The sequence below is a fragment of the Cuculus canorus genome, chromosome 1 (genome assembly GCF_017976375.1).
Source record: "Cuculus canorus isolate bCucCan1 chromosome 1, bCucCan1.pri, whole genome shotgun sequence".
Lineage (NCBI taxonomy): Eukaryota > Metazoa > Chordata > Aves > Cuculiformes > Cuculidae > Cuculus > Cuculus canorus.
This window is the reverse complement of record NC_071401.1, coordinates 643,787-784,460: the sequence shown is the minus strand read 5'-3', so window position 1 is coordinate 784,460 and position 140,674 is coordinate 643,787. Positions and strand designations below refer to the sequence as shown.

The window sequence follows — 140,674 nt, the reverse complement described above, 5'->3', positions numbered from 1 at the left end:
CCCTCTGCAGACCCTTCCTGCCCTCCACCCATGGATCCAGGTTCTCCAGATCCATCTCTTTCCCAGATGTCATTTCACAGTTGGCCCAAGAACGTCTCCTTCCACTTCCCACCGGGATCGGAACTCACCCCACCTCGTGTCCGGCGTCTCCTGTCTCACCCCACCGGCTCTCCAACCACCCTCTCTCTTCACCAGGACGTGGAATGTCCTCACGCGGCAGTGCTGTCCATCGTCTTCTCCGAAGCCTCCGGTGGTGAGGACCACGTCGGGTTTCAGAAGAACGGAGCGGTGGCCGTAGCGCCTCAGGCCGAGGCTGTCGGGGTTGGAGGCACACGCGGCTGCTGGGACGCTTCCAACCACCCTGGTGGGACCATGGTGAGGAGAACCTGGAAGGCAAAGATCAACCAACGGCCTCAACACAGAGAGGAACCGACGGCACCGTCTGAAATGAGGGATGGACACATCTGGTTGGGCTTTCGAGGAGAGTTAAGAGAGAATCGTGGACTCATTGAGGTTGGAGAAGACCTCGAGGGTCATCGAGTCCAACCTTCAGCCCAACGGTGCCAACGCCACCAGAGAACCGCGTCCTGAAGGTGGAATGTTGGGTGGAGGAACCTCAAGGGAAGAACCTCATGAAGTTCAACCAAGGAACAAGGAGGATCCTGAAGCTCACGAGGAACAACCCGTGGACCAGGACACGGTCATGGAGTCATTAAGGTGGGAAAAGCCCTCGAGGGTCATTGAGTCCATCCATCAACCCAATCCCACCAGAGAACCACGTCCTGAAGGCGGAATGTTGGGTGGAGGAACCTCATGGGAGGAACCTCATGAAGTTCAACCAATGGGGAGGATCCTACAGCTCAGGAGGAACAACCCATGGACCGGGACACGGTCATGGAATCAGTGAGGTTGGAAAAGACCTGGAGGGTCATTGAGTCCATCCATCAACCCAATCCCACCAGAGAACCGCGTCCTGAAGGTGGAATGTTGGGTGGGAGGAACCTCATGAAGTTCAACCAATGGGGAGGATCCTGAAGCTCAGGAGGAACAACCCATGGACCAGGACACGGTCATGGAATCATTAAGGTGGGAAAAGATCTCGAGGGTCATCGAGTCTATCCCTCAACCCCACCAGAGAACCGCGTCCTGAAGGCGGAACGTTGGGTGGAGGAACCTCATGAAGTTCAACTGAGGATCCTGAAGCTCAGGAGGAACAACCCATGGACCGGGACACGGCCATGGAATCACTGAGGTTGGAAAAGACCTGGAGGGTCATCCAATCTATCCCTCAACCCAACGGTGCCAACGCCACCACCAAACGCTGACCCTCACCACCCCCACCACGTGGATTTTGAACCCCTCCAGGGATGGGGACTCCACCGTTGTCCTTCGCAGCCTCTGCCACGGCTTCACCACTTCCTTCCAGGAAGGAATTTCTCCCAGGATCCAACCCAACCCTCCCCTGGAGACGGTTCCTCTCATCCCATCCTTTGTTCCTCAGGAGAAGACACCAACACCCACCTCCCCACAACCTCCTTTCCAGGAGCTGTAGAGAGCGATGAGGTCTCCCTTTGGCCTCTTCTTCTCCAGACCAAACCCCTCCGGGTCCCTCAGCCCCTTCCGTGGTTCTCCAACCCCTTCCCAGCTCCGTTCCCTTCTCCGGACGCTCTCCTCAAGGTCTTTCTTGGAGTGAGAGCAGAACTGAGCCCAGGATTCAAGGTGGGGCCTCACCAGGAGGACAATCCCATCCCTGCTCCTGGTGGCCACCCCGTGGCTGATCCAAGCCGGGACGCTGGTGGCCTTCTTTTGGCCACCTGGGCCACCACCGGCTGATGTTCAGCCACTGTCCACCAACACCACGGGTCCTTTCCCACCAGGAAGAGCCCATGGGGACAATCCCACAACTCTACGTGGAAGGAGGTTGTGGTGAAGTGGGTGGTGGTCTCTTCTCCCAAGTGATGGGATGAGATGGAATGACCTCAAGGTCACACCAGGGCAGGTCCGGATTGGCCACCAGGAGAAATGTCTTCACCGAAAGGGTTCTGAGGTCCTGGAAGTGCCCCCGGAGGTGGTGGAGTCTCCATCCTTGGAGGCGTTGAAAGGATGGGGAGATGCGGTGCTTTAGGATCTCCATTTAGAAGCGGACAGGAACGGTTGACCTTGATGATCTCATAGGTCTTCTCCAACCAAATGGTTCTATGAACGCTTCTCCAGAGATGGAGACTGCACAACCTCTTTGGACAACCTCTGACCGCCCTCCCAGGAGAACGCTGAGTGTCTTCTCCTCCAGAAGGACCTCAGATCCCTCAGGGAAGTCCATGGGGACAATCCTACAACTCTACGTGGAAGGAGGTTGTGGTGAAGTGGATGGTGGTCTCTTCTCCCAAGTGATGGGATGAGATGGAATGGCCTCAAGGTCACACCAGGGCAGGTCCGGATTGGCCACCAGGAGAAATGTCTTCACCAAAAGGGTTCTGAGGTCCTGGAAGTGCCCCCGGAGGTGGTGGAGTCTCCATCCTCGGAGGTGTTGAAAGGATGGGGAGATGCGGTGCTTTAGGATCTCCATTTAGAAGCGGACAGGAACGGTTGACCTTGATGATCTCATAGGTCTTCTCCAACCCTTCTCCAGAGATGGAGACTGCACAACCTCTTTGGACAACCTCTGACCGCCCTCCCAGGAGAACGCCGAGTGTCTTCTCCTCCAGCAGGACCTCAGATCCCTCAGGGAAGTCCATGGGGACAATCCCACAACTCTACGTGGAAGGAGGTTGTGGTGAAACGGGTGGTGGTCTCTTCTCCCAAGCGATGGGATGAGATGGAATGACCTCAAAGCCACACCAGGGCAGGTCCGGATTGGCCACCAGGAGAAATGTCTTCACCAAAAGGGTTCTGAGGTCCTGGAAGTGCCCCCGGAGGTGGTGGAGTCTCCATCCTTGGAGGCGTTGAAAGGATGGGGAGATGCGGTGCTTTAGGATCTCCATTTAGAAGCGGACAGGAATGGTTGACCTTGATGACCTCATAGGTCTTCTCCAACCAAATGGTTCTATGAACCCTTCCTCCAGAGATGGAGACTGCACAACCTCTTTGGACAACCTCTGACCGCCCTCCCAGGAGAACGCTGAGTGTCTTCTCCTCCAGCAGGACCTCAGATCCCTCAGGGAAGTCCACGTGAGATAGAACAGTATGACACAAACCTGTCAGCGTGGGCAAGAGCGGAGTCCAAGGAGGTTCCATCCCCTTGGAGGCAGCCAAGACGAAGTAGTGAGAACATTTCAGGTGCCATTCCTGGATGGAAGGAGAAGACAACCGCCCTCAAAAACTCAACGCAAACAGGAAAGGACCTCGGAGCAAATCAAAGACCAACACAGAGGTGTTCCCAAGCGGCCAAAGTCAGGAGTTGAGTCTCGTGAAGAGCAGAAACATCTTCATCACCTCAACCTTCAAACCTCTACAGCTCGAGGTGTTCTCCCCAAGGAGACGCCTCTTGGTAATGGACAACCTTTGAGGGAAAGGGCTCGTGAGGACCTCAGGAGGTTCAGGAAGGTGAAGGGTGGGTCAGGGCGACCCTCAGGATGGATGAAGAATGGAAGGGTGAAGAGAACCAGCGCTGGGGAGAAGGACCTGGAGGTCGTGGTGGAGGAGAAGTTCATCACCACCCAACGTTGTGGCTCTCGCAGTCCACAAACCACCCATGCCCGGGGCTGCGTCCAAAGTGGTGGGAGGAGAGGACCACAGAGGAGATTCTGACCTTCTGCTCCGCTCTGGTGAGACCCCACCTGGAGCCCCGTGTTTGGTTCTGGAGTCCTCAGCACAAGGAGGACATGGGAGATGTTGGAGCGAGGCCTGAGGAGGCCACGGAGATGATCCAAGCCTGGAGAACCTCCTGGAGGACAGCCTGGGAGAGTTGGGGTTGTTGAGCCTGGAGAAGAGAAGGCTCCATGGAGACCTTCGAGCAGCTTCCAATAGGGATAAGAGGCTCCGGGGAAGCTTCCATTGGATCTGGATGTCCAGAGAAGTCAACGCCCCATCCCTGGAGGTGTTGAAGGCCACGTTGGATGGGGTTTGGAGCCCCTGATCCAGTGGGAGGTGTCCCACGGAACTGGATGGGCTTGGAGGAACCTTCCAACTCAAACTATGGTTCTTCTGATTCAGCTCTCAACGCGTCCCGGTGCTCCGGTAACGTGCCGAGACGAGGAGGTCACAGCTTACCCAGATGAGGGAATCATGGAATGGTTTAGGTCACAATGGACCTCAAAGCCCATCCAGTTCCACCTCTGCCACCAGCAGGGACAATTTCCACCAGATCCGGTTGCTCCGAGCCCCATCCAACCTGGCCTGGAAGCCCTCCAGGGATGGGACAGCCACCACCGCTCTGGACAACCTCTTCCAGGGCCTCTCCACCTCAACAGGAGAACGTTTCTCCCTAAGATCTCACCTCAATCTCTCCTCTTGCAGCTCCAAACCATTCTCCTCGTCCTGTCCCACCACTCCCTGACCCAAGAGCTCCTCGCCAGGTCTCCTGGAGCCCCTTTCCCTACTGGAAGCTGCTCTGAGGTCTCCATGGAGCCTTCTCTTCTCCAGGATGAAGAACCCCAACTCTCTCAGCCTGTCCTCCAGGAGGTTCTTCACCCTCACATCATCTCCATGGCCTCCTCTGGTCTCATTCCAACACCTCCACGTCCTTCCTGTGCTGAGGACTCCAAAGCCGGACACAAGGCCCAGGTTTGGTCTCACCAGATCGGAGCAGAGGAGAAGAATCCCCTCCTTCCCTGCTGGTCCCACCGCGTGGAGCACACGTTCTCGGCTCCTGTTGAGCTTCTCCTCCACGAGATCTCCAAAACTTTCTCCTCGGGGCTCTTCCCAATCCATTCTCCACCCAACCTGGATTTGTGTTGGGGATTCCTCCTTCACTTGAAGGAGAAATGGTTGGTGGCACCAAAGGTGGTGCAGCTGTTAAGGTCCAAGGGTCGAAATCAACACTTGGACCTTAACATCTGCAGCACCTTTGGTGCCACCAACCACCCCTTTGCAACCTTCTGCCTTCTTCCCTGAGGACCTGAAATAGGAAGAAGCTTTTCCACCACCTTCCAATGGTACTCCACAAGGAGCTTCCTGGAAGCTCAACATCAAGGTCTGACGCATCAAACCCTTCTGCCTGAGCCGCTTTTGGACCAGGCCGTGACCATCAGAGGTCACAGACGTGGATCACTGAGGTCGGAAGAACCCTTTAAGACGATGGGTCAGGTCAGGGGTGTTGAGGACAAAGGAAGGGGTACCTCGTATTCATCGAAGGGCTCCAACGCCTGCACTCTCCGTTGCTCTTCTTCTGCCGTGCAGGTGGTGAAGAACTCGTTCATGTCCACCACGCTGCACTCGCTCCAGCCCTGGAAGAAGGTCCCTCAAAGTCACCTCTGGAAGAGGACGTGCTTCCCATGAGGACCACCAGACCTTGAGTTAGGAGCCTTCGGGGATGGGCCAAGAGCAGCGTGGAATCTGGAGAGGACATCGCTTAGAGAAGACGGGGCTGCCCCATCCCTGGAGGTGTTGAAGGCCACGTGGGATGGGGCTTGGAGCAACCTGATCCGGTGGGAGGTGTCCCTGTCCATGGCAGGAGCAGGAACTGCATGGGCTTTGAGGTCCCTTCCAACCCAAACCATTCCATGATTCCATGATCTTTAAGGTCCCTTCCAACCCAAACCACTCCATGATTCCATGATCTTTAAGGTCCCTCCCAGCCCAAACCACTCCATGATTCCATGATCTTTAAGGTCCCTTCCAACCCAAACCACTCCATGATTCCATGATCTTTAAGGTCCCTTCCGACCCAAACCCTTCCATGATTCCATGATCTTTAAGGTCCCTTCCAACCCAAACCTTTCCATGATTCCATGATCTTTAAGGTCCCTTCCAACCCAAACCGCTCCATGATTCCATGATCTTTAAGGTCCCTTCCAACTCAACCATTCCACAATTCCATGGTTCTATGACCTTTGAGGTCCCTTCCAACTCAACTATTCCACAATTCCATGGTTCTATGACCTTTGAGGTCCCTTCCAACTCAACCATTCCACGATTCCATGATCTTTAAGGTCCCTTTTCGTGTCCACAAGGGCCACAACCACGTGGTTTTGAACCCCTCCAGAGATGAGGACTCCACCACCGCTCTCGGCAGCTCCTGCCAGGGCTCCACCACTCTTTCCATGAAGGAACTTCTCCTAACGTCCAACCTAAACCTTCCCTGGTGCAACCTGAGGCCGTTTCCTCTCATCCCATCTCCATGATTCCGTGATCTTTGAGATCCCTTCCAACTCAACCATTCCACAATTCCGTGGTTCTATGACCTTTGAGGTTCCTCCCAACTCAACCATTCCACAATTCCATGATCTTTAAGGTCCTTTTTTGTGTCTATAAGAGCCACGATCACGTGGTTTTGAACCCCTCCAGAGATGTGGACTCCACTGCCGCTCTGGGCAGCCTCTGCCAGAGCTCCACCACTCTTTCCATGAAGGAACTTCTCCTGACGTCCAACCTAAACCTTCCCTGGTGCAACCTGAGGCCGTTTCCTCTCCTCCCACCTCTTGTTCCTTGGGAGCTCAGCCCCAGAAGAAGACACGAGCTGTTCTTCTCGTGTTCCCTGGTGCCACCATCCTCACCCTCTGGAGGAAACGCCTCTCCTGATCCTCACGCTCCGGATACGTCTCCAACGATCGAAGAGCCGAGTTCAACTGCCGGAAATGGCGCTGCATAACGCGGCCGAAGGGGTCCTCTGGGTGCATCTGCTCGTAGAGCAGGAAGCAAACCTGGGAGAAACGCTCCGCTGCCCATTGGATCAGAGCGTCCGACCTGCCGGGAAGAGGGAATTAGTCATGGTTTGGGGTGGAAGGGACCTTAAAGATCATCCGGTTCCAACCACCACCATGGGCAGGGACACCTCCCGCCGGATCCGGGGCTCCGAGCCCCATCCAACCCAACCTGGAACCCCTCCAGGGATGGGGCACCACCACTGCTCCGGGAAACCTCTTCCAGGGTCTCCCCACCCTCAGCATGAAGGAATTCCTCCTTAGGTTGAGTCTAAATCTTCTCCTCTCCGGTTTATCCCCATTCCCCCTCGTCCCATCCCAATGAGCCTTTGGGATCAGCCCCTCTCCAGCTTTCCTGGAGCCCTTCAGGCACTGGAAGGTCCCTCTGAGGTCTCCTGGGAGCCTTCTCTTCTCCTGAACAACCCCAACGCTCTCAGCCTGTCCTCGTTGGGAGGTTCTCCAGCCCTCCCATCACCTTTGGAGCCTCCTCCGTTCCCGTTCCAACAGCTCCATCTCCTCCTTGCGTTGAGGATTCCGGCCGTGCCCCAACCCTCCGGCTGAGGTGTCCGCGGAGCGGAGCAGAGGGGCAGAATCCCGTCCCTCCCTGCTGGCCACGCTGCTCTGGGTGCAGCCCAGGACACGGGGGGGCTCCTCTCCAGCTCCTCCTCCCCAGCGCCCCAACTCCTTCTCTGCTCTCCATCCATCCTGGATTGAATCCAGGAATTGCCCCGACCCAGGGGTGGGACCTTTGCCCTTGGCCTGGTTGACCCTCCTGAGGTTCTCCAGCCCCACTTCTCCGGGTCCCTCTGGGTCCATCCCGTCCTTCCGCTGTGGCCACTGCCCCACTCCGCTCGGTGTCCCCTCCAAACCTTCTGAGGGTGCCCTCCATCTCCCTCTCCATATCACCGATAAAGAGATTGAGCAGCACCGGTCCCTGAGGGCCACCACTGCTCATGGATCTCCATGGACTTTGAGCCATTGACCACCACCCTTTGAATGAAGACCATCCAATCCGTTTCTTATCCACCCATCGAATCCCTCTCTCTCCAACTTAGATGTTGTGGGAACCGCGTCCACGGCTTTACGGAAGTCCAGAGGGTCCTCCGACATCTCCTCCCCATCCATGAAGAGAAGGATGAGAAGAACAGAAAAGCTCAAAAATCACTCCTTTGAGTTTTTCCTTCTTTTTAGAATCATGGAATCGGGAAACGTTTTGGGTTGGAAGGGACCTCAAAGATCATAGAATGATGGAATCATGGAATGGTTTGGGTTGGAAGGAACCTCAAAGATCATAGAATGACGGAATCATGGAATGGTTCGGGTTGGAAGGGACCTCAAAGGTCATAGAATGATGGAATCATGGAATGGTTCGGGTTGGAAGGGACCTCAAAGACCATAGAATCATGGAACGATGGAATGGTTTGGGTTGGAAGGGACCTCAAAGATCATAGAATGATGGAATCATGGAATGGTTTGGGTTGGAAGGGACCTCAAAGATCATAGAATGATGGAATCATGGAATGGTTTGGGTTGGAAAGGACCTCAAAGATCATAGAATGATGGAATCATGGAATGGTTTGGGTTGGAAGGGACCTCAAAGACCATAGAATGATGGAATCATGGAATGGTTTGGGTTGGAAGGGACCTCAAAGATCATAGAATGACGGAATCATGGAATGGTTTGGGTTGGAAAGGACCTCAAAGATCATAGAATGATGGAATCGTGGAATGGTTTGGGTTGGAAAGGACCTCAAAGATCATAGAATGATGGAATCATGGAATGGTTCGGGTTGGAAAGGACCTCAAAGATCATAGAATGATGGAATCATGGAATGGTTCGGGTTGGAAGGGACCTCAAAGATCATAGAATGATGGAATCATGGAATGGTTTGGGTTGGAAGAGACCTCAAAGATCATAGAATGATGGAATCATGGAATGGTTCGGGTTGGAAAGGACCTCAAAGATCATAGAATGATGGAATCATGGAATGGTTTGGGTTGGCAGAGACCTCAAAGATCATAGAATGATGGAATCATGGAATGGTTTGGTTGGAAGGGACCTCAAAGATCATAGAATGATGGAATCACGGAATGGTTTGGGTTGGAAGGGACCTCGAAGATCATAGAATGACGGAATCATGGAATGGTTTGGGTTGGAAAGGACCTCAAAGATCATAGAATGACGGAATCATGGAGTGGTTTGGGTTGGAAAGGACCTCAAAGATCATAGAATGATGGAATCATGGAATGGTTTGGGTTGGAAAGGACCTCAAAGATCATAGAATCATGGAACGATGGAACGGTTTGAGTTGCTCGGAAGGGATTACAAAGAACATGGAGCCATGGGATGGTTTGGGTTGGAAGGAACCTCAAAGCCCACCCAGTTCCAACCTCCACCATGGGTAGGGACACCTCCCGTTGGATCACATTGCTCTGAGCCCCATCCAACGTGGCCTTCAACACCTCCAGGATGGGGCATTGACTTCTCTGGGTATCCAGATCCAATGGAAGCTTCGCCGGAGCCCCTTTCCCTACCGGAAGCTGCTCCAAGGTCTCCATGGAGCCTTCTCTTCTCCAGGCTGAACAACCCCAACTCTCCCAGGCTGTCCTCCAGGAGGTTCTCCAGGCTTTGGATCATCTCCATGGCCTCACCCCAACAGCTCCATGTCCTCCCTGTGCTGAGGGCTTTGGATCCGGATGCTTTATTCCGAAGGCAGGAGCGTCCGGTTCTTCCCGCTCCGGGCAATCGCTCCGCCGGGACCACCGCGCTCACCTGCTCGTTTCCATGTAGGTGAGGACCACCTCGGCCAGGACGACGGTGGGGACTCCACGGTCCAATCCCGCCTCCTCCAGGGCCTTTTCCAGATGGGACAGCTCCGATAAATCCACCCCCAGGAGTCGGTAACCCTCACCGGCAACGGCTCCTGCGGGACAGAGATGATCCGTCCCACCACGGTGGGAAGGGAGGGAAACTGAGGAAACCCAAATACCCACCGGGAAAATCAGGAAATTCAGGAAAATCAACAGGAAAGTCAGGAAAATCAACGTGGAGAATCGGGAAATTCAGGAAAATCAATTAAAAAAATGAGGAGAATCAACAGGAAAGTCGGGAAAATTAACCAGGAAATTCAGGCAAATCAACCACGAGGATCAACGAGGAAATTCGGGAAGAAACGACTGTAGAATCACTAAAAAAAACCCGGAAAATCAGGAGAATCGACCAGGAAATTGAGGAAAACCAACCCGGAAAATGAGGGAAATCAACCCGGAAAATGAGGGAAATCAACCAGGAAAATGAGGGAAATCAACCAGGAAAATCAGTAAGAAAATAAACAGGAAAATAAACAGGAAAATAAGGAAAATCAAGACAAAAATCGGGAAAATTAGGGAAATCAATAGGGAAAATCAGGAGAATCAACAGGAAAGTCAGGAAAATTAACCAGGAAATTCAGGCAAATCAACCAGGGAAATCATCAGGAAAATCAGGAAAATCAACTGGAAAAAATAAGGAAAATCAACGAGAAAAATCAGGAAATTCGGGAAAATCAAGTGTAGAGTCAGAAAAATCAAGCAGGAAAATTAGTTAATATCTATCGGGAAAATCCAGAGGGAAAATCAGGAGAATGAAGAGAATCAATAGGAAAGTCAGGAAAATCAATCGGGGAAAAAAATAATCAGGAAAATCAACCAGGAAAGTCAGGAAATTCAGGAAAATCAACTGTAGAGTCAGAAAAATCAGCCCGGAAAATGGGGAAAATCAACCGGGAAAATCAGCAGGAAAAGAAACAGGAAAATAAACGGAAAATAAGGAAAATCAAGATAAAAATCGGGAAAATTGGGGAAATCAACAGGGAAAATCAGGAGAATCAACAGGAAAGTCAGGAAAATCAGGAAAATGAGGGAAACCAACCCGGAAAATGAAGGAAATCAACCAGGAAATTCAGCAAGAAAAGCAGGAAAATAAACAGGAAAATAAGGAAAATCAAGACAGAAATCGGGAAAATTAGGGAAATCAGCAGGGAAAATCAGGAGAATCAACGGGAAAGTCAGGAAAATCAGGAAAATGAGGCAAACCAACCCGGAAAATGAGGGAAATCAACCAGGAAATTCAGCAAGAAAAGCAGGAAAATAAACAGGAAAATAAGGAAAATCAGGAAAATTAGGGGAATCAGCAGGGAAAATCAGGAGAATCAACAGGAAAGTCAGGAAAATCAGGAAAATGAGGCAAATCTGTAGAAGAAACAGAAAAATCAAGCAGGAAAATGAGGAAAATGAGGGAAACCAACCCGGAAAATGAGGGAAATCAACCGGGAAATCAGTAAGAAAAGCAGGAAAATAAAGAAAATCAAGAGGAAAATGAGGAAATTAAAGCACGTGACCGAGGGAGAGGGTGGAGTGGGGACGGTGGGGTTGGGTTGGATGAGCTTGGAGACCTTCTCCAACCTCAACCCTTCCCTGGAAATCTTGATTGCTCCAAATAGTTCCGAAAACAAACACACTTTTCATGGACTCATGGAACAGTTGGGTTGGAAGGGACCTCCAAAGCCATCCAGTTCCACCCGCCATGGGCAGGGACACCTCCCACCGGAGCCGGTTACTCCAAGCTCCATCCAAGCCCGACCTTCAACACCTCCAGGGATGGAGCAACCACCGCTGCTCGGGGCAACCCGGGAGAGGACCACCGTTTCCTTTCATCTCCACCCTCGCGGCTCCTCTGGTGTCACACCTCAACGTTTGAAAGGCTGAAGCTACGTTTGCTTCTTCCCAACGCTCGGTACCTTCAAAACCTTCTGTAGATGCCATACCCAACCCTTCGCCTCCGATATCTCCAAGCAGCGCTGACAACTCCTCGGTTCTTCTGATCAGAGCAGCTTTCCGGCGCGCCACCGATGGGAAATCCACCTCGTAGACCACCGTGCGACGTAGAAGCCCCAGGTCCTTCAACCGGAAGAACAAGGAGTCGAAGCCAGCACCGAGAGACAGGATCTGCACGGAAAGGACCAGAAACGGTCATCCTCAACTCCCAGGTGGATCCCAAGCATCCACGGATGGAAAAAACCATTCCATATCATCGCCTGTAGAGTGACCACATCTGGAAGGAGGAGAATTTGGTGTCGTCTCAAAGGTATTTCTGGACAGACACAGCAGTTCTGGTTGGATCTGGTGGGAAAGGATCCCAACGGATATTCCCACCACAAGATGCCCCAAAGGCTTTTTCTCGTCAGAGCAGAAACCACCGGGACAACGAAAACTCACCTGCGTCCTCGGGTGGCTTTGGGTCTTCTGCAGGAAGTCTTGGATGCAGTGATCCACGGCGCGGGCGCGGATGTAGTAACCCCTGCAGGAGGAGATCGCGGTGTAACCACCTCCAGGAACGCGGTTCCACCACTTCCAGAACCTCCTTTGTCCTCTGGTGGCTTCTACCAAACCACCCCACGTTCACAGGTGGCCTGGGGTGATGTCCAAGGGTTCTGTCCCATCTTTAGGTTGCTCCTAAGGTCTCCAGTGAGAACTTAAGAGCGGCTTCCAGTGCTCCAGGGAAGCTGCCGTTGGATCAGGATGCCTGGAGAAGTCACGGCTTCTCATCATGCCCCATCCCCGGAGGTCTTCAAGGCCAGGTTGGATGGGGCTTGGAGGCCCTGATCCAGCGGGAGGTGTCCCTGCCCGTGGCAGGGGTGGAACTGGATGGGTTTTGAGGTCCCTTCTAACTCAAACCATTCCAGGATTCCATGATTCTATGATCTTTGAGGTCCTTCCAACCCAACTCATTCCACGATTCCATGATTCTATGATCTTTGAGGTTCCTCCTAACCCAAACCAGTCCATGATTCTATAACTCCATGAGCTTTGAGGTCCTCTCCAACTCAACCATTCCACAATTCCATGATTCTACGACCTTTGAGGTTCCTCCTAACCCAAACCAGTCCATGATTCCATAACTCCACGATCTTTGAGGTCTTTTCCAACCCAACTCATTCCACGATTCCATGATTCTATGATCTTTGAGGTCCCTCCCAACTCAACCATTCCACGATTCCATGATCTTTAAGGTCCCTTTTCGTGTCCACGAGGGCCACAACCACATGGTTTTGAACCCCTCCAGAGATAAGGATTCCACCACCACTCTGGGCAGCTCCTGCCAGGGCTCCACCACTCTTTCCATGAAAGAACTTCTCCTGACGTCCAATCTAAACCTTCCCTGGTGCAGCCTGAGGCCGTTTCCTCTCGTCTCATCTCCATGATTCCATGATCTTTGAGGTCCCTTCCAACTCAACCATTCCACAATTCCGTGGTTCTATGACCTCTGAGGTCCCTTCCAACTCAACCATTCCACGATTCCGTGATCTTTAAGGTCCCTTTTCGCGTCTATAAGGACCACGACCACGTGGTTTTGAACCCCTCCAGAGATGAGGATTCCACCACCGCTCTCGGCAGCTCCTGCCAGAGCTCCACCACTCTTTCCATGAAGGAACTTCTCCTAACGTCCAACCTAAACCTTCCCTGGTGCAACCTGAGGCCGTTCCCTCTCACCCCATCTCCATGATTCCATGATCTTTGAGGTCCCTTCCAACTCAACCATTCCACAATTCCGTGGTTCTATGACCTTTGAGGTCCCTTCCAACTCAACCATTCCACAATTCCATGATCTTTAAGGTCCTTTTTTGTGTCTATAAGTACCACGACCACATGGTTTTGAACCTCTCCAGAGATGAGGACTCCACCACCACTCTTTCCATGAAGAAACTTCTCCCAACATCCAACTCAAACCTCCCCTGATGCAACCTGAAGGCATTCTCCCACCCCACCCCGGTCCTGGGGGACCCCAGGATGGCTCTGTCCCCCCCCGTGTCCCCTCACCGGTGGACGAGCGGTGCCCGCCGTCGCCCAGGACCCGCCAGGAGCCCCAGGAACCGGTCCTGGATGTACCCCCTGGCCGCCGCCGAGGCTTTGCTGACGGCGCTGCTGCCACCGGTGCTCTGCACCTGCTGCGACACGGACAGGACTTGGGGGGCAGGGGGACTCGGGGGGCTCTGGGAGGAGCAACGTGAGACTGGGGGCGATCAGGACTTGGGGGGCTCTGAGGGTTGGGGGGCTGCAAGGAGGGGGGTGTGAGGAATGAGGGGCTCTGGGGGAGCTGTGAGGAGTTGGGGATCTGGAGGTTGGGGGTCTCCAGAGGTTGGGGGGCCACATGGGTTGGTGGGATCTGGAGGTTGGGGGTCTCCAGGGCTTGGGGGGCCACATGGGGTGGTGGGATCTGGAGGTTGGGGGGCTCTGAGGGGGCTGGGAGGGCTTGGGGGTCTCCAAGTGTTGGGGGGCTGTGGGGTTGGGGGGCTGCAAGGAGGGGGTCTCCAGGGGTTTGGGGGGCTGTGAGGGTTTAGGAGCTCTGAGAGTTGGGGGGCTCTGAGGGGTTGGGGGGCTCTGAGGGGTTGGGGGGCTCTGAGGGGGCTCTGAGAGGTTGAGGAGCTGCGGAGGAGGGGGAACATGAGGGGTGGGGGGATCAGGACTTGGGGGGCTCTGAGAATTGGGGGGCTGCGAGGAGGGGGGTATGAGGAATGAAGGGCTCTGGGGGAGCTGTGAGGAGTTGGGGGGCTGTGAGGGGGCTCTGGGAGTTGGGGGGCTCGGCTTGAGGGTCTCCAGGGGTTGGGGGGGCCGCATGGGGTGGTGGGATCTGAGGGTTGGGGGGCTCTGAGGGGGCTGGGAGGGCTTGGGGGGCTCTGGGGGTTGGGGGGCTCCAAGTGTTGGGGAGCTGTGGGGTTGGGGGGCTGCAAGGAGGGGGTCTCCAGGGGTTTGGGGGGCTGTGAGGGGTTGGGGGGCTGTGAGGGGGCTGTGAGGACTTGGGGGGCTCTGAGGGGGCTGTGAGGGGTTGGGGGGCTCTGAGAGGTTGAGGGGCTCCGGAGGAGGGGGAACATGAAGGGTGGGGGGATCAGGACTTGGGGGGCTCTGAGGGTTGGGGGGCTGCGAGGAGGGGGGTGTGAGGAATGAGGGGCTCTGGGGGAGCTGTGAGGAGTTGGGGATCTGGAGGTTGGGGGTCTCCAGAGGTTGGGGGGCCACATGGGGTGGTGGGATCTGGAGGTTAGGGGTCTCCAGGGGTTGGGGGGCTGCATGGGGTGGTGGGATCTGGGGGTTGGGGGGCTCTGAGGGGGCTGGGAGGGCTTGGGAGTCTCCAAGTGTTGGGGGGCTGTGGGGTTGGGGGGGCTGCAAGGGGGGGGTCTCCAGGGGTTTGGGGGGCTGTGAGGGTTGAGGGGCTCTGAGAGTTGGGGGGCTGTGAGGGGTTGGGGGGCTGTGAGGGGGCTGTGAGGGGTTGGGGGGCTGCGGAGGAGGGGGAACATGAGGGATGGGGGGATCAGAACTTGGGGGGCTCTGAGAATTGGGGGGCTGCGAGGAGGGGGGTGTGAGGAATGAAGGGCTCTGGAGGAGCTGTGAGGGGGCTCTGGGAGTTGGGGGGCTCGGCTTGGGGGTCTCTGGGGGTTGGGGGGGGCGCATGGGGTGGTGGGATCTGGAGGTTGGGGGGCTCTGAGGGGGCTGGGAGGGCTTGGGGGTATCCAAGTGTTGGGGGGGCTGTGGGGTTGGGGGGCTCTGAGAGTTGGGGGTCTCCAAGTGTTGGGAGGCTGTGGGGTTAGGGGGCTGCAAGAGGGGGGTCTCCAGGGGTTTGGGGGGCTGTGAGGGTCGAGGGGCTCTGAGAGTTGGGGTGCTGTGAGGGGTTGGGGAGCTCTGAGGGGGCTGTGAGGATTTGGGGGGCTGTGGAGGAGGGGGAACATGAAGGGTGGGGGGATCAGGACTTGGGGGGCTCTGAGAATTGGGGGGCTGCGAGGAGGGGGGTGTGAGGAATGAGGGGCTCTGGGGGAGCTGTGAGGGGTTGGGGGGCTCTGAGGGGGCTGTGAGGGGTTGGGGGGCTGTGAGGGGTCTGTGAGGAGTTGGGGGGCTCTGAGGGGGCTGTGAGGGGTCTGTAAGGAGTTGGGGGGCTGTGAGGGGTCTGTGAGGAGTTGGGGGGCTCTGAGGGGGCTGTGAGGAGTTGGGGGGCTGTGAGGGGGCTGTGAGGAGTTGGGGGGCACTGAGGGGGCTGTGAGGAGTTGGGGGGCTGTGAGGGGGCTGTGAGGGTTGGGGGGCTCTGAGGGGGGTGTGAGGAGTTGGGGGGCTCTGAGGGGGCTGTGAGGGTTGGGGGGCTCTGAGGGGGGTGTGAGGAGTTGGGGGGCTGTGAGGGGGCTGTGAGGGGTTGAGGGGCTCTGAGGGGGCTCTGAGGCGACTGTGAGGGTTGAGGGGCTCTGAGGGGGGTGTGAGGGGTTGGGGGGTTCTGAGGGGGCTGTGTGTGAGGGCTGAGGGGCTCTGGGGGAGCTGTGAGGAGTTGGGGGGCTCTGAGGGGGCTGTGAGGGGTTGGGGGGCTCTGAGGGTTGGGGGGCTCTGGGGGTGTGTGTGTGAGGGCTGAGGGGCGCTGGGGGAGCTGTGAGGAGTTGGGGGGCTCTGAGTGGGCTGTGAGGGGTTGGGGGGCTCTGAGGGGGCTGTGAGGGTTGGGGGGCTCTGAGGGGGGTGTGTGTGAGGGCTGAGGGGCTCTGGGGGAGCTGTGAGGAGTTGGGGGGCTCTGAGGGGGCTCTGGGAGTTGGGGGGCCGCGGGGGAAGAGGAGTGGAAATGGGGGGACCGGGGGGGGGGGCGGCACCTCCCGCGCACCACGTGTGGTATTGGGGGGGGGGGGGATGGGGGAGTCACTCACAGCCGAGCGGCGCTCCCGCCCCATAACGCGGCCCCGAGTGGCGAAGACCCGGATGTGGGCGGGAGGGAGGGGGGAGGAGGGAGGGGGGGAGGAGGGAGGGGGGCGGGGGGGGAGGAGGGAGGAGAGGGAGAAGCGGTGTCCGAGCGCCCTCTGACGGCGAAAGGCGGAACGGTTCCATCCCCATCTCCTGATCCCCTCCGGGATGGAGACTCCACCGCTGAACCATCTCTGAGAACCTCATCTCCTGAACCCCTCCGGGATGGAGACTCCACCGCTGAACCATCTCTGAGAACCTCATCTCCTGATCCCCTCCGGGATGGAGACTCCACCGCTGAACCATCTCTGAGAACCTCATCTCCTGAACCCCTCCAGGATGGAGACTCCACCACTGAACCATCTCTGAGAACCTCATCTCCTGATCCCCTCTGGGATGGAGACTCCACTGCTGAACCATCTCTGAGAACATCATCTCCTGATCCCCTCCAGGATGGAGACTCCACCACTGAACCATCTCTGAGAACATCATCTCCTGAACCCCTCTGGGATGGAGACTCCACCGCTGAACCATCTCTGAGAACCTCATCTCCTGAACCCCTCCGGGATGGAGACTCCACCACTGCCCCATCAGACCAGGACAAGGTGTCCATCTCTCCACTTTTGGATGTGTGCACAGTTTCTGTAGAGTCTGACGTTCTTTTCTCCTCCAGGTCCCCTTGGTCTCCAGATTCTTTTCTCCTCCAGGTCCCCTTCTCCTCCAGATTTCCTTTCCCTCCAGGTCCCCTTTCCCTCCAGATTCCCTTGGCCTCCAAGTCCCCTACACCTCCAGGTTCTCTTCTTCTCCAGGTTCCCTACACCTTCAGGTTCCCTTCCACTCCAGGTCCTCCAGGTTCCATTCTCCTCCAGGTCCCCTTCTCCTCCAGCTCCCCTTCTCCTCCAGGTCCTCTTCTCCTCCAGCTCCCCTTCTCCTCCAGGTCCCCTTCTCCTCCAGCTCCCCTTCTCCTCCAGGTCCCCTTCTCCTCCAGGTCCCCTTCTCCTCCAGCTCCTCTTCTCCTCCAGGTCCCCTTCTCCTCCAGCTCCTCTTCTCCTCCAGGTCCCCTTCTCCTCCAGGTCCTCTTCTCCTCCAGATCCCCTTCTCCTCCAGATCCCCTTCTCCTCCAGGTCCCCTTCTCCTCCAGGTCCCCTTACCCTCCAGGTCCCATTCTCCTCCAGGTTCCCTTCTCCTCCAGGTCCCATTGTCCTCCAGGTTCCATTCTCCTCCAGGTCCTCTTCCCCTCCAGGTCCCCTTCTCCTCCAGGTTCCATTCTCCTCCAGGTTCCATTCTCCTCCAGGTCCCCTTCTCTTCCAGGTCCCCTTCTCCTCCAGGTTCCATTCTCCTCCAGGTTCCATTCTCCTCCAGGTCCTCTTCCCCTCCAGGTCCCCTTCTCCTCCAGGTCCCCTTCACCTCCAGGTTTTCTTCTTCTCCAGGTCCCCTTCTCCTCCAGGTTCCATTCTCCTCCAGGTCCCCTTCCCCTCCAGGTCCCCTTCTTCTCCAGGTTCCCTTCTCCTCCAGGTTCCATTCTCCTCCAGGTCCCCTTCTCCTCCAGGTCCTCTTCCCTTCCAGGTCCTCTTCCCTTCCAGGTTCTCTTCTCCTGGCCGTCCATCACCCTGTGGATCCCACCCCATCTCTGGGAGCTGGAAATGAGGCTTTGGGTTGGTTCCAGGTCGAGGCTCCCGGGGACTCCGACCCATTCTGCCGCCACCTCACATCGGCTTTGATTTCCGGTTCTATCGGCGTCCCCGGAATGATGATGGGACAAAACCCACGGCAGCAAAGTGGGGAGCGACCTCTGAGCTCACTGCATCCCCACGGCCTCGGATGTCCTTTCCCGACCCACCTTTGGATATCACAGAATTGTGGAATGGTTTGGGTTGGAAGGGACCTCAAAGATCATAGAATGATGGAATGAGTTGGGTTGGAAGGGACCTCAAAGATCATAGAATCATGGAATGGGTTGGGTTGGAAAGGACCTCAAAGGCCATCCAGCTCCACCCCCTGCCGTAGGCAGGGACACCTCCCACTGGACCAGGTTGCTCCAAGCCCCATCCAGCCTGGCCTTCAACACCTCCAGGATGGGGCTTTGACTTCTCAGGGCAACCAGATCCAATGGAAGCTTCCCTGGAGCCCCTTTCCCTACTGGAAGCTGCTCTAAGGTCTCCACGGAGCCTTCTCTTCTCCAGGCTGAACAACCCCAACTCTCCCAGCCTGTCCTACAAGAGCTTCTCCAGCCCTCACATCATCTCCGTGACCTCCTCCGGACCTGTTCCAACATCTCCATGTCTTTCCTGTGCTGAGGACTCCAGATCTGGACACAGGACTCCAGGTGGGGTCTCACCAGAGCGGAGCAGAGAGGTGGAATCTCCTCCCTTGACCTCTGGTCCCACTGCTTTGGACGCAGCCCCGGACACGGGTGGTTTCTGGGCTGCGAGTTGCGCGTTGTTGGTTCACGTTGAGGTTCTCCTCCTTCAGGACCCGAAGCCCTTCTCCTCAGGGCCTCTCCCCACCCAATATCCCATCTCCTAATCCAATCTTTATGAAGTTCCATCAGCCGAAACCGCAAATGAACGATTGTTTGGGGAAGGGTTAATTAAATAGGACGCGATTGGCTCACAAAGTAATGAATATTCATGAGGTTGAGGTGGTGCAATGCCCAAACCTCCTCTGGGTGGAGCTGCGTCATCCCCGTTCCTTCCCTGCTGTGGGTGTGGAGGTGGGACAGGGATATTTGTGTCCCCCTTGTGTCCCCCTCCCCGGTTTGGGACCCCCCGTCTTCCCTGGCTATTTGTGGCACGGATATTTCATGACCTCAGACGCGCAGGGAACGGATTTAGCGCCGGCGGTTTGGTCCGGGTGGACTTTGTGGCCTCTTTCTCAGCCACCACGTCCAAGCGGGACGAGGTATTTGTGGGACGTCTCGTCCCATCCGTTGTGGATGATGACCTCAGCCGCTCAAAGCATCTCAAACCATCTGCAGTTTTCTTTATCCTCGGCAAATCGGAAGCGATTCCCGGAGAAGAGGTGGTTCCCACTCCCATGGCTGGAGGTGTTCAAGACCAGGTTGGGTGGGGCTTGGAGCAACCTGATCCAGTGGGAGATGTCCCTGCCCAATGGAACCTGGTGGGCTTCCCAAACCATTCCATTATTCCATGTTTCTATGACCTTTAAGGTCCCTTCCATCCCAACTCATTCCATGATTCTATGATCTTTAAGGTCCCTTCCAACCCAACTCATTTCATAATTCTATGATCTTTGAGGTCCCTTCCAACCCAAACCATTCCATGACTCTGTGATCTTTGAGGTCCCTTCCATCCCAACTCATTCCATGATTCTATGATCTTTGAGGTCCCTTCCAACCCAACTCATTCCATGATTCTATGATCTTTGAGGTCCTTTCCAACCCAACTCATTCCATGATTCTATGATCTTCGAGGTCCCTTCCAACCCAACTCATTCCATGATTCTATGATCTTTGAGGTCCCTTCCAACCCAACTCATTCCATGATTCTATGATCTTTGAGGTCCCTTCCAACCCAACTCATTCCATGATTCTATGATCTTTGAGGTCCCTTCCAACCCAACTCATTCCATGATTCTACGATCTTTGAGGTCCCTTCCATCCCAACTCATTCCATAATTCTATGATCTTTGAGATCCCTTCCAACCCAACTCATTCCATGATTCTACGATCTTTGAGGTCCCTTCCAACCCAACCCATTCCATCATTCTATGATCTTTCCAACCCAAACCATTCCACAATTCTGTGATATCCAAAGGTGGGTCGGGAAAGGACATCCGAGGCCGTGGGGATGCAGTGAGTTCAGAGGTCGCTCCCCACTTTGCTGCCGTGGGTTTTGTCCCATCATCATTCCGGGGACGCCGATAGAACCGGAAATCAAAGCCGATGTGAGGTGGTGGCAGAATGGGTCGGAGTCCCCGGGAGCCTCGACCTGGAACCAACCCAAAGCCTCATTTGCAGCTCCCAGAGATGGGGTGGGATCCACAGGGTGATGGACGGCCAGGAGAAGAGAACCTGGAAGGGAAGAGGACCTGGAGGAGAAGGGGACCTGGAGGAGAAGGGGACCTGGAGGAGAAGGGGACCTGGAGGAGAAGGGGACCTGGAGGAGAAGGGGATCTGGAGGAGAAGGGAACCTGGAGGAGAAGAGGATCTGGAGGAGAAGAGAACCTGGAGGAGAAGAGGACCTGGAGGAGAAGGGGACCTGGAGGAGAAGGGGACCTGGAGGAGAAGAGGATCTGGAGGAGAACAGAACCTGGAGGAGAAGAGGACCTGGAGGAGAAGGGGACCTGGAAGGGAAGAGGACCTGGAGGAGAAATGGATCTGGAGGAGAAGGGGACCTGGAGGAGAAGGGGACCTGGAGAAGAAGGGGACCTGGAGGCCAAGGGAACCTGGAGGAGAATGGAACCTGGAGGACCTGGAGGAGAAAGGAACCTGGAGGAGAAGGGAACCTGGAGAGGAAGAGAGCCTGAAGGACTAGGGGGATCTGGAGGAGAAGGGGACTTGGAGGCCAAGGGAATCTGGATGCAAAGGGGACCTTGAGGGAAAGGAAACCTGGAGGGAAGGGGACCTGGAGGGAAGGGGAACCTGGAAGTGAAGGGCACCTGAAGGAGAAAAGGAACCTGGAGGGAAAGGGAACCTGGAGGTGAAGGGGACCTGGAGGAGAATGGAACCTGGAGGTCCTGGAGGAGAAGGGAACCTGGAGGACCTGGAGCAGAAGGGAACCTGGAGGACCTGGAGCAGAAGGGCACCTGGAGGAGATTGGAACCTGGAGGTCCTGGAGGAGAAGGGGACCTGGAGAGGAAGAGAACCTGGAGGAGAAGGGCACCTGGAGGAGAATGGAACCTGGAGGACCTGGAGGAGAAGGGGACCTGGAGAGGAAGAGAACCTGGAGGAGAAGGGCACCTGGAGGAGAATGGAACCTGGAGGACCTGGAGGAGAAGGGGACCTGGAGGACCTGGAGGAGAAGGGGACCTGGAGGTCCTGGAGGAGAAGGGGACCTGGAGAGGAAGAGAACTTGGAGGAGAAGGGCACCTGGAGGCCACGAGAACCTGGAGGAGAAGGGCACCTGGAGGACCTGGAGGAGAAGGGGACCTGGGGGACCTGGAGCAGAAGGGCACCTGGAGGAGAATGGAACCTGGAGGTCCTGGAGGAGAAGGGGACCTGGAGAGGAAGAGAACCTGGAGGAGAAGGGCACCTGGAGGCCAAGAGAACCTGGAGGAGAAGGGAACCTGGAGGACCTGGAGGAGAAGGGAACCTGGAGGTCCTGGAGGAGAAGGGGACCTGGAGAGGAAGAGAACTTGGAGGAGAAGGGCACCTGGAGGCCAAGAGAACCTGGAGGAGAAGGGAACCTGGAGGACCTGGAGAAGAAGGGCACCTGGAGGACCTGGAGGAGAAGGGGACCTGGAGGTCCTGGAGGAGAAGGGGACCTGGAGGGAAAGGAATCCCCGATCTCTGCGCACGCATCCAGAACCCAAAGGGCACGGCAGGAGCTCCCATCAAGTTCTGCTCCTGCTGCTTCCTTCCCTGCTGCTGGGCAGAAGCGTCCGACGGAGCCGCCGGCGTGTGGGTGAGCCTCGGCTCCGCTGAGCTCAGCGCCTTTCCTTCCTGAACAAACATTTTCCATCCCGAAATAATCACCCTCCCTATATATAGCCGCCTCCGAGGCGAGAGCCGCGCTCTTTGGGAAGGGATCGTCCTCAACTCGGTTGCTTGATTTTTTCCAGACCCTTTGCCACCGGGCTCGTCTCCGGGAACGCTCTGGATCCGGAGCGCGTGTCCATCCAGGACCGATCCGGATTGCTCCCCCCGGAACCCCACGGGTGCCTGCGATCCCCATCGCCGGCGTTTCGGAAGCCGCCTCCCCATCGCGTTTCCTCCCTCCTGATTTCCAGGGGGGGAACAGAAGGAGGTTCGTTTGCTCCCAGCCCTTCGCGATCCGCTTTGGAAGAGGCTCCGTTGAGGAATCGCTGCCAAAGTGAGGTCACCTCTCCGCAGAACCCGGGGAGGAAAGGCTTCCAGGAGGGAAGGATGGAAGGAACCACGCCAGGAAGCGGAGCAGTCGGCAGCTCCGGGCTCGGCTCAGCCCAATCCCCTCTCTGGAAATGTTGGTTTGAGCTTCGCCTTTGGCTTCCAGGCTGCGACGCATCAGATGGTTTCCTCCTCAGCATCTGCTCGTTGCCTTTCCTCATTGTTCCTCGGTTCGACGCGGCCCAGGGGCGTAGAATGAGAGAGGCGGAGAATGGTTTGGGGTGGAAGGGACCTCAAAGATCACCCAGTTCCAACCACCACCATGGGCAGGGACACCTCCCACCGGATCCGGGGCTCCGAGCCCCATCCAACCTGGCCTGGAACCCCTCCAGGGATGGGGCACCACCACTGCTCCGGGAAACCTCTTCCAGGGTCTCCCCACCCTCATGGAGAAGAAATTCCTCCTTAGGTTGAGTCTAAATCCACCCCTCTCCGGTTTATCCCCGTTCCCCCTCGTCCCATCCCAATGAGCCTTTGGGATCAGCCCCTCTCCAGCTTTCCTGGAGCCCTTCAGGCACTGGAAGGTCCCTCTGAGGTCTCCTGGGAGCCTTCTCTTCTCCTGAACAACCCCAACGCTCTCAGCCTGTCCTCGTCGGGAGGTTCTCCAGCCCTCCCATCACCTTTGGAGCCTCCTCCGTTCCCGTTCCAACAGCTCCATCTCCTCCTTGCGTTGAGGATTCCGGCCGTGCCCCAACCCTCCGGCTGAGGTGTCCGCGGAGCGGAGCAGAGGGGCAGAATCCCGTCCCTCCCTGCTGGCCACGCTGCTCTGGGTGCAGCCCAGGACACGGGGGGGCTCCTCTCCAGCTCCTCCTCCCCAGCGCCCCAACTCCTTCTCTGCTCTCCATCCATCCTGGATTGAACCCAGGAATTGCCCCGACCCAGGGGTGGGACCTTTGCCCTTGGCCTGGTTGAACTCTTTTGGAAAGAGTTCGATGGGTCAAAGCGGCGCAGCTTCACCGCCACCAGGACCGGGTGGCACCGTCTGAAGCTTCTGGTGAAGCTCACAGAACCTCAAGGAGATGCTCCTCTTCCCAACCCTGAGGTAGCTCATCTCTTGAGAATAATCATGGAATCATAGAAGGATGGGAGAAACCACTTCAAGTCGTGCCAGGAGAAGTTTAGATTGGCTCTTAGGACATATTCCTTCATGGAAAGGGCTGTCAAGCCCGGGCAAAGGTTGTCCGAAACCACAGTGGAGTCCCCATCCCTGGAAGGGTTCAAAAACCATGTGGTCATGGTACTTCAGGACATGGTTGAGTCATGGGGTTGGCAGTGCTGCGTTTAGGGTTGAACTTGATAATCTTAGAGGTCTTTTCCCACCTTAATGATTCCATGATTCCACGGTTCCAGGATTCTATGACCCTGTCCTGGTCCGTGGGGTTGTTCCTCCCAACCTACAGGACAACACGTTCCTTGGGTGAACTCCATGAGGTTCCTCCTCACCCAACGTTCCAGCCTGTCCTGGTGTTGCTGGGACAGAACGGCGTTCCGGTAGATCCACCACCTCTCCCAAACATACCGAGGAGATGCTTTGTCCCCCAACAAAGGATGGGATGAGAGGGAACGGCCTCAAGGTTGGCTCTTAGGACATATTCCTTCATGGAAAGGGTTGTCCAGCCCTGGCAGAGGTTGCCCAGGGCAGCGGTGGAGCCCCCATCCCTGGAAGGGTTCAAAAACCATGTGGTCATGGTACTTCAGGACATGGTTGAGTCATGGGGTTGGCAGTGCTGTGTTTAGGGTTGAACTTGATAATCTTAGAGGTCTTTTCCCACCTTAATGATTCCATGATTCCACGGTTCCAGGATTCTATGACCCTGTCCTGGTCCGTGGGGTTGTTCCTCCCAACCTACAGGACAACACGTTCCTTGGGTGAACTCCATGAGGTTCCTCCTCACCCAACGTTCCAGCCTGTCCTGGTGTTGCTGGGACAGTACGGCATTCCGGTAGATCCACCACCTCTCCCAAACGTACCGAGGAGATGTTTTGTCCCCCAACAAAGGATGGGATGAGAGGGAACGGCCTCAAGGTTGGGTGTTAGGAAAGATTCCTTCATGGAAAGGGTTGTCCAGCCCTGGCAGAGGTTGCCCAGGGCAGCGGTGGAGCCCCCATTCATGGAAGGGTTCAAAAACCTTTTGGTTGTGGCACTTGGAGACACAGTTCAGTGGTGGGATTGGCAGTGCTGGATTTACAGTTGGTCTCGATGTCCTCAAAGGTCTTTTCCAACCCAAACCATTCTGTGATAGAACCTCAGATGGAAGAGACCTCAAGGATCCTCTGGGATGATCTTTCCTGGCAAAGCCACGGTCTAGACTGGATGTCCCAAGCACCCTGCCCAGGTGAAGATGGACAACCTTAACTGCTAGGAATCCATCCCACCTTTTCCTTAGTCATTCCGTGGATGAATATCTCCTTCCACCGCGCCGATGGTCTTTATGTTGAGTTTGTAGAGCTGCGGCTCCAACCCATCGCTCCTGCCTTCAAAAACCACGCGGACGTGGTTTAGTCGTCGCGGTGGGGTTGGGCTGGAGAAGCTTAGAGGGCTTTCCCAACCTTTGTAATTCCATGAATCCATAATTCCGTGACTCTATAACGCCCCCATCCTTTCCCAGAATGAACGATGGGACACAATTAGATGTTTTCTTACTTACAGACCCTAAAAAACCACCTCTTTTTAAACCTTCTTGAAGGTTTCCGCGTGGAAATTTGTTCTGCAGATCCCGACGCGTTCCTATGATGGTTTTTTCTGACCACTTTGAGCTTTCTACGGTCTTTATCGGCGAATCTCATGAGGTTCAACAAGGCCAAGTGCAAGGTCCTACCAGAAACCACCCGTGTCCTGGGCTGCATCCGGAGCCGTGGGAGCAGAGGGCGAGGGAGGAGGTTCTGCCCCTCTTCTCCGCTCTGGTGAGACCCCACCTGGAGCTCCGTGTCCAGTTCTGGAGTCAACAGCACGAGAAGGACATGGAGGTGTTGGAATGAGTCCAGAGGAGGCCATGGAGATGATGTGAGGGCTGGAGAACCTCCTGGAGGAGGACAGGCTGGGAGAGTTGGGGTTGTTCAACCTGGAGAAGAGAAGACTCCGTGGAGACCTTAGAGCAGCTAAGGTGGATGATCTTTAAGGTCCCTTCCAACCCAAACCATTCTATGATTCTACGATCTTTAAGGTCCCTTCCAACCCAAACCATTCTATGATTCTATGATCTTTAAGGTCTCTTCCAACCCAAACCATTCTATGATCTTTAAGGTCCCTTCCAACCCAAACCATTCTATGATCTTTAAGGTCCCTTCCAACCCAAACCATTCTATGATTCCATGATCTTTAAGGTCTCTTCCAACCCAAACCATTCTATGATCTTTAAGGTCCCTTCCAACCCAAACCATTCTATGATCTTTAAGGTCCCTTCCAACCCAAACCATTCCACGATTCCATGATCTTTAAGGTCCCTTCCAACCCAAACCATTCCATGATTCTATGATCTTTAAGGTCCCTTCCAACCCAAACCATTCTATGATTCTATGATCTTTAAGGTCCCTTCCAACCCAAACCATTCTATGATCTTTAAGGTCCCTTCCAACCCAAACCATTCTATGATTAACTTTAAGGTCTCTTCCAACCCAAACCATTCTATGATTCCATGATCTTTAAGGTCCCTTCAACCCAAACCATTCTATGATTAACTTTAAGGTCCCTTCCGACTCAAACCGTTCCATGATTCTACGATGAATATGGACTGAACGTTCATTTGATGTCACCGACATCGTGGTCAGAGTTCCCCTATTGTTCTGTGAGCTTCTGTTTCGCCCAACCCACACTTCCTCGCAGATTATGAGTGGAGATACGAAAGAACATTGATAGAAAGGTCAGAATTGCCGTTGTTATTCTCCCCTGGTGGGAAGATGATCCGCTTGGTGGGAAGAAGAAGGGGCGATAGAGGTTGAGAAAGAACCACCCATGCGATAGTTCTCTCGGTTGAGTTTGTAGCGACGTTGGAACGTTGAAGGTGAACCAACGGAGGGGACGTTGCTGCAAACAATGACATCATCGGAGAGGATATAAACATCTTGCAGGATGCATGAAGTAATGTCCCTGGCTCTGCTGCGCTGGGAGAAGGCCCTCGGCCAAAGGACCGCGTTCCAGGCGGTCGCTTGGGAGAGCGGAGGCAAACGGGAGGTGTCCCTGCCCACGGCATTGGAATTGGATCATCTTTGAGGTCCCTTCTAGCAATGGGTGCTCAGAAACCGCCCGTGTCCTGGGCTGCATCCAAAGGCGTGAGACCAAACGGCGACGGAGGGGATTCTTCTCCTCTGCTCCACCCTGGGGAGAACCCCACCTGGAGCCCCGTGTCCGGTTCTGGAGTCCTCAGCACAAGAAGGACATGGAGCTGTTGGAGCGAGGCCAGAGGAGGCCACGGAGATGATGTGAGGGTGGAGAACCTCCTGGAGGAGGACAGGCTGAGAGAGTTGGGGTTCTTCATCCTGGAGAAGAGAAGGCTCCAGGGAGGCCTTAGAACAGCTTCCAGTATGGAAAGGGGCTCCAGGGAAGCTTCCACTGGTCCAGGTCGCCCAGAGCAGTGGTGGCTGCCCCATCCCTGGAGGTGTTGAAGGCCACGTTGGATGGGGCTTGGAGCAAACCAATCCAGTGGGAGGCGTCCTGCCCGTGGCAGGGGAGGAACCAGATGGGCTTTGAGGTCCTTTCCAACCCAAACCATTCCATGGCTCTATGACCTTTGAGGTCCTTTCCAACCCAAACCATTCCATGACTCTATGACCTTTGAGGTCCTTTCCAACCCAAACCATTCCATGGCTCTATGACCTTTGAGGTCCTTTCCAACCCAAACCATTCCATGACTCTATGACCTTTGAGGTCCTTTCCAACACAAACCATTCCATGACTCTATGACCTTTGAGGTCCTTTCCACCCCAAACCATTCCATGACTCTACGATCTTTGAGGTCCTTTCCAACCCAAACCATTCCATGGCTCTATGATCTTTGAGGTCCTTTCCAACCCAAATCATTCCATGGCTCTATGACCTTTGAGGTCCTTTCCAACCCAAACCATTCCATGGCTCTATGATCTTTGAGGTCCTTTCCACCCCAAACCATTCCATGACTCTACGATCTTTGAGGTCCTTTCCAACCCAAACCATTCCATGACTCTACGATCTTTGAGGTCCTTTCCAACCCAAACCATTCCATGACTCTATGACCTTTGAGGTCCTTTCCAACCCAAACCATTCCATGACTCTATGACCTTTGAGGTCCTTTCCAACCCAAACCATTCCATGACTCTATGACCTTTGAGGTCCTTTCCAACCCAAACCATTCCATGACTCTATGACCTTTGAGGTCCTTTCCAACCCAAACCATTCCATGACTCTATGACCTTTGAGGTCCTTTCCAACCCAAACCATTCCATGACTCTATGACCTTTGAGGTCCTTTCCAACCCAAACCATTCCATGGCTCCAGGCTCCTCAGGAACAAACCCTACGGCACAGAACCGCTCCGAGTGCCGGAACTTCATGTGTTGGGAGCTTCGCATCCACGTAGGGAAACAGGAGGTGCAGAAGTCATCTCCCACCATGAGGTTCAAAGCTCTCCGGTTGGGTTCCTCCAGCAGCACCATCTCTTTTTGACCCACCTCTGCATCCAAAGCTGCAACGCTGATGCAACCGGGAGAAGTGCGCCTTTTTCCAGCTGAGATGGTCTTGGAACTCTTGATAGCTCACGGATTTCCTCACCATTCCAAGTGGAAAAGGCAAACTAGGGATTTCACCCCGAAATAACTCACTCCCAGCTTCCATCCCCACCTTCTGCCCTGACCACGCATGGTCCAAGCAGGTGCCCGCTTATTTTTATCCTCCATCCGGAAGGCAGGAAGCCTTTGCTTGCTCCAAACATCCGGGAATCGGAGCCAGAGGACATCCTAGAAGGATTTCCTGTTTGGGACTTTGGAGTCCAACACCAACCTGCAAGACTGGAAGCCTTGGAGCAACCAAGTCCATCCCACAGGATGGACCTTCCCAGAGGGATCCGATCCAGTTGAGGAGCAACTTCGGCGTCTTTCCAGGTCTTTCCTCATCGCTCTCGGAAGCTCCTGGAAAGGAGGTTGTGGTGAGGTGGGTGTTGGTGTCTTCTTCCAAGGAACGAGGGATGGACAAAAGGAAATGGCCTCGAGTTGCTCCGGTGGAGGGTTGGGGTTGGACGTTGGGAGAAGTTCCTTCATGGAAAGAGCAGTGAAGCCCCGGGAGAGGCTGCGAAGAGCGGTGGTGGAGTCTCCATTCCTGGAGGGCTTCAAAACCATGTGGTGATGGCGCTTCTGGAGATGGGGTCAGTTGGGACAATGGGGTTGGTTGGTGGTTGGGCTCAGGTTGGAGCCTCCAGAGGTGTTGGAAGAGAGGCTGCCAGTGAAGACTGAGGCAAAGAAGATGTGGAGTAGAGTCACAGAATCACCGAGGCTTCAAAAGACCTCCAAGATGGTGTAGTCCAACCATGAACCCAACCCTCCCAAACCCACCTCTACACCACACCCCTCAGCACCACATCAACACAGCTTTTGGACCCCTCCAGGGATGGGGACGCCACCACCACCCTGGACAACCTCTGCCAGGGCTTCACCACCCTTTCCATGAAGGAACTTCTCCCAACGTCCAACCCAACCCTCCACTGGAGCAACTTGAGGCTCTTTCCTCTCATCCCATCCTTTGTTCTTTGGGAGAAGAGACCAGAACCCACCTCACCACAACCTCCTTTCAGTAGGAGATCAATGAGGTCTCCCTTTGGCCTCATCTTCTCCAGACCAAACCCCTCCGGGTCCCTCAGCCCCTTCCCTGGTTCTTCCAGCGCCTTCCCAGCTCCGTTCCCTTCTCAGGACGCGCTCCAGGACCTCAAGGTCTTTCTTGGAGTGAAGGTTCCAAAACTGACCCCTTCCTGCCCTCCATCCATGGATCCAGGTTCTCCAGATCCCTCTGCAGACCCTTCCTGCCCTCCACCCATGGATCCAGGTTCTCCAGATCCCTCTGCAGACCCTTCCTGCCCTCCATCCATGGATCCAGGTTCTCCACATCCCTCTGCAGACCCTTCCTGCCCTCCATCCATGGATCCAGGTTCTCCAGATCCCTCTGCAGACCCTTCCTGCCCTCCATCCATGGATCCAGGTTCTCCAGATCCCTCTGCAGACCCTTCCTGCCCTCCATCCATGGATCCAGGTTCTCCAGATCCCTCTGCAGACCCTTCCTGCCCTCCATCCATGGATCCAGGTTCTCCAGATCCCTCTGCAGACCCTTCCTGCCCTCCACCCATGGATCCAGGTTCTCCAGATCCCTCTGCAGACCCTTCCTGCCCTCCATCCATGGATCCAGGTTCTCCAGATCCCCCTGCAGACCCTTCCTGCCCTCCATCCATGGATCCAGGTTCTCCAGATCCCTCTGCAGACCCTTCCTGCCCTCCATCCATGGATCCAGGTTCTCCAGATCCCTCTGCAGACCCTTCCTGCCCTCCACCCATGGATCCGGGTTCTCCAGATCCCTCTGCAGACCCTTCCTGCCCTCCACCCATGGATCCAGGTTCTCCACATCCCTCTGCAGACCCTTCCTGCCCTCCATCCATGGATCCGGGTTCTCCAGATCCCTCTGCAGACCCTTCCTGCCCTCCACCCATGGATCCAGGTTCTCCAGATCCCTCTGCAGACCCTTCCTGCCCTCCATCCATGGATCCCGGTTGTCCCGGTCCCATTCCCGGGGGTCTCCATGGGCCGTTCCCCCCCTCTCTCCGCCCTTTCCCGGTCCCATTCCCGGGGGCGGGGACGGGGCGGGCAGCGCTCGGGTTGCAGTCGGAGCCACGAGCAGCGCTCGGGGGATATCGGGATATCGGGATACGGGAGCTCCAGGACACCGGGACACCGGGGAAACCGGGATACCGGGGAAACCGGGATACCAGGACACCGGGGCTCCAGGAAAGCGAGACCCCGTGGATACCGGGATATCGTGACACCGGGAAAGTGGGAAACCGGGATACCGGGCTCGTCGGGAAACCGAGGCACCGGGAAACCGGGATATCGAGGTGCCGGGATACCGGGATACCGGGATACCGGGATACCGGGGCAGCTGCCGCACCGGAGAGCGAGAGGCTCGGATCGTGGGACAACGGTATATCGCGATATATCGAGAAAGCGGGAAGGCACCGGGTCGGAAGGCAACCGAAAAGGGCGGCGGTTACCGGGAAGGGCTGAAAGGCGCCTCCGCAGCGCCGGAGCCGCGGGAATGTGAGCGGCGCCGCAGAACCACCGGGTGAGGAACGGGAACGGCAATGGGAACGGGAACGGGAGACGGGAACGGGAACGGCAATGGGAGACGGGAGACGGGAGAGGGAACGGGAACGGGAATGGGAACGGGAGAGGGATGGGACCGGGAGAAGGAGCAGGACTGGGACTGGGAGAAGGATTGGGACCGGGATTGGGACCGGGAGCAGGATGGGACCGGGAGAAGGAGCAGGATGGGACCGGGATTGGGAGTGGGAGCAGGATTGGGACCAGGAGCAGGATTGGACCGGGAGAGGGACCGGGAGCAGCATGGGACCGGGATTGGGACCGGGACCAGGATTGGGACAGGGAGTAGGAGCAGGATTGGGAGCAGGATTGGGACCGGGATTGGGACCGGGAGCAGGATGGGACCGAGATGGGACCGGGAGAGGGAACAGGACAGGGAGCAGGATTGGAACCAGGAGCAGGATTGGGAGCAAGAGCAGGATTGGGACCGGGACTGGGACAGGGATTGGGACCGGGAGCAGGATGGGACCGGGAGTAGGAGCAGGATGGGACGGGGAGAAGGAGCAGGATTGGGACCGGGAGCAGGATTGGGAGCAAGAGCAGGATTGGGACCGGGATTGGGACCGAGATGGGACCGGGAGAGGGAGCAGGACGGGGAGCAGGATTGGAAGCAGGAGCAGGATTGGGAGCAGGATTGGGACCGGGAGAGGGAGCAGGATTGGGGCCAGGAGCAGAATTGGGACCGGGATTGGGAGTGGGAGCAGGATTGGGACCGAGATGGGACCGGGAGAAGGAGCAGGACGGGGAGCAGGATTGGGACCGGGAGCAGGATTGGGACCGGGAGCAGGATTGGGAGCAAGAGCAGGATTGGGAGCAGGATGGGACCGGGAGAGGGAGCAGGATTGGGACCAGGAGCAGGATTGGGACCGGGATTGGGAGTGGGAGAGGGAGCAGGATTGGGAGCAAGATCAGGATTGGGACCGGGATTGGGACCGGGAGCAGGATGGGACCGGGAGAAGGAGCAGGATTGGGACCGGGATTGGGAGTGGGAGCAGGGTTGGGACCGAGATGGGACCGGGAGAGGGAGCAGGATTAGGACCGGGAGCAGGATTGGAACCGGGATTGGGAGCAGGATTGGGACCGGGAAAAGCATTGAGACCAGGATTGGGACCGGGAGAGGGATCAGGACTGAGACCAGGATTGGGAGCGGGAGAGGGATTGGGACCGATCTGGGAGACCGGGAGCAGGATCGGGACCCGGGAACGGGAGTGGGAGAAGGATCCCGAGCAGAACTGGGATCGGGATTGGCACCGGGAGGGGAAACGGTGGCTTTGTTCTCCGTGCGCTGCGCAGACAATGGGGCGGGGGGGGGCTGCGGGGGGGGGGGGGGGGTGCGGGGGAGGGGGGTGCGGGGGGGGGAGGAGGTGGGGGGGGCTGCGGGGGGGCCGCGCCCGAGCAGGAACCGGAGTGGAGGAGGAGGAGTGGGAGAGGAGGAGCAGGATGGTGCGGGATAGGAGCAGAGGAGCAGGATGGTGCGGGATAGGAGAGGAGGAGCAGGATGGTGCGGGATAGGAGCAGAGGAGCAGGATGGTGCGGGACAGGAGCGGAGGAGCAGGATGGTGCGGGATAGGAGCGGAGGAGCAGGATGGTGCGGGATAGGAGCAGAGGAGCAGGATGGTGCGGGATAGGAGAGGAGGAGCAGGATGGTGCGGGATAGGAGCGGAGGAGCAGGATGGTGCGGGATAGGAGAGGAGGAGCAGGATGGTGCGGGATAGGAGCGGAGGAGCAGGATGGTGCGGGATAGGAGCAGAGGAGCAGGATGGTGCGGGATAGGAGAGGAGGAGCAGGATGGTGCGGGATAGGAGCGGAGGAGCAGGATGGTGCGGGACAGGAGCAGAGGAGCAGGATGGTGCGGGATAGGAGCGGAGGAGCAGGATGGTGCGGGACAGGAGCAGAGGAGCAGGATGGTGCGGGATAGGAGCAGAGGAGCAGGATGGTGCGGGATAGGAGCGGAGGAGCAGGATGGTGCGGGACAGGAGCAGAGGAGCAGGATGGTGCGGGACAGGAGCAGAGGAGCAGGATGGTGCGGGATAGGAGCAGAGGAGCAGGATGGTGCGGGATAGGAGCAGAGGAGCAGGATGGTGCGGGATAGGAGCGGAGGAGCAGGATGGTGCGGGACAGGAGCAGAGGAGCAGGATGGTGCGGGATAGGAGCAGAGGAGCAGGATGGTGCGGGATAGGAGCAGAGGAGCAGGATGGTGCGGGATAGGAGCAGAGGAGCAGGATGGTGCGGGATAGGAGCAGAGGAGCAGGATGGTGCGGGATAGGAGCGGAGGAGCAGGATGGTGCGGGATAGGAGCAGAGGAGCAGGATGGTGCGGGATAGGAGCAGAGGAGCAGGATGGTGCGGGATAGGAGCGGAGGAGCAGGATGGTGCGGGATAGGAGCAGAGGAGCAGGATGGTGCGGGATAGGAGCAGAGGAGCAGGATGGTGCGGGACAGGAGAGGAGGAGCAGGATGGTGCGGGACAGGAGCAGAGGAGCAGGATGGTGCGGGATAGGAGCGGAGGAGCAGGATGGTGCGGGATAGGAGCGGAGGAGCAGGATGGTGCGGGACAGGAGCGGAGGAGCAGGATGGTGCGGGATAGGAGCAGAGGAGCAGGATGGTGCGGGACAGGAGCGGAGGAGCAGGATGGTGCGGGATAGGAGCAGAGGAGCAGGATGGCGCGGGATAGGAGCAGAGGAGCAGGATGGTGCGGGACAGGAGCGGAGGAGCAGGATGGTGCGGGACAGGAGCGGAGGAGCAGGATGGTGCGGGATAGGAGCAGAGGAGCAGGATGGTGCGGGATAGGAGCGGAGGAGCAGGATGGTGCGGGACAGGAGCGGAGGAGCAGGATGGTGCGGGACAGGAGCAGAGGAGCAGGATGGTGCGGGATAGGAGCAGAGGAGCAGGATGGTGCGGGATAGGTGCAGAGGAGCAGGATGGTGCGGGACAGGAGCAGAGGAGCAGGATGGCGCGGGATAGGAGCAGAGGAGCAGGATGGTGCGGGATAGGAGCAGAGGAGCAGGATGGTGCGGGATAGGAGCAGAGCACCCAATAATGGGGTGAGCAGTGGGTGTTGATGCCCCAAGTGGGGCAGAGAGCCCAATAATGGGGTGACCCGTGGGGCAGAGAGCCCAATAATGGGGTGACCAATGGGTGCTGAAGCCCCAAGTGGGGCAGAGAGCCCAATAATGGGGTGACCAATGGGGCAGAGAGCCCAGGAATGGGGTGACCAGTGGGGCAGAGAGCCCAATATTAGGGTGACCAATGGGTGCTGAAGCCCCAAGTGGGGCAGAGAGCCCTATAATGGGGTGACCAGTGGGTGTTAAAGCCCCCAATGGGGCAGAGAGCCCAATAATGGGGTGACCAGGGGGGAAGAGAGCCCAATAATGGGGTGACCAATGGGTGTTGAAGCCCCAGTGGGGCAGAGAGCCCAATAATGGGGTGACCAATGGGTGTTGATGCCCCAAGTGGGGCAGAGAGCCCAATAGTGGGGTGACCAGGGGGGAAGAGAGCCCAATAATGGGGTGACCAGTGGGTGCTGATGCCCCCAAGTGGGGCAGAGAGCCCAATATTGGGGTGACCAGTGGGGCAGAGAGCCCAATAATGGGGTGACCAATGGGTGCTGAAGCCCCAAGTGGGGCAGAGAGCCCAATATTGGGGTGACCAATGGGTGCTGAAGCCCCCAGTGGGGCAGAGAGCCCAATAATGGGGTGACCAATGGGTGTTAAAGCCCTCAGTGGGGCAGAGAGCCCAATAATGGGGTGACCAATGGGTTCTGACGCCCCAAACGGGACGTGGAACCCCAAGATCGTAGGATTCCGAGGGAGAAGGAACCCTAAGAGCCCATGAACATCAGCAGAGACGGAGCAGCCGGAGGTCTCCCCATGGGTTGGGATGGTGGGAATTGGGTACTCTTCGGGAAGCGTTGGCAGAGCCCTGGAATGGGATGAGCCGGGAGGTGGTGGAGCTTGAGCGGAGCTTCTTGAGAAGGATGGGTCACCAGGAGCAGTCACCGCTCGGAGCTGGGACCAGAGGGACACCAGGGTGGGTGGTGGGCATGAAGGATGGGTGGGAAGAGAGCCAGGAGGTCTGGAGACGACGGCGGGCAGCGGCGCGAGCGAGTTGTGAGCCCGAGGCTGAGCTCCAGGGTGGAGGGTGGACAACCTGGAGCTCCGGAGAGAGGGATCCGTGGGTGTGTGGAAGGGAAAAGCATCTTCCCGGTCAATGCCTGGAGCTCAGCGCCCATCCACCGCCCTTCTCAACCTTCACCATCTGGACCCGAGGCTCAAAAGCATCTTCATGGCGGGTCCGTCCTCAGCAGCTTCTGCTGCTCGGATGGAGCGCGGCGAGCGCTGACATCGGGTTGTGGGGTGCGCGGCGGAGGCCCTCGGCTCTGCTGGGGTCACCGTGGGGCCGCGAGGAGAGGCCTTCTGCCTCAGGCATGGATCCTTCCGTGGTGGACAGGTTGGACTTGAGGATCTCCAAGGTCTTTTCCAACCTGGGGGTTCTTGGGTTCTTTGCTTCCATGAATTCCTGACCTTTTATTCCCTTAATATGATGTGCGGTGGTCTTTCCCGGTGCCCTCATCCATCAGCGTGGAGATGCTGATGTTCTTCACATCATCTTCACATCTGTTCTCCATCCTCTTCCCAACCCCTTCACGGTGGTTCCAGACCCCAAACACCTCCTGGAAGAGATTCTCACGGCAGTTGCTTCACATCAGTGTCTTTTCCAACCTTGGGATTCTCTGATTCCATGAATTCCTGACCTTTTATTCCCTAAATACCAGTGTGCTGGGCTCTCCTGGTGCCCTTATCCATCATCATGGAGATGCTGATGTTCATCACAGCTCACTCCATCCTCTTCTCAACCCCTTCACGGTGGTTCCAGACCCCAAACACCTCCTGGAAGAGGTTCTCATGGCAGTTGCTTCACACCAGTGTCCTTCCCAACCTGGGGATTCTCTGATTCCATGAATTCCTGACCTTTTATTCCCTAAATACCTGTGTGGTGGGCTCTCCTGGTGCCCTCATCCATCATCGTGGAGATGCTGATGTTCATCACAGCTCACTCCATCCTCTTCTCAACCCCTTCACGGTGGTTCCGGACCCCAAACACCTCCTGGGACAGATTCTCATGGCACAGTTCACACAATTCCCCACCCCAAAGGACCCCAATTTCTGCTCCCTGGTTGCCCCCCGCGCTCTCCGATGCTCTTCGCGCTCCCCGGAGTCGCTCGTTGAGGTTCTCTCCTCCCCAACAGCCTTTGCTTCGCTCCTTGAGCGACGTCGCTCCTCCATCGCATGAGTTTTGTACCCCGTAGCCGTGCCCTGAGCGGGTCCAGGAGCCCCCCAAGACGTTTCGCCTTCGCCCCATCCTCTTTGCCCACTGGGATTGGTCTTTATATGATCTTTAAGGTTCCTTCCAACCCAAAACCAGTCCAGGAGCGCCCCAGGGAGCCCCCACCCTCTCCCTCTTTTTCTGCTCCCCTTTTTATCCACTCTTTGCCCCAAACCAAAGCTTTGAACCCTCTGTCCTGCCCCTAAACCCCCTGTCCTTACCCCTAAACCCTCTGTCCTAACCCCTAAACCCCCTGCCCTAACCCCTAAACCCTCTGTCCTAACCCCTAAACCCCCTTTCCTGCCCCTAAACCCCTGTCCTGACCCCTAAACCCTCTGTCCTAACCCCTAAACCCCCTGTCCTGCCCCTAAACCCCCTGTCCTAACCCCTAAACCCTCTGTCCTAACCCCTAAAACCTCTGTCCTAACCCCTAAACTCTCTGTCCTAACCCCTAAACCCCCTGTCCTAACCCCTAAACCCCCTGTCCTAACCCCTAAACCCCCTGTCCTAACCCCTAAACCCCCTGTCCTAACCCCTAAACCCCCGTCCAAACCCCTAAACCCCCTGTCCTAACCCCTAAACCCCCTGTCCTAACCCCTAAACCCTCTGTCCTTACCCCTAAACCCCCTGTCCTTACCCCTAAACCCCTGTCCTAACCCCTAAACCCTCTGTCCTAACCCCTAAACCCCCTGTCCTAACCCCTAAACCCCCTGTCCTGCCCCTAAACCCTCTGTCCTTACCCCTAAACCCTCTGTCCTTACCCCTAAACCCCCTGTCCTTACCCCTAAACCCCCGTCCTAACCCCTAAACCCCCTGTCCTAACCCCTAAACCCCCTGTCCTAACCCCTAAACCCTCTGTCCTAACCCCTATACCCCTGTCCTAACCCCTAAACCCCCTGTCCTAACCCCTAAACCCCCTGTCCTAACCCCTAAACCCTCCGTCCTAACCCCTAAACCCTCTGTCCTAACCCCTACACCCCCTGTCCTACCCCTAAATCCCCTGTCCTAACCCCTAAACCCTCCGTCCTAACCCCTAAACCCTCTGTCCTAACCCCTAAACTCTCTGTCCTAACCCCTAAACCCTCTGTCCTAACCCCTAAACCCTCTGTCCCAACCCCTAAACCCCCTGTCCTAACCCCTAAACCCTCTGTCCTAACCCCTAAACCCTCTGTCCTAACCCCTAAACCCCCTGTCCTAACCCCTAAACTCTCTGTCCTAACCCCTAAACCCTCTGTCCTAACCCCTAAACCCTCTGTCCCAACCCCTAAACCCCCTGTCCTAACCCCTAAACTCTCTGTCCTAACCCCTAAACGCTCTGTCCTAACCCCTAAACTCTCTGTCCTAACCCCTAAACCCCCCTGTCCTAACCCCTAAACCCCCTGTCCTGCCCCTAAACCCTCTCTCCTGCCCCTAAACCCCCTGTCCTAACCCCTAAACCCTCTGTCCTAACCCCTAAACCCCCTGTCCTGCCCCTAAACCCCCTGTCCTAACCCCTAAACCCTCTGTCCTAACCCCTAAACCCTCTGTCCCAACCCCTAAACCCCCTGTCCTAACCCCTAAACCCCGTCCTAACCCCTAAACCCTCTGTCCTAACCCCTAAACCCCCTGTCCTACCCCCTAAACCCTCTGTCCTAACCCCTAAACCCCCTGTCCTTACCCCTAAACCCCCTGTCCTAACCCCTAAACCCCCTGTCCTAACCCCTAAACCCTCTGTCCTAACCCCCTAAACCCCCTGTCCTAACCCCTAAACCCTCTGTCCTAACCCCTAAACCCTCTGTCCTACCCCCTAAACCCTCTGTCCTAACCCCTAAACCCCCTGTCCTAACCCCTAAACCCCCTGTCCTACCCCCTAAACCCCCTGTCCTAACCCCTAAACCCCTGTCCAACCCCTAAACCCCCTGTCCTAACCCCTAAACCCTCAGTCCTAACCCCTAAACCCCCCGTCCTAACCCCTAAACCCCCGTCCTAACCCCTAAACCCCCTGTCCTAACCCCTAAACCCCTGTCCAACCCCTAAACCCCCTGTCCTAACCCCTAAACCCTCTGTCCTGCTCCTAAACCCCCTGTCCTTACCCCAAACCCTCTGTCCTAACCCCTAAACCCTCTGTCCTAACCCCTAAACCCCCTGTCCTAACCCCTAAACCCCGTCCTTACCCCAAACCCTCTGTCCTAACCCCTAAACCCTCTGTCCTAACCCCTAAACCCCTGTCCTAACCCCTAAACCCCCCGTCCTAACCCCTAAACCCTCTGTCCTAACCCCTAAAACCCCTGTCCTAACCCCTAAACCCCCTGTCCTAACCCCTAAAACCCCTGTCCTAACCCCTAAACCCTCTGTCCTAACCCCTAAACCCCCTGTCCTAACTCCTAAACCCCCTGTCCTAACCCCTAAACCCTCTGTCCTAACCCCTAAACCCCCTGTCCTAACCCCTAACCCCCCTGTCCTAACCCCTAAACCCCCTGTCCTAACCCCTAAACCCCTGTCCTAACCCCTAAACCCCCTGTCCTAACCCCTAAACCCTCTGTCCTAACCCCTAAACCCTCTGTCCTAACCCCTAAACCCCCTGTCCTTACCCCTAAACCCCCTGTCCTAACCCCTAAAACCCCTGTCCTAACCCCTAAACCCTCTGTCCTAACCCCTAAACCCCCTGTCCTAACTCCTAAACCCCCTGTCCTAACCCCTAAACCCCCTGTCCTAACCCCTAACCCCCCTGTCCTAACCCCTAAACCCCCTGTCCTAACCCCTAAACCCCTGTCCTAACCCCTAAACCCCCTGTCCTAACCCCTAAACCCCGTCCTAACCCCTAAACCCCCTGTCCTAACCCCTAAACCCTCTGTCCTAACCCCTAAACCCCCTGTCCTAACCCCTAAACCCCGTCCTAACCCCTAAACCCTCTGTCCTAACCCCTAAACCCCGTCCTAACCCCTAAACCCTCTGTCCTAACCCCTAAACCCTCTGTCCTAACCCCTAAACCCCCTGTCCTAACCCCTAAACCCTCTGTCCTAACCCCTAAACCCCCTGTCCTAACCCCTAAACCCTCTGTCCTAACCCCTAAACCCCCTGTCCTAACCCCTAAACCCCTCTGTCCTAACCCCTAAACCCTCTGTCCTAACCCCTAAACCCCCTGTCCTAACCCCTAAACCCTCTGTCCTTACCCCTAAACCCCCTGTCCTAACCCCTAAACCCCTCTGTCCTAACCCCTAAACCCTCTGTCCTAACCCCTAAACCCCCTGTCCTAACCCCTAAACCCTCTGTCCTAACCCCTAAACCCCCTGTCCTAACCCCTAAACCCCCGTCCTAACCCCTAAACCCCCTGTCCTAACCCCTAAACCCCTGTCCTAACCCCTAAACCCCCTGTCCTAACCCCTAAACCCTCTGTCCTAACCCCTAAACCCTCTGTCCTAACCCCTAAACCCCTCTGTCCTAACCCCTAAACCCCCTGTCCTAACCCCTAAACCCTCTGTCCTAACCCCTAAACCCTCTGTCCTAACCCCTAAACCCTCTGTCCTAACCCCTAAACCCCCTGTCCTAACCCCTAAACCCTCTGTCCTAACCCCTAAACCCCCTGTCCTAACCCCTAAACCCCCTGTCCTGCCCCTAAACCCCCTGTCCTAACCCCTAAACCCTCTGTCCTAACCCCTAAACCCCCTGTCCTTACCCCAAACCCCCTGTCCTAACCCCTAAACCCCCTGTCCTAACCCCTAAACCCTCTGTCCTACCCCTAAACCCCCTGTCCTTACCCCTAAACCCCCTGTCCTTACCCCTAAACCCCCTGTCCTACCCCCTAAACCCTCTGTCCTGCTCCTAAACCCCCTGTCCTTACCCCATACCCTCTGTCCTAACCCCTAAACCCTCTGTCCTAACCCCTAAACCCTCAGTCCTAACCCCTAAACCCCCCTCCTAACCCCTAAACCCCTGTCCTGCCCCTAAACCCTCTGTCCTAACCCCTAAACCCCCTGTCCTAACCCCTAAACCCCCTTTCCTGCTCCTACACCCCCTTCCCTGCCCCCAAACCCCCTTTCCTGCCCCTGAACCCCCTTTCCTGCCTCTGCACCCCCTTTCCTTCCCCTACACCCCCTTTTCCTGCCCCTGAACCCCCTGTCCTACCCCTAAACCCTCTTTCCTACCCCTTACACCCCCTTTTCCTGCCCCCAAACCCCCTTTCCTACCCCTTACACCCCCTTTTCTGCCCCTGAACCCCCTGTCCTACCCCTAAACCCCCTTTCCTCCCTCTACACCCCCTTTCCTACCCCTAAACCCCCTTTTCCTGTCTTTACACCACCTTTCCTACCCCTAAACCCTTTTTCCTGCCCCCACACCCCCTTTCCTGCCCCTACACCCCCTGTCCTACCCCTAAACCCCCTTTCCTGCCCTTACACCCCCTTTCCTTCCCCTGAACTCCCCTTTCCTGCCCCACACCCCCTTTCCTACCCCTAAACCCCCTTTCCTGCCCCTGTACGCCCTTTTCCTGCCCCCATACCCCTTTTCCTACCCCGTACCCCCTTTCCTGCCCCTGAACCCCCTTTCCTGCTCCTTCCCACGGACCGAGCCGCCGGAGGTCCCTTAGGACGGCACCGTTTCCTCGTTGGAGGACCCTTTCCCCTCTCTCCCCGCGTTCCGGCTGTGCCCACCCGCCCTTCCCGGCTCAGCACCCCTGCGCTCAGCACCCCTTTTCTCCTGCAGGTCCTCAGCATCCCCGAACCGCCGCTCCTGAGCGGTGACGACGATTCCGACTTTCTCAGTGTGTGGATTTCCTTGGAAGCCCCATCAGCACCAAAAAACCACCCAAAAAACCCCTCTTTTTGATACTTTCCTTCGGGAAAACCAATGCCCAAAGGAGCTGAGGTGGGAAAGGGAACCTGGGAATAACCTCTCTCCATCCCTTGCGAATTGGGAAGGGTTTAACCCCGGTTTAGGATCTTTTTGGCCGCTCGTAGCCCCCCCAAAACCAGGCGGTGTCCCCCCACCAATGCCACCAGCGGCTCCCGAGTGCCGTTCGGAGCCCATCGGCGACCGCTTTCAAGCGAGTCCAAGTGTGAGCTCATACCGCCGCCATCCCCGCCGACTCCGCTCCATTGGAGCCACCTCCGAGGAAGCCGCCGAGTCCCGGGATGGTGGATTTGGGGTGAGGATGGGGGTGGTCATTGGGTTGTCCCAATGAGGGCGGTTGGGTTGTTGGGAAGGTGTCCGGCGTCTCCAAGGGATGATGCTGCGGTGGGGATCCAACTCTTCCCTCCCCCCAACCGCTGCAGTGAAACGAAGCTACGGCAGGGGGAAATGGAGGGAAGGAGGCAGACGGAGCGGCGAGGAGACAAAGGAGAGGGAGCAGGGGAGGGTGTGGGACGGCCAAGGCAGACAGAGCAGCTGCCGGTGCCGAAGGAGCTGCTGCCTTCCTCCTCTGCCGCCGCCGCCTCCCATGGTACCCCATTGGGGCACCTCCACCCAAACCATGGGGGCATCCTTTGCACCGCAGCCCCTCGGATTTATTGTTTGTGGGATGTACGCCCGCTCCGGCTCCGCTGATCCCTCCCAGGACGCCGGATTTGTGCCGCATGGGGCGTGGGGTGGTGGTGGTTTTTTTTCTTGGCACCGATGCGGTCCTGGAAGGCACTGAGCCCTCTCCGAGCTTTTTCTTGTTTTTTTTTTTCCAGGGTGGAGAGAGGCTGTTGTTTCTCCAGGAATCCCTGTCCTCTTGCAGACAGCCTCGCTCAGCTGTTAAAGGCGCAGGAACGCGCGCTCCGGCGCTGCCTGGGATGGTGGGTGGTGGGGATGGACGCTTCCCGGTGATGGGCACCAGCTGAGAACCTCCGCCGGTGGCTCCCGCTGGGCTGATCCAGGTCCTATCCCATCCCTTCGGGAGGGCTTGAGCCGTCCGGGAGCAGTCGGGACGTGGTGGGGCGTCTTTTTCTCCATTTCGGTTGGACCGGATGATCTCGGAGGTCTTTTCCAACCTTCCCGATTCCATATTGGGGGTGGGGGGAACCCATATGGGAACCTTCCTGATTCCTTTCTGCCCTTCCTTTGCTGCTCCCTCTTAACCGGCGTCTTCTGATCTGCATTCCAGGCGGGATTAAAGGAGAGGAGAAGGAGACGGAGCCCCTCTCGGCTCTGCGAGTCGCTGGCGATGGAGCAGATGAAGGGCTCCGCCGTGGTTCTGCTGGAGCTGCTGGTGCTGCTGGGGGCCCTGCGGGCAGGGCAGGGATCCGCCGTCCTGGGCACCTTGGAGCTACAAATCGATGAGGAGCAACCCGCCGGCACCATCATCGGGGACATCAGCGCGGGGCTGCCGCCGGGAACGAGCGCCTACATGTATTTCATCTCGGCTCAGGAAGGCAGCGGCGTCACCACCGACTTGGGCATCGATGAGAACACGGGCATCATCCAAACGGCTCGCGTCCTCGACCGAGAGACGCGGGACCGCTACAGCTTCATCGCCGTCACCCCAGAAGGCGTCACGGTCGAGGTGAACATCCAAGTGAACGACATCAATGACCACGCTCCGGCTTTTCCCAAAGAGCGCGGCACCTTCCAGATCCCGGAGCACACGCCCGTCGGCAGCCGCTTCCCCTTGGACCCGGCCTTCGACGCCGACAGCGGTCTCCTCAACACGCAAGGTTACGTGATCAAGGGAGGGAACGTGGGGCAGGCGTTCCGCCTGGAAACGCGCCGAGGACCCAACGGCGTCCTCTATCTCGACCTGGTGGTCAGCAACGTCTTGGATCGGGAGAACCGCTCGTCGTACTCGCTGCTCTTGGAAGCCTATGATGGTGGATCTCCTCCCCGGAGCAGCCAGATGACGTTGGACGTGTCCATCCAGGACATCAACGACAACGCTCCGACCTTCAACCAGAGCCGCTACCACACTCTCATCTCGGAGAACCTGAAACCGGGCAGCAGCATCCTGCAGGTCTTCGCTTCCGACGCGGATGAAGGCGACAACGGGGATGTGGTCTACGAGATCAACCGGCGGCAGAGCGATCCCGACCAATACTTCACCATCGACTCCCGGACTGGAGTCATCAAACTCAACAAAGGTCTGGACTACGAAGTGAAGAAGGTGCACGAGCTGGTGGTGCAGGCGAGGGACAGGGCCGTCCATCCTGAGGTCACCACGGCCTTCGTCACCATTCACGTGCGCGACTACAACGACAACCAGCCCACCATGACCATCATCTTCCTGAGCGAGGACGGCTCCCCGCAGATCTCCGAGGGAGCCCAGCCTGGACAGTACGTGGCTCGCATCTCCGTGTCCGACCCGGATTATGGCGAGTACTCCAACGTCAACGTCACGCTGGAGGGAGGCGACGGCAAGTTTGCCCTCACCACCAAGGACAACATCATCTACTTGATCTGCGTGGATCAACTTCTGGATCGGGAAGAGAGAGACTCCTACGACCTGCGGGTGACGGCTACGGACTCGGGAACGCCGCCGCTCCGGGCGGAATCAGCCTTTGTGCTCCAGGTGATGGATATCAACGACAACCCACCTCTCTTTGACCAGCAGGAGTACAAGCAGAGCATCCCCGAGGTGGTGTACCCCGGCAGCTTCGTCCTGCAGGTGACGGCTCGTGACAAGGACCAAGGTCCCAACGGGGAGGTGCGGTACAGCATCCTCCACGGCCGAGACGCCCATTCCAGCTGGTTTGCCATTGACCCCACCACGGGGATCATCACCACCGCCGCCCCGCTGGATTACGAGAAGGACCCCCAGCCTCAGCTGACCGTGCTGGCCACCGACAGGGGAACCCCGGCCCTCTCTTCTTCAGCCGTGGTCCGTGTGGCCCTGCAGGACGTCAACGACAACGAGCCGGTCTTCAGGAGCAACTTCTACAACGTCTCCCTGAAGGAGAACACCCCCGTCGGGACCTGCTTCTTACAGGTAGGTGTGACCGAGGAGGGCGCGGCGGGGACCGCCTGAGGCTCTTTGGGGTGGGAGATCTGCTGCTTGGAGGCGTTGGGCGGTGGTGGTCATGGCTCGAATGGACAACGGTTGCGGTGGGAATGCTGGAACGGAGGACCCCACGCGAGTGCCGGGTGGTGTCCTTTGTGCAAAGCACGTTGATGGCCTCAAATATTGGGGCCCACGTGCGCCGGGATGACCGAAACAGTGCTCAGGAACACGGGTGAGACCTTTGGTAGCCAAGCTGCGAAGTTCTCTCTCCCATCCCTGTGAGGTCGTTAGCTGAAGTTCGTCAGCGTTCGTGAGGCTGGTGGTGAACAATAGCGTTAATTATGCACAATTAACTTGGAAAGAGCGTCGGTGGGGTTTAGAGCTGAGGGACACACGTCCGGCGTCGGCCCTCGCGTGGTGAGAGGACACAGCAGAGGATGGAGAGGAGATGCCCCTCTCACAGGTTCTGGGGACCCTGAGATGCGCCTCGAATCCGGGGTTCGATTTTGGGCCCCTCAAGACGAGGAAGACATTGAGGGGATGGAGCACATCCGGAGCTGGGAAGGGGCTGGAGAACCAGGGAAGGGGCTGAGGGACCTGGAGGGGTTCAGTGTGGAGAAGATGAGGCTGAGGGGAGACCCTCATCGCTCTCTGCAGCTCCTGGAAAGGAGGTTGGAGCCAAGAGGGGGTCGGGCTCTGCTCCCCAGGAACAAGGGATGCATGAGAAGACACTCAGGTTGCATCAGGGGAGGGTTAGATTGGATATTGGGGGAAATTCCTTCATGGAAAGAGTGGTGAAACCGTGGCAGAAGCTTCTCAGGGCCGTGGTGGAGTCCTCATCCCTGGAGGGGTTCAAAAACCACGTGGATGGAGCACTTGGGGACATGATTGAGTTGGTGGGATTGGGCTGAGGGTCAGATTGGATGAGCTTGGAGGGCTTTTCCAACCTCAAGGATTCTGTGATTGTCCCTGTCCACCACAGGGGACTGGAACTGGATGGGCTTTGAGGTGCAACCCAACCCGTTCCATGATCCCACCTACCGGTGATGCCCTTCGTGGTTTGGATATTTTGCCTTCCCTGCATTCGCCGTTTCCATCTCAGCTCAGGACCCGGAGCTGTGGTTGTCGGAAGTGGGCGATGGAGCCCATCTGAGGGGAGATGTGGGGTTTGGGGCTGTCGGTGGGGAACAGGAGTCAACCAAAGCAGCATCCAGACTGTCCACCAGGACAAATCCCTGGGAAGACTGGAGAGTCGTGGGATGTTGGGATGTCTGCTTGGGGCCGTGGTGGTAAGCGGTGGCCACGGGGCCAGGAGGACAGGAAACGGGAATTCTGGGGTCCATGAGTCAAGGCAGGAGGAGGTCCATCAACCCATCCATGGAAAAGAGCTTCCAGATGGACCTGGAGGAGGTGGTGGAGCTGGTGAGATATCCTGGTCTGCAGGTGCACTGCTGGGGAGGAGGAGCATGGGGCACGAGGGGTGTGGTTGCAGGGGACATGTGGGGTGAGATAAGATGGGGTGGGAGGGCTGGAGAGGGCCTTGTGGGGTGGATGAGTGCAGGGGATGAGGGACAGGAGTGTGTGGGGAAGGAGGGACTGGGTGGAAACGAAGGGTTGGGGGGAGAGTAGAGAAGGAACGGTGACAAGTTGAGGACGGGGCAGATCAAGACCAGGTTGGGAGGGGCTTAGATCAACGCGATCCGGTGGAAGATGGATTGGGACTGGGTGGAAGGAAGGGTTGGGGGTAGAGTAGAGAAGGAACGGTGACAAATTGAGGATGGGGCAGATCAAGACCAGGTTGGGTGGGGCTTTGAGCATCGTGATCTGCTGGAAGATGGATTGGGACTGGATGGAAGCGAAGGTTGGGGATAGAGTAGAGAAGGAACGGTGACAAATTGAGGACGGGGAAGATCAAGACCAGGTTGGGTGGGGCTTTGAGCAACGCGATCCGATGGAAGATGGATTGGGACTGAGTGGAAGGAAGGGTTGGGTGTAGAGTAGAGAAGGAACGGTGACAAATTGAGGATGGGGCAGATCAAGACCAGGTTGGGTGGGGCTTTGAGCAGCGCGATCCGGTGGAAGATGGATTGGGACTGGGTGGAAGGAAGGGTTGGGAGCAGAGTAGAGAAGGAACGGTGACAAGTTGAGGACGGGGCAGATCAAGACCAGGTTGGGTGGAGCTTTGAGCAACGTGATCCGATGGAAGATGGATTGGGACTGGGTGGAAGGAAGGGTTGGGAGTAGAGTAGAGAAGGAATGGTGACAAGTTGAGGATGGGGAAGATCAAGACCAGGTTGGGAGGGGCTTTGAGCAGCACTATCCGGTGGAAGATGGATTGGGACCGGGTGGAAGGAAGGGTTGGGGGTAGAGTAGAGAAGGAACGGCGACAAGTTGAGGATGGGGCAGATCAAGACCAGGTTGGGTGGGGCTTTGAGCAACGCGATCCGGTGGAAGATGGATTGGGACTGGATGGGTTTTGAGGTCCCTTTCAACCCAAATGATTCCATGATTCCACGACTCTATGATCTGGGACGGGTTGGGAGGGATTTGTGGGCAGGAGAAGCGTGGGCAGGAGAAGCGCGTGGCGGACGAGGCGGAAGATTTGGGTGGGAGAAGGTTTGGGTTTGGTCCACGGAAGGCAACGCTCCACACCGGGTGGGTGGGATGGGGACAGGGAGAGGATCAGGAGACAGAGACGGGGAAGGGTCCGAGGACGGTGGCCCCAGGGATGGGGTGGGAGTGGAGGAGCCGCGTCCCCGGGTGAGGACGGAGCTGCGGCAGCCCCTGACGGGAGGCCCCTCTCTCTCTCTCCTTCTCCGTGCCTTCCTGCTCGGTGCCGCTCGCCGGGTGGGAAGGCGTTCTGGAAATGCAATCGGAGATGGCGGCTGCGCGAGGACGGGAAGGAGGGGACCTCGGAGGGGCTGAGATGCTTTGGGGACCATGGGGATGGCACGGAAGTCGGTCCCAGGCCGTGGTGAGGTCAGTGCCGCGCAGGGGCCATCCCGGCTCCGCGCGGGGGACGGCGTTGGCCCGGCATCGGCCGAGGGTTTTGGCTTGGATTCCGTGCTCTTGGCTCAACCGTGGCGTTTCGTTTGGAACTGGAGCATCTGGGCCGAGCGCAGGTAACTCCCGCGTGGCCTCGGCACAAAGCAAACAGCTCGCACATCTGCTGCCGCTTCCTCTCAGCCGGGAAACGGGAGAGGATGGGAAAGGAGGCCGGCCAGGCTGCCGGCTCGGCACGGGGCCGCGGCGAGAGCCGGGGCAAGGAGTCCAAGCTTGGGGCAGAGCCACTCGCTGCGGCCGCAACTCAGTCCCTGGTTGCCTCAAACGAGGAGGTACCATCACCATCCGTGGTGGCCAGCATCGTGTCCCACGGGATGACCCGCATGGGGTCATCCTGCATCCCATGGGATTGCCCACGCCAGGTTGCCCCGTTTGCCGCGGCATCGTTCGCGCCGTGTTGACGTGTGTCCCATGGAATCGCCCGCATCGGGTCACCCTTTGGCATCAGCCACGGCTGCCTCGTGTCCCACAGGATCCGCCACGTCAGGTCTCCCCGTGTCCCGTAAGATCATCCGCATCCGGTGACCGTGTGTCCCACAGGATCATCCATGGCAGGTCAACCTACGGCATCACCCGTGGTAGGTTGCCTCGTATTCCATGGCATCACCCGTGCCAGGTTGCCCCATGTCCCACGGAATCATCCACGTCAGGTCACCCCGTGTCCCATGGGACCACCTTCATCAGGTCTCCTCGTGTCCGGTAGGAACATCCGCGTCAGGTTGCCACGTGTCCCATGGGATCATCCATGTCAGGTCACCCTACGGCACCACCCATGTCAAGTTGCCGCGTGTCCCATGGGATCATCCATGTCAGGTCGCCCCATCTCCCACAGGATCATCTGCATCAGGTTGTCCCATGTCCATGGGATCACCCACATCCGGTCACCTTGTGTCCTACAAGATGACCCATGTCAAGTTGTCCCACAGCCCCTGAGGGCAATCAACCCATCTCTCCGTGGCTTCCAGGCGTCAGGGCTTATCCAAGGGTCTCCGGTGAGGTCTGGATTTGGTCCAGGTCCACATGATGGCCATGAGAGCTTAGGACATCGAGAGGTCCACTCTGTGTGATGGACCCAGGATGAGCTCCAAGGTCTGCCCAAAGCTGAAGGGGTTCAAATGGGGAAGAGCGGCTGGAACGCTCCCCCATGGAAAAGGACCTGGGGGTGTCGGTTGAGAGCAGCTGAACATCAGCCAACGGTGGCCCAGGTGGCCAAGAAGGCCACCAACATCCTGGCTTGGATCAGCCATGGGGTGGCCACCAGGAGCAGGGACAGGATTGTCCCCCCGGTGAGGCCACACCTCGAATCCTGGGGTCAGTTCTGGATCCCTCAGGACAAGAAAGACCTTGAGGGGATGGAGCGCATCCGGAGAAGGGAACGGAGCTGTGGAAGGGGTTGGAGAACCAGGGAAGGGGCTGAGGGACCTGGAGGGGTTTGGTGTGGAGAAGAGGAGGCTGAGGGGAGACCTCATCGCTCTCCGCAGCTCCTGGAAAGGAGGTTGGAGCCAAGCGAGGGTTGGGCTCTGCTCCCAAGGAACAAGGGATGGGATGAGAGGACACTCAGGTTGCATCAGGGGAGGTTCAGATTGGATACTGGGAGGAATTCCTTCATGGAAAGAGTGGTGAAACCATGGTGGACGCCGTGATGGAGTCCTCATCCTTGGAGGGGTTCAAAACCCGTGTGGCGCTTTGGACACGGTTCAGTTGGCTGATGGTTGGTCTGGGTGAGCTTGGAGGGCTTTTCCAACCGGAATGAATCCATCATCCCATGATTCTGAGGTGCGATTTGGTGGGACTGACCGTGCACCACGTGTGCCTCCGGGTCGGCCGCTTGGGCCGTGGCCCAGAGAGGAAGAACCTGTGTGAAGCGAAGGGTGGATCGGACCACGTCTCCCATCTTCCTGGTGGAGAACGTTGACGGATCATCGGTTTTCCTGCGGAAGGGGGCGACTGGAGAGGAGTCGGGGAGCAGCCACGCGGGGAGCTCTTCTGCACGGAGGAGAAGGACCTGGGGGTGATGGTTGACAGTGACTGACCATGAGCCAGCAGAGTGCCCAGGGGGCCAAGAAGGCCAACGGCATCTTGGCTTGGATCAGAAATGGGGTCACCAGCAGGGCCAGGGAGGGGATTCTCCCTCTGTACTCGGCACTGGTGAGACCGCACCTCGAATACTGTGTTCAGTTCTGTCCCCTCACCACAAGAAGGATGTTGAGGCTCTGGAGTGTGTCCAGAGAAGAGCAACGAAGCTGGTGAGGGGCTGGAGAACGTCTGATGAGGAGCGGCTGAGAGAGCTGGGGGTGTTTAGCCTGGAGAAGAGGAGGCTGAGGGGAGACCTTATTGCTCTCTACAACTGCCTGAAAGGAGGTTGTGGAGAGGAGGGAGCTGGGCTCTTCTCCCAAGTGACAGGGGACAGGGCAAGAGGGAATGGCCTGAAGCTCCGCCAGGGGAGGTTCAGGTTGGATATCAGAAAAGAATTCTTCATGGAAAGAGTCATCGGCACTGGAACAGCTGCCCAGGGAGGGGGTCGAGTCGCCTTCCCTGGAGGTGTTTAAGGAACGGGTGGATGAAGTGCTGAGGGCCATGGTTTAGGGAGTGTTGGGAACGGTTGGACTCCATGATCCAATGGGTCCTTTCCAACCTGGGGATTCGGTGATTCTGTGAGCAGCGAGAGGAGCAACGCTCTCTGCCTTCACTGCCAAGGAGAGGGGCGGGAGGGGGGAGGACATCACGACAAGCGTTGGTTTCTCGGGAAGAGGGGCTCAGCGTTGATTTCTCGGGAAGAGGGGCTCAGCGTTAACCCATTTCCAGACCCGTTGGTTTCTTGGGAAGAGGGGCTCAGCGTTGGTTTCTTGGGAAGAGGGGCTCAGCGTTGGTTTCTTGGGAAGAGGGGCTCAGCGTTAACCCATTTCCAGACCCGTTGGTTTCTTGGGAAGAGGGGCTCAGCGTTAACCCATTTCCAGACCCGTTGGTTTCTCGGGAAGAGGGGCTCAGCGTTAACCCATTTCCAGAGCCGTTGGTTTCTTGGGAAGAGGGGCTCAGCGTTAACCCATTTCCAGAGCCGTTGGTTTCTTGGGAAGAGGGGCTCAGTGTTCACCCATTTCCAGAGCCGTTGGTTTCTTGGGAAGAGGGGCTCAGTGTTCACCCATTTCCAGAGCCGTTGGTTTCTTGGGAAGAGGAGCTCAGTGTTAACCCATTTCCAGACCCGTTGGTTTCTTGGGAAGAGGGGCTCAGCGTTAACCCCTTTCCAGACCCGTTGGTTTCTTGGGAAGAGGGGCTCAGCGTTGGTTTCTTGGGAAGAGGGGCTCAGCGTTAACCCATTTCCAGACCCGTTGGTTTTTTGGGAAGAGGGGCTCAGCGTTAACCCATTTCCAGACCCGTTGGTTTCTTGGGAAGAGGGGCTCAGCGTTAACCCATTTCCAGACCCGTTGGTTTCTTGGGAAGAGGGGCTCAGCATTGGTTTCTTGGGAAGAGGGGCTCAGTGTTGGTTTCTTGGGAAGAGGGGCTCAGCGTTGGTTTCTCGGGAAGAGGAGCTCAGCGTTAACCCATTTCGTTGGTTTCTCGGGAAGAGGGGCTCAGCGTTAACCCATTTCCAGACCTGTTGGTTTCTTGGGAAGAGGGGCTCAGCGTTAACCCATTTCCAGAGCCGTTGGTTTCTTGGGAAGAGGGGCTCAGCGTTGGTTTCTTGGGAAGAGGGGCTCAGCGTTAACCCATTTCCAGACCCATTTGCACGTTGCTCCCCAATCCCTGAATCCAGACGGTGGGATGCAGGAGGGGAGGGGAGCACCCCGTTCCCGTGACGTGGGGGAGCTCGGGGGGACCCCGAGACGCCGCCGCTGGAGGAGATGCTGGGGAGGCTGTGGGGGAGGTGAGCGCTGTCGTTAACCGCCAGAAGAGCTGCGCTCCGTCCAAATTCCTGCGAAAGTTATTTCCTCGCGCTGCCAGCAGCCTCCTCCTGGGCTTGGCACGGCAGCAGCGCCATGATTAATTCAAGTAGCATTTCCCCTGGAGCTGCAGCAGCTTTTCCACTGCAGCCGAGAGGCCCCAACCCCTCGATCTCCTCTTCCCCTCCGCACTCCGATCCACCTCCGGACCCCCTCGCAGCTGCCCCTGCTCCCTCCGCTCATCCCCATCCTCCTCCACGTCCCCCTTCCCTTCTCCTTGGTGCCCCCCAAAAGCTCCTGCTCCCCTCCTGGAGCTCCAGCCCACCAGCAGCTCCCTTCCCCCTTCTCCTTGGTGCCCCCCAAAAGCTCCTGCTCCCCTCCTGGAGCTCCAGCCCACCAGCAGCTCCCTTCACCCTTCTTCTTGGTGCCCCCCAAAAGCTCCTGCTCCACTCTTGGAGCTCCAGCCCACCAGCAGCTCCCTTCCCCCCTCTTCTTGGTGCCCCCCAAAAGCTCCTGCTCCCCTCCTGGAGCTCCAGCCCACCAGCAGCTCCCTTCCCCCTTCTCCTTGGTGCCCCCCAAAAGCTCCTGCTCCCCTCCTGGAGCTCCAGCCCACCAGCAGCTCCCTTCCCCCTTCTCCTTGGTGCCCCCCAAAAGCTCCTGCTCTCCTCTTGGAGCTCCACCCCACCAGCAGCTCCCTTCCCCCTTCTCTTTGGTGCCCCCCAAAAGCTCCTGCTCCCCTCTTGGACCTCCAACGCACCAGCAGCTCCCTTCCCCCTTCTCCTTGGTGCCCCCCAAAAGCTCCTGCTCCCCTCCTGGAGCTCCAGCAGTTCCCTTCCCCCTTCTTCTTGGTGCCCCCCAAAAGCTCCTGCTCCCCTCTTGGAGCTCCAGCAGTTCCCTTCCCCCTTCTTCTTGGTGCCCCCCAAAAGCTCCTGCTCCCCTCTTGGAGCTCCAGCCCACCAGCAGCTCCCTTCTCCTTGGTGCCCCCCAAAAGCTCCTGCTCCCCTCCTGGAGCTCCAGCCCACCAGCAGCTCCCTTCCCCCTTCTCCTTGGCCATGGGATCACCCCATCAGGTCACCCTATATCCCATGGGATCACCCCATCAGGTCACCCTATATCCCATGGGATCACCCCATCAGGTCACCCTTTATCCCATGGGATCACCCCATCAGGTCACCCTATATCCCATGGGATCATCCATGTTTGGTCACCCTGTATCCCATGGGATCATCCATATCAGGTCACCCTATATCCCATGGGATCACCCCATCAGGTCACCCTGTATCCCATGGGATCACCCCATCAGGTCACCCTGTATCCCATGGGATCACCCCAATCAGGTCACCCTGTATCCCATGGGATCACCCCATCAGGTCACCCTATATCCCATGGGATCACCCCATCAGGTCACCCTGTATCCCATGGGATCACCCCAATCAGGTCACCCTATATCCCATGGGATCACCCGCATCAGGTCACCCTGTATCCCATGGGATCACCCACATTGGTCACCCTATATCCCATGGGATCACCCCATCAGGTCACCCTATATCCCATGGGATCACCCCCATCAGGTCACCCTATATCCCATGGGATCACCCACATCAGGTCACCCTATATCCCATGGGATCACCCCATCAGGTCACACTTTATCCCATGGGATCACCCACATCAGGTCACCCTCTATCCCATGGGATCACCCCATCAGGTCACCCTATATCCCATGGGATCACCCACATCAGGTCACCCTCTATCCCATGGGATCACCCCATCAGGTCACCCTATATCCCATGGGATCACCCACATCAGGTCACCCTCTATCCCATGGGATCACCCACATCAGGTCACCCTATATCCCATGGGATCACCCACATCAGGTCACCCTGTATCCCATGGGATCACCGATGTCAGGTGTGGCATCACCCACACGTGTCCCACCTCTCTGGGAAGGACTTCTCCATGAGCCATCCCTGCTGGAGCTCACCCAGCATCCCGGATTGGGGTTCTCCTGGACATCTCCTGGACATCAGTGCCCTCCAGGACGCAGGGAGCAGACTGTCCCTTCCCACCCTGCCCCACCTCCAGCACCCATCCTTCCATGCTTTGCTCCAACCGCAATCCTCGCGTGTCCTGGTGGGGCTCCCCGTGCCCCGTAATTCCCGTTCCACCTCCACCTGAGAGCCCACGCAGGAGCTTTGCTCCCAGCCTTCATCCAACCCTTGCTCCAAGCCTTCCCCTGTCCATGTTCCCAGAAAGGCGGTGGTCACCTCAACCAACGTGGTCGCAGAACCATGGAATCATGGATTCCTGGAGGTTGGAAAAGCCCTCCAAGCTCATCCAGCCCAAAGATCAGCCCAACCCCACCGTGCCGACCAAACCATGTCCCCAAGTGCCACATCCATGTGGTTTTTGAACCCCTCCAGGGATGGGGACTCCACCACTGCCCTGGGCAGCCTCTGCCAGGGCTTCACTGCTCTTTCCATGAAGGAACTTCTCCCAAGATCCAATCCAACCCTCCCCTCGCACCACTTGAGACCATTTCCTCTGGTCCCACCCCTTCTTCCATTGGAGAGGACACCAACACCCACCTCACCACAACCTCCTTTCTGGGAGTTGTGGAGAGCGATGAGGTCTCCCCTCAGCCTCCTCTTCTCCGGACCCAACACCCCCAGGTCCCTCAGTTGCTCCCGGAACCCCTGGGCTCCAGACCCTTCCCCAGCTCCGTTCCCTTTTCCAGATGTGCTCCTCAAGGCCTTTCTTGGAGTGAGGGACCCAGGACTGAACCCAGTAGGTGTTGGGATGGGCATCCATGGGATGCACTCATCTGGGACACCACCACGAGCTGGCTGATGGGATGTAGGTGGAGATCCTGAGAGAGGATCCCGAGTGCTGAGGACCTCTCAGTGCAGCAGAATCAGAGAACGATGGAATCCTTCAGGTTGGAAAAGCCCTCCAAGCTCATCCAGCCCAAACATCAGCCCAACCCCACCGTGTCAACCAAACCATGTCCCCAAGTGCTCCATCCATGTGGTTTTTGAACCCCTCCAGGGATGGGGACTCCACCACTGCCCTGGGCAGCCTCTGCCAGGGCTTCACTGCTCTTTCCATGAAGGAACTTCTCCCAAGATCCAATCCAACCCTCCCCTCGCACCACTTGAGGCCATTTCCTCTGGTCCCACCCCTTCTTCCATTGGAGAGGACACCAACACCCACCTCACCACAACGTCCTTTCTGGGAGTTGTGGAGAGCGATGAGGTCTCCCCTCAGCCTCCTCTTCTCCGGACCCAACACCCCCAGGTCCCTCAGGTGCTCCCGGAACCCCTGGGCTCCAGACCCTTCCCCAGCTCCGTTCCCTTTTCCAGATGTGCTCCTCAAGGCCTTTCTTGGAGTGAGGGACCCGGGACTGAACCCAGTAGGTGTTGGGATGGGCATCCATGGGATGCACTCATCTGGGACACCACCCCGAGCTGGCTGATGGGATGTAGGTGGAGATCCTGAGAGAGGATCCCGAGTGCTGAGGACCTCTCAGTGCAGCAGAACCAGAGAACAATGGAATCCTTCAGGTTGGAAAAGCCCTCCAAGCTCATCCAGCCTGGTGAAGATCCTGGGAGAGGAACCCGAGAGGACAAAGGTCCTTTGCCATCCAACCTCCCTTCTGCCCCGCGTCTCTCCCGGCTCTCCCAACCACGGCGCTGGGAAGGGACGGAGCTCCTCCGCAGCTCCATCCTCCATCGTCTTCTCCACGGCTCATCTGGATCCGTGCCCTGGCTCCGTCTCTGCGCCGCAGATGTTCTGCTGTGCTGTGGCTTTGGCAAACATCTGTCTCTGGGCTCCCGCCCCTCGGCGTGACGGCTCTCGGTGGGAGAGGAGGGGAGGATGGCGCCAGTGTGGTCAGCGCTCCCACGCACGGATCCCTCCGCCGGCGTTGCCAACCCTCCTGCCCAACGGCTCAAAGCAGCCGGGAAGCGCCCACGGAGGTTATTTCAGGAGCCGACTCCGGCTCCCGGGGTTGCATCCCAGCCTCCGGCACGCCGCGGCCTCAGGGGATTGAGCGGAGGTCAGGATTTGGCCCCGAGCGATTGTCCGGCACACGCGGCCGAGGCGAGGGTCAGACCCCGAAGGATGCAGGGAGCAGCGCATCCCGGCGGGAAGCCCTTGGCACGGCTCCAGGTGCCGGATCCTCACCCCCGCGGCCACCCCATAGCCGTGGGGCTCCGGATGGTGGTCCCGCAGAGAGGGATGGGGACAGCCAAGGATGGAGAAGGGCGTGACTGAGGGGCTCCGGCGCGGCTCCGGGGAGGAGGGGAGGAGGGTGTAAATCCCTTGTTTTGGAGGAGGAGGAGGAGGAGGGGAAGCAGTTCCATCACAGACATCAGGGAAGGGATTGTCCCTCTGCGCTCAGCACCGAGGAGGCGGCACCTCGGATCCCGGTTTGGTCAGTTTTGGACCCCTCAGGACAAGGAAGACCATGAGGGGATGGAGCGCATCCGGAGAAGGGAACGGAGCTGGGAAGGGGCTGGAGAACCAGGGAAGGGGCTGAGGGACCTGGAGGGGTTTGGTGTGGAGAAGAGGAGGCTGAGGGGAGACCTCATCGCTCTCCACAGCTCCTGGAAAGGAGGTTGGAGCCGGGGGGGGATGGGCTCTGCTCCCCAGGAACAAGGGATGCATGAGAGGACACTCAAGTTGCATCAGGGGAGGGTTGGATTGGATATTGGGAGAAATTCCTTCATGGAAAGAGTGGTGAAACCCTGGCGGAGGCTGCCCAGGGCAGTGGTGGAGTCTCCATCCCTGGAGGGGTTCAAAAACCACATGGATGGAGCACTTGGGGACATGAATGAGTCGGCACGGTGGTGTCCCAGATGAGTGCATCCCATGGATGCCCATCCCAACACCTACTGGGTTCAGTCCCAGGTCCCTCACTCCAAGAAAGGCCTTGAGGAGCACATCTGGAAAAGGGAACGGAGCTGGGGAAGGGTCTGGAGCCCAGGGGTTCCGGGAGCAGCTGAGGGACCTGGGGGTGTTGGGTCTGGAGAAGAGGAGGCTGAGGGGAGACCTCATGGCTCTCCACAACTCCCAGAAAGGACGTTGTGGTGAGGTGGGTGTTGGTGTCCTCTCCAATGGAAGAAGGGGTGGGACCAGAAGAAATGGTCTCAAGTGGTGCGAGAGGAGGGTTGGATTGGATCTTGGGAGAAGTTCCTTCATGGAAAGAGCAGTGAAGCCCTGGCAGAGGCTGCCCAGGGCAGTGGTGGAGTCTCCATCCCTGCAGGGGTTCAAAAACCACGTGGATGTGGCACTTGGGGACAGGGTTTGGTCGGCACGGTGGGGTTGGGCTGATGTTTGGGCTGGATGAGCTTGGAGGGCTTTTCCAACCTTAAGGATTCCATCGTTCTCTGATTCTGCTGCACTGAGAGGTCCTCAGCACTCGGGATCCTCTCTCAGGATCTCCACCTACATCCCATCAGCCAGCTCGTGGTGGTGTCCCAGATGAGTGCATCCCATGGATGCCCATCCCAACACCTACTGGGTTCAGTCCCGGGTCCCTCACTCCAAGAAAGGCCTTGAGGAGCACATCTGGAAAAGGGAATGGAGCTGGGGAAGGGTCTGGAGCCCAGGGGTTCCAGGAGCAGCTGAGGGACCTGAGGGTGTTGGGTCTGGAGAAGAGGAGGCTGAGGGGAGACCTCATCGCTCTCCATATGTGATCTCTGAGCAGATCCTCAGGTTGTCCTTCTGGCCTTTCCTGAAGGTGCGGTACCATACGGGAATCATGGAATGTTTAGGGTTGGAAGGGACCTCAAAGCCCATCCAGATCCACCTCCCTGATACGTCAACCATCCCTTGGAATGAGGGAATGGGTTGGAAGGGACCTCAAAGCCCATCCAGATCCACCTCCCTGATACGTCAACCATCCCTTGGAATGAGGGAATGCGTTGGGTTTGAAGGGACCTCAAAGCCCATCCAGTTCCAACCCCCTTGAGTGTTGATCAGCCCTCGGAATCATGGAATGGTTTGGGTTGGAAGGGACCTCAAAGCCCATCCAGATCCACCTCCCTGATACGTCAACCATCCCTTGGAATGAGGGAATGGGTTGGGTTCGAAGGGACCTCAAAGCCCATCCAGTTCCAACGCCTTTGTGTGTTGATCACCCCTTGGGATCATAGAATGGTTTGGGTTGGAAGGGACCTCAAAGCCCATCCCATCCCACCCCGTGCTATGGGCAGGGACACTTCCCACTGGATCAGGGGCTCCAAGCCCCATCCAACCTGGCCTGGAACCCCTCCAGGGATGGAGCAACCACGACTTCTCTGGGCAAACTGTTCCAGGTCCTCCCCACCTTCACAGAGAAGAATTCCTTCCTAAGGCCTTATCTCAGTCTCCCTTCGTTCATCTTAATCCCATTCCCCCCAATCCCTCTACTAAACCCATCCACCGGATTAGTTAGGATTAGTCCGGCGTTAGCGCTAATTAGGTGGGTCACCACAACATAAACAAGATCAAGCAAAGCTACACCCATCCGAGTCCCCGTGGGGTGTCTGGAGTTGGGTACCGAGCCTTGAGCGATGCCACCCCAGACCAGCTGGAGGGCATCTCAGCAGCTTCTGATGGCGTTTCTCCGTTTCACGAGGGGTTTTTAACCCCCCTGGCTTTGCAAATGGTGTTTGGAAAGATCACAGAATCACCAGGTTGGAAAGGACCCATTGGATCATGGAGTCCAACCATTCCTAACACCCCCTAAACCATGTCCCTCAGCACTTCATCCACCCGTTCCTTAAACGCCTCCAGGGAAGGGGACTCGACCCCCTCCCTGGGCAGCTGTTCCAGTGCCGATGACTCTTACTGTGAAGAATTTTTTTCTGATATCCAACCTGAACCTCCCCTGGTGGAGCTTGAGGCCATTCCCCCTTGTCCTGTCCCCTGTCCCTTGGGAGAAGAGCCCAGCTCCCTCCTCTCCACAACCTCCTTTCAGGCAGTTGTAGAGAGCAATAAGGTCTCCCCTCAGCCTCCTCTTCTCCAGGCTGAACACCCCCAGCTCTCTCAGCCGCTCCTCGTCAGACGTTCTCCAGCCCCTCAGCAGCTTTGTTGCTCTTCTCTGGACACGCTCCAGAGCCTCAACATCCTTCTTGTGGTGAGGGGTCCAGAACTGAACACAGTATTCGAGGTGCGGTCTCACCAGTGCTGAGTACAGAGGGGAATCCCCTCCCTGTTCCTGCTGGTGACCCCATTTCTGATCCAAGCCAAGATGCCGTTGGCCTTCTTGGCCCCCTGGGCACACTGCTGGCTCATGGTCAGTCACTGTCAACCAGCACCCCCAGGTCCTTCTCCTCCGTGCAGCTCTCCAGCCATTCTTCCCCCAGTCTGTAGCGCTGCATAGGGTTGTTGTGCCCCAAGTGCAGGACCTGACACTTGACCTTGGTGAACCTCATCCCATTGGTCTCACGTCCAGCCTGTTCCGATCCCTTTGGAGCCTCCCTACCCTCCAGCAGATCCACACTTCCTCCCAGCTCAGTGTCATCTGCAAACTCACTGAGGGTGCACTCCATGCCTTCATCCAGGTCATTGATGAAGACATTGAGCAGAGCCGGACCAGCACTGAAGTGCTGGTGAAGCAGATAAGGAAGGAATGCGTCCTCGCGCTCCGGGGTATTAAATTACGAAGACCCTTATCAGCTGGAGTCACCCATCAGTTGGTGACTCCACCACCGCCTGGTGCTTTGGGATAATAAACAAGGCTGAAATGCTGGAGCGATAAGGATAAACGGCTCCATCTTCATAGATTCCCTCTGTTCGTGCCGGTAGAGGATGGACTTTGTTTCAACCCCCCGTTTCAGGCCTGGGTCTTCCACCGTCACACCTTCAACCATCCATCTCATCATCCATCCATCCATCCATCCATCCATCCATCGTGTCACAGAGAGCAACCGAGGCGGTTGCTCCATGTTGGCTCTTCCCCTCCCAGGATCTTCCGCGTGGCCGAAAATACACTCCAAGAGGAGTCACTCCATGACTCTTCCAGAGACCGGAGTTTGGCTGATGAGGACAGATCCTCAGATCATCCTTGTGGCCTTCTCTGAGGGTGGGGGACCAACATCTGAATCATAGAATCACAGAGTGGTTTGGGTTGGAAGGGGCTTCAAAACCCCTCCAGTTCGATGGGCAGGGACACCTCCCACCGGATCCGGGGCTCCGAGCCCCATCCAACCTGGCCTGGAACCCCTCCAGGGATGGGGCAACCACCACTGCTCCAGGAAACCTCTTCCAGGGCCTACCCACCTCAACAGGAGAACGTTTCTCCCCAAAATCATGGAATGGTTTGGGTCGGGAGGGATCTCAAAGCCCCTCCAGTTCCACCTCAACGTCATGGAATCATGGAATGGTTTGGGTCGGGAGGGATCTCAAAGCTCCTCCAGTTCCACCTCAATGTCATGGAATCATGGAATGGTTTGGGTCGGGAGGGATCTCAAAGCCCCTCCAGTTCCACCTCAACGTCATGGAATCATGGAATGGTTTGGGTCGGGAGGGATCTCAAAGCCCCTCCAGTTCCACCCCAACGTCATGGAATCATGGAATGGTTTGGGTCGGGAGGGATCTCAAAGCCCCTCCAGTTCCACCTCAACGTCATGGAATCATGGAATGGTTTGGGTCGGGAGGGATCTCAAAGCTCCTCCAGTTCCACCTCAATGTCATGGAATCATGGAATGGTTTGGGTCGGGAGGGATCTCAAAGCCCCTCCAGTTCCACCTCATCGTCATGGAATCATGGAATGGTTTGGGTCGGGGGGGATCTCAAAGCCCCTCCAGTTCCACCCCAACGTCATGGAATCATGGAATGGTTTGAGTTGGGAGGGACCTCAAAGCTCCTCCAGTTCCACGCCATGGGCAGGGACACCTCCCACCGGATCCGGTTGCTCCGAGCCCCATCCAACCTGGCCTGGAACCCCTCCAGGGATGGGGCAACCACCACTGCTCCGGGAAACCTCTTCCAGGGCCTCCCCACCTCAACAGGAGAACGTTTCTCCCCAAAATCTCATTTCAGTCTCCCCTCTTGCAGCTCCAAACCATCCCCCTCATCCCATCCCTGCCCTCCCTGATCCAGAGCCCCTCCCCAGCTTTGGAGCCCCTTTCCCTACTGGAAGCTCCTCGAAGGTCTCCCCACACCCTTCTCCTCCCCAGGCTGAACAACCCCAACCCTCCCTGCCTGTCCTCTTACAGGAGGTTCTCCAGCCTTTAGATCATCTTCGTGGCCTCCTCTGGACCTGCTCCAACATCTCCATGTCCTTCCTGTGGCTGCCCCATCCCTGGAGGGGTTCCAGGCCAGGTTGGATGGGGTTTGGAGCCCCTGATCCGGTGGGAGGTGTCCCTGCCCACGGCAGGGGGTTGGAATTGGATGGACTTTGAGGCCCCCTTCCAACCCAACCCATTCCACCATTCCATGAAACACCTCTCACTAAAGAGGTAATGGTAGAAGCTCTTCTTGGAACCTTCAGCTTTTCAGCCCCTCTTGGACTCTGACCTCCCGACCCCATCGCTGCGTGTCCGGGCAGCGTTCCTCGGTTGCTCTTTTCCAGCTTGTTGCTCCGTCTCCTTCCCATCTGCTGCCTCTGCGTTGCAGCTTAGCCCTGAGGTCCTTGCTCAGCCAAGGCCATCTGCTGAGACGTCTCCGTGGTTTCCCGACAGCTGGGCTGCTCTTTTCTCCTGCCTGGAGGACGCTGTTCTGAAGGCCTTCCAGCTTTCCTGAGGCCTTCAGAGATGCCTCCCATGGGGTACCTCCCACCTACCGTTTCCCTGGACCAGCTGAGGTCGTGCTTGAAGTCCACTTCTTTGCTGTTCTCCTTCGTCGCTGGCGTTGAGCTCCTGAACATCACCACCTCATGGTGGCCGGAGCCAAGGCTACCGCTGGTTATGACGTCCTCAGCTCTCCCTTGCTGAGGAGCAGCAGATCCACCTGTGTCACCCCTGGTTGACACGGAGCTGTTGGAGCGGGTCCAGAGGAGGCCACGGAGATGATCCAAGGGCTGGAGAACCTCCCATCCAAGGATAGGCTGGGAGAGTTGGAGTGGTTCAGCCCGGAGAAGGCTCCATGGAGACCTCAGAGCAGCTTCCAGTAGGGAAAGGGGCTCCAGGGAAGTTGGGGAGGGGCTCTGGATCAGGGAGGGCAGGGATGGGATGAGGGGAATGGTTTTGAGCTGCAAGAGGGGAAACTGAGATGAGATCTTGGGCAGAAATGTTCTCCTGTGAGGGTGTGGAGGCCCTGGCCCAGGTTGCCCAGAGCAGTGGTGGCTGCTCCATCCCTGGAGGGGTTCCAGGCCAGGTTGGATGGGCCTTGGAGCAACCGGATCCGGTGGGAGGTGTCCCTGCCCATGGCGTGGAACTGGAGGAGCTTTGAGATCCCTCCCGACCCAAACCATTCCATGATTCCATGACGTTGAGGTGGAACTGGAGGGGCTTTGAGATCCCTCCCGACCCAAACCATTCCATGATTCCATGACATTGAGGTGGAACTGGAGGAGCTTTGAGATCCCTCCCGACCCAAACCATTCCATGATTCCATGACATTGAGGTGGAACTGGAGGAGCTTTGAGGTCCCTCCCGACCCAAACCATCCCATGATTCCATGACGTTGAGGTGGAACTGGAGGGGCTTTGAGATCCCTCCCGACCCAAACCATTCCATGATTCCATGACATTGAGGTGGAACTGGAGGAGCTTTGAGGTCCCTCCCGACCCAAACCATCCCATGATTCCATGACGTTGAGGTGGAACTGGAGGGACTTTGAGATCCCTCCCGACCCAAACCATTCCATGATTCCATGACATTGAGGTGGAACTGGAGGAGCTTTGAGATCCCTCCTGACCCAAACCATCCCATGATTCCATGACATTGAGGTGGAACTGGAGGGGCTTTGAGGTCCCTCCCGACCCAAACCATTCCATGATTCCATGACATTGAGGTGGAACTGGAGGAGCTTTGAGGTCCCTCCCGACCCAAACCATTCCATGATTCCATGACATTGAGGTGGAACTGGAGGAGCTTTGAGATCCCTCCCAACCCAAACCATTCCATGATTCCATGACATTGAGGTGGAACTGGAGGAGCTTTGAGATCCCTCCTGACCCAAACCATTCCATGATTCCATGATGTTGAGGTGGAACTGGAGGAGCTTTGAGATCCCTCCTGACCCAAACCATTCCATGATTCCATGACGTTGAGGTAGAACTGGAGGAGCTTTGAGATCCCTCCTGACCCAAACCATTCCATGATTCCATGACGTTGAGGTGGAACTGGAGGAGCTTTGAGGTCCCTCCCGACCCAAACCATTCCATGATTCCATGACGTTGAGGTGGAACTGGAGGGGCTTTGAGATCCCTCCCGACCCAAACCATTCCATGATTCCATGACGTTGAGGTGGAACTGGAGGAGCTTTGAGATCCCTCCCGACCCAAACCATTCCATGATTCCATGACATTGAGGTGGAACTGGAGGGGCTTTGAGGTCCCTCCCGACCCAAACCATTCCATGTCCATGGAACTGGATGGAACTGGTCCCATCCCATTGGAGGTCCCATCCCACCCAAGCCGTTCCATGAGCCTATGGATGGGCACATCTGGACTCTTGATGTCAGAGCTCCAGGGTCACCACGCTGTATCCGTGGGGATCCTGTGAGCCGGTGCGGGTGGAAGGTGACCCCACAGCTTTTCTCCGTCCCTCGTCTCTCCATGCTGACCCCACAACCCCATCCAGGTGTCGGATTCCCACCTGCAGCCTTCGTAGAATCATGGAATGGTCGGAAGGGACCTCAAAGCTCATCCCGTTCCACACCCCTGGTGTGAGGGGGAGCCCTTGGAATCAGGGAAGGGGTTGGGTTGGAGGAGACCTCAAAGCCCATCCAATTCCAACCCCTGCCATGGACACAGACACCTCCCACGGGATCAGGGCCTCCATCCAACGTGGCCTTCAACCCCTCCAGGGATGGGGCAGCCACCACTTCTCCGGGAAACCTTTTCCAGGGTCTCCCCACCCTCACAGGAGGACATTCTTTCCTAAGATCTCGTCTCAATCTCCCCTCTTTCAGCTCTAAACTGTTCCTCTGGTCCCATCCCTGATCCAGAGCCCTCCACAGCTCTCCTGGAGCCCCTTTCCATACTGGGAGTTGCTCCAAGGTCTCCCCGCAGCCTTCTTTTCTCCAGGCTGAACAACCCCAACTCTCTCAGCCTGTCCTCCTCCAGGAGGTTCTCCACCCTCACATCATCTCTGTGGCCTCCTCTGCCCTCGCTCCAACAGCTCCACGTCCTTCCTGTGCTGAGGACTCCAGAACGGAAGGAAGGAAGGAAGGAAGGAATTAATTGGGCACACGGTGCCTATTCCGGTCACTGTGGGAGCTCAGCAGCTTCAGGTGCACCTCAATCCGAAGCGGTGGAGAACTGTCCTCACTAAAACCGGGGGTGGTGGTACCCCGGGAAGAACATCCAGCATGGAGCAAGGACGTGGGCCACCAGAGGAAAGGTCTCAGCAGGGTCAGAGAGGTCGGATTTACACTCTCAAGCGAGCAGCTCCAGGGAAAAGGTCTCTCCTGGGAGCTGCTTCCCTCCATGGAGAGCGTGGATCATTGAGATGGAGATCTGGGATGGGGCTCCCTTGGGTGGTTCCTCCCCTCCATGGAGCTGTGGATCCCTGAGGTGGAGAACTGGGAAGGGACTCCCTTGGGTGGTTCATTCCCTCCATAGAGCTGTGGATCACTGAGATGGAGAACTGGGATGGGACTCCCTTGGATGGTTCCTCCTCTCCATGGAAGCTATGGAGAACAGGGTTTGGATACCTGGAAAAGGGCTCTCTCTTGGGTGGTTCTTCCCCTCCATGGAGCTGTGGATCCCTGGGATGGAGAATTGGGAAAAGGCTCTCTCAGGTGGTGTCTCCCCTCCATGGAGCTGTGGATCACTCGGATGGAGAACTGGGAAGGACGTGTCTTGGGCTCTCCCTCCACTTCATGGAGCTGTGGATCACTGAAGTGGGAGAACCGGGAGGGAGGGCTTTTCCTCCACTCCACATAGGCTGTGGATCACTGGGTGGAACTGGGAAGGGGCTCCCTTGGGTTGTTGCTCCCCTCCATGGAGCTGTGGATCCCGGGGTGGAAATGGGAAGGGGATCCCTTGGGTGGTCCCTTCCCTCCATGGAGCTGTGGATCATTGGGATGGAGAATGGGATGGGGCTCCCTTGGGTGGTTCCTCCCCTCCATGGAGCTGTGGATCACTGGGATGGAGAACTGGGATGGGGCTCCCTTGGATGGTTCCTCCCCTCCATAGAGCTGTGGATCATTGGGATGGAGAACTGGGATGGGGCTCTCTCCGGCAGTTCCTTCACTCCATGGAGCTGTGGATCCCGGGGTGGAAATGGGGAGGGGCTCTCACCAGTGGCACTTCTCCTTCTTGAGGGCTGTGGATCCCGGGGTGGAGAACTGGGATGGGGCTCCCTTGGGTGGTTCCTCCCCTCCATGGAGCTGTGGATCATTGGGATGGAGAACTGGGATGGGGCTCTCTCCGGCAGTTCCTTCACTCCATGGAGATGTGGATCCCGGGGTGGAAATGGGGAGGGGCTCTCACCAGTGGCACTTCTCCTCCTTGAGGGCTGTGGATCTCTGGGATGGAGAACTGGGATGGGACTCCCTTGGGTGGTTCCTTCCCTCCATGGAGCTGTGGATCATTGGGTTGGAGAACTGGGAAGGGACTCCCTTGGGTGGTTCCTCCCCTCCATGGAGCTGTGGATCATTGGGATGGAGAACTGGGAAGGGGCTCCCTTGGGTGGTTCCTCCCCTCCATGGAGCTGTGGATCATTGGGATGGAGAACTGGGATGGGGCTCCCTTGGGTGGTTCCTTCCCTCCATGGAGCTGTGGATCACTGGGATGGAGAACTGGGATGGGGCTCCCTTGGGTGGTTCCCCCTCTCCATGGAGCTGTGGATCACTGGGATGGAGAACTGGGATGGGGCTCCCTTGGGTGGTTCCTCTCCTCCATAGTGCTGTGGATCATTGGGATGGAGAACTGGGAAGGGGCTCTCTCCAGCAGTTCCTTCACTCCATGGAGCTGTGGATCCCGGGGTGGAAATGGGAAGGGGCTCCCTTGGGTGGTCCCTTCCCTCCATGGAGCTGTGGATCATTGGGATGGAGAATGGGATGGGGCTCCCTTGGGTGGTTCCTTCCCTCCATGGAGCTGTGGATCATTGGGATGGAGAACTGGGATGGGGCTCCCTTGGGTGGTTCCTCCCCTCCATGGAGCTGTGGATCACTGGGATGGAGAACTGGGATGGGGCTCCCTTGGATGGTTCCTTCCCTCCATGGAGCTGTGGATCATTGGGATGGAGAACTGGGATGGGGCTCTCTCCAGCAGTTCCTTCACTCCATGAAGCTGTGGATTCCTGGGTGGAAATGGGGAGGGGCTCTCGCCAGTGGCACTTCTCCTCCTTGAGGGCTGTGGATCTCTGGGATGGAGAACTGGGAAGGGGTCCCTTGGGTGGTTCCTCCCCTCCATGGAGCTGTGGATCACTGGGATGGAGAACTGGGAAGGGGATACCTTGGATGCCTCACCCCATCCCTTGGGTGCAGAGCAGATGGTTGCGGGGCTGAAGCTCCCATCTCCTCCTGATTTATTTCCCCTTCCTCAGCCGGGGCCGTTGCCTCTCCCGTTATTCCTCCAACCCCACGGACGGGAACGCGTGGTCCGTGTTCGGGGCCCTTCTGTCGGAAGGAGCCCCCAACTGGGCCCTCTCCTTGGCGCGCGCGCAACGTTCCTTCTCCGCTCGCTCCCGGGAGCCCCAGCGGGGAGGAGCTGCGGCTGACGAGCCCTGAACTCCATTTCACCCGGACCTGGCCCAGCTGCCTCCTTCCTTGGCTCCGGCCTCCGGCTTTGTTCTCCGGAGCTCCCAGCTGGTGGAGGAGCCCTGGGGTCAGCGGGAAGGACTTTGCCAGAAGCCCACGGAGGAGAAGGTTTTAATCCTCCCGATTCATCCCGAACTCCTAATTCCATCTCCCTAAGCGCTAATTCCACTCACGCGCTCCGGCGGCTCCGGATGTCACAGGGCAAAGCCACTCCCGGTCATGGGGTTTATGGAGCTGCGACCAACGGGATGAGGGGCAACCAGGATGAGTCAGGTCCTGGGGACACCACAACCCCGCGTAGATCCAGGCTTGGAGCGGCCGGAACGCTGCCCCACGGAGAAGGACCCGGCGGTGGTGGGGGGTGACAGCGGCTGAACACGAGCCGGCGGTGGCCCAGGTGGCCAAAAGGGCCACCAGCATCCTGGCTTGGGTCAGCCATGGGGTGGCCACCAGGAGCAGGGATGGGATTGTCCCCCCTTGGTGAGGCCACAACTCCAATCCTGGGTTCAATTTGGGCTTCTCAAGACAAGAAAGACCTTGAGGGGGTGGAGCGCCTCCGGAGAAGGGAACGGAGCTGTGGAAGGGGTTGGAGAACCACGGAAGGGGCTGAGGGACCTGGAGGGGTGTTGAGTCTGGAGAAGAGGAGGCTGAGGGGAGACCTCGTTGCTCTCCATTGCTCCTGGAAAGGAGGTTGTGGTGAGGTGGGTGTCGGTGTCTTCTCCCAAGGAACGAGGGATGGGAGGAGGTGGCCTCAGGTTGCACCAGGGGAGGTTGAGATTGGATACTGGGAAGAATTCCTTCATGGAAAGAGTGGTGAAGCCCTGGCAGAGGCTGCCCAGGGCGGTGGTGGAGTCCCCATCCCTGGAGGGGTTCAAACCCATGTGGCCATGGCATTGGGGACATGGTTCGGTCAACACGGTGCGGTTGGATTGGATGAGCTTGGAGGGCTTCTCCAACCTCAGTGACCCCATGGCTCTAAGAAGGGAGGCGTCACCTGGAACGGGGCACCTCTGGTGGTGCTGGAACCCATGGTAGATAGAAGGCAAACCAGCAATGGCCTTTCCTCCTCCTCTTCTCTGCTGTCTGGTGGTCTCCTCTGAGATGCTGGTCCTGCTCATGCGGTACCTGGTGGTCTTCTCTGCTGTCTGGTGGTCTCCTCTGAGATGCTGGTCCTGCTCATGCAGTGGTTGGTGGTCTCCTCTGCTGTCTGGTGGTCTTCTCTGAGATGCTGGTCCTGCTCATGCAGTGGTTGGTGGTCTTCTCTGCTGTCTGGTGGTCTCCTCTGAGATGCTGGTCCTGCTCATGCAGTGGTTGGTGGTCTTCTCTGCTGCCTGGTGGTCTCCTCTGAGATGCTGGTCCTGCTCATGCAGTGGTTGGTGGTCTTCTCTGCTGTCTGGTGGTCTCCTCTGAGATGCTGGTCCTGCTCATGCAGTGGTTGGTGGTCTTCTCTGCTGTCTGGTGGTCTCCTCTGAGATGCTGGTCCTGCTCATGCAGTACCTGGTGGTCTTCTCTGCTGTCTGGTGGTCTCCTCTGAGATGCTGGTCCTGCTCATGCGGTACCTGGTGGTCTTCTCTGCTGTCTGGTGGTCTTCTCTGCTGTCTGGTGGTCTCCTCTGAGATGCTGGTCCTGCTCATGCAGTGCCTGGTGGCCTTCTCTGCTGTCTGGTGGTCTTCTCTGAGATGCTGGTCCTGCTCATACAGTGGTTGGTGGTCTTCTCTGCTGTCTGGTGGTCTCCTCTGAGATGCTGGTCCTGCTCATGCAGTGCCTGGTGGTCTTCTCTGCTGTCTGGTGGTCTCCTCTGAGATGCTGGTCCTGCTCATGCAGTGGTTGGTGGTCTTCTCTGCTGTCTGGTGGTCTCCTCTGAGATGCTGGTCCTGCTCATGCAGTGGTTGGTGGTCTTCTCTGCTGTCTGGTGGTCTTCTCTGAGATGCTGGTCCTGCCCATGCGGTGGTTGGTGGTCTTCTCTGCTGTCTGGTGGTCTCCTCTGAGATGCTGGTCCTGCTCATGCAGTGGTTGGTGGTCTTCTCTGCTGTCTGGTGGTCTCCTCTGAGATGCTGGTCCTGCTCATGCAGTGGTTGGTGGTCTTCTCTGCTGTCTGGTGGTCTCCTCTGAGATGCTGGTCCTGCTCATGCAGTGCCTGGTGGTCTTCTCTGCTGTCTGGTGGTCTCCTTTGAGATGCTGGTCCTGCTCACGCAGTGGTTGGTGGTCTTCTCTGCTGTCTGGTGGTCTCCTCTGAGATGCTGGTCCTGCTCATGCAGTGGTTGGTGGTCTCTGCTGTCTGGTGGTCTCCTCTGAGATGCTGGTCCTGCCCATGCAGTGGTTGGTGGTCTCCTCTGCTGTCTGGTGGTCTCCTCTGAGATGCTGGTCCTGCTCATGCAGTGGTTGGTGGTCTTCTCTGCTGTCTGGTGGTCTCCTCTGAGATGCTGGTCCTGCCCATGCAGTGGTTGGTGGTCTTCTCTGCTGTCTGGTGGTCTCCTCTGAGATGCTGGTCCTGCTCACGCAGTGGTTGGTGGTCTTCTCTGCTGTCTGGTGGTCTCCTCTGAGATGCTGGTCCTGCTCACGCGGTACCTGGTGGTCTACTGCGATGGTGGCCCCACTCCTGTCACCCCTTCCCTCTGTCAGGTGACAGCCACGGACGCAGACAGTGGCCCCTTCGGCTCCATCTCCTACTCCATCGGCTCCGGCATCGGCACTGTGGTCCCCACGCAGTTCAGCGTTGAGAAGCACTCGGGGCAGCTCTGCACCACCCAACCCTTGGACCGCGACGAGGGGACATCCGCCTACGACTTCACCATCACCGCCGTCGATGGGGTGAGTGCCGGCGCGGGAACGCGGCGCTGCCGACACGGTGATGAGCATGGAACCCTCCGGTCCTCCATGGAGAGCTGAGGATCACTGGGATGGGACTCCATTGGGTGGTTCCTTCCCTCCATGGAGCTGTGGATCCCTGGGATGGAGAACTGGGAAGGGGCTCCCTTGGGTGGTTCCTCCCCTCTACAGAGCTGTGGATCATTGGGATGGAGAACTGGGATGGGGCTCCCTTGGGTGGTTCCTCCCCTCCATGGAGCTGTGGATCCCTGGGATGGAGAACTGGGATGGGACTCCCTTGGGTGGTTCATTCCCTCCATGGAGCTGTGGATCACTGGGATGGAAAACTGGGAAGGGACTCCCTTGGGTGGTTCCTCCCCTCCATGGAGCTGTGGATCACTGGGATGGAGAACTGGGATGGGACTCCCTTGGGTGGTTCCTCCTCTCCATGGAGCTGTGGATCACTGGGATGGAGAACTGGGATGGGGCTCCCTTGGGTGGTTCCTCCCCTCCATGGAGCTGTGGATCACTGGGATGGAGAACTGGGATGGGGCTCCCTTGGGTGGTTCCTCCCCTCCATGGAGCTGTGGATCACTGGGATGGAGAACTGGGATGGGGCTCCCTTGGGTGGTTCCTTCCCTCCATGGAGCTGTGGATCATTGGGATGGAGAACTGGGATGGGGCTCCCTTGGGTGGTTCCTTCCCTCCATGGAGCTGTGGATCATTGGGATGGAGAACTGGGATGGGACTCCCTTGGGTGGTTCCTCCCCTCCATGGAGCTGTGGATCATTGGGATGGAGAACTGGAAAGGGACTCCCTTGGGTGGTTCCTCCCCTCCATGGAGCTGTGGATCACTGGGATGGAGAACTGGAAAGGGACTCCCTTGGGTGGTTCCTCCCCTCCATGGAGGCTGTGGATCCCTGAGGTGGAGAACTGGGATGGGACTCCATTGGGTGGTTCCTCCCCTCCATGGAGCTGTGGATCACTGGGATGGAGAACTGGGATGGGGCTCCCTTGGGTGGTTCCTTCCCTCCATGGAGCTGTGGATCACTGGGATGGAGAACTGGGATGGGGCTCCCTTGGGTGGTTCCTCTCCTCCATGGAGCTGTGGATCCCTGGGATGGAGAACTGGGATGGGGCTCTCTCAGGTGGTTCCTCCCTTCTTTGGAGGCTGTGGATCCCTGAGATGGAGAACTGGGATGGGGCTCCCTTGGGTGGTTCCTCCTCTCCATGGAGCTGTGGATCACTGGGATGGAGAACTGGGAAGGGACTCCCTGGGGTGGTTACTCCTCTCCATGGAGCTGTGGATCATTGGGATGGAGAACTGGGATGGGGCTCCCTTGGGTGGTTCCTCTCCTCCATGGAGCTGTGGATCCCTGGGATGGAGAACTGGGATGGGGCTCCCTTGGGTGGTTCCTCCCCTCCATGGAGCTGTGGATCCCTGAGATGGAGAACTGGGATGGGGCTCCCTTGGGTGGTTCCTTCCCTCCATGGAGCTGTAGATCATTGGGATGGAGAACTGGGATGGGACTCCCTTGGGTGGTTCATTGCCTCCATGGAGTGTGTGGATCACTGGGATGGAGAACTGGGATGGGGCTCCCTTGGGTGGTTCCTTCCCTCCATGGAGCTGTGGATCCCGGAGGTGGAGAACTGAGAAGGGACTCCCTTGGGTGGTTCCTCCCCTCCATGAAGCTGTGGATCATTGGGATGGAGAACTGGGATGAGACCTCTTGGACACCTCATCCCATCCCTTGGGTGCAGAGCAGATGGTTGCGGGGCTGGAGCTCCAATCTCCTTCTTTATTTCCCCTTCCTTGACCCCGGGCCTTTGGCTCTCCCCATCGTTCCTCCAACCCCACCGATCGGACGTTGTCTCTGATCTCCAACCTGGTCCTTCCGCAGGGTGGCCTCAACTCCATGGTGTACGTGAAGGTCTTCTTGGAGGACATCAATGACAACCGCCCGGTGTTCTACCCGCTGGACTACGCCGCCAGCATCAGCACGCAGAGCATGCCGGGCACGGCCGTGCTGCGCGTCACCGCCCACGACAAGGACGAGGGGCTGCACGGCAAAGTCACCTACGGCATCGTCCTGGGCAACTCGCCCCCGCTCTTCTCCCTCAACAAGGACACAGGTGAGGAGGGGTCAACCGTAGGACCAGGGAATCACCGGGTTGGAGAAGACCTCTTGGATCGTTGAGTCCAACCACTCATCAGAGAATCAGAGAATGGTTTGGGGTGGAAGGGACCTCAAAGCCCATCCAGTCCCACCCTCTGCCATGGGCAGGGACACCTCCCGCCGGATCCGGGGCTCTGAGCCCCATCCAACCCAACCTGGAACCCCTCCAGGGATGGGGCACCACCACTGCTCCGGGAAATCTGTTCCAGGGTCTCCTCACCCTCATCATGAAGGAATTCCTCCTTAGGTTGAGTCTAAATCTTCTCCTCTCCGGTTTATCCCCGTTCCCCCTCGTCCCATCCCAATGAGCCTTTGGGATCAGCCCCTCTCCAGCTTTCCTGGAGCCCTTCAGGCACTGGAAGGTCCCTCTGAGGTCTCCTTGGAGCCTTCTCTTCTCCTGAACAACCCCAACGCTCTCAGCCTGTCCTCGTCGGGAGGTTCTCCAGCCCTCCCATCACCTTTGCAGCCTCCTCCGTTCCCGTTCCAACAGCTCCATCTCCTCCTTGCGTTGAGGATTCCGGCCGTGCCCCAACCCTCCGGCTGAGGTGTCCGCGGAGCGGAGCAGAGGGGCAGAATCCCGTCCCTCCCTGCTGGCCACGCTGCTCTGGGTGCAGCCCAGGACACGGGGGGGCTCCTCTCCAGCTCCTCCTCCCCAGCGCCCCAACTCCTTCTCCGCTCTCCATCCATCCTGGATTGAACCCAGGAATTGCCCCGACCCAGGGGTGGGACCTTTGCCCTTGGCCTGGTTGACCCTCCTGAGGTTCTCCAGCCCCACTTCTCCGGGTCCCTCTGGATCCATCCCGTCCTTCCGCTGTGGCCACTGCCCCACTCCGCTCGGTGTCCCCTCCAAACCTTCTGAGGGTGCCCTCCATCTCCCTCTCCGTATCACCGATAAAGAGATTGAGCAGCACCGGTCCCTGAGGGCCACCACTGCTCATGGATCTCCATGGACTTTGAGCCATTGACCACCACCCTTTGAATGAAGACCATCCAATCCGTTTCTTATCCACCCATCGAATCCCTCTCTCTCCAATTCAGACGTTGTGGGAACCGCGTCCACGGCTTTAGGGCAGTCGGGATGGATCCCATCCGTAGGTTTCTCCGTGTCCACTGCTGTGGTCACCCCAGCAGAGAAAGCCCCAAGTTGGTCCTACAGGGTTTGCCCGTGGTGGCTGCCGTTAATCACCTCCCTCATCTCCAACCTCTCTTCACCTCCTGCTTCTGCTGATGGGGTTGGACCTCTTCTGGACCTCTCAGATATTCCCACACGGCACACGTGCACGATGGAAAGCTTCTCCTCGTTGGCGGAGTGTGGCTTCGTTCCTCCTCCGTGCCGGGAGTCACCGTCGTTGACTTAAACGGATCACCATCCCATCCTTAAAGGGATCACCAACCCTTGGGGTGATCAGAGGAGGAGGATGTGGATGTGGAAGAGCAGCCGGAGGGTCCCTGCTTGGCCATCACGGCCACCGGAACGCGTTTGCTCCTCTTCCTGCCTCATCTTCTTGGACTGGAGCACAACTCTGATGAGCAGAAGCTCACAGAGTGTTTAACCTGGAGAAGACGATGCTGAAGGAAGACCTCCTCGCTCGCTGTAGCTCCTGGAAAGGAGGTCGGAGCCGGGTGGGGTCGAACTCTGCTCTCCAGGCACAATGGATGGAGGAGAGGAAATGGCCTCAAGTTGTGCTGTTTGGATTGAATATTCCCCAAGATCCGATCTCACCCTCCCTTGGCACAACCTGAGGCCGTTCCCTCTCATCCCATCCCTCGTTCCTTGGGAGAAGACACCAACGCCCACCTCTCCACAACCTCCTTTCCAGGAGCTGTGGAGAGCGATGAGGTCTCCCCTCAGCCTCCTCTTCTCCAGACCAAACCCCTCCAGGTCCCTCAGCCCCTTTCCCGGTTCTCCAGGGCCTTCCAAAGCTCCGTTCCCTTCTCTGGACACACTTCAGCCCCTCAAGGTCCTTCTTATCCTGAGGAGCCCAACTCTGAATCCAGGATTTGAGGTGTGGCCTCCCCAAGGGGAAGATCCCATCCCTGCTCCTGGTGGCCACCCCACGGCTGATCCAAGCCAGGACGCTGGTGGCCTCTTGGCCACCTGGGCCACCGCCGGCTCGTGTTCAGCTGCTGTAGACCACCATCTCCAGGTCCTTCTCCAAGGGGCAGCATTCCCAAGCCTGGAGCCGCTCGGGGTTGCGGTCCCAGTGAAGGACCCGGCACTCAGCTTGGTTGAACCCCATCCCGTTGGCCTCAACCCATGGATCCGGGAAGGGTTGAGAAGAGAGGATCTGGAGGGGTTTCCTTGGAGGGTTCCTCTTCTTTCCTCCGGTTCAGGGATGCAGGAACGGTGCCGTCTCATCTACTTTCTTCCATCCTGAGGGGCCCAGAACCCCACCCAGGATTCAAGCTGAGACCTCCCCAGTGCCGAGTGGAGGAGGACAATCCGTGTCCCACTCCTGCGGCCACCCCGTGGCTGACCCAATCCAGGTGCCGTTGGCCATCTTGGCCACCGGGACCACCGCCGGTTCCTCTTCAGCTGCTGTCAACCAACACCCTCAAGTCCTTTTCTGCTGAGCAGCTTCTCAGCTGCTCTTCCAGAGCCTCCAAGAGCCGTTGTGAGGGCAAAGTCCATCCGGTCAACACTCGCGGGACCTCCCAGAAACGTTCCAAAAGCCCTGAGATCCACAAGTCAACGGCGCTCCGTGCTTACGCGTGTCCTTCTCCGGGCTCTGCTGGGTTGGCTTTGGGGGTCCCTTCCTCTTCCCTCCTTCCAGACGTGGGCGAACCCTCAGCTCCCGCCTGATGGCTCAGGAGTGACCGTATCTCTGAAGGACGTTCCCATCCTTCTACATCTCCATCTGACGTCTCGCTGCTGCACGGAGGCAACTTCTGCCTCCTCATCTCCCACCCCAAACCTCTCCGGAGGACGATCCGTGTCGTCTCATCTCCTTTCTTCCGTAGGTGTCATCTCCCTCTCCTGGTCCCTGAGCGGCAAAGCCAACACGCTGGTGCAGCTGGTGGTCGCGGCGCAGGATGGAGGAGGGCTGCAGGCGCAGCCCAACGCCCGCGTCAACATCAGCATCGTGGAGGGCACGGTCTCACCTCCCGTCTTCGAGCAAGCCCAGTACTTCTTCACCGTCCCCGAGGACACTCCGCAAGGCAGCGGCGTCGGCGCCGTGAGGGCCCAGAACCCTCCAGGTATGGATCGTCCCCTTTATCTCCGCTCCCTTTCCATCCGGAAGGTCCGGTGCCCAATTCCTCATGGAGCATCGTGGTGGTGGGAGCTCCACAAAGAGCGCCGCACATCCAGATGTGCACTCATGCGATCGTCACTGCACTGACGCATCCGTGCACAGCTGGATCCGACTCCCAATCCTCTCTGGAGGAGGTGAGCGGTGTCCTCCAACCCTTAGGAACGTGAAATGATGGAATCGTTTGGGTTGGATGGGACCTCGAAGCCCACCCGGTTCCACAGGCAGGGACACCTCCCACTGGATCACGTTGCTCCAAGACCCATCCAACCTGGTCTTGAGGACCTCCAGGGATGGGGCAACCAGGTCTTCTCTGGGAGACCTGGGCCAGGGCCTCCTCACCTCCTCTGAACGTCCTGCAAGGTCAGGACTGGCTGAGGAAGGAGAGGATGAGAAGGCTGCAGGTGGGAATCCAACACCTGGATGAGCTGTGATCCACAGCCTCCATGGAGGGAAGGAACCACCCAAGGGAGCCCCATCCCAGGTCTCCATCTCAGTGGTCCACAGCTCCATGGAGGGAAGGAACCACCCAAGGGAGCCCCATCCCAGTTCTCCATCCCAGTGATCCACAGCTCCATGGAGGGGAGGAACCACCCAAGGGAGCCCCATCCCAGTTCTCCATCCCAATGATCCACAGCTCCATGGAGGGAAGGAACCACCCAAGGGAGCCCCATCCCAGTTCTCCATCCCAATGATCCACAGCCTCCATGGAGGGGAGGAACCACCCAAGGGAGCCCCATCCCAGTTCTCCATCCCAGTGATCCACAGCTCCATGGAGGGGAGGAACCACCCAAGGGAGCCCCATCCCAGTTCTCCATCCCAGTGATCCACAGCCTCCATGGAGGGAAGGAACCACCCAAGGGAGCCCCATCCCAGTTCTCCATCCCAGTGATCCACAGCCTCCATGGAGGGAAGGAACCACCCAAGGGAGCCCCATCCCAGGTCTCCATCCCAATGATCCACAGCCTCCATGGAGGGAAGGAACCACCCAAGGGAGCCCCATCCCAGTTTTCCATCTCAGTGATCCACAGCCTCCATGGAGGGAAGGAACCACCCAAGGGAGCCCCTTCCCAGTTCTCCATCCCAATGATCCACAGCCTCCATGGAGGGGAGGAACCACCCAAGGGAGCCCCATCCCAGTTCTCCATCCCAATGATCCACAGCTCCATGGAGGGAAGGAACCACCCAAGGGAGCCCCATCCCAGTTCTCCATCCCAGTGATCCACAGCCTCCATGGAGGGAAGGAACCACCCAAGGGAGCCCCATCCCAGTTCTCCATCCCAATGATCCACAGCCTCCATGGAGGGAAGCAGCTCCCAGGAGAGACCTTTTCCCTGGAGCTGCTCACTTGAGAGTGTAAATCCGACCTCTCTGACCCTGCTGAGACATCCAGAGCCCCTTCGGAGCTTCCCTGGAGCCCCTTCGGAGCTTCCCTGGAAGCTGCTCTACGTTCTCCCTGAAGCCTTCTCTTCTCCAGGTTGGACAATCCCAATTGTCCCAACCTGTCCAATTTCCCGTCTTCATGCCCGCAGGTCACGCCGAGGCCATCTTTTACTCCATCTCCTCGGGGGATCCTCACGGCTACTTCTCCATCGACTCCTCGTCGGGGCAGCTCCGCACCAGCCTGGCCCTGGACCACGAATCCCAGGCGGTCCTCCTTCTGGATGTCCAAGCCCGAAGCGGTTCCCCTCCAGCCTACAGCAACACCCGCGTGAAGATCTCCGTCTCGGATGTCAACGACAACGCCCCGTCCTTCCCCGCGCCCTCTGACTCCATCCTTCTGCCCGAGGCCACCGAGCCCGGCACCACCGTCTACACGTTGCAAGCGGAGGACCGCGACAGCGGCGCCAACGGCCAAGTCAGCTTCGAGCTGGCGTCGGGCGGCGACGGCGCCTTCAGCGTGGAGCGCTCCTCGGGAGCCGTGCGGTTGGTGGCGGCCCTGCGGTACGAAGCCAACGCCGCCTACGCCTTGGCCGTGGTGGCCCGCGACGGCGGCGTCCCCCAGCTCAGCTCCACCTTCACGCTGTTGGTGCACGTCCAAGCCGAGCACGACAACGGCCCCATCTTCGACACCCTCACCTACCGCGTGGAGGTGCGGGAGGGCGTCCCCGTCGCCACCCGCTTCCTGCAGGTGCGGGCGTTGGCGCGGGAGGCAGAACCCGGCGGCCTCACCTACCAGCTGCGCGCCGACGGGGAGGCGGCCAGCTTCGGCATCGTGCCGGAGAGCGGTTGGCTTTACGTCAAGAGCGCCTTGGACCGCGAGACGCGGGATCTCTACGTCTTGACGGTTTTGGCTTCGGCGGGAGGAGAACCGAGGAAAACCGGCACCAGCACCGTCCGGGTCAGCGTCACCGATGAGAACGACAACAGCCCTCGGTTGAGCGAGGAGCGGTACTTCTTCACCGTTGCCGAGAACCAAAGTCCCGGGAGTAGCGTGGGGAGGGTGACGGCGAGCGACCGCGACGCGGGGCAGAACAGCCGCCTCAGCTACCGCCTCCTCCAGCACGACCCCAACTTCCTCATCCACCCGCAGACAGGTGAGAGGTTCCGTGGGTTCCCCGGCAAGGGAGAAGCCCAACGGCACGGATAGCGGTGGCGCCGGTTGGGTTTGACGTCATTATCCGTGATCTCCATGAAGATATTGAGGGGTCCCTCAGGGCATTGGCAGATGGCACCAAGATGAGTGGGAATGTTGATCTGCTGAAGGGCGTGGAAGGTCTACAGAGGGATCTGGAGAACCTGGATCCATGGATGGAGGGCAGGAAGGGTCTGCAGAGGGATGTGGACAACCTGGATCCATGGGTGGAGGGCAGGAAGGGTCTGCAGAGGGGTCTGGAGAACCTGGATCCATGGGTGGAGGGCAGGAAGGGTCTGCAGAGGGGTCTGGAGAACCTGGATCCATGGGTGGAGGGCAGGAAGGGTCTGCAGAGGGATCTGGAGAACCTGGATCCATGGATGGAGGGCAGGAAGGGTCTGCAGAGGGATCTGGAGAACCTGGATCCATGGGTGGAGGTCTGGATTGTCCCCCTTTCCGTGGTGTTGGGCTCTCCAGCAACAAACCTGAGGAGAGTCTCTTCCCTGAGGTGGTTTTTGGGCTGATCTTTGTCCTCTCTTCTCCGTCCCAGGTGAGCTGAGCACGAAGCAGAGCTTGGACCGGGAGCAGCAATCCAGCTCCCAACTCCTGGTCCTGGTGCAGGACGGAGGAGCGCCGCCGCGCAGCGCCACCGGAACCATCTACGTCACCGTGTTGGATGAGAACGACAACGCTCCCTCTTTCCTCCACGTGGGCAGCGGTCAGGAGCTCCTCGTGCAGGTGGGACCATCAGGATGGAACCCCGGGGAGGTGGGATTGGGAGCTGTGGCTCTGCGGGAGGAAAGGGAACGGGCAGGGACACCCCGGAGAGGTTTGGGGTGGGAGATAAGGAGGCAGAAGTTGCCTCCGTGCAGCAGCGAGACGTCAGATGGAGATGTAGAAGGATGGGAACGTCCTTCAGAGATACGGTCACTCCTGAGCCACCAGGCGGGAGCTGAGGGTTCGCCCACGTCTGGAAGGAGGGAAGAGGAAGGGACCCCCAAAGCCAACCCAGCAGAGCCCGGAGAAGGACACGCGTCAGCACGGAGCGCCGTTGACTTGTGGATCTCAGGGCTTTTGGAACGTTTCTGGGAGGTCCGGCGAGTGTTGAGCGGATGGACTTTGCCCTCACAACGGCTCTTGGAGGCTCTGGAAGAGCAGCTGAGAAGCTGCTCAGCAGAAAAGGACTTGAGGGTGTTGGTTGACAGCAGCTGAAGAGGAACCGGCGGTGGTCCAAGGGGCCAAGACGGCCAACGGCACCTGGATTGGGTCAGCCACGGGGTGGCCACAGGAGTGGGACACGGATTGTCCTCCTCCACTCGGCACTGGGGAGGTCTCAGCTTGAATCCTGGGTGGAGTTCTGGGCCCCTCAGGATGGAAGAAAGGAGATGAGACGGCACCGTTCCTCCATCCCTGAACCGGAGGAAAGAAGAGGAACCCTCCAAGGAAACCCTCCAGATCCTCTCTTCTCAACCCCTCCCGGATCCATGGGTTGAGGCCAACGGGATGGGGTTCAACCAAGCTGAGTGCCGGGTCCTGCACTGGGACCGCAACCCCGAGCGGCTCCAGGCTTGGGAATGCTGCCCCTTGGAGAAGGACCTGGAGATGGTGGTCTACAGCAGCTGAACATCAGCCAGCGGTGGCCCAGGTGGCCAAGAGGCCACCAGCATCCTGGCTTGGATCAGCCGTGGGGTGGCCACCAGGAGCAGGGATGGGATTGTCCCCTTGGTGAGGCCACAACTCCAATCCTGGATTCAGTGTTGGGCCCCTCAGGACAAGAAGGACCTTGAGGGGCTGAAGTGTGTCCGGAGAAGGGAACGGAGCTTTGGAAGGGGTTGGAGAACCAGGGAAGGGGCTGAGGGACCTGGAGGGGTTTGGTCTGGAGAAGAGGAGGCTGAGGGGAGACCTCATGGCTCTCTGCAGCTCCTGGAAAGGAGGTTGTGGAGAGGTGGGCGTCGGTGTCTTCTCCCAAGGAACGAGGGATGGGATGAGAGGGAACGGCCTCAGGTTGCTCCAAGGGGACTTTAGATCGGATATTGGGAGAGGTCCCATGCAGAGGGACCGTCCTTTGGCGTGGAGGAAGTGGTGGGAGAAGAAGAGAGGCGGTGGTGGAGTCACGGGGAAGAGAAGGTCCTCGTTCCACCGGGCAGGAGCCAGGCAGGACCTGATCACGTGGAAGAGAAGGAGGTTGGGAAATCACCCCCCGGCGTCGCGTTGGGTTCCAAATCCGATGAATTCATGGAAAGAAAAGAAAAACCCAAACCATCAAAGGACGTTGGACAAAAAAATGATGATTTGTGGTTTGGGAAGCGACTCCACCACAGACCGCTGGGAGCCGGGAAGGGGTCACAGGAGGATTGCTCCATCCATCCATCCATCCCCTACAGCTCACATCTCCTCCGTGTCCAGTAGCAGTCGGAGCTGGGCTGGAGGCGGAGGGGGATCTCTGGACCGAGCTGGGATCTGCAGGAGTCTCCTGGGAGGGGTGGAGAAGCCTGGGTGAAGGAGAAGCCTGGAGATCCGACCTGGAGAAGCCTGGAGATCCGATCTGGAGAAGCCTGGAGATCCAACATGGAGAAGCCTGGAGATCCGATCTGGAGAATCCTGGATGTCCAACCTGGAGAAGCCTGGAGATCTGACCTGGAGAAGCCTGGGTGAAGGAGAAGCCTGGACATCCGACCTGGAGAATCCTGGATATCCGACCTGGAGAAGCCTGGACATCCGATCTGGAGAAGCCTGGAGATCCGACATGGAGAAGCCTGGACATCCGATCTGGAGAAGCCTGGACATCCGACCTGGAGAAGCCTGGACATCCGACCTGGAGAAGCCTGGAGATCCGACCTGGAGAAGCCTGGACATCAGACCTGGAGAAGCCTGGAGATCTGACCTGGAGAAGCCTGGGTGAAGGAGAAGCCTGGACATCCAACATGGAGAAGCCTGGACATCTGACCTGGAAAAGCCTGGGTGAAGGAGAAGCCTGGACATCCAACATGGAGAAGCCTGGACATCCGACCTGGAGAAGCCTGGACATCCGACATGGAGAAGCCTGGATATCATCTGACCTGGAGAAGCCTGGACATCTGACATGGAGAAGCCTGGACATCCAGCCAGGAGAAGCCTGGATATCATCTGACCTGGAGAAGCCTGGAGATCCAACATGGAGAAGCCTGGACATCCAGCCAGGAGAAGCCTGGACATCCGATCTGGAGAAGCCTGGAAGCAGTTTTTCCAAGGCTGATGTTCTGCGGAGGGCAGAACACTTCCATTGCTGTTTCTTCCTCTGTTGGTCCATCCGGAACGACGTTCCTCCACGGAGCCGCTGAGGCTGCTCCTCCTTTAACTCATGATCTCCTCCGATGGAGTTGGTTCCTCATGGAAGAGGAGCGGTACCGCGTCCGTGGAGAGGGAACCCCCATGGATCCCGGTTGGGATCGATTCAGGATGGCATGGGGAGACGTTCCCATCCCACTCCGGTTCGGAGCGGGGCTGGAAGAGGTCTCCAAAGCACAGCCCCACTCGGAGGTGCCCACAGAGCCGCTCCTCTTCCCGAGCAGCTGAGCTATATTTAGGTCTCGTTCCTCCGTCCCTCTTGCGGAACGCCGCTCCGCATTCCTTGATCTTCTCCTTAGAAGCCAACTCTTCGTTTCCAGCCTTGACCTCATTTTCTGACCACTTTGGCCTCATTTGTTCTCCTGCCAAGATTGTGTTTCTGCTTAAACGGCTCTTCTCCCGCCTCGGAATTTCCCTCCCTTCTGCCCGGTGTTTACGGAGCGCGGTCCCATCCCTGCTCGGAGATGCTCCTCCCGACGGCCACCAGCGTGGTGTCGGCATTGGGCAACGGAGTTAACGCTTCCCTCTTCTCCTCTCCTCCGGCCTCGGGTTCTTCTTCCCGGGATTCCGCTCGTCTTTGGCGTAAACGCCTTGGAGTGGAAACAGCCGGAGATCACCGAGGTGGATGGGTGGGATGGAGGGCAACCTCAGCCGGTGGGGTGATGGACACCAGGACGGGGGGAGGTCAGCGTGCTGGAGGGGAGGGGTGGATCCAGGGGGAAGGGATGGATCCAGAGGGAAGGGATGGATCCAGGGGGGAAGGGATGGATCCAGGGGGAAGAGATGGACCCAGAGGGAAGGGATGGATCCAGAGGGAAGGAATGGATCCAGGGGGAAGGGATGGACCCAGGGGGAAGGGATGGATCCAGGGGGAAGAGATGGACCCAGAGGGAAGGGATGGACCCAGGGTGAAGGGATGGATCCAGAGGGAAGAGATGGACCCAGGGGGAAGAGATGGATCCAGGGGGAAGGGATGGACCCAGAGGGAAGGAATGGATCCAGGGGGAAGGGATGGATCCAGAGGGAAGGGATGGATCCAGGGTGAAGGGATGGATCCTGCGGGAAGGGATGGGTCCAGAGGGAAGGGATGGAACCAGGGGGAAGAGATGGACCCAGGGGGAAGGGATGGATCCAGGGGGAAGGGATGGATCCTGCGGGAAGGGATGGGTCCAGAGGGAAGGGATGGATCCAGGGGGAAGAGATGGACCCAGAGGGAAGGAATGGATCCAGAGGGAAGAGATGGACCCAGGGGGAAGGGATGGACCCAGAGGGAAGGAATGAATCCAGGGGGAAGGGATGGATCCAGAGGGAAGGGATGGACCCAGGGGGAAGGGATGGATCCAGAGGGAAGGAATGGATCCAGGGGGAAGGGATGGATCCAGAGGGAAGGGATGGATCCAGAGGGAAGGGATGGATCCAGGGGGAAGGGATGGATCCAGAGGGAAGAGATGGACCCAGGGGGAAGGGATGGATCCAGAGGGAAGGGATGGGTCCAGAGGGAAGGAATGGATCCAGGGGGAAGGGATGGACCCAGAGGGAAGGAATGGATCCCAAGGGAAGGGATGGACACAGAGGGAAGAGATGGACCGCGAGGGAAGGGATGGATCCCGAGGAAAGAGATGGATCCAGGGGGAAGGGATGGATTCAGGGGGAAGGGATGGACCCAGAGGGAAGAAGTGGACCCAGAGGGAAGGGATGGATCCAGGGGGAAGAGATGGATCCAGGCGGAAGGGATGGATCCAGAGGGAAGGGATGGATCCAGGCGGAAGGGATGGATCCAGAGGGAAGGGATGGATCCAGGGGGAAGGGATGGATCCAGAGGGAAGGGATGGACCCAGGGGGAAGGGATGGATCCAGGGGGAAGGGATAGACTCAGGGGGAAGGGATCGATCCAGAGGGAAGGGATGGATCCAGGGGGAAGGGATGGATCCTGCGGGAAGGGATGGGTCCAGAGGGAAGGGATGGATCCAGGGGGAAGAGATGGACCCAGGGGGAAGGGATGGATCCAGAGGGAAGGGATGGAACCAGGGGGAAGAGATGGACCCAGGGGGAAGGGATGGATCCAGAGGGAAGGGATGGAACCAGGGGGAAGAGATGGGTCCAGAGGGAAGGGATGGATCCAGAGGGAAGAGATGGACCCAGGAGGAAGGGATGGATCCAGAGGGAAGGGATGGATCCAGGGGGAAGGGATGGATCCAGGGGGAAGAGATGGACCCAGAGGGAAGGAATGGATCCCAAGGGAAGGGATGGACCCAGAGGGAAGGAATGGTTCCGGAGGGAAGAGATGGATCCAGGGGGAAGGGATGGACACAGAGGGAAGAGATGGACCGCGAGGGAAGGGATGGATCCCGAGGAAAGAGATGGATCCAGGGGGAAGGGATGGATTCAGGGGGAAGGGATGGACCCAGAGGGAAGGGATGGATCCAGGGGGAAGAGATGGACCCAGAGGGAAGGAATGGATCCAGAGGGAAGGGATGGATTCAGAGGGAAGGGATGGACCCAGAGGGAAGGGTTGGATTCAGAGGGACTTGGACAGCCTGGAGAGGTGGAACGATGCAATCAATGAAGCTGAACAGGGCCAAGGTCCTGTCCCGGTGTCCCGGCAGCCGCAAGCTCCAATCCGGGTTGGGCAGAGAATGGATTGGGAGCAGCTCTGAGCTGAAGGACCTGAGGTGGTGTCGGAGGAGGAGCTCCTGGTGGCGCTGGGGTGGGGCAGACCCCGTCCCGTCCTCGGGGGGCTCTCGGGTGGTCTGGAAATGGAACTACGTCATCTTTAAGGTCCCTTCCAACCCCAACTATTCCATGGAGACGCCGCTCAGCTTCTCCCTGTGCTGTAGGTGCTGGAGGAGAAGCCGTCGGGACTTCTGGTGGCCTCCCTGCAGGCCAAGGACCCGGATGAGGGTGAGAACGGGACCATCAGCTACTCCCTCACAGGTACGAGCTGCAGATCTCACTCACCAAGGTGGCCTTCCTTGAGCCATCGTGGTCTTCCTTGAAACATTGTCCTCATGGGCGCCCACTGGAAAAACCCCACCACACTGCGCTTCCTCCTCCATCCCAACCCGGCCTCTCTCCTCCATCCCATCCTCCCTTCCCTTCTCCATCCCAACATGCTGTCCATCCTTCATTCCAACCTGCTCTCCTTTCTCCATCTCGGCCTGCCTTCCCTTCTCCACCCCAACCTGCTTTTCCTCCTCCATCCCAATCGACCTCCGTTCTCCATCCAAACCTGCCCTCCCTTCTCCATCCCATCCTCCCTTCCCTTCTCCATCCCATCCTCCCTTCCCTTCTCCATCCCAACCTCCCTTCTCCATCCCAACCTCCCTTCCTTCTCCATCCCAACCTCCCTTCCCTTCTCCATCCCAACCTCCCTTCCCTTCTCCATCCCATCCTCCCTTCCCTTCTCCATCCCATCCTCCCTTCCCTTCTCCATCCCATCCTCCCTTCCCTTCTCCATCCCATCCTCCCTTCCCTTCTCCATCCCAACCTCCCTTCCCTTCTCCATCCCATCCTCCCTTCCCTTCTCCATCCCAACCTCCCTTCCCTTCTCCATCCAAACCTGCCCTTCCCTTCTCCATCCCAACCTCCCTTCCCTTCTCCATCCCAACCTCCCTTCCCTTCTCCATCCCAACCTCCCTTCTCCATCCCAACCTCCCTTCCCTTCTCCATCCCAACCTCCCTTCCCTTCTCCATCCCAACCTCCCTTCCCTTCTCCATCCCAACCTCCCTTCTCCATCCCAACCTCCCTTCCCTTCTCCTTCCCAATCACCCCTCCCTTCTCCATCCCAACCTCCCTTCCCTTCTCCATCCCAACCTCCCTTCCCTTCTCCATCCCATCCTCCCTTCCCTTCTCCATCCCATCCTCCCTTCCCTTCTCCATCCCATCCTCCCTTCCCTTCTCCATCCCAACCTCCCTTCCCTTCTCCGTCCCATCCTCCCTTCCTTCTCCATCCCAACCTCCCTTCCCTTCTCCATCCCATCATCCCTTCCCTTCTCCATCCCATCCTCCCTTCCCTTCTCCATCCCATCCTCCCTTCCCTTCTCCATCCCATCCTCCCTTCCCTTCTCCATCCCATCCTCCCTTCCCTTCTCCATCCCATCCTCCCTTCCTTCTCCATCCCATCCTCCCTTCCCTTCTCCATCCCATCCTCCCTTCCTTCTCCATCCCAACCTCCCTTCCCTTCTCCATCCCATCATCCCTTCCCTTCTCCATCCCAACCTCCCTTCCCTTCTCCATCCCAACCTCCCTTCCCTTCTCCATCCCAACCTCCCTTCTCCATCCCAACCTCCCTTCCCTTCTCCATCCCAACCTCCCTTCCCTTCTCCATCCCAACCTCCCTTCCCTTCTCCATCCCAACCTCCCTTCCCTTCTCCATCCCAACCTCCCTTCCCTTCTCCATCCCAACCTCCCTTCCCTTCTCCATCCCAACCTCCCTTCCCTTCTCCATCCCAACATCCCTTCTCCATCCCAACCTCCCTTCCCTTCTCCATCCCAACCTCCCTTCCCTTCTCCATCCCAACCTCCCTTCCCTTCTCCATCCCATCCTCCCTTCCCTTCTCCATCCCAACCTCCCTTCCCTTCTCCATCCCATCCTCCCTTCCCTTCTCCATCCCAACCTCCCCTCCCTCCTCCATCCCAACCTCCCTTCCCTTCTCCATCCCAACCTCCCTCCCCTTCTCCATCCCAACCTCCCTTCCCTTCTCCATCCCAACCTCCCTTCCCTTCTCCATCCCAACCTCCCTTCCCTTCTCCATCCCATCCTCCCTTCCCTTCTCCATCCCATCCTCCCTTCCCTTCTCCATCCCATCCTCCCTTCCCTTCTCCATCCCAACCTCCCTTCTCCATCCCAACCTCCCTTCCTTCTCCATCCCAACCTCCCTTCCCTTCTCCATCCCAACCTCCCTTCCCTTCTCCATCCCATCCTCCCTTCCCTTCTCCATCCCATCCTCCCTTCCCTTCTCCATCCCATCCTCCCTTCCCTTCTCCATCCCATCCTCCCTTCCCTTCTCCATCCCAACCTCCCTTCCCTTCTCCATCCCAACCTCCCTTCCCTTCTCCATCCCAACCTCCCTTCCCTTCTCCATCCCATCCTCCCTTCCCTTCTCCATCCCAACCTCCCTTCCCTTCTCCATCCCAACCTCCCTTCCCTTTTCCATCCCAACCTCCCTTCCCTTCTCCATCCCAACCTCCCTTCCCTTCTCCATCCCAATCTCCCTTCCCTTCTCCATCCCAACCTCCCTTTCCTTTTCCATCCCATCCTCCCTTCCCTTCTCCATCCCAACCTCCCTTCCCTTCTCCATCCCATCCTCCCTTCCCTTCTCCATTCCAACCCCCCTTCCCTTCTCCATCCCAACCTCCCTTCTCCATCCCAACCTCCCTTCTCTTCTCCATCCCAACCTCCCTTCCCTTCTCCATCCCATCCTCCCTTCCTTCTCCATCCCAACCTCCCTTCCTTCTCCATCCCATCCTCCCTTCCCTTCTCCATCCCATCCTCCCTTCCCTTCTCCATCCCATCCTCCCTTCCCTTCTCCATCCCATCATCCCTTCCCTTCTCCATCCCAACCTCCCTTCCCTTCTCCATCCCATCCTCCCTTCCCTTCTCCATCCCAACTTCCCTTCCCTTCTCCATCCCAACCTCCCTTCCCTTCTCCATCCCATCCTCCCTTCCTTTCTCCATCCCAACCTCCCTTCCCTTCTCCATCCCAACCTCCCTTCTCCATCCCAACCTCCCTTCCCTTCTCCATCCCATCCTGAAGCCACGTGGCCATGGCATTGGGGACAGGGTTGAGTGGACGCGCTGGGGCTGGGGTGGTGGTCGGACTGGCTGAGCGTGGAGGTCCTTTCCAACCTCAGCGATTCCATGGTTTCCTCTTCTCCGGCAGGAGCCTGGGCCGAGCGTTTCACGCTGCACGTGGCAACTGGAGAGCTGCGGACGGCCACCGTTCTACGCCGCTCCGATCGTCCCGAGTACATCTTCACCGTGACGGCCAGTGACCGGGGGGCGGTGCCGCACAGCACCTCCGCCATCATTCGCATCCAGGTACCCCGGAGACACCTCCTCCTGCTCCACCCACCCCTCACTCACCTCTTGGAATCATAGAAGCGTTGAGTTGGGACCTTAGAGATCATTCGGTTTCCACTCTTGGAGGACACCACCCACCTACTTGGCCGCCCTTCTCCCCATCTTCTCACCCTCTTTGCGCCATGGAATCAGTGAACGGTTTGGGTTAGAAGGACCTTGAAAACCATCCATTTCCACTCTTGGAGGACACCACCCACCTCCTTGGCTGCCCTCTTCTCCACCTTCTCACCCTCTTAGTCTCATAGAATGGTTTAGGTTAGAAGGACCTTGAAGATCATCCATTTCCACTCTTGGAGGACACCACCCACCTACTTGGCCGCCCTTCTCCCCACCTTCTCCCCCTCTTAGTCTCATAGAATGGTTTGGGTTAGAAGGACCTTGAAGACCATCCAGTTCCACTCTAGGAGGACACCACCCACCTACTTGGCCGCCCTTCTCCCCACCTTCTCACCCTCTTAGCGCCATGGAATCATTGAATGGTTTGGGTTAGAAGGACCTTGAAGATCATCAGTTCCACTCTTGGAGGACACCACCCACCTACTTGGCCGCCCTCCTCCCCACCTTCTCACCCTCTTAGTCTCATAGAATGGTTTGGGTTAGAAGGGACCTTGAAGACCATCCAGTTCCACTCTTGGAGGACACCACCCACCTACTTGGCCGCCCTTCTCTCCTCCTTCTCACCCTCTTACTCTCATGGAATCATTGAACAGTTTGGGTTAGAAGGACCTTGAAGATCATCCACTTCCACTCTTGGAGGACACCACCCACCTACTTGGCCGCCCTCCTCTCCACCTTCTCACCCTCTCAGCGCCATGGAATCATTGAATGGTTTGGGTTAGAAGGGACCTTGAAGATCATCCGTTTCCACTCTTGGAGGACACCACCCACCTCCTTGGCCGCCCTCCTCTCCACCTTCTCCCCCTCTCCTGCCTTCATCCCAAGGCACCCACCACCCTTTCTTGGCTGGTGATCCAGCTCTAAAATCCATGTGGAGAACCTGGGAAGGGTCGGGTCTGTCTGCCACCACGCGTGTTGTCAGCAGTTCTGTCTTCTCCAGGCTTGGACAGACAACCCAAGAGGTTCCCTGCACGGAGGCATTCATTCTTCCCAGAATCTTCCAGTAACTCCCACCTCGATGGGTGTTCTTCACATCCATATCCCTTTGACACCCACTGCTTGGTGTGTTGGCCCAGCCCAGTCCTGGAATCACGGAATGGGTTGGGTTGGAAGGGACCTCAAAGATCATGGAATCACGGAATGGGTTGGGTTGGAAGGGACCTCAAAGATCATGGAATTATGGAATAGATTGGGTTGGAAGGGACCTCAAAGATCATGGAATCATGGAATAGGTTGGGTTGGAAGGGACCTCAAAGATCATGGGATCATGGAATAGGTTGGGTTGGAGGGGACCTTAAAGATCATGGAATCATGGAATAGGTTGGGTTGGAAGGGACCTCAAAGGTCTTGGAATCATGGAATGATGCAATCATGGAATGGGTTGGGTTGGAAGAGACCTTAAAGATCATGAAATCATGGAATAGGTTGGGTTGGAAGGGACCTCAAAGATCATGGGATCATGGAATAGGTTGGGTTGGAGGGGACCTCAAAGATCGTGGAATCATGGAATAGGTTGGGTTGGAAGAGACCTTAAAGGTCTTGGAATCATGGAATGATGCAATCATGGAATGGGTTGGGTTGGAAGAGACCTCAAAGATCGTGGAATCGTGGAATGGTTTGGGTTGGAAGAGACCTTAAAGATCATGGAATCATGGAGTGGTTTGGGTTGGAAGGGACCTCAAAGATCATCCAGTTCCAACCCCCTTGTCAGGTAGACCAGCTCTTGGAATCATGGAATGGTTTGGGTTGGAAGGGACCTCAAAGATCGTGGAATCATGGAATGGTTTGGGTTGGAAGGGACCTCAAAGCCCACCCAGTTCCCGCCGCTGCCATGGGCAGAGACACCTCCCACTTCCTCCGTCGTTAGCTATGAGCTTCCTTTCACAGCAGAGCCTCCGCTTCTCCCCCATCCCCATTTTCTACCTTCCCATCTCCATCCTTTCCCTTCCCAAGGTCGTTTGACTCTCCTTGGCTTCCACTTCTCCTGCGTCTCCGCGTTGGCCGCGTCCTCCGACATCGTCAGCAACTTCATAACCTTCTCAGCTTTCTTTTGCCCTCGCACTTATCCAAAGGCGATGTTGGTGCTCAGCTCTTCCAAGCCCGGTTGACCTTGGTCCGGTCGATCTTCTAGTCCTTTCTGTCCCACAGCCATCCCCACCCTGTGTCTTCTCCCACTTTCCTGAGTCACCTGGAACCCAGGGGAGGTCGCGTCCGTGGTGCGTCCTTTGTCCTTGAGGAGAGGAGCACAGCGTTAGCCCAGAACATCCGCCTTCAGCTGTTCCTCAGCACCTTTGGTAGCAGTTTTACACCATTTATACCTGAAAAGAGGTTGTGGGGAGGTGAGTGACGGTGTCTTCTCCAAGAAACGAGGGATGGGATGAGAGGAAAGGGCCTCAGGTTGCACCTGAGGAGGTTTAAGTTGGACAGTGGGAGGAATTCCTTCCTGGAAAGAGCGGTGGAGCGCTGGCTGGGGGCGTCCCCATCCCTGGAGGGCTTCAAACCCACGTGGATGTGGCACTTGGGGACACGGTTGAGTTGGCACCCATGGTTGAGTTGGTGGGGTTGGGCTGATGGTTGGGCTGGATGAGCTCGGAGGGCGTTTCCAACCTCAGCGATTCCACAATTCCAAGATCCCATTTCCTCTCCACGCCACGTCTCCAACTCTTCTGGTCACCAAAGTTGCTCTAGAGCTTCCAAAGCGTGGAGACCACTCTGGTGGTCCCTGAGGTGCTTATCTGCATCCCCGCAATGTTTCTGTTTGCTTGATGGGCTCTACTCTTGGTGCCCCTCTGGGCTGTTCTGGGCAGTTTCGCTGCGTTTCGGACAGTTTGGTTGTCTTCTCCTTTCTCCACCTCCTTGGCATGAGGTCTTCAAGGTGTTTCCTCTCCAGGCAACGCTTCTCACGCATCCTCTCCCCCACCACGGGCGCTCCTCATCCCCAGGTTCACTTCAGTACCTTTCATAAAAGTGGTGGTAGTACTCATCTTTGGGTTCTCCTTCTCTGGACCTCTCACCTTGACGATGTGACCTTTCTTCTCGCCCACCCTCGCTCGTGTTTTGCAGGACCATTCCTGCTTTGCCCCATTGAACGCCACCACAGGTTCACGCGGTGGTTTGAGAAGGCTCCTCTGGGGTTCCTCTTGCCCAACCACCCACAGGCTGTGGCCCAGAACCACCACGTCCAGGTGGTTTTGAGGGTCTCCACGCATGGAGATTCTTCCTAACGTCCACTCTAAATCTTCCCCTTTCCAATCTAAAGCCATTTCCCCTTCTCCCATCATTCCATGTCCTTGCAAGAAGTTCCTCCCCAGCTTTCCTGGAGCCCCTTCAGGTACTGGAGGCTGCTCTAAGGTCACCCCAGAGCCTTCTCCAGGCTGAACAACCCCATCTCTCTCTCAACCTGTCCTCATATGGAAGGTTTTCCAGCCCTTGGATCATCTCCGTGGCCTCCCCTGGACCTGTTCCAAGGGTTCTGTCTCCTTCTTCCGTTGGGGATCTCAGAACTGGGCGCAGGACTCCAGGTGGGGTCTCACCACCACCTCGCTGGGCGGCTGTGCCTGGTCCTGGGGCACCGTGGGGAGCGATGCCTGATCACAGAATCATCACCGAATCACCAGGTTGGAAAGGACCCATTGGATCATGGAGTCCAACCGTTCCCAACACTCCTTAAACCATGTCCCTAAGCACTTCATCCACCCGTTCCTTGAACACCTCCAGGGAAGGCGACTCCACCCCCTCCCTGGGCAGCTGTTCCAGTGCCGATGACTCTTTCCATGAAGAATTCTTTTCTGATATCCAACCTGAACCTCCCCTGGTGGAGCTTGAGGCCATTCCCCCTTGTCCTGTCCTCTGTCCCTTGGGAGAAGAGCCCAGCTCCCTCCTCTCCACAACCTCCTTTCAGGCAGTTGTAGAGAGCAATAAGGTCTCCCCTCAGCCTCCTCTTCTCCAGGCTGAACAACCCCAGCTCTCTCAGCCGCTCCTCGTCAGACGTTCTCCAGCCCCTCACCAGCTTCGTTGCTCTTCTCTGGACACACTCCAGAGCCTCAACATCCTTCTTGTGGTGAGGGGCCCAGAACTGAACACAGTATTCGAGGTGCGGTCTCACCAGTGCTGAGTACAGAGGGAGAATCCCCTCCCTGGCCCTGCTGGTGACCCCATTTCTGATCCAAGCCAAGATGCCGTTGGCCTTCTTGGCCCCCCTGGGCCACTGCTGGCTCATGGTCAGTCGCTGTCAACCAACACCCCCAGGTCCTTCTCCTCCGTGCAGAAGAGCTCCCCGCGTGGCTGCTCCCCGACTCCTCTCCAGTCGCCCCCTTTCGCAGGAAAACCGATGATCCGTCAACGTTCTCCACCAGGAGGATGGGAGACGTGGTCCGATCCACCCTTTGCTTCACACAGGTTCTTCCTCTCTGGGCCACGGCCCAAGCGGCCGACCCGGAGGCACACGTGGTGCAGGGTCAGTCCCACCACATCGCACCTCAGAATCATGGGATCATGGATTCATTCCGGTTGGAAAAGCCCTCCAAGCTCACCCAGACCAACCATCAGCCAACTGAACCGTGTCCAAAGGCCACGCGGGACCCTCAGGTCCTTCTCCTCCGTGCAGCTCTCCAGGCACTCTTCCCCCAGTCTGTAGCGCTGCATAGGGTTGTTATGCCCCAAGTGCAGGACCTCACACTTGACCTTGGTGAACCTCATCCCATTGGTCTCAGGACATCTTTCCAGCCTGTTAAGATCCCTTTGGAGCCTCCCTACCCTCCAGCAGATCCACACTTCCACCCAGCTCAGTGTCATCTGCAAACTCGCTGAGGGAGCACTCAATGCCTTCATCCAGGTCGTTGATAGAGACATTGAACAGGGCTGGACCAGCACCGAGCCCTGAGGAACCCCACTTGTGACTGACCTCCAGCTGGAGGTACCTCCGTTGACCACCACTCTCTGGGCCATCCAAGCAGTTTTCCACCCAGGAGAGTGTCCCATCCAGGCCAGAGGTGACAGTTTCTGAAGCCAAATGCTGTGAGAAACTGTGTCAAAGGCTTTCCTGAAGTCCAAGAGGACTCCATCCACAGCCTTTCCCCATCCAGTGTTGAGTCACTTTGCCATAGAAGGTGTTCAGGTCAGTCTGGCAAAGATCTGCCCTTGGTAAACCCATGTTGACGGGGCCTGATCACCCGGTTCTCTTCATGTGCTTCATGATAGCACTCAAGATCACCTCTTCCATGACTTTCCCCGGCACTGAGGTCAGACTGAGGCCTGGAGTTCCCCTGATCCTCCCTGCAACCCTTCTTGTAGATGGATAGACATCTTGTAGATGGTTCAGAAGAACCCTCCTGTGTCCCCGTGGCCTCTGGCACCGGGCCGAGCTTGGCTCCATCCTCTCGGTGGACCTCCTGGCCCTCCACACCACCCCTCACCACTGCCTCTCCTCGCAGGTCCTTCCGTCCTCCCGGGCGCTGCCACGGCCCGACGCCACCGTCTTGACTTTACAACCTCTCGAAGGCATCAAACCAGGGTCCGTCATCGGCTCGGTGGCACCTCCAGACGCGCCGGCGCGAGGGCAGATGACCTACACGGTGGTAGGAGGCGGTGGGGACGGCACTTTCGTGGTGGACAGCGTGACCGGGGAGATCTACGCTGCCCGGGAGTTGGACTACGAAGCCGGGGCACGGTACGTGCTCCAGGTGAGCGCCGAGGACACGCAGCACGGTTACCCCTCCAGCCGGTTGGTGGTGGTCCACATCCACGTGCAGGACTGCAACGACCAAACGCCCACCTTCCCCGAAGACCCCATCACCATCGTGGTGCCCGAGAACACCCAGGCCGGCGCCTCCGTCTTCACCTTCCAAGCGTTGGATGGCGACGGCGTGGGTCCCAACAGCCAAGTCCGCTACTCCTTGCTCCACCAGGAGCCTCCCGACGCCCCCTTCCAGCTCGACGGGCGCTCGGGGCTCCTCACCCTCCGGCAGAGCCTCGACCGCGAGGCCGCCGCCTCCTTCCTCTTGGTGGTGGAGGCCACGGACCAGGCTCGCAACGTCAGCCAGCGCCGCTCGTCAGCCGTCACGGCCCGGGTCTTTGTGACCGACGAGAACGACAACGCGCCCGTCTTCTCCTCGCCCGACGCCGTCAGCATCGTGGAGGACCAACCGACGGGGTTCGTGGCGCTGCACGTCTGGGCCCAGGACGACGATCTAGGAGAGAACGGGCGCGTGAGCTACGCGTTGCGTGCGGGCAACAGCGATGGGCGCTTCCACCTCAACCCCAGCACTGGTGAGAGGACGCCGGGGGTGCAAAGTGGGTGGTAAGGGCTGAGGAGGGGGGAGGGACACGTGGGGAGGGGGACTTGATCCAAAGCTCCTTGAATCGGGGAATGGTTTTGGTTGGAAACAACCACCAAGGTCATAGGATCATGGAATGGTTTGGGTTGGAAGCGACCTTAAAGGTCATAGAACCATGGAATGGTTTGGGTTGGGAGGGACCTCAAAGGTCATAGAATGATGGAATGAGTTGGGTTGGAAGGGACCTCAAAGATCATAGAATCATGGAATGGTTTGGGTTGGGAGGACCTCAAAGGTCATAGAACCATGGAATGATTTGGGTTGGAAGGGACCTCAAAGGTCATAGAATGATGGAATGAGTTGGGTTGGAAGGGACCTCAAAGGTCATAGAATGATGGAATGAGTTGGGTTGGAAGGGACCTCAAAGGTCATAGAATCATGGAATGGTTTGGGTTGGAAGGGACCTTAAAGGTCATAGAATGATGGAATGAGTTGGGTTGGAAGGGACCTCAAAGGTCATAGAACCATGGAACGATTTGGGTTGAAAGGGAACTCAAAGATCATAGAATGATGGAATGAGTTGGGTTGGAAGGGACCTCAAAGGTCATAGAACCATGGAACGATTTGGGTTGAAAGGGAACTCAAAGATCATAGAATGATGGAATGAGTTGGGTTGGAAGGGACCTCAAAGGTCATAGAATCATGGAATGGTTTGGGTTGGAAGGGACCTCAAAGATCATAGAATGATGGAATGAGTTGGGTTGGAAGGGACCTCAAAGGTCATAGAATCATGGAATGGTTTGGGTTGGAAGGGACCTCAAAGGTCATAGAATGATGGAATGAGTTGGGTTGGAAGGGACCTCAAAGGTCATAGAATCATGGAATGGTTTGGGTTGGAAGGGACCTCAAAACCCACCCAGTTCCAACCACCACCCTGGAGCAGCTCTTGGAGTCATGGGATGGTTTGGGTTGGAAGGGCCCTCAAAGCCCACCCAGTTCCAACCACCGCCATGGAGCAGCTCTTGGAGTCATGGGATGGTTTGGGTTGGAAGGGCCCTCAAAGCCCACCCAGTTCCAACCACCGCCATGGAGCAGCTCTTGGAGTCATGGGATGGTTTGGGTTGGAAGGGACCTCAAAGCCCATCCCGTTCCAACCCCTCTGCCATGGGCAGGGACACCTCCCACTGGATCAGGGGCTCCAAGCCCCATCCAACGTGGCCTTCAACACCTCCAGGATGGGGCATTGACTTCTAAGGGCAACCAGATCCAATGGAAGCTTCCCTGGAGCCCCTTTCCCTACTGGAAGCTGCTCGAAGGTCTCCATGGAGCCTTCTCCTCTCCAGGCTGAACAACCCCAACTCTCCCAGCCTGTCCTCCTCCAGGAGGTTCTTCAACCCATGGATCATCTCCGTGGCCTCCTCTGGCCTCGCCCCAACAGCTCCACGTCCTCCCTGTGCTGAGGACTCCAGAGCTGTTCCTGCTGCCTCTCCTGAGACCTCTTTGACCCCAGTAACCCTCAGCTTCACGGCAGCTCTGTCCCGGTGCTCCGTGGTCCCACCTCTCCCCCATGTGTCCGCAGGTGCCCTCTCCATCGTTCGAGCCCTCAACCGGGAGGAGGTGGCTCAGCACAACCTGACGGTGGTGGCCACGGACCACGGCTTCCCGCGCCGCTCGGCCACGCAGCTCCTGTCCGTCCTGGTGTTGGATGTCAACGATGAGGCTCCCACCTTTGAGAAAGCCGAGTATGAAGCCCACGTCATGGAGAACTTGCCCGCCGGCAGCCCCGTGCTGCAGGTGTCGGCCACCGACCGGGACCTGGGTGAGGATGGAGGGCAACGATGAGCTCTTTGGGGGCTCTTGGAGCACCGCTTTGGTCAGGAACCCTCCTGGAGATGCAGGACCGGGTGTCCTCTGCTCCTTTCCTCTCGGTTTGGAAATGACAAAGAATTGGGCTGAAAATGGATCTATGGGGCAGGAAATGGATCTGTGGGGCAGGAAATGGGTCTATGGGGCAGGAAATGGATCTATGGGGCAGGAAATGGATCTATGGGGCAGAAAATGGATCTATGGGGCAGGAAATGGATCTATGGGGCAGGAAATGGGTCTGTGGGGCAGAAAATGGATCTATGGGGCAGGAAATGGGTCTGTGGGGCAGGAAATGGATCTATGGGGCAGGAAATGGGTCTGTGGGGCAGAAAATGGATCTATGGGGCAGGAAATGGGTCTGTGGGGCAGGAAATGGGTCTGTGGGGCAGAAAATGGATCTATGGGGCAGGAAATGGGTCTGTGGGGCAGGAAATGGGTCTGTGGGGCAGAAAATGGATCTATGGGGCAGGAAATGGATCTGTGGGGCAGGAAATGGGTCTGTGGGGCAGAAAATGGATCTATGGGGCAGGAAATGGGTCTGTGGGGCAGAAAATGGATCTATGGGGCAGGAAATGGATCTATGGGGCAGGAAATGGATCTATGGGGCAGGAAATGGATCTATGGGGCAGGAAATGGGTCTGTGGGGCAGAAAATGGATCTATGGGGCAGGAAATGGATCTATGGGGCAGGAAATGGGTCTGTGGGGCAGAAAATGGATCTGTGGGGCAGGAAATGGGTCTGTGGGGCAGAAAATGGATCTATGGGGCAGGAAATGGGTCTGTGGGGCAGGAAATGGGTCTGTGGGGCAGAAAATGGATCTATGGGGCAGGAAATGGGTCTGTGGGGCAGGAAATGGATCTATGGGGCAGGAAATGGATCTATGGGGCAGGAAATGGATCTATGGGGCAGAAAATGGATCTATGGGGCAGGAAATGGGTCTGTGGGGCAGGAAATGGATCTATGGGGCAGGAAATGGGTCTGTGGGGCAGGAAATGGATCTGTGGGGCAGGAAATGGGTCTGTGGGGCAGAAAATGGATCTGTGGGGCAGGAAATGGATCTGTGGGGCAGGAAATGGGTCTGTGGGGCAGGAAATGGATCTGTGGGGCAGGAAATGGGTCTGTGGGGCAGAAAATGGATCTATGGGGCAGAAAATGGATCTGTGGGGCTGAAAATGGGTCTGTGGGGCAGAAAATGGATCTATGGGGCAGGAAATGGGTCTGTGGGGCAGGAAATGGATCTATGGGGCAGGAAATGGGTCTGTGGGGCAGGAAATGGATCTGTGGGGCAGGAAATGGGTCTGTGGGGCAGGAAATGGGTCTGTGGGGCAGAAAATGGGTCTGTGGGGCAGGAAATGGATCTATGGGGCAGAAAATGGATCTATGGGGCAGGAAATGGGTCTGTGGGGCAGGAAATGGATCTATGGGGCAGGAAATGGATCTATGGGGAAGGAAATGGGTCTGTGGGGCAGGAAATGGATCTATGGGGCAGGAAATGGGTCTGTGGGGCAGGAAATGGATCTATGGGGCAGGAAATGGATCTATGGGGCAGGAAATGGGTCTGTGGGGCAGGAAATGGGTCTATGGGGCAGGAAATGGGTCTGTGGGGCAGAAAATGGATCTGTGGGGCAGGAAATGGATCTATGGGGCAGGAAATGGGTCTGTGGGGCAGAAAATGGATCTATGGGGCAGGAAATGGATCTATGGGGAAGGAAATGGGTCTGTGGGGCAGAAAATGGATCTATGGGGCAGGAAATGGATCTATGGGGCAGGAAATGGGTCTGTGGGGCAGAAAATGGATCTATGGGGCAGGAAATGGATCTATGGGGCAGGAAATGGATCTATGGGGCAGGAAATGGATCTATGGGGCAGAAAATGGATCTATGGGGCAGGAAATGGGTCTGTGGGGCAGGAAATGGATCTATGGGGCAGGAAATGGGTCTGTGGGGCAGGAAATGGATCTGTGGGGCAGGAAATGGGTCTGTGGGGCAGAAAATGGATCTGTGGGGCAGGAAATGGATCTGTGGGGCAGGAAATGGGTCTGTGGGGCAGGAAATGGATCTGTGGGGCAGAAAATGGATCTATGGGGCAGGAAATGGGTCTGTGGGGCAGGAAATGGATCTATGGGGCAGGAAATGGATCTATGGGGAAGGAAATGGGTCTGTGGGGCAGGAAATGGATCTATGGGGCAGGAAATGGGTCTGTGGGGCAGGAAATGGATCTATGGGGCAGGAAATGGATCTATGGGGCAGGAAATGGGTCTGTGGGGCAGGAAATGGGTCTATGGGGCAGGAAATGGGTCTGTGGGGCAGAAAATGGATCTGTGGGGCAGGAAATGGATCTATGGGGCAGGAAATGGATCTGTGGGGCAGGAAATGGGTCTGTGGGGCAGGAAATGGATCTATGGGGCAGGAAATGGGTCTGTGGGGCAGGAAATGGATCTATGGGGCAGGAAATGGATCTATGGGGCAGGAAATGGGTCTATGGGGCAGGAAATGGATCTATGGGGCAGGAAATGGATCTATGGGGCAGGAAATGGGTCTGTGGGGCAGAAAATGGGTCTATGGGGCAGGAAATGGATCTATGGGGCAGGAAATGGGTCTGTGGGGCAGAAAATGGATCTATGGGGCAGGAAATGGATCTATGGGGCAGGAAATGGATCTATGGGGCAGAAAATGGATCTGTGGGGCTGAAAATGGGTCTGTGGGGCAGAAAATGGATCTGTGGGGCTGAAAATGGGTCTGTGGGGCAGAAAATGGATCTATGGGGCACAAAATAGATCTGTGGGGCCAAAAATGGATCTATGGGGCAGGAAATGGGTCTGTGGGGCAGAAAATGGATCTATGGGGCAGGAAATGGATCTATGGGGCAGGAAATGGGTCTATGGGGCAGGAAATGGGTCTATGGGGCAGGAAATGGGTCTATGGGGCAGGAAATGGATCTGTGGGGCAGGAAATGGATCTATGGGGCAGGAAATGGGTCTGTGGGGCAGAAAATGGATCTATGGGGCAGGAAATGGGTCTGTGGGGCAGGAAATGGATCTATGGGGCAGGAAATGGGTCTGTGGGGCAGGAAATGGATCTGTGGGGCAGGAAATGGGTCTGTGGGGCAGAAAATGGATCTGTGGGGCAGGAAATGGATCTGTGGGGCAGGAAATGGGTCTGTGGGGCAGGAAATGGATCTATGGGGCAGAAAATGGATCTATGGGGCAGGAAATGGGTCTGTGGGGCAGGAAATGGATCTATGGGGCAGGAAATGGATCTATGGGGAAGGAAATGGGTCTGTGGGGCAGGAAATGGATCTATGGGGCAGGAAATGGGTCTGTGGGGCAGGAAATGGATCTATGGGGCAGGAAATGGATCTATGGGGCAGGAAATGGGTCTGTGGGGCAGGAAATGGGTCTATGGGGCAGGAAATGGGTCTGTGGGGCAGAAAATGGATCTGTGGGGCAGGAAATGGATCTATGGGGCAGGAAATGGATCTGTGGGGCAGGAAATGGGTCTGTGGGGCAGGAAATGGATCTATGGGGCAGGAAATGGGTCTGTGGGGCAGGAAATGGATCTATGGGGCAGGAAATGGATCTATGGGGCAGGAAATGGGTCTATGGGGCAGGAAATGGATCTATGGGGCAGGAAATGGGTCTGTGGGGCAGGAAATGGATCTATGGGGCAGGAAATGGATCTATGGGGCAGGAAATGGGTCTATGGGCAGGAAATGGATCTATGGGGCAGGAAATGGATCTATGGGGCAGGAAATGGGTCTGTGGGGCAGGAAATGGATCTATGGGGCAGGAAATGGATCTATGGGGCAGGAAATGGGTCTGTGGGGCAGAAAATGGATCTATGGGGCAGGAAATGGATCTATGGGGCAGGAAATGGATCTATGGGGCAGGAAATGGGTCTGTGGGGCAGGAAATGGATCTATGGGGCAGGAAATGGGTCTGTGGGGCAGAAAATGGATCTGTGGGGCAGGAAATGGGTCTGTGGGGCAGGAAATGGATCTATGGGGCAGGAAATGGGTCTGTGGGGCAGAAAATGGGTCTATGGGGCAGGAAATGGATCTATGGGGCAGGAAATGGGTCTGTGGGGCAGAAAATGGATCTATGGGGCAGGAAATGGGTCTGTGGGGCAGAAAATGGATCTGTGGGGCTGAAAATGGGTCTGTGGGGCAGGAAATGGATCTGTGGGGCAGGAAATGGATCTGTGGGGCAGAAAATGGATCTGTGGGGCAGAAAATGGGTCTGTGGGGCAGGAAATGGATCTATGGGGCAGGAAATGGGTCTGTGGGGCAGGAAATGGATCTATGGGGCAGGAAATGGATCTGTGGGGCAGAAAATGGATCTGTGGGGCTGAAAATGGGTCTGTGGGGCAGGAAATGGATCTATGGGGCAGGAAATGGGTCTGTGGGGCAGAAAATGGATCTGTGGGGCAGAAAATGGGTCTGTGGGGCAGAAAATGGATCTATGGGGCAGGAAATGGATCTGTGGGGCAGAAAATGGGTCTGTGGGGCAGAAAATGGATCTATGGGGCAGGAAATGGATCTATGGGGCAGGAAATGGGTCTGTGGGGCAGAAAATGGATCTGTGGGGCAGAAAATGGATCTATGGGGCAGGAAATGGGTCTGTGGGGCAGGAAATGGATCTATGGGGCAGGAAATGGATCTATGGGGCAGGAAATGGGTCTGTGGGGCAGGAAATGGATCTATGGGGCAGGAAATGGGTCTGTGGGGCAGAAAATGGATCTGTGGGGCAGGAAATGGATCTGTGGGGCAGAAAATGGATCTATGGGGCAGGAAATGGATCTGTGGGGCAGGAAATGGATCTATGGGGCAGGAAATGGATCTATGGGGCAGAAAATGGATCTATGGGGCAGGAAATGGATCTGTGGGGCTGAAAATGGGTCTGTGGGGCAGGAAATGGATCTATGGGGCAGGAAATGGGTCTGTGGGGCAGAAAATGGATCTATGGGGCAGGAAATGGATCTATGGGGCAGGAAATGGATCTATGGGGCAGGAAATGGGTCTGTGGGGCAGAAAATGGATCTATGGGGCAGGAAATGGGTCTGTGGGGCAGGAAATGGATCTATGGGGCAGGAAATGGATCTATGGGGCAGGAAATGGGTCTGTGGGGCAGGAAATGGATCTATGGGGCAGGAAATGGGTCTGTGGGGCAGAAAATGGATCTGTGGGGCAGAAAATGGATCTGTGGGGCAGGAAATGGGTCTGTGGGGCAGAAAATGGATCTATGGGGCAGGAAATGGATCTATGGGGCAGGAAATGGGTCTGTGGGGCAGGAAATGGATCTGTGGGGCAGAAAATGGATCTATGGGGCAGGAAATGGATCTATGGGGCAGGAAATGGGTCTGTGGGGCAGAAAATGGATCTGTGGGGCAGAAAATGGATCTGTGGGGCAGGAAATGGGTCTGTGGGGCAGAAAATGGATCTATGGGGCAGGAAATGGATCTATGGGGCAGGAAATGGGTCTGTGGGGCAGAAAATGGATCTATGGGGCAGGAAATGGATCTATGGGGCAGGAAATGGATCTATGGGGCAGGAAATGGGTCTGTGGGGCAGAAAATGGATCTATGGGGCAGGAAATGGATCTATGGGGCAGGAAATGGGTCTATGGGGCAGGAAATGGATCTGTGGGGCAGAAAATGGATCTGTGGGGCAGGAAATGGATCTATGGGGCAGAAAATGGATCTATGGGGCAGAAAATGGATCTGTGGGGCAGGAAATGGATCTATGGGGCAGGAAATGGGTCTGTGGGGCAGGAGATGGATCTATGGGGCAGGAAATGGATCTGTGGGGCAGGAAATGGGTCTGTGGGGCAGAAAATGGATCTATGGGGCAGGAAATGGATCTATGGGGCAGGAAATGGATCTATGGGGCAGGAAATGGGTCTGTGGGGCAGGAAATGGATCTATGGGGCAGGAAATGGATCTGTGGGGCAGGAAATGGGTCTGTGGGGCAGAAAATGGATCTATGGGGCAGGAAATGGATCTATGGGGCAGGAAATGGATCTATGGGGCAGGAAATGGGTCTATGGGGCAGGAAATGGATCTATGGGGCAGGAAATGGGTCTGTGGGGCAGAAAATGGATCTGTGGGGCAGGAAATGGGTCTGTGGGGCAGGAAATGGATCTATGGGGCAGGAAATGGGTCTGTGGGGCAGAAAATGGGTCTGTGGGGCAGAAAATGGATCTGTGGGGCAGAAAATGGATCTATGGGGCAGGAAATGGGTCTGTGGGGCAGAAAACGGATCTATGGGGCAGGAAATGGATCTATGGGGCAGGAAATGGATCTGTGGGGCAGGAAATGGATCTATGGGGCAGGAAATGGATCTATGGGGCAGGAAATGGGTCTGTGGGGCAGAAAATGGATCTATGGGGCAGGAAATGGATCTATGGGGCAGGAAATGGGTCTATGGGGCAGGAAATGGGTCTATGGGGCAGGAAATGGGTCTATGGGGCAGGAAATGGATCTGTGGGGCAGGAAATGGATCTGTGGGGCAGGAAATGGGTCTGTGGGGCAGGAAATGGGTCTGTGGGGCAGAAAATGGATCTATGGGGCAGGAAATGGGTCTGTGGGGCAGGAAATGGATCTATGGGGCAGGAAATGGGTCTGTGGGGCAGGAAATGGATCTGTGGGGCAGGAAATGGGTCTGTGGGGCAGAAAATGGATCTGTGGGGCAGGAAATGGATCTGTGGGGCAGGAAATGGGTCTGTGGGGCAGGAAATGGATCTATGGGGCAGAAAATGGATCTATGGGGCAGGAAATGGGTCTGTGGGGCAGGAAATGGATCTATGGGGCAGGAAATGGATCTATGGGGAAGGAAATGGGTCTGTGGGGCAGGAAATGGATCTATGGGGCAGGAAATGGGTCTGTGGGGCAGGAAATGGATCTATGGGGCAGGAAATGGATCTATGGGGCAGGAAATGGGTCTGTGGGGCAGGAAATGGGTCTATGGGGCAGGAAATGGATCTGTGGGGCAGGAAATGGGTCTGTGGAGCAGGAAATGGGTCTGTGGGGCAGAAAATGGATCTGTGGGGCAGGAAATGGGTCTGTGGGGCAGGAAATGGATCTATGGGGCAGGAAATGGATCTATGGGGCAGAAAATGGATCTGTGGGGCAGGAAATGGGTCTGTGGGGCAGGAAATGGGTCTGTGGGGCAGAAAATGGATCTGTGGGGCAGGAAATGGATCTATGGGGCAGGAAATGGGTCTGTGGGGCAGAAAATGGATCTGTGGGGCAGGAAATGGATCTATGGGGCAGGAAATGGATCTGTGGGGCAGGAAATGGGTCTGTGGGGCAGGAAATGGATCTATGGGGCAGGAAATGGGTCTGTGGGGCAGGAAATGGATCTATGGGGCAGGAAATGGATCTATGGGGCAGGAAATGGGTCTATGGGGCAGGAAATGGATCTATGGGGCAGGAAATGGATCTATGGGGCAGGAAATGGGTCTGTGGGGCAGGAAATGGATCTATGGGGCAGGAAATGGATCTATGGGGCAGGAAATGGGTCTATGGGCAGGAAATGGATCTATGGGGCAGGAAATGGATCTATGGGGCAGGAAATGGGTCTGTGGGGCAGGAAATGGATCTATGGGGCAGGAAATGGATCTATGGGGCAGGAAATGGGTCTGTGGGGCAGAAAATGGATCTATGGGGCAGGAAATGGATCTATGGGGCAGGAAATGGATCTATGGGGCAGGAAATGGGTCTGTGGGGCAGAAAATGGATCTGTGGGGCAGGAAATGGGTCTGTGGGGCAGGAAATGGATCTATGGGGCAGGAAATGGGTCTGTGGGGCAGAAAATGGATCTATGGGGCAGGAAATGGGTCTGTGGGGCAGAAAATGGATCTGTGGGGCTGAAAATGGGTCTGTGGGGCAGAAAATGGATCTGTGGGGCAGAAAATGGGTCTGTGGGGCAGGAAATGGATCTATGGGGCAGGAAATGGGTCTGTGGGGCAGGAAATGGATCTATGGGGCAGGAAATGGATCTGTGGGGCAGAAAATGGATCTGTGGGGCTGAAAATGGGTCTGTGGGGCAGGAAATGGATCTATGGGGCAGGAAATGGGTCTGTGGGGCAGAAAATGGATCTGTGGGGCAGAAAATGGGTCTGTGGGGCAGAAAATGGATCTATGGGGCAGGAAATGGATCTGTGGGGCAGAAAATGGGTCTGTGGGGCAGAAAATGGATCTATGGGGCAGGAAATGGATCTATGGGGCAGGAAATGGGTCTGTGGGGCAGAAAATGGATCTATGGGGCAGGAAATGGATCTATGGGGCAGGAAATGGGTCTGTGGGGCAGAAAATGGATCTGTGGGGCAGAAAATGGATCTATGGGGCAGGAAATGGGTCTGTGGGGCAGGAAATGGATCTATGGGGCAGGAAATGGATCTATGGGGCAGGAAATGGGTCTGTGGGGCAGAAAATGGATCTATGGGGCAGGAAATGGATCTATGGGGCAGGAAATGGATCTATGGGGCAGGAAATGGGTCTGTGGGGCAGGAAATGGATCTATGGGGCAGGAAATGGGTCTGTGGGGCAGAAAATGGATCTGTGGGGCAGGAAATGGATCTGTGGGGCAGAAAATGGATCTATGGGGCAGGAAATGGGTCTGTGGGGCAGAAAATGGGTCTGTGGGGCAGGAAATGGGTCTGTGGGGCAGAAAATGGATCTATGGGGCAGGAAATGGATCTATGGGGCAGGAAATGGATCTGTGGGGCAGAAAATGGATCTATGGGGCAGGAAATGGGTCTGTGGGGCTGAAAATGGGTCTGTGGGGCTGAAAATGGATCTATGGGGCAGGAAATGGGTCTGTGGGGCAGAAAATGGATCTATGGGGCAGGAAATGGGTCTGTGGGGCAGAAAATGGATCTGTGGGGCAGAAAATGGATCTATGGGGCAGGAAATGGATCTGTGGGGCAGGAAATGGATCTATGGGGCAGGAAATGGATCTATGGGGCAGAAAATGGATCTATGGGGCAGGAAATGGATCTGTGGGGCTGAAAATGGGTCTGTGGGGCAGGAAATGGATCTGTGGGGCAGGAAATGGGTCTGTGGGGCAGGAAATGGATCTATGGGGCAGGAAATGGGTCTGTGGGGCAGAAAATGGATCTATGGGGCAGGAAATGGATCTATGGGGCAGGAAATGGGTCTGTGGGGCAGAAAATGGATCTATGGGGCAGGAAATGGGTCTGTGGGGCAGGAAATGGATCTATGGGGCAGGAAATGGATCTATGGGGCAGGAAATGGGTCTGTGGGGCAGGAAATGGATCTATGGGGCAGGAAATGGGTCTGTGGGGCAGAAAATGGATCTATGGGGCAGGAAATGGGTCTGTGGGGCAGAAAATGGATCTGTGGGGCAGAAAATGGATCTGTGGGGCAGGAAATGGGTCTGTGGGGCAGAAAATGGATCTATGGGGCAGGAAATGGATCTATGGGGCAGGAAATGGGTCTGTGGGGCAGAAAATGGATCTATGGGGCAGGAAATGGATCTATGGGGCAGGAAATGGATCTATGGGGCAGGAAATGGGTCTGTGGGGCAGAAAATGGATCTATGGGGCAGGAAATGGATCTATGGGGCAGGAAATGGGTCTGTGGGGCTGAAAATGGGTCTGTGGGGCAGAAAATGGATCTATGGGGCAGGAAATGGGTCTATGGGGCAGGAAATGGATCTGTGGGGCAGAAAATGGATCTGTGGGGCAGGAAATGGATCTATGGGGCAGAAAATGGATCTATGGGGCAGAAAATGGATCTGTGGGGCAGGAAATGGATCTATGGGGCAGGAAATGGGTCTGTGGGGCAGAAAATGGATCTATGGGGCAGGAAATGGATCTATGGGGCAGGAAATGGGTCTATGGGGCAGGAAATGGATCTATGGGGCAGGAAATGGATCTATGGGGCAGGAAATGGGTCTATGGGCAGGAAATGGATCTATGGGGCAGGAAATGGATCTATGGGGCAGGAAATGGGTCTGTGGGGCAGGAAATGGATCTATGGGGCAGGAAATGGATCTGTGGGGCAGGAAATGGATCTATGGGGCAGGAAATGGATCTATGGGGCAGGAAATGGGTCTGTGGGGCAGAAAATGGATCTATGGGGCAGGAAATGGATCTGTGGGGCAGGAGATGGATCTATGGGGCAGGAAATGGATCTGTGGGGCAGGAGATGGATCTATGGGGCAGAAAATGGATCTGTGGGGCAGGAAATGGATCTATGGGGCAGGAAATGGATCTATGGGGCAGGAAATGGGTCTGTGGGGCAGAAAATGGATCTGTGGGGCAGGAAATGGGTCTGTGGGGCAGAAAATGGATCTATGGGGCAGGAAATGGATCTATGGGGCAGGAAATGGGTCTGTGGGGCAGAAAATGGATCTGTGGGGCAGAAAATGGATCTATGGGGCAGGAAATGGGTCTGTGGGGCAGGAAATGGGTCTATGGGGCAGGAAATGGATCTGTGGGGCAGGAAATGGGTCTGTGGGGCTGAAAATGGGTCTGTGGGGCTGAAAATGGATCTGTGGGGCAGAAAATGGATCTGTGGGGCAGGAAATGGATCTATGGGGCAGGAAATGGATCTGTGGGGCAGGAAATGGGTCTGTGGGGCAGGAAATGGGTCTGTGGGGCAGAAAATGGATCTGTGGGGCAGGAAATGGGTCTGTGGGGCAGAAAATGGATCTGTGGGGCAGGAAATGGATCTATGGGGCAGGAAATGGATCTATGGGGCAGGAAATGGGTCTGTGGGGCAGAAAATGGATCTATGGGGCAGGAAATGGATCTATGGGGCAGGAAATGGGTCTGTGGGGCAGAAAATGGATCTATGGGGCAGGAAATGGATCTATGGGGCAGGAAATGGGTCTGTGGGGCAGGAAATGTATCTATGGGGCAGAAAATGGATCTATGGGGCAGGAAATGGGTCTGTGGGGCAGGAAATGGATCTATGGGGCAGGAAATGGATCTATGGGGCAGGAAATGGGTCTGTGGGGCAGAAAATGGATCTATGGGGCAGGAAATGGATCTATGGGGCAGGAAATGGGTCTGTGGGGCAGGAAATGGATCTATGGGGCAGGAAATGGATCTATGGGGCAGGAAATGGGTCTGTGGGGCAGGAAATGGGTCTGTGGGGCAGAAAATGGATCTATGGGGCAGGAAATGGATCTATGGGGCAGGAAATGGATCTGTGGGGCAGAAAATGGATCTATGGGGCAGGAAATGGGTCTGTGGGGCAGAAAATGGATCTGTGGGGCAGGAAATGGATCTATGGGGCAGGAAATGGATCTATGGGGCAGGAAATGGGTCTGTGGGGCAGAAAATGGATCTATGGGGCAGGAAATGGATCTATGGGGCAGGAAATGGGTCTGTGGGGCAGAAAATGGATCTATGGGGCAGGAAATGGATCTATGGGGCAGGAAATGGGTCTGTGGGGCAGGAAATGTATCTATGGGGCAGGAAATGGATCTATGGGGCAGGAAATGGGTCTGTGGGGCAGAAAATGGATCTATGGGGCAGGAAATGGATCTGTGGGGCAGAAAATGGGTCTGTGGGGCAGAAAATGGATCTGTGGGGCAGGAAATGGATCTATGGGGCAGGAAATGGGTCTGTGGGGCAGAAAATGGATCTATGGGGCAGGAAATGGATCTATGGGGCAGGAAATGGATCTGTGGGGCAGAAAATGGATCTGTGGGGCAGGAAATGGGTCTGTGGGGCAGGAAATGGATCTATGGGGCAGGAAATGGGTCTGTGGGGCAGGAAATGGATCTATGGGGCAGGAAATGGATCTATGGGGCAGGAAATGGATCTGTGGGGCAGAAAATGGATCTGTGGGGCAGGAAATGGGTCTGTGGGGCAGGAAATGGATCTATGGGGCAGGAAATGGGTCTGTGGGGCAGAAAATGGATCTATGGGGCAGGAAATGGGTCTGTGGGGCTGAAAATGGATCTATGGGGCAGGAAATGGATCTATGGGGCAGGAAATGGATCTATGGGGCAGGAAATGGATCTATGGGGCAGGAAATGGATCTATGGGGCAGGAAATGGGTCTGTGGGGCAGAAAATGGATCTGTGGGGCTGAAAATGGGTCTGTGGGGCTGAAAATGGGTCTGTGGGGCAGGAAATGGATCTATGGGGCAGGAAATGGGTCTGTGGGGCAGAAAATGGATCTGTGGGGCAGAAAATGGATCTATGGGGCAGGAAATGGATCTATGGGGCAGGAAATGGATCTATGGGGCAGGAAATGGGTCTGTGGGGCAGAAAATGGATCTGTGGGGCAGGAAATGGATCTATGGGGCAGGAAATGGGTCTGTGGGGCAGAAAATGGATCTATGGGGCAGGAAATGGATCTATGGGGCAGGAAATGGGTCTGTGGGGCAGAAAATGGATCTGTGGGGCTGAAAATGGGTCTGTGGGGCAGAAAATGGATCTATGGGGCAGGAAATGGATCTATGGGGCAGGAAATGGGTCTATGGGGCAGGAAATGGGTCTGTGGGGCAGGAAATGGATCTATGGGGCAGGAAATGGATCTGTGGGGCAGGAAATGGGTCTGTGGGGCTGAAAATGGATCTATGGGGCAGGAAATGGATCTATGGGGCAGGAAATGGGTCTGTGGGGCAGGAAATGGGTCTGTGGGGCAGAAAATGGATCTATGGGGCAGGAAATGGATCTATGGGGCAGGAAATGGATCTATGGGGCAGGAAATGGATCTGTGGGGCTGAAAATGGGTCTGTGGGGCAGAAAATGGATCTGTGGGGCTGAAAATGGGTCTGTGGGGCATTTTGCCTGTCAGTCTCACCTCAGTGCCAGGGAAAGTCATGGAACAGGTAATCTTGAGTGCTATCATGAAGCACACGCAAGAGAACCGGGTGATCAGGCCCAGTCAACATGGGTTTACAAAAGGCAGATCTTGCCAAACTAACCTGATCACCTTCTATGACAAAATCACTCAACTACTGGATGGGGGAAAGGCTGTGGATGTAGTCTTCTTGGACTTCAGTAAAGCCTTTGACAGAGTTTCTCACAGCATTCTGCTTCAGAAACTGTCAGCCTCTGGCCTGGACAGGCGCACACTCTCCTGGGTTGAAAACTGGTTGGATGGTCGGGCCCAGAGAGTGGTGGTCAATGGAGTTAACTCCAGCTGGAGGCCAGTCACAAGTGGAGTTCCTCAGGGCTCAGTACTGGGTCCAGCTCTGTTCAATGTCTTTATCAATGACCTGGATGAAGGCATTGAGTGCACCCTCAGCAAGTTTGCAGATGACACTAAGCTGGGAGGAAGTGTCGACCTGCTGGAGGGTAGGGAGGCTCTGCAAAGGGATCTGAACAGGCTGGACTGCTGGGCCGAGACCAATGGGATGAGGTTTAACAAGACCAAATGCCGGGTCCTGCACTTGGGGCACAACAACCCTATGCAGCGCTACAGACTGGGGGAAGAATGGCTGGAGAGCTGCACGGAAGAGAAGGACCTGGGGGTGCTGGTTGACAGCCGACTGAACATGAGCCAGCAGTGTGCCCAGGTGGCCAAGAAGGCCAATGGCATCTTGGCTTGTATCAGAAATGGGGTCACCAGCAGGTCCAGGGAGGTTATTCTCCCTCTGTACTCGGCACTGGTGAGACCGCACCTCGAATACTGTGTTCAGTTCTGGGCCCCTCACCACAAGAAGGATGTTGAGGCTCTGGAGTGTGTCCAGAGAAGAGCAACGAAGCTGGTGAGGGGGCTGGAGAACAAGTCTTACGAGGAGCGGCTGAGAGAGCTGGGGTTGTTTAGCCTGGAGAAGAGGAGGCTGAGGGGAGACCTTATTACTCTCTACAACTGCCTGAAAGGAGGTTGTGGAGAGGAGGGAGCTGGCCTCTTCTCCCAAGTGACAGGGGACAGGACAAGAGGGAATGGCCTGAAGCTCCGTCAGGGGAGGTTCAGGTTGGATATCAGAAAAAAATTCTTCACAGTAAGAGTCATCGGGCACTGGAACAGCTGCCCAGGGAGGTGGTCGAGTCGCCTTCCCTGGAGGTGTTTAAGGAACGGGTGGATGAAGTACTTAAGGACATGGTTTAGGGAGTGTTAGGAATGGTTGGACTCGATGATCCAATGGGTCCTTTCCAACCTTGTGATTCTGTGATTCTGTGATTCTGTGAAATGGGTCTGTGGGGCAGGAAATGGGTCTGTGGGGCAGAAAATGGATCTATGGGGCAGGAAATGGGTCTGTGGGGCAGAAAATGGATCTATGGGGCAGGAAATGGATCTATGGGGCAGGAAATGGGTCTGTGGGGCAGGAAATGGGTCTGTGGGGCAGGAAATGGATCTATGGGGCAGGAAATGGATCTATGGGGCAGGAAATGGGTCTGTGGGGCAGGAAATGGGTCTGTGGGGCAGGAAATGGATCTATGGGGCAGGAAATGGATCTATGGGGCAGGAAATGGATCTATGGGGCAGGAAATGGGTCTGTGGGGCAGAAAATGGATCTATGGGGCAGGAAATGGGTCTGTGGGGCAGAAAATGGATCTATGGGGCAGGAAATGGATCTATGGGGCAGGAAATGGGTCTGTGGGGCAGGAAATGGATCTATGGGGCAGGAAATGGGTCTGTGGGGCAGGAAATGGGTCTGTGGGGCAGAAAATGGATCTATGGGGCAGGAAATGGATCTATGGGGCAGGAAATGGATCTATGGGGCAGAAAATGGATCTATGGGGCAGGAAATGGATCTATGGGGCAGGAAATGGGTCTGTGGGGCAGAAAATGGATCTATGGGGCAGGAAATGGATCTATGGGGCAGGAAATGGATCTATGGGGCAGAAAATGGATCTATGGGGCAGGAAATGGATCTATGGGGCAGGAAATGGGTCTGTGGGGCAGAAAATGGATCTGTGGGGCAGGAAATGGGTCTGTGGGGCAGAAAATGGATCTATGGGGCAGGAAATGGATCTATGGGGCAGGAAATGGGTCTGTGGGGCAGAAAATGGATCTATGGGGCAGGAAATGGGTCTGTGGGGCAGAAAATGGATCTATGGGGCAGGAAATGGATCTATGGGGCAGGAAATGGGTCTGTGGGGCAGAAAATGGATCTATGGGGCAGGAAATGGATCTATGGGGCAGGAAATGGATCTATGGGGCAGGAAATGGGTCTGTGGGGCAGAAAATGGATCTGTGGGGCTGAAAATGGGTCTGTGGGGCTGAAAATGGGTCTGTGGGGCAGGAAATGGATCTATGGGGCAGGAAATGGATCTGTGGGGCAGGAAATGGGTCTGTGGGGCAGGAAATGGATCTGTGGGGCTGAAAATGGATCTATGGGGCAGGAAATGGATCTATGGGGCAGGAAATGGGTCTGTGGGGCAGGAAATGGGTCTGTGGGGCAGAAAATGGATCTATGGGGCAGGAAATGGATCTATGGGGCAGGAAATGGATCTATGGGGCAGAAAATGGATCTATGGGGCAGGAAATGGATCTATGGGGCAGGAAATGGGTCTGTGGGGCAGAAAATGGATCTGTGGGGCAGGAAATGGGTCTGTGGGGCAGAAAATGGATCTATGGGGCAGGAAATGGATCTATGGGGCAGGAAATGGGTCTGTGGGGCAGAAAATGGATCTATGGGGCAGGAAATGGGTCTGTGGGGCAGAAAATGGATCTATGGGGCAGGAAATGGATCTATGGGGCAGGAAATGGGTCTGTGGGGCAGAAAATGGATCTATGGGGCAGGAAATGGATCTATGGGGCAGGAAATGGATCTATGGGGCAGGAAATGGGTCTGTGGGGCAGAAAATGGATCTGTGGGGCTGAAAATGGGTCTGTGGGGCTGAAAATGGGTCTGTGGGGCAGGAAATGGATCTATGGGGCAGGAAATGGATCTGTGGGGCAGGAAATGGGTCTGTGGGGCAGGAAATGGATCTGTGGGGCTGAAAATGGATCTATGGGGCAGGAAATGGATCTATGGGGCAGGAAATGGGTCTGTGGGGCAGGAAATGGGTCTGTGGGGCAGAAAATGGATCTATGGGGCAGGAAATGGATCTATGGGGCAGGAAATGGGTCTGTGGGGCAGGAAATGGGTCTGTGGGGCAGAAAATGGATCTATGGGGCAGGAAATGGGTCTGTGGGGCAGAAAATGGATCTATGGGGCAGGAAATGGATCTGTGGGGCAGGAGATGGATCAATGGGGCAGGAAATGGATCTGTGGGGCAGGAAATGGGTCTGTGGGGCAGAAAATGGATCTATGGGGCAGGAAATGGATCTATGGGGCAGGAAATGGGTCTGTGGGGCAGAAAATGGGTCTGTGGGGCAGAAAATGGATCTGTGGGGCAGAAAATGGATCTATGGGGCAGGAAATGGGTCTGTGGGGCAGAAAATGGATCTATGGGGCAGGAAATGGATCTATGGGGCAGAAAATGGATCTATGGGGCAGAAAATGGATCTATGGGGCAGGAAATGGGTCTGTGGGGCAGAAAATGGATCTATGGGGCAGGAAATGGATCTGTGGGGCAGGAGATGGATCTATGGGGCAGAAAATGGATCTGTGGGGCTGAAAATGGGTCTGTGGGGCAGAAAATGGATCTGTGGGGCTGAAAATGGGTCTGTGGGGCTGAAAATGGGTCTGTGGGGCAGAAAATGGATCTGTGGGGCTGAAAATGGGTCTGTGGGGCAGAAAATGGATCTGTGGGGCAGGAAATGGGTCTGTGGGGCAGAAAATGGATCTATGGGGCAGAAAATGGATCTGTGGGGCTGAAAATGGGTCTGTGGGGCAGAAAATGGATCTGTGGGGCAGAAAATGAGGGATCTGTGGGGCAGGAAATGGATCTATGGGGCACAAAATAGATCTGTGGGGCAGAAAATGGATCTATGGGGCACAAAATAGATCTGTGGGGCCAAAAATGGATCTATGGGGCAGGAAATGATGGATCTATGGGGCTGAAAATGTATCTATGGGGCAGAAAATGAGGGATCTGTGGGGCACGAAATGGATCTCTGGGGCTGAAAATGGATCTGTGGGGCCAAAAATGGATCTATGGGGCAGAAAATAGATCCGGCAGAAAATAGCCCGGTTGAGCGTGGAGGGAAGGATCTGGGGATGGGAGGTGGGCTGAACCCTGGGAGAAGCTGAGAAAGAGAAGAGCTGCTGGGATCCCCTCTGCCCTCCAAGGCAATGCCTTTGGTTCCTCAGAGGTTCCTTGGCCCATCTCATGGAGTCACGGAATGGGTTGGGTTTGGAAGGGACCGTAAAGCTCATCCGGTTCCAATCTTCTGCCCCACAAGTGAGGACCTCCCTCCACCACCCACCCCTGCCCTATCTTGCCAGGTTGGGACATCATCCTCTCCTCCTGCCCTTCCCGGGGTGGGGAATGCTCCGGAGGAGGGCGATACGGGGTCAAATGAGAAGTTCTTGGCGTTGCCTTCAAACCGCGTCGCTCTCCGTAGGTGCCAACGGGGAAGTGACCTACGGGGGCCTCTCTGGGGGCCTCTTCTCCATCCACCCGCAGACGGGGCTCATCGTCACCACGCGCCCCCTGGACCGCGAGGAGCAGGAGCACCACGTGCTGATGGGTACGGAGGAGCGGGAGGCGGCGGCGGAGGACGGTGGGCGCTCCCCGTGGCTCCCGGTGGGAACCGGGAGGTGGTGGAGCTCATGGGGTTCTTGGGTTCTTTGAGCCCGGAGGGTTTCCACGCCCACGGGATTTTCCAGACGTTGGGATACGAGAGCTTTGGGGGCAGCTCCCAACCCATAGGATGTCCTCCATGGCTCTTCTCCGTTCCCGCAGTCTACGCCCGGGACGCCGGGCTGCCCCCCAACCTCTCCAAGGTCACCGTGAGGGTAACGGTCGGGGATGAGAACGACCACGCGCCGCTCCTGGAGAGCGAATCCTGCTCCCTGGAGGTCCCCGAGAACCAGAGCCGCGTGGCGCTCTACACCCTGCGCGCCACCGACCCCGACGGAGGCGACAACGGGCGCTTGGAGTACCGGGTGGCAGGTGAGGAGCACGGCTCTCCTGGGCAGGAGGTGAGGGCTGCGAACCCTGGTGGACGCGGGTCTGGGATGCGTCATCCATGGGTCCAGGAGGCATCATCCGTGGGTCTGGGAGGCATCATCCATGGGTCTGGGGAGCATCATCCATGGGTCCAGGAGCATCATCCATGGGTCTGGGAGGCATCATCCATCATCCGTGGGTCTGGGAGGCATCATCCATGGGTCTGGGAGCATCATCCATGGGTCTGCGAGGCATCATCCATGGGTCTGGGGAGCATCATCCATGGGTCTGGGGAGCATCAATCATCCATGGGTCCAGAAGGCATCACCCATGGGTGTGGGAAGCATCACCCATGGATCTGGGAGGCATCACCCATGGGTCTGGGAGCATCATCCATGGGTCTGGGAGGCATCATCCATCATCCATGGGTCCAGAAGGCACCATCCATGGGTCTGGGAGCATCATCCATGGGTCTGGGGAGCATCATCCATCATCCATGGGTCCAGAAGGCATCATCCATGGGTCTGGGAGGCATCATCCATGGGTCTGGGGAGCATCAATCATCCATTGGTCCAGAAGGCATCACCCATGGGTGTGGGAAGCATCACCCATGGGTCTGGGAGGCATCACCCATGGGTCCAGGAGCATCATCCATGGGTCTGGGGAGCATCATCCATCATCCATGGGTCTGGGAAGCATCACCCATGGGTCTGGGAGGCATCACCCATGGGTCTGGGGAGCATCATCCATCATCCATGGGTCTGGGGAGCATCATCCATGGGTCTGGGGAGCATCATCACTACAGAGGACCCCAAAACGCTTATTGGGACCAGAAGGGAGGGAGGGGATCCTTCTCCTCTGCTCCACCCTGGGGAGACCTCACCTGGACCTTGTGTCCAGTTCTGGAGGCCTCAGCACAGGAAGGACGTGGAGCTGTTGGAGCGAGGCCAGAGGAGGCCACGGAGATGACCCAAGGGCTGGAGAACCTCCTGGAGGAGGACAGGCTGGGAGAGTTGGGATTGTCCAGCCTGGAGATGAGAAGGCTCCATGGAGACCTTCGAGCAGCTTCCAGTAGGGAAAGGGGCTCCAGGAGAGCTCTTGGTCAGGGAGTGGTGGGACAGGACGAGGAGGACGGTTTGGAGCTGCAAGAGGAGAGGCTGAGATGAGGTTTTTGAGGAGAAATGTTCTCCTGTTGAGGTGTTGAGGCCCTGGAAGAGGTTTCCCGGAGCAGCGGTGGCTGCTCCATCCCTGGAGGGGTTCCAGGCCAGGTTGGATGGGGCTCGGAGCCCCTGATCCGGTGGGAGATGTCCCTGCCCATGGTGGAACTGAATGGGCATTGAGGTCCCTTCCAACTCAACCCATTCCATGATTCCATGAAGACCTGGAGAGGCTGTTCCCGAGGCTCTTGGATGGTTCCCCACATCTGGAGTGGTTCCACACCGCTCTTGGCTGCTCTGACCTCTTGGAGCCACAGACGTGGGACCTCCTCGGTGCTATCACACCACACGTTCTCTGGGGGCTCCTCATGGTCCCTAAGCTGTGGGAGACATTCCTCACATGGAACAAAGAGGTTCAACCCCACCGCGGCCTTCAAGACATCAGCTCGCTCCACCACCTTCCAGACCTCACCAGGATGGACTTAAAATCATGGTCCCTCAGGAACCTCAGGAGAACCCTCGGTGCTATCACACCACACGTTCTCTGGGGGCTCCTCACGGTCCCTAAGCTGTGGGAGACATTCTTCACATGGAACAAAGAGGTTCAACCCCACCGCGGCCTTCAAGACATCAGCTCGCTCCACCCTCCCTTCCAGACCTCACCAGGATGGACTTAAAATCATGGTCCCTCAGGAACCTCAGGAGAACCCCGAGATCATCCAAGAGGAAGGTGCCAAGAGCTGCAGGGGAGCTCAGCCCATGGGTTGGAACCAGCCAAGAGGATGGGTTGACCTCTTGGGGTCTTCTCTCCAACCCTCGGGTGTGCGTTGTGGCCGCGCTCCGGCCACGGGGGACGCCTTCTCCGTGGGGTTGAGGAGCACTTACTCTCCGGGACCCGCAGCTCCCGCGGGAAGGGGATGGTGGGGCTGTTGTCGTTGAGGTCCATCACCACGACGGTCAACGTGGCTGAGCCCACCAGAGGCGGCGTCCCTCTGTCCATCGCCGTCACCACCAAGCTGTGGGCGAGCGCGGCACAGGGGGCACCGAATCATCATGGAATCACGAAGGTTGGAGAAGACCTCCGAGCTCATCCAACCCAACCGTCAGCCCAACCCCACCGCGGCCCAATGCTCCACATCTCCATGGTCTTTGAACCCCCTTCCAGGGATGGGGACTCCACCACCGCCCCGGGCAGCCTCTGCCAGGGCTTCACCGCTCTTTCCATCACGGAACTTCTCCCGACGTCCAACCTAAACCTCCCCCGCTCAACCGGAGGCCGTTCCCTTCCATCCCACCCTTTGTTCCTCGGGGAACCTCACCACAACCTCCCCTCCTGGGAGGTGGCGGTGCCTCTCCGGGCGGGACCGAGCAGGTCCTCCCTCGTGTCATAACATCATGGAACCGTTTGGGTCGGAAGGGACCTCAAAGCCCCTCCAGTTCCACCTCCCACCGGAGCTGCGCTTGCCGCGCCGGTTCCGGTCCCGCCGTCATCTTCTCCCCTCTCTTCTCTTCCAGACGGAGACCCCGAGCAGGATTTCAGCCTCGACCCCATCTCCGGTGTCCTCTCCACCACCCGCGCCCTCGACCGGGAGCGCGCCGCCTCCTACAGCCTGGCGGTGGTGGTGCGAGACGGCGGCGCGCCGCCGCGCAGCGCCACCATGGTGGTGAGCGTGCGGGTGTTGGACCTCAACGACAACGCGCCCCGCTTCGCCCAGGCCTCCTACGCGGTGGAGGTGCCGGAGGACCTGCCGGTGGGCGCCCTGGTGCTGCAGCTGGCGGCCCACGACCCCGACGAGGGCCCCAACGGCCGCGTCTCCTACTACCTGGGCAACGAGTCGCTCGGCGCCTTCCAGGTGGAGCCGCAGAGCGGGCGCCTCCGCAGCGCCCGAGCCCTGGACCGCGAGCGCCGCCCCACCTACAGCTTCTTGGCCAAGGCGGTGGACTCGGCCCCGCGGGAGCCCAAAAGCGCCGCCGTGCGCGTCACCGTCACCGTGCAGGACGTCAACGACCACGCTCCCGCCTTCCCGCACAGCCCGCTCGCCCTCAACCTGTCCCGCCACGCGCCGCCGAAGCAGGTGGTGGCCACCGTGAGGGCCGAGGACAGGGACGCGGGCGCCAACGCCTCCATCCTCTACCGCTTGGCCGCCCCCAACGCCGCCTTCGCCATCGACTCCTACACGGGGGACATCCAGCTGCTGCGGCCCCTGGGCTCGCTCCACCCGCGCCAGCGCACCCTCTTCGTCTTGGCCACGGACTTGGGGCAACCGGCGCTCTCCTCCACCGGCGTGGTGGTGATCCACCTGCAGGAAGAACCCTACCGGGGGCTGCGCTTCCCCCGCGGCACCAGCGAGGTGGCTCTGCCGGAAAACGCCGCTCCGGGTAGGAGTTGGGGTGAAGTGGGCCGGGATGGGGCGGGGAGGTGGTGCCGGGCTGGAGAACTGCGGGGAACCCCAAAGCGTGGAGCCTCGGGAAAGCCCTCCGCGTAAAGCCCAGGGATGGTGGACACCTATGGATGGGATCCATCCCGACTGCCCTAAAGCCGTGGATGTGGTTCCCACAACGTCTGAATTGGAGAGAGAGGGATTCAATGGGTGGATAAGAAACGGATTGGATGGTCTTCATTCAAAGGGTGGTGGTCAATGGCTCAAAGTCCATGGAGATCCATGAGCAGTGGTGGCCCTCAGGGACCGGTGCTGCTCAATCTCTTTATCGGTGATACGGAGAGGGAGATGGAGGGCACCCTCAGAAGGTTTGGAGGGGACACCGAGCGGAGTGGGGCAGTGGCCACAGCGGAAGGACGGGATGGATCCAGAGGGACCCGGAGAAGTGGGGCTGGAGAACCTCAGGAGGGTCAACCGGGCCAAGGGCAAAGGTCCCACCCCTGGGTCGGGGCAATTCCTGGGTTCAATCCAGGATGGATGGAGAGCAGAGAAGGAGTTGGGGCGCTGGGGAGGAGGAGCTGGAGAGGAGCCCCCCCGTGTCCTGGGCTGCACCCAGAGCAGCGTGGCCAGCAGGGAGGGACGCGATTCTGCCCCTCTGCTCCGCTCCGCGGACACCTCAGCCGGAGGGTTGGGGCACGGCCGGAATCCTCAACGCAAGGAGGAGATGGAGCTGTTGGAACGGGAACGGAGGAGGCTCCAAAGGTGATGGGAGGGCTGGAGAACCTCCCGACGAGGACAGGCTGAGAGCGTTGGGGTTGTTCAGGAGAAGAGAAGGCTCCCAGGAGACCTCAGAGGGACCTTCCAGTGCCTGAAGGGCTCCAGGAAAGCTGGAGAGGGGCTGATCCCAAAGGTCGTGGGGATGGGATGAGGGGGAACGGGGATAAACCGGAGAGGAGAAGATTTAGACTCAACCTAAGGAGGAATTTCTTCATGATGAGGGTGGGGAGACCCTGGAACAGGTTGTCCAAAGCAGTGGTGGTGCCCCATCCCTGGAGGGGTTCCAGGTTGGGTTGGATGGGGCTCGGAGCCCCGGATCCGGCGGGAGGTGTCCCTGCCCATGGTGGTGGTTGGAACCAGATGGGCCTTAAGGTCCATTCCACCCCAAACCATTCTATGCTTTTCTGATTCTATGAAATCCCGGCTCCGAGCCCCGCGCCGCCGGTAGATCCTTCTCCCTCTGGTGGAGTCCCGCTGACCTCACCCCACCCCACCCCTCCCTGATGTCCACCCTGGGGCTCCGCTGCCCCTTCACGCCGTCCCGCTCTCTTCCAGGCACCGTGGTGGCGAACGTCCAAGCCGTGCACACGGGGGGCTCCTCTGGGAGCATCACCTACAGCATCGTCAGCGGCAACGAGAAGAAGGCTTTCCTGATCCAGCCCAGCACAGGTAGAGCACCAGGACCTCCTGGTGGGAAGCGGTGGGAGCTCAGTGCCTGCTCCGAGGTGGGGAACCCACACAGGGACACAGGAGCTCAGTCGACACCTCTGTGGAACCATGGAATGGGTTGGGTTGGGTTGGGATGGGTTGGGTTGGGTTGGGTTGAAAGGGCTCTTCAGGCCAATCCCTTTCCAGCCTTTGGAATCATGGAATGGGTTGGGTTGGGTTGAAAGGGATCTTAAAGCCCATCCATTTCCAACCCTTTGGCACATGGACCAACCTTTGGAATCAGGGAATGGATTGGGTTGGGTTGGGTTGGGTTGAAAGGGATCTTCAGGCCAATCACTTTCCAGCCTTTGGAATCATGGAATGGGTTGGGTTGGGTTGAGTTGGATTGGGTTGGGTTGGGTTGAAAGGGATCTTAAAGCCCATCCATTTCCAGCCTTTGGAATCATGGAATGGGTTGGGTTGGGTTGGGTTGGGTTGAAAGGGATCTTCAGGCCAATCCATTTCCAGCCTTTGGAATCATGGAATGGATTGGGTTGAGTTAAAGGGGTCTTAAAGCCCATCCATTTCCAACCCTTTGGCACATGGACCAACCTTTGGAATCAGGGAATGGATTGGGTTGGGTTGGGTTGGGTTGAAAGGGCTCTTCAGGCCAATCCATTTCCAGCCTTTGGAATCATGGATTGGGTTGGGTTGAAAGGGATCTTAAAGCCCATCCATTTCCAACCCTTTGGCACATGGACCAACCTTTGGAATCAGGGAATGGGTTGGGTTGGGTTGGGTTGGGTTGGGTTGAAAGGGATCTTCAGGCCAATCCATTTCCAGCCTTTGGAATCATGGAATGGGTTGAGTTGGGTTGGATTGGATTGGGTTGAGTTGGGTTGGATTGGGTTGGGTTGGATTGGGTTGGGTTGGATTGGGTTGGGTTGGATTGGGTTGGGTTGGATTGGGTTGGGTTGGATTGGGTTGGGTTGGATTGGGTTGGGTTGGGTTGAAAGGGATCTTCAGGCCAATCACTTTCCATTTCCAGCCTTCGGAATCATGGAATGGATTGGGTTGGGTTGAAAGGGATCTTAAAGCCCATCCCTTTCCAGCCTTTGGAATCATGGAATGGGTTGGGTTGAAAGGGATCTTAAAGCCCATCCATTTCCAACCCTTTGGCACATGGAAGAGCCTTTGGAATCATGGAATGGGTTGGGTTGGGTTGGGTTGGGTTGGGTTGGGTTGGGTTGAAAGGGATCTTCAGGCCAACCCATTTCCGGCCTTTGGAATCATGGAATGGGTTGGGTTGGGTTGAAAGGGACCTTAAAGCCCATCCATTTCCAACCCTTTGGCACATGGACCAACCTTTGGAATCAGGGAATGGATTGGGTTGGGTTGGATTGAGTTGAAAGGGATCTTCAGGCCAACCCATTTCCAGCCTTTGGAATCATGGAATGGATTGGGTTGGGTTGGGTTGAAAGGGATCTTCAGGCCAATCCATTTCCAGCCTTTGGAATCATGGAATGGGTTGGGTTGGGTTGAAAGAGACTTTAAAGCCCATCCATTTCCAACCCTTTGGCACATGGACCAACCTTTGGAATCATGGAATGGATTGGGTTGGGTTGGGTTGGGTTGAAAGGGTTCTTAAGGCCAACCCATTTCCAGCCTTTGGAATCATGGAATGGATTGGATTGGGTTGAAAGGGATCTTAAAGCCCATCCATTTCCAGCCTTTGGAATCATGGAATGGGTTGGGTTGGGTTGGGTTGGGTTGGGTTGGGTTGAAAGGGATCTTAAAGCCCATCCATTTCCAACCCTTTGGCACATGGACCAACCTTTGGAATTATGGAATGGGTTGGGTGGGAAGAACTGAACCCAGGATCTGAGGTGTGGTCTCCTCAGCGCTGAGTCCAGGGGGTCAATCCCATCCCACCCCATCCCACCCCATCCCACCCCATCCCATCCCTTCCTCCCACCTCCACTCCAGCCCTGGGGACCAGTGGTGCTCCGAACACCCTGGATGTCCCCTGGACACTCCTCGGTTGGGATGGTGACACCACATCCCCTCAAGGGACCGTTTCCCTCAGGGAATGCGCCCCGAAGACAGGATTTTTCCCTCTTTGAGTCTTGTTTGTCCATCTGTGAGGTCCTGCCTTGGTGGAGCATCTCCTGCCCACGGACGGCCTCGGAGAGTTGGGGTCGTCCAACCTGGAGAAGAAAAGGCTCCATGGAGACCTTAGAGCAGCTTCCAGTAGGGAAAGGGGCTCCAGGAAAGCTTCCATTGGTTCTGGTTGGCTGGAGAAGTCAATGCCTCATCCTGGAGGTGTTGAAGGCCACGTTGGATGGGGCTCGGAGCAACCGGATCCAGTGGGAGGTGTCCCTGCCCATGGGCTGGAACTGGAGGGGCTTTGACGTCCCTTCCAACTCAAACCATTCCATGATTCCATGATGTTGAGGTGGAACTGGAGGGACTTTGAGGTCCCTCCTGACCCAACCCATTCCATGATTCCATGATGTTGAGGTGGAACTGGAGGGGCTTTGAGGTCCCTCCCGACCCAAACCATTCCATGATTCCATGACGCTGAGGTGGAACTGGAGGAGTTTTGAGATCCCTCCCGACCCAAACCATTCCATGATTCCATGACGTTGAGGTGGAACTGGAGGGGCTTTGAGATCCCTCCCGACCCAAACCATTCCATGATTCCATGACGCTGAGGTGGAACTGGAGGAGTTTTGAGATCCCTCCCGACCCAAACCATTCCATGATTCCATGACGTTGAGGTGGAACTGGAGAGGCTTTGAGATCCCTCCCGACCCAAACCATTCCATGATTCCATGACGTTGAGGTGGAACTGGAGGGGCTTTGAGATCCCTCCCGACCCAAACCATTCCATGATTCCATGACGTTGAGGTGGAACTGGAGGAGCTTTGAGGTCCCTCCCGACCCAAACCATTCCATGATTCCATGACATTGAGGTGGAACTGGAGGGGCTTTGAGGTCCCTCCCGACCCAAACCATCCCATGATTCCATGACATTGAGGTGGAACTGGAGGGGCTTTGAGGTCCCTCTCAACCCAACCCATCCCATGATTCCATGATGTTGAGGTGGAACTGGGTGGGCTTTGAGGACCCTCTCAACCCAACCCATCCCATGATTCCATGACGTTGGGGTGGGTTTAGCGTCGCAGCACAGGCGTCAACATGGAGCGGTTCTTCTCTAAACCGGTCCTACCTCCAACGGTGTCTCCACGGCAGGAGAAGACCGAAGCTGCCTCTGCTCGGGACACCTCACGGGGACCATCGAGGTGGTTCCCACCTTGGCGTGGGCTCCAAGAGCTCCGTTCTGCTGGAGAACGGATGGATGAGCAGCGAGATGATGGTCCAAAGGAGCTGAGGGATGGACGGTTCCTCTCTCACCCACCCCATCCTGCTCTTCTCCCGCCCCAGGTGCCATCTCCGTGCGGGATTCCAGCAGCCTGGATTTCGAGGCCAATCCGCGGCTGCGCTTGGTGGTCCAAGCGGAGACAACGGCTTCCTTCGGCTTCATGGCCATCAACCTCAACCTGCAGGACGTCAACGACAACTTCCCGCGCTTCCAGCTCCAGAACTACGTGGCCTTCATCTGGGAATCGCAGAGCTACGACTCGCCCGTTATCCAGGTACGGATCGGGACACGGATGGGGACACGGAAGCATGGGATGGGTTGGGCTGGAAGGGACCTCAGAGCTCATCCAGGTCCAACCTCATGAGGTTCCTCCATCCAGACCTTGGTGCTCAGCTGGAAGGGACCTCAAAGCTCATCCAGGTCCAACCTCATGAGGTTCCTCATCCAGACCTTGGTGCTCAGCTGGAAGGGACCTCAGAGCTCATCCAGGTCCAACCTCATGAGGTTCCTCCACCCAGACCTTGGTGCTCAGCTGGAAGGGACCTCAAAGCTCATCCAGGTCCATCTCATGAGGTTCTCCCATCCAGACCTTGGTGCTCAGCTGGAAGGGACCTCAGAGCTCATCCAGGTCCATCTCATGAGGTTCTCCCATCCAGACCTTGGCGCTCAGCTGGAAGAGTCCTCAGAGCTCATCCAGGTCCAACCTCATGAGGTTCCTCATCCAGACCTTGGTGCTCAGCTGGAAGGGACCTCACAGCTCATCCAGGTCCAACCTCATGAGGTTCCCCCATCCAGACCTTGGTGCTCAGCTGGAAGGGACCTCAGAGCTCATCCAGGTCCAACCTCATGAGGTTCCCCCATCCAGACCTTGGTGCTCAGCTGGAAGGGACCTCAGAGCTCATCCAGGTCCATCTCATGAGGTTCTCCCATCCAGACCTTGGTGCTCAGCTGGAAGGGACCTCAAAGCCCATCGAGGTCCAACCTCATGAGGTTCTCCCATCCAGACCTTGGTGCTCAGCTGGAAGGGACCTCAGAGCTCATCCAGGTCCAACCTCATGAGGTTCTCCCATCCAGACCTTGGTGCTCAGCTGGAAGGGACCTCAGAGCTCATCCAGGTCCAACCTCATGAGGTTCCCCCATCCAGACCTTGGTGCTCAGCTGGAAGGGACCTCAGAGCTCATCCAGGTCCATCTCATGAGGTTCCTCCATCCAGACCTTGGTGCTCAGCTGGAAGGGACCTCAAAGCCCATCGAGGTCCAACCTCATGAGGTTCTCCCATCCAGACCTTGGTGCTCAGCTGGAAGGGACCTCAGAGCTCATCCAGGTCCAACCTCATGAGGTTCTCCCATCCAGACCTTGGTGCTCAGCTGGAAGGGACCTCAGAGCTCATCCAGGTCCAACCTCATGAGGTTCCTCCATTCAGACCTTGGTGCTCAGCTGGAAGGGACCTCAAAGCTCATCCAGGTCCAACCTCATGAGGTTCCTCCATCCAGACCTTGGTGATCAGCTGGAAGGGACCTCACAGCTCATCCAGGTCCAACCTCATGAGGTTCCTCCATCCAGACCTTGGTGCTCAGCTGGAAGGGACCTCACAGCTCATCCAGGTCCATCTCATGAGGTTCCTCCATCCAGACCTTGGTGCTCAGCTGGAAGGGACCTCAGAGCTCATCCAGGTCCAACCTCATGAGGTTCCACCATCCAGACCTTGGTGCTCAGCTGGAAGGGACCTCAAAGCCCATAGAGGTCCAACTTCATGAGGTTCCCCCATCCAGACCTTGGTGCTCAGCTGGAAGGGACCTCAGAGCTCATCCAGGTCCAACCTCATGAGGTTCCTCCATCCAGACCTTGGTGCTCAGCTGGAAGGGACCTCAGAGCTCATCCAGGTCCAACCTCATGAGGTTCCTCATCCAGACCTTGGTGCTCAGCTGGAAGGGACCTCAAAGCTCATCCAGGTCCAACCTCATGAGGTTCCTCCATCCAGACCTTGGTGCTCAGCTGGAAGGGACCTCAGAGCTCATTCAGGACCAACCTCATGAGGTTCCTCATCCAGACCTTGGTGCTCAGCTGGAAGGGACCTCAAAGCCCATAGAGGTCCAACCTCATGAGGTTCTCCCATCCAGACCTTAGTGCTCAGCTGGAAGGGACCTCAAAGCTCATCCAGGTGATGGATGGGTCCCACCTTGTGAAGGTTTGTAGGGCTCCACCAGCTGCTGAGTGTCTTTGGTGGCTTTGCAGGTCCTGGCCGATGATCTGGACCAGGGAGCCAACGGTCAGGTGACCTACGCCATCAATCAGTCTTTGCCGATGACGGGTTTGTACCACATCGACCCCCAGAGCGGTACCATCACCACCGCGGCCATCCTGGACAGAGAGATTTGGTCCCAGACCCGGTGAGTGGCGCCGGGACGAGAGGAACCGCGGCCGCTCCATCCCTTCCCAATCCCTTACGTAGAATCACGGAAGGGTTTAGGATGGAAGAGACCTCAAAGATGATGGAGTCATGGGATGGGTTGGGTTGGAAGGGACCTCAAAGATGATGGAGGCATAGAATGGGTTGGGTTGGGAGGGACCTCAAAGCCCATCCAGGTCCAACTCAACATCATGGAATCATGGAATGGTTTGGGTTGGAAGGGATCTCAGAGCCCATCCTGTTCCACCTCAACCTCATGGAATCATGGAATGGGTTGGGTTGGGAGGGACCTCAAAGCCTCTCCAGGTCCACCTCAACATTATGGAATCATGGGATGGTTTGGGTTGGAAGGGATCTCAGAGCCCATCCAGATCCAACTCCCTGCCATGGACCAACCCTTGGAATCATGGGATGGGTTGGGTTGGGAGGGACCTCAAAGCCTCCCCAATTCCAACCCCTTCCCATGGACCAACCCTTGGAGTCATGGGATGGGTTGAGTTGGAAGGGACCTCAAAGATGATGGAATCACAGAATGATTTGGGTTGGAAGAGATCTAAAAGGTGATGGAATCATGGAATGGTTTGGGTCGGGAGGGATCTCAAAGCCCCTCCAGTTCCACCTCAACGTCATGGAATCATGGAATAGGTTGGGTCGGGAGGGACCTCAAAGCCTCTCCAGTTCCACCTCAACACCATGGAATCATGGAATGGGTTGGGTCGGATGGGACCTCAAAGCCTCTCCAGTTCCACCTCAACACCATGCGCAGCCCCCGGTAGGGTTCTTCCTGCAGGTGGATCACCACCACGCCGGTGGAGGAGAGCGCCGGTTGCCCCAAGTCCGTGGCCAAGACGAAGAGGGTGCGCTGGCGCGGGTGGAGCGAGCCCAGGGGCCGCAGCAGCTGGATGTCCCCCGTGTAGGAGTCGATGGCGAAGGCGGCGTTGGGGGCGGCCAAGCGGTAGAGGATGGAGGCGTTGGCGCCCGCGTCCCTGTCCTCGGCCCTCACGGTGGCCACCACCTGCTTCGGCGGCGCGTGGCGGGACAGGTTGAGGGCGAGCGGGCTGTGCGGGAAGGCGGGAGCGTGGTCGTTGACGTCCTGCACGGTGACGGTGACGCGCACGGCGGCGCTTTTGGGCTCCCGCGGGGCCGAGTCCACCGCCTTGGCCAAGAAGCTGTAGGTGGGGCGGCGCTCGCGGTCCAGGGCTCGGGCGCTGCGGAGGCGCCCGCTCTGCGGCTCCACCTGGAAGGCGCCGAGCGACTCGTTGCCCAGGTAGTAGGAGACGCGGCCGTTGGGGCCCTCGTCGGGGTCGTGGGCCGCCAGCTGCAGCACCAAGGCGCCCACCGGCAGGTCCTCCGGCACCTCCACCGCGTAGGAGGCCTGGGCGAAGCGGGGCGCGTTGTCGTTGAGGTCCAACACCCGCACGCTCACCACCATGGTGGCGCTGCGCGGCGGCGCGCCGCCGTCTCGCACCACCACCGCCAGGCTGTAGGAGGCGGCGCGCTCCCGGTCGAGGGCGCGGGTGGTGGAGAGGACACCGGAGATGGGGTCGAGGCTGAAATCCTGCTCGGGGTCTCCGTCTGGAAGAGAAGAGAGGGGAGAAGATGACGGCGGGACCGGAACCGGCGCGGCAAGCGCAGCTCCGGTGGGAGGTGGAACTGGAGGGGCTTTGAGGTCCCTTCCGACCCAAACGGTTCCGTGATGTTATGACACGAGGGAGGACCTGCTCGGTCCCGCCCGGAGAGGCACCGCCACCTCCCAGGAGGGGAGGTTGTGGTGAGGTTCCCCGAGGAACGAGGGGTGGGATGGAAGGGAACGGCCTCCGGTTGAGCGAGGGAGGTTTAGGTTGGACGTCGGGAGAAGTTCCGTGATGGAAGGAGCGGTGAAGCCCTGGCAGAGGCTGCCCGGGGCGGTGGTGGAGTCCCCATCCCTGGAAGGGGGTTCAAAGACCATGGAGATGTGGAGCATTGGGCCGCGGTGGGGTTGGGCTGACGGTTGGGTTGGATGAGCTCGGAGGTCTTCTCCAACCTTCGTGATTCCATGATGATTCGGTGCCCCCTGTGCCGCGCTCGCCCACAGCTTGGTGGTGACGGCGATGGACAGAGGGACGCCGCCTCTGGTGGGCTCAGCCACGTTGACCGTCGTGGTGATGGACCTCAACGACAACAGCCCCACCATCCCCTTCCCGCGGGAGGTGCGGGTCCCGGAGAGTAAGTGCTCCTCAACCCCACGGAGAAGGCGTCCCCCGTGGCCGGAGCGCGGCCACAACGGACACCCGAGGGTTGGAGAGAAGACCCCAAGAGGTCAACCCATCCTCTTGGCTGGTTCCAACCCATGGGCTGAGCTCCCCTGCAGCTCTTGGCACCTTCCTCTTTGATGATCTCGGGGTTCTCCTGAGGTTCCTGAGGGACCATGATTTTAAGTCCATCCTGGTGAGGTCTGGAAGGGAGGGTGGAGCGAACTGATGTCTCTAAGGCCGCGGTGGGGTTGAACCTCTTTGTTCCATGTGAGGAATGTCTCCCACAGCTTAGGGACCATGAGGAGCCCCCAGAGAACTTGTGGTGTGATAGCACCGAGGGTTCTCCTGAGGTTCCTGAGGGACCATGATTTTAAGTCCATCCTGGTGAGGTCTGGAAGGTGGTGGAGCGAACTGATGTCTCTAAGGCCGTGGTGGGGTTGAACCTCTTTGTTCCGTGCGAGGAATGTCTCCCACAGCTTAGGGACCATGAGGAGCCCCCAGAGAACGTGTGGTGTGATAGCACCGAGGGTTCTCCTGAGGTTCCTGAGGGACTCAGGTGGATTCCCAACACATCCGTGGCCAACGGGAACCCTGCAGGGGCTCCATGGGGTCCTGAGACCTTCTCCTTGCCCGTGTCCCACCGCGTGAGAGGCTCACGGCTCCGCTCTCCGCAGACGCGCTCTTGGGCACGCAGATCGCTCAGTTGACCGGCAACGACGTGGACACGGGCCCCGCGCTCTCCTACGCGCTGGTGGACGGCGATGCCGCCGCCGGCACCTTCGCCGTCTTCCGCTACGGGGGTGGCATCGCCCTGACGGCGCCGTTGGACCACGAGCGGCGCAGCTCCTACACCGTCACCCTGCGCGCCTCCGACGGCCGCCACGAGACCCAGGCCAACCTCACCATCCTCGTGGAGGACGTCAACGACAACGCCCCCACCTTCAGCCAGGCCTTCTACCAGGTACCGGGCGCGCGGGGGGCGTTGGGAGAGGCCATCTGCTGCTCCTCCGTGGCCCACGTGGCCTTCTGAAGCACGGAGACCTCCTGAAGGGCGGCTCCAAGCCCATCCCGGCCCCTCTCTTGGTGGTATCGTGGAATCACGGAAGGTGGGAAAGGCCACCAAGATCATGCGGTCCAACCATGGCAGCCCCACTGTGATGATCGAATTGTGTCCTCATGGGTCATAACCACATGGATTTGGAACCCCTCCAGGGAGGGAGACTCCACCACGGCCCTGGGGAGCCCCTGAGGCAGTGGGAGATGTCCCTGTCCATGGAATTGAGTGGGCTTTGAGGTCCCCTCCAACCCAAACCATCCCATGACTCCAAGGGTTGGTCCACGGGAAGGGGTTGGAACTGGGTGGGCTTTGAGGTCCTTCCAACCCAAACCATCCCATGACTCCAAGAGCTGCTCCATGGCAGGGAGTTGGATCTGGATGGGCTTTGAGGTCCTTTCCCACCCAACCCAGTCCACGATTCCATGATTCTAAGAAATCCTTTCCTGTGAGGGTGTGGAGGCTCTGGATCCGGTTGCCGGGAGAGGTGGGAGATGCCCCATCCTGGAAATACCCAAGACCAGGTTGGATGAGGCTCGGAGCAACCGGATCCGGTGGGAGGTGTCCCTGCCCATGGTGTGGAACTGGAGGAGCTTTGAGATCCCTCCCGACCCAAACCATCCCATGATTCCATGACGTTGAGGTGGAACTGGAGGAGCTTTGAGGTCCCTCCTGACCCAAACCATTCCATGATTCCATGACGTTGAGGTGGAACTGGAGGAGCTTTGAGATCCCTCCCGACCCAAACCATCCCATGATTCCATGACATTGAGGTGGAACTGGAGGGGCTTTGAGATCCCTCCCGACCCAAACCATTCCATGATTCCATGACGTTGAGGTGGAACTGGAGGGGCTTTGAGATCCCTCCCGACCCAAACCATTCCATGATTCCATAATGTTGAGGTGGACCTGGAGGGGCTTTGAGGTCCCCCCTGACCCAAACCACTCCATGATTCCATGACGTTGAGGTGGAACTGGAGGGGCTTTGAGATCCCTCCTGACCCAAACCATTCCATGATTCCATGACATTGAGGTGGAACTGGAGGAGCTTTGAGATCCCTCCCAACCCAAACCATTCCATGATTCCATGACGTTGAGGTGGACCTGGAGGGGCTTTGAGATCCCTCCCGACCCAAACCATTCCATGATTCCATGACCTTGAGGTGGAACTGGAGGGGCTTTGAGATCCCTCCTGACCCAAACCATTCCATGATTCCATGACATTGAGGTGGACCTGGATGAGCTTTGAGATCCCTTTTGACCCAAACCATTCCATGATTCCATGACGTTGAGGTGGACCTGGAGGGGCTTTGAGATCCCTCCCGACCCAACCCATCCCATGATTCCATGATGTTGAGGTGGAACTGGAGGAGCTTTGAGATCCCTCCCGACCCAAACCATTCCATGATTCCATGACATTGAGGTGGAACTGGAGGGGCTTTGAGATCCCTCCCGACCCAAACCATTCCATGATTCCATGACATTGAGGTGGAACTGGAGGGGCTTTGAGATCCCTCCCGACCCAAACCATCCCATGATTCCATGACGTTGAGGTGGACCTGGAGGGGTCCCTCCTGACCCATCCCATGACCCCGATGGTGGCTCCTCCCGCAGGTTCTGGTGCCGGAGCACACACCGCCGGGCACCGTCGTCCTCACCGTCAGCGCCACCGACGCCGACTCGGGGAGCAACGGAGAGGTGACCTTTCACCTCACCGCCCCGAGCCAGGACCTCACCATCGACCCCCACAACGGTGCGTGGGGGATATCGGGGGGAGAACGGGGGGAGAACGGGGGGAGAACGGGGGGATAACGGGGGGATAACGGGGGGAGAACGGGGGGATAATGGGGGGATAATGAGGGGATAATGGGGGGATGATGGGGGGATAACGGGGGGATAACGGGGGGATAATGGGGGGATAACGGGGGGATGACGGGGGGATAATGGGGGGATAACGGGGGATAACGGGGGGATGACGGGGGGATGATGGGGGGATAATGGGGGGATGACGGGGGGATAACGGGGGGATGATGGGGGATGATGGGGGGATGATGGGGGGATGATGGGGGGATAACGGGGGGATAACGGGGGGATAATGGGGGGATAACGGGGGGATGACGGGGGGATGACGGGGGGATAATGGGGGGATAATGGGGGGATAACGGGGGGATGACGGGGGGATGATGGGGGGATAATGGGGGGATAATGGGGGGATAACGGGGGGATGACGGGGGGATAATGGGGGGATAACGGGGGGATAACGGGGGGATAATGGGGGGATAACGGGGGGGATAACGGGGGGATAACGGGGGGATGACGGGGGGATAATGGGGGGATAATGGGGGGATGATGGGGGGATAACGGGGGGATGATGGGGGGATAATGGGGGGATGACGGGGGGGATGATGGGGGGATGATGGGGGGATAATGGGGGGATGATGGGGGGATGATGGGGGGATAATGGGGGGATGATGGGGGGATGATGGGGGGATAACGGGGGGATAATGGGGGGATAATGGGGGGATAATGGGGGGATAACGGGGGGATAATGGGGGATGATGGGGGGATAATGGGGGGATGATGGGGGGATAATGGGGGGATGACGGGGGGATAATGGGGGGATAATGGGGGATGATGGGGGATGATGGGGGATAACGGGGGGATAACGGGGGGATGATGGGGGGATAATGGGGGATGATGGGGGGATGATGGGGGATAACGGGGGGATAACGGGGGGATGATGGGGGGATGATGGGGGGATAATGGGGGATGATGGGGGGATAACGGGGGATGATGGGGGATAATGGGGGGATGATGGGGGGATGATGGGGGGATAATGGGGGGATGATGGGGGGATAATGGGGGATAATGGGGGGATGATGGGGGGATAACGGGGGGATAATGGGGGGATAATGGGGGGATAATGGGGGGATGACGGGGGGATAATGGGGGGATAATGGGGGATGATGGGGGGATAACGGGGGATGATGGGGGATAATGGGGGGATGATGGGGGGATGATGGGGGGATAATGGGGGGATGATGGGGCGGATGATGGGGGGATGATGGGGGGATAATGGGGGGATGATGGGGGATAATGGGGGGATGATGGGGGGATAATGGGGGGATAACGGGGGGATAATGGGGGGATAATGGGGGATGATGGGGGGATGATGGGGGGATAACGGGGGGATAATGGGGGGATGATGGGATAATGGGGGATGATGGGGGGATAACGGGGGATGATGGGGGATAATGGGGGGATGATGGGGGGATGATGGGGGGATAATGGGGGGATGATGGGGGGATGATGGGGGGATAATGGGGGGATGATGGGGCGGATGATGGGGGGATGATGGGGGGATAATGGGGGGATGATGGGGGATAATGGGGGGATGACGGGGGGATAATAGGGGGATAATGGGGGGATAACGGGGGGACAACGGGGGGATAATAGGGGGATGATGGGGGGATGATGGGGGGATAATGGGGGGGATAATGGGGGGATGATGGGGGGATAACGGGGGGATAATGGGGGGATAATGGGGGGATGATGGGGGATAATGGGGGATGATGGGGGGATAACGGGGGGATGATGGGGGATAACGGGGGATGATGGGGGGATAACGGGGGGGACAACGGGGGGATAATAGGGGGATGATGGGGAGATGATGGGGGGATAATGGGGGGGATAATGGGGGGATGATGGGGGGATAATGGGGGGATAATGGGGGGATAACGGGGGGATGACGGGGGGATGATGGAGGGATAACGGGGGGATAACGGGGGGATAATGGGGGGATAATGGGGGGATGATGGGGGGATGACGGGGGGATGATGGGGGGATAATGGGGGGATAACGGGGGGGATGGTGGGGGGATAACGAGGGGATAACGGGGCGATAATGGGAGGATAACGAGGGGATAATGGGGGGATGATGGGAGGATGATGGGGGGATAATGGGGGGAAAATGGGGGGATGGTGGGGGGATAACGGGGGGATGATGGGGGGATAACGGGGGGATAACGGGGGGATGATGGGGGGATAACGGGGGGATGATGGGGGAATAATGGGGGGATAATGGGGGGATAATGGGGGGATAACGGGGGGATTCCTGTGGCTCTGTCCGTGGTTCTCTCTGTGGTTCTCTCTGTGGTTCTCTCTGTGGGTCTCTCCATGGGTCTCTCTGTGGGTCTTTCCATGGGTTTGTCCGTGGCTCTGTCTGTGGCTCTGTCCATGGGTCTCTCCATGGGTCTCTGTGTGTGTCTGTCCATGGGTCTGTCCGTAGATCCGTCCGTGGCTGTGTCTGTAGGTCTGTCTGTGGGTCTGTCCGTAGATCTGTCCAGGGATCTCTACAAGGGTCTCTCTGTGGGTCTCTCTGTGGGTCTGTCTGTGGGTCTGTCCATGAATCTCCCTGTGGGTCTGTCCGTAGATCTGTCCATGGCTCTGTCCATAGATCTGTCCGTGGGTCTGTCCATGGGTCTCCCTGTAGATCTGTCTGTAGATCTGTCCATGGCTCTGTCTGTGGGTCTGTCTGTGGGTCTCTCTGTAGGTTTCTCTGTGGCTCTGTCTGTGGGTCTGTCCATAGATCTGTCTGTGGCTCTGTCCGTGGGTCTCTCCATGGGTCTCTCTGTCGGTGGCTCTGCCCGTCGCTCTGTCTGTGGGTCTGTCCGTAGATCTGTCCGTTGGTCTGTCCATGGGTCTCTCCATGGCTCTGTCTGTGGGTCTCTCTGAGGGTCTGTCCGTAGATCTGTCTGTTGGTCTGTCCGTGGGTCTCTCTGTAGGTTTCTCTGTGGCTCTGTCTGTGGGTCTGTCCGTAGATCTGTCTGTTGGTCTGTCCATGGGTCTTTCTATGGCTCTGTCTGTGGGTCTGTCCATAGATCTGTCCATGGGTCTCTCTATAGCTCTGTCCATGGCTCTGTCCATGGGTCTCTTTGAGGGTCTCTCTATGGGTCTGTCCATGGGTCTGTCCGTAGATCTGTCTGTAGATCTGTCCATGGGTCTCTCTATGGCTCTGTCTGTGGCTCTGTCCGTGGGTCTCTCTGTCCGTGGCTCTGTCTGTAGATCTGTCCATGGGTCTCTCTGTGGGTCTCTCCATCCATGGCTCCGTCTGTGGCTCTGTCCGTAGATCTGTCCATTGGTCTGTCCATGGGTCTCTCTATGGCTCTGTCCGTGGCTCTCTCCGTGGGTCTCTCCGTCCGTGGCTCCGTCTGTGGGTCTTTTTGTGGGTCTGTCCGTAGATCTGTCCATAGATCTGTCCATGGGTCTCTCTGTGGATCTGTCCATGGGACTCTCTGAGGGTCTCTCTATGGGTGTGTCTGTGGCTCTGTCCGTGGCTCTGTCCGTTGGTCTGTCCATGGGTCTCTCTATGGCTCTGTCCATGGCTCTGTCCGTAGATCTGTCCGTGGCTCTGTCCGTTGGTCTGTCCATGGGTCTCTCTATGGCTCTGTCCATGGCTCTGTCTGTGGCTCTGTCCGTTGGTCTGTCCATGGGTCTCTCCGTGGCTCTGTCCGTGGGTCTGTCCGTGGGTCTCTCCGTCGGCGGCTCTGCCCGTGGGTCGTTATCCGACGCCGCTCTCCGCCTCTCTCCGCAGGGACTCTGCTGACCCTTCGCCGTGTGGAGGCGTCGCAGTCCCCTCTGGAGGTGGTGGTGGAGGCGCGGGACGGCGGTCGCCCGCGGCGCCGCGCGTGGGCCGCGGTGCACGTGGTGGTGCAGGATGTCAACGACCACGGGCCGCGCTTCCAGGCGCCGCGCTACAACGCCAGCGTGGCTGAGGACCTGCGGCCCGGCACCACCGTGCTGACGCTGGAGGCGGCCGACGCCGACCTGGCGCGCCCCAACGCCGCCTTCGACTTCACCATCGTCGGCGGCAACGGCGGCAACGCCTTCCAGGTGGAGAGCGGGCGGGCGCGCGGCGCGCTGGTGCTGCTCGAGCCGCTCGACTTCGAGGCCGTGGCGCTCTACAACCTGACGGTGGCGGCCACGGACCGCGGCGTGCCGCAGCGCAGCGCCGCCGTCACGGTGCTCATCGCCGTCCGCGACGTCAACGACAACGCCCCCGTCTTCGCCCGCCCCGAGTACCGCGCGGCGGTGAGCGAAAGCGCCGCCCCCGGCACCGAAGTGCTGCGCGTGGCCGCCCACGACGCCGACTCGGGGCCGCGCGGCACCGTCCGGTACTCCATCAGCTCCGGCGACCGGCGCGGGTTCTTCCGGCTGCACGAGAGCAGCGGAGCGCTGAGCGTGGCGCGGGCGCTGGACCGCGAGGCGCAGGCGCTGCACGCGCTGGTGGTGCGGGCGACGGACGCGGCGGGCGGGCGCTTCGCGCTGGTGCCGGTGGCCGTCGAGGTCAAGGACGTCAACGACAACAAACCCTACTTCCCGGTGGAGGTGGTGAGCGCCAGCGTGCGCGAGAACCTCCCGCCCGGCACGCTGCTCACCACGCTGCGTGCCGTCGACGCCGACGCCGGCGCCTTCGGCCGGCTGCGCTACGCCGTGCTGGAGGAGGAGGAGGCGGCGGCAGAGCCCGGCGCCGCCGACGGGCGCCGCGCCTTCACCGTCAACAGCAGCTCCGGCGAACTGCGCTCGCGCCTCACCTTCGACTACGAGCGAACCAAAGCCTTCCGGCTGCTGGTGAGCGCCACCGACGCCGGCAACGCCTCGGCCACCGCCACGGTGCGCGTGACGGTGACCGGCGAGGACGAGTACGACCCCATCTTCCTCAGCCCGGCCTTCAGCTTCGAGGTGCCGGAGGGCGCCCGCCGCGGGCAGAGCATCGGCCGCGTGTTGGCCACCGACGAGGACGAAGGCGCCGACGGCGTCGTGCTCTACTCCTTGGCCAAACCCTCGCCGTACTTCGCCATCAACCGGACGACGGGCGCCATCTGGCTGCGGGTGGACAGCCGGGCGCCGGCGGGCCGCGCCAAGCGGGAGCCGCGCGAGATGAGCCTGGAGGTGATGGCGCGCGGGCCGCTGCCCGCCTCGCGCTCGGCCGCCGCCCGCGTCACCATCGACGTCACGCACACCTCCTTCGGGCTGGCGCCGGACCTCAACCTCCTGCTGGTGGCCGTGGCCGCCTCGCTGGGCGTGGTGGTGGTGCTGGCGGCCGTGGCCATCGTCCTGGCGCTCATCCGGCACCGGCGCGGCCGCCACAAGCCCGAGGCCGACGGTGCGCTGGGCCGCGCGCCGAGCGGGTCGCTGCAGAAGCTCGGCCGCGAGGAGCCGGCGCTGCCCGGCGCCGAGCACATCTACCACCAAGCGCTGCCCGGCTACGGCGCCGAAGCGGGCGGCGCCTACACGCGCGGCGGCTCCTTGGACCCCTCGCACTCCAGCGGGCGCGGCTCGGCCGAAGCGGCCGAAGACGACGAGATCCGGATGATCAACGAGTACCCGCGCGTGGCGAGCATCACGGCCGCCATGCAGGAGCACCGCGGCCCCGACTCCGGCATCCAGCAGGACGCCGACCAACTCTCCGACATCTCCTGCGAGCCCACCGCCATGGAGGCCGCCCAGTGGTTCAAGAGCAAGAAGGGAGCGGCGCTGCTGCTGCCGGGGCCGCCGCCATCGCTCTACCGCGAGGAAGGGGGCGGCAGCGCCTTCCTGGGCGTTCGCTGCGGCCTCGGCGTCTCCTCGGCGCCGCAGGACTACGCCTTCCCGGAGGACGGCAAACCCTCGGTGGAGGGATCGCTGACGGCCATCGTGGCGGGCGAGGAGGAGCTGCGCGGCAGCTACAACTGGGATTACCTCCTCAACTGGTGCCCCCGCTTCCAGCCGCTCGCCAGCGTCTTCACCGAGATCGCGCGCCTCAAGGACGAGAGCGCCGCCCGCAAACCACCGGCGGCGGCCAAAGCCGAGCCCAAGCCCCGCATCGACCCTCCGCCCCTCATCACCTCCGTCGCCCACCCCGGCGCCAAATCGGTGCCGCCCAAACCGCCGCCCGGCCGGACCTTGGCGGCGGCGCCGCGCCGCTCGCCCATCAGCCACGAGGGCTCCATCGCGTCGGCCGCCATGTCGCCCAGCTTCTCGCCCTCGCTCTCGCCGCTGGCCGCCCGCTCGCCCGTCGTCTCGCCCTTCGGCGTCGCCCAAGGGCCGGCGGCCGCCGCCATCAGCGCCGACCGCGCGCTGGAGACGCCCGACGAGGCCGAGCTCAGGATTTAGCGCCCACGCGGCTCTCCCGGCGCTCCGCGGATCCTCCGGGGACCTTTCGACGCCCTCCGGACCATCGGGGATCTCCGATGCCGACACCGCGCGGCTCTTCGGACTCGCGGGACGGCGCTTCCCACGTCGACCCTCACGCCTCGCGCTCCGGTGAAGCCCCTCATCTCCTTGGCCCCCGGTGGCGCCGGGCGGGAACGCTCCCAGGACGCGGCGGGAGAGCCCTCGCGGCGCAGACGGACCGCCAGAAGGCGGCTTTTCCACCTCCGATGGATGCGTTGGGTGGGATCTCTCACGCCCTCCCGGCGCCGCGGGTGACCCCCACGGAGGAGGGACCCCCATTTCCCGGCGTTCCGTTGGGAGGCGGATGCTCGACGGGACCTGGAGGAGCCGCTCCGGCATCCGAGAGCCGCGGCGGCGCTGACGCCACGGCAGCACCGCGGCCACGGAGCCCTCACGGCGGCGGTGGGCACCGGCGGCTCCGTCGGCCCGCGGGGAGCAGGAGGTCCCCCAAAGCGCGGCGGACACCGCGATGGCCGCAGGGGGGATGAGGGGCGGCGGCGGATGAGGACCGGAGCCCCGCGCAGCGCTCGCCGCCATCGGTGGCGTCTCCACACTGGGCCCAATGGTCTCCGTGGGACCCGCGGCGATGGGGCCGGTCCCCCTCCCTCGCCCCGACGGCGGCAACGGCCATCAGCGCTCGCCACACCGCCGGCGTCCGGCGCGCCGCCCCGGTGCTGCCGATGGGGTGATGGGTGCTGCCCATGGGGCGATGGGTGCTGCCAATGTGGCGATGGGTGCTCCCGATGGGGCGATGGGTGCTGCCAATGGGGCAATGGGTGATGCCGATAGGGCGATGGGTGCTCCTGATGGGGCGATGGGTGATGCCGATGGGGCGATGGGTGCTGCCAATTGGGCGATGGGTGCTGCCGATGGGGATCTGGGTGCCGCCAATGGGGCGATGGGTGCTGCCAATGGGGCGATGGGTGCCGCCAATGGGGCGATGGGTGATGCCAATGGGGCTCTGGGTGCTCCTGATGGGGCGATGGGTGCCGCCAATGGGGGTCTGGGTGCCACAAATGGGGCTCTGGGTGCTGCCAGTGGGGCGATGGGTGATGCCAATGGGGCGATGGGTGCTCCTGATGGGGCTCTGGGTGCCGCCGATGGGGCGATGGGTGATGCCGATGGGGCGATGGGTGCTGCCCATGGGGTGATGGGTGCCGCTAATGGGGCTCTGGGTGCTCCCAATGGGGCTCTGGGTGCTGCCGATGGGGCTCTGGGTGCTGCCAATGGGGCGATGGGTGCTCCTGATGGGGCTCTGGGTGATGCCAATGGGGCTCTGTGTGCCGCCAATGGCGCTCTGGGTGCCACCGATGGGGCTCTGGGTGCTGCCGATGGGGATCTGGGTGCTGCTGATGGGGCGATGGGTGCTGTCGATGGGGCAATGGGTGCTCCCGCTGCGGTTCTGGGTGCTCCCGCTGCATCCCTGGGTGCCCTCACTGCATCCCTGGGTGCTCCCGCTGCACCTTTGGGTGCTCCCACTGCATTCCCAGGTGCTCCTGCTGCAGCCCTGGGTGCCCTCACTGCACCTTTGGGTGCCCTCACTGCATCCCTGGGTGCCATCCCTGCATCCTGGGTGCTCCCATTGCATCCCTGGGTCCCCTCACCGCATCCCTGGGTGCCCTCTCTGTGTCCCTGGGTGCCCTCACTGCACCTTTGGGTGCCCCCACTGCATCCCTGGGTGCCATCCCTGCATCTCCGGGTGCCCTCACCGCATCTTTGGGTGCTGTCTCTGTATCCCAAGGTCCCTTCACAGCATCCCTGGGTGCCCTCACTGCACCTTTGGGTGCCCTCACTGCATCCCTGGGTTCCCTCACTGCACCCTTGGGTGCTGTTTCTGTATCCCAGGGTCCCTTCACAGCATCCCTGGGGGCCCTCACTGTGTCTCCAGGTGCCCTCACTGCGTCCTGGGTGCTCCCACTGCATCCCTGGGTGCCCTCACTGCACCTTTGGGTGCCCCCGCTGCATCCCTGGGTGCTCCTGCTGCATCCCTGGGTGCCATCCCTGCATCGCCGGGTCCCCTCACTGCACCTTTGGGTGCCCCCACCGCATCCCTGGGTGCTGCTGTTGCATCTTTGGGTGCCATCCCTGCACCTTCGGGTTCCCTCAGTGCTTCCCTGGGTGCCCTCACTGCACCTTTGGGTGCCCCCACTTCATCCCTGGGTGCTGCTGCACCTTTGGGTGCCCTCACCACACCTTTGGGTGCCCTCAGTGCTTCCCTGGGTGCTCCCACCACACCTTTGGGTGCCCTCACTTCATCCCTGGGTGCCCTCACTGCACCTTTGGGTGCCCTCACTTCATCCCTGGGTGCCCTCACTGCACCTTTGGGTGCCCTCACTGCATCCCTGGGTGCTCCCACCACACCTTCGGGTGCCTCTCCTGCATCTTTGGGTGCCCTCACCGCACCTTTGGGTGCTCCAACCACATCTTTGGGTGCTCCGACTGCACCTTTGGGTGCCCTCACCGATCTTTGAGTGCTCCCACCACACCTTTGAGTGCTCCCACTGCACCTTTGGGTGCCCTCACTGCATCCCTGGCTGCTCCCACAACACCTTTGGGTGCCCTCACCAATCTTTGGGTGCTCCCACTGCACCTTTGGGTGCCCTCACCGCACCTTTGGGTGCTCCCAGCACACCTTTGGGTGCCCTCACCAATCTTTGGGTGCTCCCACTGCACCTTTGGGTGCCCTCACCAATCTTTGGGTGCTCCCACCACACCTTTGGGTGCTCCCACCACACCTTTGGGTGCCCTCACTGCACCTTTGGGTGCCCTCACCAATCTTTGGGTGCCCTCACTGCACCTTTGGGTGCTCCCACCAAACCTTTGGGTGCCCTCACTGCACCTTTGGGTGCTCCCAGCACACCTTTGGGTGCTCCCACCGCACCTTTGGGTGCCCTCACTGATCTTTGGGTGCTCCCACCACATCTTTGGGTGCTCCCACTGCACCTTTGGGTGCTCCCATCTCACCTTTGGGTGCCCTCACCGCATCTTTGGGTGCTCCCACTGCACCTTTGGGTGCTCCCACCTCACCTTTGGGTGCTCCCACCTCACCTTTGGGTGCCCTCACCGCGCCCCCGGGCGCCGGCAGTCGCGGTGACCCCAGGCCGGCTGCTGCCGGGTGGGAATTCCCATCCCCTCTCCTGCCCCGAAGCCTCCGGCTCCGGCCCCAAAGGTCCATCACCCAAAGCCAAACCTCCTCCCTTCTGCTCCTTCCACCCCACCTCACACCGGGGACCCTCCGGAATCTCAAAGGTCTTGGGGAGCATCTGAAAGGTCTTGAGGAGCACCATAAAGGTCTTGGAGAGCATCTCAAAGGTCTTGGGGAGCATCATAAAGGTCTTGGGGAGCATCATAAAGGTCTTGGAGAACATCTCAAAGGTCTTGGAGAGCATCTCAAAGGTCTTGAGGAGCATCATAAAGGTCTTGGAGAACATCTCAGAGGTCTTGGAGAGCATCTCAAAGGTCTTGGGGAGCATCATAAAGGTCTTGGAGAGCATCTCAAAGGTCTTGAGGAGCATCATAAAGGTCTTGGAGAGCATCATGAAGATGATCTCCAAAGTCTCCCCCGGCCCCATCCCCACTCTGAACCTCCCACTTTGGGCCACGCGTCCCACTCCGGTGTCCCCACACCCAGCGGAGCCCCCGAGGCCCCGCGCGTGGGTGGGAGCCACCACCGAGGGGACACGGGATGGGGACCGAGGGGGACAGGATGGGGACTGAGGGACATAGGACGGGGATCTGAGGAGGGATGGTGGCACCGAGGGACGGGATGGGGACATGGGATGGAGATGGTGACACCAAGGGAGAGGATGGGGACACGGAATGGGGACACGGGACAGGGATCCACACAGGGATGGTGGCACCGAGGGACAGGATGAGGACACGGGATGGGGACATGGGATGGGGACACGGGACAGGGATGGTGGCACCGAGGGCCAAGACAGGAATGTGGGACAGGGATGGTGGCACCGAGGAACGGGACGGGGACACGGGATGGGGACACGGGATGGGGATCCGCACAAGGATGGTGGCACCAAGTGACGGGATGGGGACATGGGATGAGGATGGTGGCGCCGAGGGACAGGATGGGGACACGGAACAGGGATGGGGACACCGAGGAACAGGATGAGGACATGGGACAGGAATGGTGGCACCAAGTGACAGGATGGGGATATGGGATGGGGACACGGGACAGGGATCTGCACAGGGATGGTGGCACCGAGGAAGGGAATGGGGACACGGGACAGGGATGGGGACACCGAGGAATGGGATGGGGACACGGGACAGGGATGGGGACACCGAGGAATGGGATGGGGACACGGGATGGGGACACGGGACGGGGATCCGCACAAGGATGGTGGCACCAAGCGACGGGATGGGGACACGGGATGGGGATGGTGGCACCGAGGGACAGGATGAGGACACGGGATGGGGACACAGGATGGGGACACCAAGGAACAGGATGAGGACATGGGACAGGGATGGTGGCACCAAGTGACAGGATGGGGATATGGGATGGGGACACGGGACAGGGATCCGCACAGGGATGGTGGCACCGAGGAACGGGATGGGGACACGGGATGGGGACACAGGACGGGGACACGGGATGGGGATCCGCACAGGGATGGTGGCACCAAGGGTGGGACACGGGACGGGGATCCCCACTGGGATGGTGGCACCAAGGAATGGGATGGGGACACGGGATGGGGACACGGGACAGGGATCTGCACAGGGATGGTGGCACCGAGGAACGGGATGGGGACACGGGATGGGGACATGGGATGGGGACACGGGATGGGGACATGGGATGGGGATCCCCACAGGGATGGTGGCACCAAGGAATGGGATGGGGACATGGGATGGGGACACGGGATGGGGACACGGGATGGGGATCTGCACAGGGACGGTGGCACTGAGGGTGGGACCCGGGATGGGGATCCCCACAGCCACGGTGACACCAAAGCGCCTCCATCCCCTCTCGGTGTCCCCATTGCGCCGATGGCCTCGGGGACACACGGATGGGTCCCCACCGCGCGGGGGCGGAGGCGCCGGCGGGACACGATCCCTCCTTAGGGATTCCCTGGAGCGCGATTCCCGTCAACCGCGTCCGGCGTTGGTCCCTTCGGCGGCGCCGGATGTGCCGAGTGGGATATTCCGAGTGGGATGTTCCGAGTGGGATGCGATGAGTGGGATGGGATGAGTGGGATGGGATGAGTGGGATGGGATGAGTGGGATGTTCCGAGTGGGATGTTCCGAGTGGGATGGGATGAGTGGGATGGGATGAGTGGGATGTTCTGAGTGGGATGTTCCGAGTGGGATGGGATGAGTGGGATGGGATGAGTGGGATGTTCCGAGTGGGATGGGATGAGTGGGATGTTCCGAGTGGGATGCGATGAGTGGGATGTTCCGAGTGGGATGCGATGAATGGGATGGGATGAGTGGGATGGGATGAGTGGGATGGGATGAGTGGGATGTTCCGAGTGGGATGTGATGAGTGGGATGTGATGAGTGGGATGGGATGAGTGGGATGGGATGAGTGGGTTGCGATGAGTGGGATGGGATGAGTGGGATGTTCCGAGTGGGATGTTCCGAGTGGGATACAATGAGTGGGATGTTCCGAGTGGGATGGGATGAGTGGGATGCGATGAGTGGGATGTTCCGAGTGGGATGTTCCGAGTGGGATGCGATGAGTGGGATGTTCCGAGTGGGATGCGATGAGTGGGATGGGATGAGTGGGATGGGATGAGTGGGATGTTCCGAGTGGGATGTTCCGAGTGGGATGTGATGAGTTGGATGGGATGAGTGGGATGTTCCGAGTGGGATGTGATGAGTTGGATGGGATGAGTTGGATGGGATGAGTGGGATGTTCCGAGTGGGATGTTCCGAGTGGGATGTGCCGAGTGGGATTCGCCGCCGGAGCGCCGCAGCCAAGTGCCAACTCCTCAACGAATGCCTTAATAAACCACAATTGTTTCTACGGATGCGGAACCATCGCTGAAGGGTCAGAAGAGCGTTCCGGGTGGGAGACGGAGCTGACGGAGAAGGATTGGGATCAGGGAATGGGGGGGGTTGGGAAGGAC

At 58.0% G+C, this 140,674-nt stretch overlaps 2 protein-coding genes across 9 annotated transcripts in view; one reads left to right on the top strand and one right to left on the bottom strand.

The window, feature by feature from the left end:
- The window catches only part of LCMT2 (leucine carboxyl methyltransferase 2), a 23,591-nt gene extending 7,031 nt beyond the window's left edge, over nucleotides 1-16,560 (bottom strand). Inside the window, exons 1-11 of one of the 4 annotated variants that reach the window (XR_008450965.1) lie at nucleotides 16,508-16,547; nucleotides 13,659-13,786; nucleotides 12,057-12,138; nucleotides 11,579-11,786; nucleotides 9,574-9,724; nucleotides 6,654-6,843; nucleotides 5,277-5,384; nucleotides 4,436-4,911; nucleotides 3,749-4,030; nucleotides 3,195-3,285; nucleotides 248-386 (exon numbers count right to left, since the gene is read on the bottom strand). Coding sequence is in view for 3 of the 4 variants with exons in the window: in XM_054072907.1 (XP_053928882.1) it covers nucleotides 129-386; nucleotides 3,195-3,285; nucleotides 5,277-5,384; nucleotides 6,654-6,843; nucleotides 9,574-9,724; nucleotides 11,579-11,786; nucleotides 12,057-12,138; nucleotides 13,659-13,786; nucleotides 16,508-16,531 (1,240 nt within the window). In the remaining variant the exon portion in view is untranslated. Of the gene's footprint in view, nucleotides 1-128; nucleotides 387-3,194; nucleotides 3,286-3,748; nucleotides 4,031-4,435; nucleotides 4,912-5,276; nucleotides 5,385-6,653; nucleotides 6,844-9,573; nucleotides 9,725-11,578; nucleotides 11,787-12,056; nucleotides 12,139-13,658; nucleotides 13,787-16,507 lie in introns of those variants that run through there. The other 3 variants (XM_054072915.1, XM_054072924.1, XM_054072907.1) reach the window with 3 other exon arrangements.
- Nucleotides 16,561-30,478: 13,918 nt separating this feature from the next.
- DCHS1 (dachsous cadherin-related 1) lies at nucleotides 30,479-134,686 on the top strand. Of its 5 annotated transcripts, none has more exons than XM_054078867.1 (21): nucleotides 30,479-30,876; nucleotides 42,299-44,113; nucleotides 68,548-68,736; nucleotides 70,635-70,866; nucleotides 73,872-74,108; nucleotides 75,694-76,698; nucleotides 77,287-77,474; nucleotides 82,901-82,997; nucleotides 85,947-86,104; nucleotides 91,696-92,530; nucleotides 94,118-94,357; nucleotides 111,791-111,916; nucleotides 112,132-112,341; nucleotides 115,011-115,874; nucleotides 117,209-117,322; nucleotides 120,749-120,960; nucleotides 122,922-123,076; nucleotides 125,171-125,301; nucleotides 126,005-126,291; nucleotides 127,999-128,137; nucleotides 131,977-134,686. In XM_054078867.1, exons 2-21 carry the CDS (start codon nucleotides 42,359-42,361, stop codon nucleotides 134,535-134,537), a joined length of 9,735 nt encoding a protein of 3,244 aa, XP_053934842.1. In that variant the 5' UTR covers nucleotides 30,479-30,876; nucleotides 42,299-42,358; the 3' UTR covers nucleotides 134,538-134,686. The 5 variants fall into 5 exon arrangements, with proteins under 5 accessions (XP_053934842.1, XP_053934819.1, XP_053934824.1 ...); XM_054078844.1 differs by lacking the exon at nucleotides 30,479-30,876 and adding an exon at nucleotides 41,392-41,653; XM_054078849.1 differs by lacking the exon at nucleotides 30,479-30,876 and adding an exon at nucleotides 41,674-41,990.
- Nucleotides 134,687-140,674: the final 5,988 nt, after the last annotated feature.

Coding starts and splice junctions, on each gene's coding strand:
- DCHS1 (XM_054078844.1), top strand. CDS start 41,438: ATGATGCTGCGGTGGGGATCCAACTCTTCCCTCCCCCCAACCGCTGCA. Junction 41,654..42,298: donor TGCCGCCGCCGCCTCCCATG/GTACCCCATTGG, acceptor TCTGCATTCCAG/GCGGGATTAAAGGAGAGGAG. Junction 120,961..122,921: donor ACGACTCGCCCGTTATCCAG/GTACGGATCGGG, acceptor GTGGCTTTGCAG/GTCCTGGCCGATGATCTGGA.